Consider the following 135,292-nt stretch of genomic DNA (forward strand, 5'->3'; position numbering starts at 1 on the left):
AATAAGCTAAGATTACGACACAAGGTTAAATTAAATCAACTTGAATTCAAAAGATTATGCAACCATTATTCAATGTATCACTTCATTTCAGTGGATGACGAATTATTTAGCTACTCATAATCATAAACAAAGTACAAAGAGTAAAAGTATAAGAGAACATATTGTACCAATGTGTAGAAAACAAGTAAACGCTAAGAAAATCGATAACCAAATGCCTTGAAGCTCACGAACAACCCTTGGACCTTGATGGACGAAAAAGCTGCTGAGAATTGCCCCAAAGAACCCTAAAATCAACTAGAGGTGATTGTATATCGAATGGGAGGGTTATGGTCTTGTATTTATAGTGAAAAATCAAAAAACCTTCAGCCGACCTATTTTATGCGCCACACGAAACCTCCATGCGCCGCACAAAACCAAAGATTTCCATATTTCAGACTTTCCATACCCGCTATGCGCCGCATGTCTTCTATGTGCGCCGCACAGGCACTTTTGCCAAATTCCCTGACCAAAATCTCACCTTTCTGTGCGCCGCATGCTACTTGTGTGCGCCGCACAAGCTCCTAGATTTTACGAAACTTGTATTTTTCAACTCGTCTTCACTCGTACTCATCCAAGAATCATCCTAATGCATCTTTTATCCTTCCAAATGCTAATTCTAACCATTGTACCTGTTCTAAGCCTGAAATCACTAACAATACCATCAAAGTTTCGAATATATATGTAATTTGCACATAATTAAGCTTAAAACAACTTATAAATGATATGGGAATGTGCATATAAACGGACATATCAATCCTTATTGTTTTTTTCACCAACATATGCAACTTTTTATTGTCAAACTATTCTTTTTTGTGTTTTTTTTTGTTTACTTTAATTTATATATTCTGACAAATAGGTCTTAAAATTGATTTCGCTTACGTTCTTTAAAAACCTTAAGCCAGACAACCTGGATGTAATGTGAGGGGAATCCAGAATCATTTTATCAGGTTTATGTTTCTCTCTCAGCTTATGTAGATTAACGGGTGTTTGGTAAGGTATTTATAGAAGTTTTTTAGTGTTGATCTTTTTATTTTATTTTAAAAAATAGAATATAGTATAATGTTAGCTATCTATACTTCTATACACCCTTGTAAAAAGTATTGGATTTCTTAAAATTCAACACTTTTTTCTCTTCCCAAAATATTCCTACTTAAACATAAAACCCTTATATACTTTCTTTTCTCTCATTCTCTTTAATCATTACATACTCTTATCGACTTTTATTACCATCCGCCCTTCTTCTCCACCGCCTCCCTCAATCTCCACCATCGCTTTCCTTTTAAATTGTCATCACGTTCTAGTCGTCGTAACGCGCGGGCACTATACTTGTTAAGAAAAGGCCATAACGCTAGAAAACTTAAATTTCTAACTCATGCATAACTCGAAAAAAATGAAAAAAAAATGGAAAAAAAAAACCCTTATATTACAAGCCTCCTAAATAAACTGAAATAATTTAAAAAAAAAAATAAAATCAAACTTTAAAACTACAACTATTAACTCCAATTTCTAGCTCATGCATAACTCGAACATAAATTAATTATCAAATAAACATAAATCAAATCTACACATTTGATGTATCATACAGAATAGCTACATTAAATCAATAACTTTCATTCCTCACCGGCGCCACCGCCACCACTACCAATCTCTGCCGCCACCACCGCCGCTAACGCCGTTCGCCACTACCACCCGTCACTGCCTCCAACGCCACTGCTATTAATTACACCCCTCCTCCCGAAATTTTTTTGACGATGTAGGGGTATATTGTTTTCGTGTAGAAAAATTTTGATATACTTGGTTTCGACCCCCCATTTTCCCGAAAAATAGCGTCAGGGAAAAAAATATTAAGATCCCGACCCCCACTAAAAATTTTCAAGCCCCCCCCCGCGTCCAGGCCACCACTTCCATCACCGCTACAGTACGCGAATATCTTTCTCTAGTCAAATCCATGTACCTTTTTTTGTTTCAAAACAAGTTAATTAATTTTATAATATTCTTTATCATTTATCATTTGTTCCGAAGAGTTTATGTATTTAAACTTATTTAAATTAATGACAACTTTATATCTATACTATTGGTCCGTCCAATGGACGGGTACTCTCAAAATATATTAATCAAAGCTAAAAAATTGGAATTCAAATATATTAAATAGATATACAGAAATCAACTTGAAAATTTGCTAGCTGAATAGTCATTCCATTGGTCAAAATACTCCAAAAATTATCCGTCCAACGAAGAAACATACGAAAATTAACTCCATATAAATATTGATTTCAGTTTACCCCTTTTTTTTCAAACTTAGTTAAATAAAAAATTTACAGTTTTTTATATTCTAAAAGTGTAAACTATATATATAAAAGTATGATTAAATATAAATTAGATTAAAATGTAAATTGGTGATGGAAAATCAAAAAGTGTAAGTTAATTATTTTAAATTGGGTTAAAGTGTAAATTGGTGATGAGAAACTAAAAAGTGTAAATTAATTGTTTTAGATTAGGGTTAAAGTGTAAATTGGTGATGGAAAGCCAAAAAGTGTAAATTAATTTAGATTAATATTAAAAATATTAAAGGATTAATAAGGAGGGGGGATTAGACTCAAGGAGGTGGATTAGGGGTGCCAAGTGTACCCCCAACCCCTTCTTTTAGTTATATTATAGATAATATATAATGCGTCTAAGACAAAAAAGAAAGAAGAAAAGACAAAAGTATTTCGTTTCTTTCATTTGTTTGCTGTTTAGTAAAAAGAAAATAAATGAACAGCCAACTTTGTTGGATTCTATCATATTTGTTTTTTTTTTCATCGGCGTCTAGAAGAGGAACATACAAAAAAAAAATAGAGTATTTAATTGAATACATTTTGAAAATTGTTTTTAAAAAAACATAAGCTGCCACAAGACGCAAGCATTTGGTGCTATTAACATATCCTTTATTAATTTATCCATACATTCAAAAGGTTACTATAAAAAAAATACAAAACAACAAAATAAGAAGAAAAAACATTCTCACGAAGGTTCACCTTCATTTTCCCTTTCATTTCCTTTTATTTGAAGCAGTATAGTTGGATCAGTTATAAATACCTTTGTCTCTGGAGACAAAGGTTATGGGTTCGATCCTCATCCCATGCAAAGGTTGGAGGGCCTTTTCTACTATTTAGGTAGAAGTTGGAAGCAGCCTCTCTACTTTGGTAGAGGTAAGGTCTGTCTACATCTTAACCTCCCCCATACACCATCGAAGCATTGGGGCTCAAAACCAGCGAAAGGCGACACTGAGCAGTTACTTACTTTTATTTCCTCTTTATTTGCTAACCTTTTCACCCACCCTTAGAAGAGATGGTCTATAGATGCTTCATTGAAATGATGGCCATCTATATCTATATCTATATTATAATATAAAGGGATAATAACTACAAAGGCCACTTGAAAATCTAAGTGTTTTCCTTTAGGCCATCAATCCCTACATTATATAAATCTCACTTCAAAATTTGTTAGTTATTGTCTACTTGGCATGCTTAAAAATGCAAGAAAGCCCAAAAATCATTACAATATTGCTCATTGGAAGGTCTACGGATTAGTTACTTTTATAAGAAGTTCAAATTTTCGAAAACGGATTAGTTATGCTTTCAAGAAGTTCAAATTTTCAAAAATTTGAATATGTAACCGTTCGTGTATTGCTTTTGGCGGTTACTTCCTTCTATGTCTATGTCTATATAAGGCCATTTCCATTCAGTTTTAAGGCATTTCAAAACGTAAACACATAACAGATCAATTTTAGCATGGTTTCACTAAACCATGTTTCAATTAGAAATTTGCGTCCAAATAATAAGCCATGTACGATAACGGTTAGAATTTGCGGCTATGGAAGCAACCTCTATATGGAGATGTTAATAACATAGGTAATATTAAGATGATCCTGATGGACGAACATGTAAGTATTCATTGTTTGTGAATTTTTCTTTTTTGATTAGATTACTTTTTAACATAACTTTCTTTCGAATTTATAACTAGCTTTTTAACATTCTAATGTATAAACATTTTCATTTTGACAGTTTGATAAAGTGGTTGTTGTTGCAACAATCGGTTTTATGCCAACCGACCAGTTATGGTATTCAATGAAATGTGTGAACTGTTCTCAAGAAGTTAAGTTGACCGATCTCTACATGGATACAGTCGACATTATTGATGCTTTAAGGGACAACAAAATGTGGATTTGTTGTTCATGTAACAAGGAAGGAGTTCTCATCAATCATATGTATATATTTATATTTCATATTAAAACTCTATAATCATTAAGTTGTGTGGTAAAATTGTATCTCTGTTTTTTTTTTTTTTTGGTAGGTTTAATGTGCAACTTAGGATTGTAGATGCCACTGGTGCTATTGGAGATTCATAATACCTACACATCCAGGTAACCAACATAATCCTTCTTATATGCGCCTACTATGGGCAATCCATTTTATAATTTCTCTTCGGCGTGCAATGTATGCGTTTTAATCCCTCGTATATCATTAATAAATCCCAAGGTATATCTAGCATTCTTCTTCTTTAAATTAATCAACTCATAAGAATATTTTTATTATGTCCAACTCAGTTATATTTATTCATTGATACAATCTTAAAATAAAGTTTAAGAAAAATTATTTAGGGTTGTCCGTGTATCGCACGGGGTCTAAGCACTAGTTTCTTATAAAGGACTTATAGGCCATCTAAAATATTATTTTATTCCACTTATAAAAATTCTAACTAAAACTACTTGTTATGACAATAATACCCTTGTAATTATAACAAGACTAATATACACTCAAATAAATTTAGGCTTTAAGTGTGAAAATAATTACTAAAAAGATAGGGTTTTCTTATATTTTGTATTATTCTCCTCCATATTCGTTATTAGAGGCGCAATGCAACGATAACGATAAATATATTTTCTCCTTATGTTGTTTTATTGTTTACTCGTTTCTTGCTTCTATACTATACATGATCATATGTTTTTTTTTATATATGTCATTTTTTCCATTGACTAGCTTGTTGATGCAATATTAACTAAACATACCTAGCTTTTTAATTGAGTTACTCCCCATTTGATATATGATTTGTTTTGCTAAATACTCATTGTTTACGAGTTTGGTGTTTAGTTTATACGGATATTCTTAAATACTTTTGCTAGATGGATTTGTATTTCGGATCAGGGGTAAAGACGACTTATTATAAATATTAAATATGGGATATTTCAGTGGATATGTGTTATGTATATGAATTTTTTTATTTAATAAAGGGTACTTTTGTCAAATTCAGTTTTTTTGTTTGTAGTTTTAGCATAAACTGATGTAAATGAAAAAAATTATAAATTTAAGTGACCTATAAGTCTCATATAATAAATTGATGGCCTAAAATTAAGAAAACAATAAAATAAATAGGTGGCCTTAGTGGACATTATCCCTAATATAAACATTATACTCTCATGTTAAAAAATTTAGATTTTTGAAACATGCAAATTTATCATTTTACTTTTAATGATTTAATTTACACAATTATTTCATTATCATTTAAATCAAATATCAGTATATCAAATACCTACATAACTTGATGCATCTGCCGCTGTCATCACCATCCGTCGATGCCAATCACTATCACTGTCATCGTCACCGCATTGTGCGGATACCATACTCGCGTATGTCTATATATCTTCATTATCTTGCTTTAGCAGCTAGCTAGTATTCATGGGATCAATGTGTTTAAGTGTTATATAATCATCAATATCTATATCTATATATACTAAATACTAAATTATATATAAACATTTACTCGATCCATTTTTTCTAAGTCCAAAATATCTTTTTTCATTTAAAAAAATATGGTAGATCTATGGAACCCTTTAATAGCATATTTGTAGCGTATTTATACCTGCGCCTGCGAAACCTTTATGTTTTTTTTAATTAGTTCGTCGATTTAAATATTTTCACATAATATATCTATTACTGTAAATGAAATTAATTATCTACATCATACATCCTTAAGCCCTTGCAAGGCCGGAGGTCCTTTTCTATCTTTAGATAGAATCTGGAAGCAGCCTCTCTACACCGTCGTGATAGGGGTAAGACTGTCTACATCTTAACCTCCCCCATACACCGTCGACGTATTGGGACCCAAAAACCCGTGGAAGACGACATTGGGTGTTACTTACTATACATCCTTAAACCCATAAAAATAACTATACTAACCCTTTAACAATAATTACCTTTATATTAAAATACACACCGTAATTGCTGCCGCCACCTCCACCCCTCTGCTACCACCCATCGCCACCACCACCGCACCGCCTTATCGCGCTGGTGTGTGACTAGTACATATATCTATTACTCCTTTATAATGATTCTTACCCCCTATTTTAGGAAAGGTTAGAAAAATAATTAGATGGGGAATTACCATAATGCCCTTGATTACTAATCTGCTTAACTCGTCTAAAGTGTCCCTAATTTCAAAAACCAGGTCAAAGTGTCCCTCCCCACGGTTTAATTTCTTCTCATGCCAACACCATTAATGTTTATTATCGTGCCCAATGTTACTCTTTTATTCTCACTTCCAAAGTATTCCCATTAATATTTATCTTTTCCAGAGATTTTTGAATATCTACCTATTTATTCTCAATATTGAATTTTGACAAGGCATCAAGTAGTCATTTATTAACGTGTGAAACATATATAATAAGAGCATAACATATATTTCAATTTATTTTATTGGAGGTTGTTATCCATCATAGGATATTAATTTTTGATTGTCCACTTATACTGTTTTCGGTCACAACATGAGAAACCATGTCAATGGTATTCGTCGCAACGCGCGGGTACCATGCTATATATATATATTATTATACTAAAGCACAGTTGCTCTAATAACGTATCGACCAATGACAACTCTCAATTTTTTAAAGTTGACCATTGCTTTTAATTTTGACTTTAATTTATACTTTTTTGTTTTCCATTACAAATTTACACTTTTTACCCAATAATTTTAATATATTAAATAAATAATAATTGGTTATATATATCTAATAAAATAATAGTTAATATTTATCCAATAAAATAATAACTAATATATATCAAATTGAATAATAACTAGTATATATCCAATAGTATGTTCTATCATAGAAACATAAAATTAATTGATTAGAAATAAATAAAACTTGATGTAAATATATTAACATTTTAAGAACAACTTCGATGAATATATTTGAAAAAGATATTTTAATATAAAACTTAAAGTGTTGTATATCGATTAATTTTTATTACTCAAAATAGTATATAATGTTTTAAATTATAATATATATTGATACCATCGTAAGCCCCGTGTATTAGACACAAGCCTAAAACAGTTGAACTAATGACTTATTAACCAATTACATCGCTCAATTTCGTCAAATTGATTCTCATGTATGTCATCATAATCCTAATAAGCATTATTAATATTTCTAGCAAAAGTCTCACTAATTTACACTTTTTTGTTTTCCATTAATAATTTATACGAGTATTTTTTAGCCTAAATACTTAATTTATACTTTTTTATAATATTTAGTCCCATCAACTTGAGAATACTTTTTATAATATTTCATCATTTATTTAGTTTGTTTATTGACCAATTACAACTCTCGATTTTTTTCTATTTTTTCACAAGTATGTTTAATATAACATTATGAGTATAACTGGTTTCAAAAAATTTTATAATATAGAAAATATTGTAACATTTGCCTTGTAGAGTGAATATGGGAAACAAATCCATCAATATGTCTCATGTAATTATTTACAACTTGCATAGTATAACACTTGGAATCGTATATCTTCAAAATTGTAAGCTTTTATGACTTAAATAGTTAATTGTATGAAGATTTGATATTAATAATATCGTAAGTCCCGTGTCCAGTGTTGAACACGGGTCTAAAATCTAGTGTATATATATATATATGGATCAAACACAAGTGGACACGAGAGTTCGTTCATCGGGTTCAACATTTATGTCTAACCAGCCGTCTCTTAGTCAGCATTCCGAGAGCAACGCTGCCTATTTTTCTTGGTCTACATCTAGTAGCCAAGAGAGGAGGAATTATTTTGAAAATTTGCATAAGAGGGTGTCACCTAAATATATAGGTACGTTACCTAAAGAGCATCAAGCAAAGACTTTGCTTGATTTGATGACTATCCGGGCATTTCATAGTAATATATTGCGGTGTTGTAGTCTCGGTACTGCAATCGGTTTTAGGATTCGTAAAGGTGTGTTGACTAATATACCGGCAATTATAGTGTTTGTTTCACGGAAAGTTCATATGCAATGGCTTACCCCAATTCAGTGCCTGCCGACTATACTGGAGGTAAAATTTGCACTATTTATGGATTAGTATGAGTCTTTAATTATATGTGTAGGTTGATTATCATTACATAACCCAACAGGGACCAGGAGGTGTGTGGTGTGATGTGGATGTTGTCGAATTTTCATACTTTGGTACATCCGAACAAACGACCAAGGAACAGTTGTACATGGATACTGTGGATGACCTCCGGGGAAGTGGCTCAAGCATAGGTTCAGGCTCTCAGGTATTATATACGTATTAGATCGAAAACTTTTTTTACTTAATTGTAGGACGTAAATGAAGTGCGAAACACCACTAGTATTATCAATGTCTTTTTCATGAAACAATTTATATGCTAATGGCGGGTTTGTTGTTGATATGATTGGTAAAAAGCGTTAGTTAATACTTTTAAATTTAGACTATGTTATATCTATCTGTACTACTTTATAGAAATTTTTCATCCCTCATTGTTAGAAATAGTTAGTAAAAAGCTTGTTTGGAAATGACCTAATTGTTCTTAACGAACTCCCTTTTGGAAAGAGTTATTACGTATGAGAAATTACCCAGTTTGTTATTAATGAACTGATTAACTCTCTAAACCTTGTCTTACTAATATAGACACCCTAAACTGCCACTTTACATCAATCACATTATATTTAAGCTACACTACTCAACTCCGCCACCATCGTCGCACTGATGCGCCATACTTATTAAAAATTCTTGCCCCTCTGATGAAAATTTAGAGAAAAAAAAGACACGTGAAATAACCATTCTACGTTTAATGAATGAATTTATAACACCGGTCCTTTATCTTCTTTTATAATATCTCTAGTACCTTCTTTGAATCAATTACCTACACCATTCTCTATTGTCGTTAGCACCACACTGCCGCCGGCGCATTACGTGAGTATATATCTCTCTAGTTTATCTTTATGTTGGACACCGCATATACTGAAAGATGATACATCTTTTGTATGTTAGGTAGCAAGTCAAGAGACATATGGGACATTGGGGGCTATTGTAAGAAGCCAAACAGGCAATCGGGAAGTTGGTTTTCTCACAAACCTCCATGTTGCTGTTGATATAGGTTATCCAACTCAGAAGATGTTTCATCCTTTACCACCGACACTTGGACCTGGTATATATCTTGGTGCAGTGGAGAGAGCTAATTCATTTATCCCAGATGACCTTTGGTATGGCATCTTTGCGGGCGTTCACCCAGGTTAGCACTTCATAAAGGTTGTGGTCACCAGGTTTAGCATAGGCCAAAGCTGACCAGTCAAGATCTAATTTTTTGAGAGGATCGAATTTTGAAACTTTTATATATATACAATCAAATAGTTGAACTCAATGCTATTAGATTCTTGTATAATATATCAGATTTGGTTCACTTGCAGACACGTGTGTGAGAGTCGATGGGGCATTCATCCGCTATAGTAAAGATTTTGACTTATCCACTGTTACTACATCTGTAAAAGATGTTGGAGAAATTGGAGATTTGAAAAGGATCGATTTGCAATCTCCGATCAATAGTATTATTGGTCAGAAAGTGATGAAAGTTGGATGTAGTTCTGGGTTGACTAAAGGGATAGTCTTGGTTTATGCTCTTGAATATAATAACGAGAACGGATTTCGCTTCTATAATGACTTTCTTGTGGTTGGAGAAAACCAAGATCCGTTTGACCTTGAAGGTGATAGTGGAAGTCTCATTTTTTTGAAAGGTGAAAACAGAGAGAAACCAAGACCCATTGGGATCATATCGGGTGGAACCACCAATAGGGGACGACTCAAACTTAAAGTTGGTCAACCTCCAGAGAATTGGACTAGCGGTGTTGATCTTGGACGCCTACTCAATCTTCTTGAACTTGATCTTATAACTACGGCTGATGCCCTAAATGGTTTATGCTCTTACTCACCTTATTTCATGTTCTATTTTGTGTTTTCATCTTTGCAAATGATGTAGAATAAAAGCTCAGAACTTATTTGGGCCAAATTGGATTCTCTGATTGAGGTAAATTTTAGCTTAATATTTGGGTCAAATTGTACTAGGCAATTTACCTCAACGGTCAAGGTATTTTTGCACTAACCTTTTGCCATGCTCCCATGGCCTTTTGAAGTTGGGCATATTGTTTGTTTCATTTTTCCCGTGTTATTTAGTGACGCTTAATTTTTTATGATTATATTGGATAGATGCTGTACGAGAACAAGTAGCTGCATCAGGAACAGTGGTGGGTTCGACAGGAACGAATTTATCACGCCCAGAGATAGAGCTTCCTAAAGACAAAGTAGAGCCGTTGGGACTTCACATCCAACAGCATATCCCTTCAGAAAATGGGCCAGGAACAGGGGTTGGTGATCACGATATCAATATGTCCCCTACAAAAAATGCAGCCAATTTGGAAGATATGGCTAACCTGGGCCCAAGTATAAAGCATCAGTTTATTCCAAGCTTCAATGGGCATTCACGTTTGCACATAAATGAGCCGCAGTGCAGGGCGGAGTCTGAGAACTTATGTGCTTTGAAAAGGATGAGTAGCGAGGATCTTGGTTTTGGACTGCATTTGGGGGAGAATGAGCCCAAGAGAAGGCGGTCTGATTTTCTGTCACCAAGTATGGAACATGAAGAAGCTAAATGAGGTTATGCTGAAGGCAGTGTAAAAACCTTTGCAGGCGCATATGTAAATTATGGTTTATAAACCTTTCATGTGTTGGACTGGTTGAAGAGGACGATGAATTTTCATGTATGCAAAATCCCGCTATAAGGTGCAAGTTATGACAAGTCCCCCATCGAATCAGTGAGATTATGTTCATTCTATGTTCTACTGATCGGGTCATAAGTAATGAGCTAATTAATGATGTGTTCAAAGTATAAATATACTTGTGAAACCCAACTATACCAGCCTTGTTTGCTTATAACATTTCGGGTTGACAGGTCTAAACTAGTATTGATATAGCTGTTGTGATTTGAACCTAGGAGCAGACATTTTTGGCTATATAGTATGTTCAATGGATTTATGTTAAGCTAAATGCGTAAGCTGTTTGGGTTTGCATGGAGGCCTGGTGGTCCTTGAATCTGTTCAAAGATACACATAATTGACAATCAGTAGCAGCTCATTGACAAATTTTTAAAACATAAAAACCAAAATCACTTGGAAACCAAAACCTACAAAAGAACTTCAGTTTGTTGCATAAGATGGTGAAATGAATAATAGAAACTATATTGGTAAAAGTGATTTCGGGGTTGTCACACATTTAAGCTTAGATGTGAAATCTTTCAAAAAAAATGCTAGTAATAATGAAGATGACAAACACATTCAAGATACTTAAATATTGGTAATTGAACCGAGTTAGCTTAGGTATGTCCCAACTGAGTTAGCTCCAACACCTTCTATTGCACGAAATAAATGGAAGAAGGTGGTTGTAACACCCCAACAAGGCGGACTCAGGGGCGTCTAGAAAAGCACAACACAACATGGAAATTACATATAGCAACCAATCTAAATATAGCATAATATCATACAGCCACATTAAAGTAAACATGCAATTACTAAAATCGTTTCAAATAAACAGTTGTTCATCCTCAAAAGGGGAGCATTCGGGTCATCGACCTCGAGAATCAAGTCCAATCAAGAAAGTCCTACCAAATGCGCATATCCCTATTATATCTAACAAAAGATGTGTCGCTCCCTTGATCTTCAAATCCAAGCTAGACATCTAATCAACCTTGGCTCCTAGTATTTTCTTGGTTACCTGAAAAGTATACTAGATCAAGTTAACATATGGTTGGTGAGCTTGTAGGATAAGACAGCAACACAAACCGTGTCATTGTACACAAGATCTCATAAAATATGACATAAAGTGTGAGAAGTCACATACCATCATCACACATGATTAGCACATATCAATCCAATAACTATACATCACAATAACAATCCACAACACCATTCACATAATATATCCAATACCAATCCAATCCTCCTCGATAAGTGTGTTCCTCGCCATACCGTACCACACAACATCGAACCATATAGAAGGAGGAGAACACCAAGGGTAACGTATCATACGGAATCGAACCACGCGAAATTATCCCTTTTACTCTACAAGGTAGGGACTACGAAACTCACCTGATGCGATCAACCAATGTTACCGCTTGCAAAGATGTATAAGGTCCAAAGTGCTACAAACATTACAACATGCTTCACAAGTATCGAGTCACACATATAATACCCAAACAGTAAGGCCTATCTAGTTAGTGATGTGCCATAACCCAACAAATGTTATACAAGCTTCCCGCCCGACCAAGGACAATGACACTTTAAACCCACATTTTGAGAAATGGGTCTTGGTTTATACCATAAGAATGAAGCCAAAAGAAAGTAGATTCTCACACGATTCCAAAGATAGGTTATACGTTAAAAACGGACTAACGATTTGAAAGTTACGATCCTTAAACAAAAAACTGACAATCAAGAAGGCCGTAAGCTACGCTCCTACCTGGCGTAGCTTACATTAGGCCAAAATGGACTACGGTAATTTACGCCCCATATTGACGTAAATTACGCCTGTCTAGAAAAAGGCTTTTTGGTGTAATATGGGACGTAACACAGAGCCTCATGGCGTAAACCAAATGGAGAGGCGTGTAATTTACGCCACCTTTAGCGTAAATTACGCCAGTCGTGGTTCAGTCACACCAAAGAAGAACAACCAAGATCCAATCCTAAAATCACTAAATCGACCATTTCACTTTGAATCCGTTTACCAAACTTTGACACAACCAAATTCAAGGATAACCATACCATAAAAACATTTTCACAAACCCACTTCCGATTTACCATTTTACACCCAAATTGATCACCAATCGTTTAGATCGATCTACAACAAGGAAGTAATCTACTATGTAAGAGAAACATTTTGAGCTAAAAAACACTTACCGGTGTACCTTGTAACTCCAAATCCGGTTTTTGAACCTAGGAAATGGATGAACACTTGAAATAACCTGAAAATCTTGAAGTTTGGAAGAACATATGAGAGCTCGCAATTTCAAAAGTGTTCTAATGCTTCGTCAGCAACTCTAGATAACTACACTTTAGAGATTCTCTGAAGGTACAAGGTACAATCACAAATGCTTTTGTTGTTAGTCGTTGTCTTATGCTATGAGGTGTTGACTATTCCATTGGCTTCACATACATTAAAGTCGTACGAGAGACAATAGTAGAGGAGGGCACACGACGCTAGTGCAATTTGCCACAACAAGAAAGCGACGTCTTTACAAAAATAAAGTGGTCATTAAACCAGGATTAAAACCTAAATCGATTACTTGGACAAAGGATGAAATAATGAGTTTAGCAAAGCTTGATTTGAGGTGACCGGAGACCCGTTGTACAGTTTGTATTTTCCATTTACCGTTTTTCTGTTATTTTGGGTTTAATATTTTAAACTAAATTTTTTTTTATAAATATTATTGTTTATTATTTGTAGGAAATGGCCAAAAGGGAAAAAAACATATTGGAAAAAGTTAACTCTAAGTCTTCCTCCATCTTAAAAATAAACTGGCTGGTTATCAGGACCAAACGGGGTGGGTACATAATGGAGAAAAATCTCTAGTTACATCCGACCGTTCAACTAAATATACACCCTTGTTAGCAACGTGAAAAACTAGCTAGATGCAAACAACACAATCATCTAGCCAATTCTGAACTCGACACTGGGGTCTACTTATAGAAAAGTTTGAAGTTCGGTCAAATGGTTGACTTCAATGCAAACAGCACTTGCGATCAGTGTGAAACAACATCAATTATGTGTAGTCTTATTTGAGGTACATTAGGAGTAGAATAATTTTTTCGTTAGAAGAAAAAAAGGTTATGACATTCGATCTTTGTTTCTTTGTAATCATTTTTTCAAAACATTATTTGATTTTCAAATTTGAGAATATCTTCTTAATTGATCTTCATTATTTTTAATACCGAACAACATTCTCTCCCTCTAATCTAACAGACTTTTCTTGGATGGTAATTTGTCTGGACTTAATTAAATCTTCAATGGATCAAAGGGACCATAATCTTAGAATTCAATTTCCCCCTTATGAAAATACTAAGAATGTGCATCATGCACAACAAACAAACTATACCGAATAAACCTATTGGTAAATTACAAGGACGAGTACGTTTTTGTTGTAAAAATGTGCTTAGGTGAAGAGATATGATTTAGTGAATATGAATCCATTAACACAATTACGATGTCCAAATGACAAGTAGACAATCCAAAAAAAAAAAAGAATTTTTTTCCAAACTAGTGTAGTGGAAAAAATTATTTACCAAATTGGTATAGTTTTAAAAATATTTACTATTTTGGGTTGGAACTTAAGTTAACATTTTTTTTCATTAAGTTTAAAACTAATTTAACATTACTTTACCCGCTATAGTGTTGTTATTCAACTTTTATAAAAATAACAATAATAGTAATTGATTTTCTTACAACTTATATGCATGTAATGACTGTCAATTTTTTTTTTTGTGTTTTGGAAAAAAAGACAAAAAACAATTGAAACTTTTGGTCAGAATGAACTGAATATATATTTTTTTTTAATTTTTAAATTTAACGGTTGAACTGAATAATTTTGTAATGAGATTCAAAAATGTTATCAGAATTACATATTTACAAATATATAAATATGAGTAACACTTACACTTTTGGTTAAAAAGGAAATGAATAATCTGGACTTTTGGTTAAAATGAAATGAATAATCTGGTAATCGGATTCAAGATCCGACTTTCAAATACCGCTACAAAATTTTAATTTTTAGAAAACCATTTATTATTAAAATTGACTAAATGGGTCGGCATGGGTAACTCTCAAGATCTTATGCAAAGTTTATCTTTTATGATTCAGTGTCTAAAATATAACTACAAAGTCATCTTATTTCTGTAACAAATCAAATTTTTAAAAAAGATATTTAAAGAGTTTACTTATTAGTTATAAAAAATATAATAAAATATAATGTAAGATGATTGACGAAGATTATAAAAAGATAATATAAAAATAATAGTTTGTGAAAAAGATTATTTAAAGAGTTTACTCATTAGTTATTTTTAGTATTTTTAAATTTCAAAGTTTTAATTAATTTCATATAATAAAATATAATGTAAGATAATTGGTGAAAGTTATATAAAAATAATTGTTTGTAAAAATTTAATGTATATTGATGTAATACCATAATACTATATAATGTTAAATTAAATTTTAAACCAAAATGATAAATATTTTTAAAAACATACTAATTTGGTAAATAAAATTTCTCGTTACCCTAATTTGGAAAAAAACTCAAAAAAAAAAGTCACTTGTGCATTTGTGGTTACGCTAATAAATGTAGTTGCTTCTATAGAATATTATTGCAACTTTTTTTTAATTGGACCTATCTTTGAGATAAAGTGGGACATTAACTACTAGTCTACTATACTTAACTTGGAAAAAGAGCATAAACATTTCCAAGGTAACTTTACTTGCAACTATGTGTCATACAAATAGGGCCAAAACTGTAAACTTAGGAACATTTTGCACTAATTAAGATGTCATGTACAGATAATATAGCTTGAAAGTAAAATGTTAGTATAATGCCAGAGTTCATGGGTGGACCACATGCTCTTACATTTGCCGAATCTCAAGACCGCTTACAATAAGGCCGAACATGGTTCCTTCATAAGTTATGAATTTTAGATACATCGGAATATGATTGCTTCTGAGCTCAGAATGCGAGTTGAATTTCCACACAAGAACTTCCATCCATCCATCATCCCTTTCTTTTGGAACCCCATTAGTATTAGGTAAATTCCATTGGCTTGGCGGTCGAAAACAAATAAGTCCAACCTCTTTGTTTTTCCACTCGAAAACATTCCTTACTTTCACAGGAGCATGCAATCCATGACATGTTTTTGAAAGTTTAAATATGAGATAACACATGTAATTTGTATGTGGTGACAACATTTTACTTTCAATTTTGCACTTAATACCCAATACTTGTCGCTTTGAAATCTCAATTTCCCCTTGAAATCTGCATTAGCAATATATCATGTGAGTACACAATTTTTACAGACCAAGTAACAATAGTACGTAAGTGAGAGCAATAAAGGCAAAGGTTGATGTATAATTAAGATAGGGTTTAGTATCTGGGGATGTGAGTAACTTTTACACTTTTTCTATTGTGTGAATGTAACTTTCATTTGGTTCATTGTATGTAACTAACTCGCTAAATTGAACGATTAATGTAAAAGTGTATACGTGACACACCATATGAGCTGCCACGTAGAAGTTTTTGATTGGTCAACGTAAAAATTTTACATTAATCATTCAAATTTAGCGGGTTAGTTACATAAAATGAACCAAATGAAAGTTACATTCACACAATAGGAAAATTATAAAAGTTACTTACACTTCCAGATACTTAACCCATTAAGATATGTACATGCTTTGATGATTTTGTTCCTCCAATTTGTGTATATTTATACCCGGGGGCATTAGTTAGTGCATATAATAAACTTAATCTTTTCTAGATAATAAAAAGTTACATTTTATGTTCATTAATTCAATCTAATAATTACAACCTTAAATGAATCACAAATGTATATTTTTATGTTTTAAGAAAATTTGAGCTAATATTTAAAGAAAGTTCATCAAATGCATACTAACTACCTGATGTTTTCAGATGACTACATAGTTAGCAATTCCCATTTATATATCATTACAAGCTTTAGTTTATTACCAAGGGTATACAATAGGAGAAATTCGTTAATAATGCGAGATAGTTTACGACAAACTATATTCAGCATAGATAGGAAATGTAATCCATTAGTTAAATATAGGGAAGACAATATGAAATTTGTCCAACTAGCAAACCTCGTCTCAGCTGAATATTTCAAATGAAAAGGCTTTTCTATTGAAGACTCGTACGAAGCTTCCGTTTCCGAAAGCATAAAACATATCTTTTCAATCTGTACTTCTTTTATCAAGAACTCCTATTCATCAAAAGTTGAACTTCATTAGCAAATCACAAATAATTATTCTTTCTATAAACATCGTAAATTAAAAGATATTTTTAACCTCCTTAGCATTTCCTGAGCTGTTCAATGTTTCTTTAGAATCAAGTGGAGAGTGTTGTACTTCTTTCGGTTTCTTGAATTCTGCATATTTCCAATTTTTCTGATATTTCTCGATCTTTTTAGACCCATCTTGTTCATACTCCTATATAAATTAACTTGCATTATTATAAACTTATAATGTAGGACTTGAAATTTTAACTTGTTTATGTATCATTAAAAAACATGAAACAAAAGAATCAATAACAGAAGCAAAAACTTAAGTGTCATGGAACTTGCATTATGTATGGTCCGAAACTCTATGCCTTCAATATAGACGATATTTCCACAATAGCTTCGCGAAAAGCTCTCCAGTAAAACTTCAAATACAGTACCTTCCTCATAATTCAAGATTTGACACAATTCAATCATCATCCACCCGTCTTCTCTCCACGTGGCGAAATCTGAATGTAAATTATCGCTCCCCCTTCTGTATTTTAAGTTTACGTACATCTGTTTAGCTAGACATTTTCCTGGTTCACGAAACTTAAATACTAGATGAACCCCATAGTTATCGCCCGGAAGTAAAAGTTGAGGTTTTATCTTGATTCGGATGTTTAGATTCGATATATCCAACATTTTTGCTACTACCTGAAACCTGTGGATAAAAGCTTAATTAATAAAACAAGGCTTCCAGACACTTTGTTCTTCTTTGTCTTCGGATTCTTTTCTGCTTCTAGCTTTGGATTTAGGTTGAATAAATAGCAAATAGAAAGGTTACTTCTGGTCTTCGAAACAAGGGTTCTTGGTTTCTTCCTAGGTCGTCGACTAGTTAGGGAATTACAAGGCCTAACTATATTTGACTCTTAACTATGGATATAACGGTGATTCAATTTGCTTTAATTAAGGTTTGTTGGTTTTCTTTCAATACATCATAGAACTTAGAAACCACACCAACTGCTAGGCCATCAAAAATCACCTACTACTCTATGTGATTGTCAAAGACCGTCACAAATTCCACTACAAGAAAATTCACTTTCAGCAAGAACAAAAGTCTTTGCTAAATGTCTACAACAAGGACATGTCTTCGCCAGAAGATCATGGTCGAAGTCTCATGGTAGGACAGTACCAACCTTTTTAAGAAAAAATCACCTACAACGACGACTTGGTCCTCACTATAAATTTTTCGGTAATAAATATAAAACTATCATTAGGTAGAAATATATTTATACAATATACATGTATACATGTATTATAAACGTATAAAGCTAGAGTAAATACTTAATCTACAGTGAGGATAAAGTCCATGCATCATCTTAAATATTGTCAGGTCAAACTAAAACATCAACTAGGCCCACTTCTTTTGTCTTTTAGCGTGTTTAGTGACGACATAGTGTCTTGCTATAAAATCTACTTGCTAAAGGTGAATATTCTTGTAGTAAAACAGCCATAAACCACCAAGTATTGTCAAAAACCAGACACACACAAATAGAGAAACTATATGAAACTATTCATTGAATTAAACAGGGGTAAAATGCTAGTGTTAATTTCCGTTAGCTTAAAAAAGTAAATCAGTATTTATTCTAAGGTTACCTTATCAAGAAAAACTTGCAAATACACATAAAGAAGAGGAGAAACAGAATGGAACCTTGATTTTTGATTTGATCGCCACTTGCGTGTCTGTATTACTTTTGAACCGCACGGAATGTCCATAGCCAGTTTTCCATTGTTAATTATGAAATGAGAAGATAGAGCCTTTGGTACTACTCTTTTACACGATCCATGACTGTTAACGTATGAAAAGTTTTTTGCTGATATCATCACATTTCTTTTGCCGTTGCTTACCAAAGAAAACCACTGTTATATAACACAAAAAAATCAAACCTAATCTTTATATTAATACGAGGTGCATGCATGATTACGCTTTATCCTTTTAGCAAACACTTTAGATAAGTAATATGTATTTAGTTAAAATAATTTAGACAAGATCAGAGCTTTCTTGGTTCGCTTAGTACACTCTTAGATAACATGAAAATGGGTTAAGAACTTTAAGTAGATATATTGATCCGGATTGATCATTATCGATCCGTATAATTATTTGGTTAATTAAATCAATTCGATGAATAACTTAATGGATATAGAGAGCCTAACTCTGCAATGGCAAAGCTTAATACAAAATTTTGATAAGTGAATAGATGTGCGAGAAAATGGAATTAGTCAAACGAAATAGATGCATCTTTTAAGTTGCCATCTACTAATCATCTAGAAACTGCTCAGTGTCGCCTTCTACGGGTTTTGAGCCCCAATACCTCAACGGTGTATGGGGGAGGTTAAGATGTACGTAGACCTTACCTCTACCTAAGTAGAGAAGCTACTTCCATTTTCTACCTAAATGGTAAAAAAAAGCCCACCAACCTTTGCATGGGATGAGGATCGAACCCATAACCTCTGCCTCTTCAGAGGTCAGGGTGTTTACCACTTATCCAACCATGCTGCTTTCTTTATGCTATATGACAATGAAATAATGAAATGTGTTATGTGCTTAATTTTTTCATATATTAGTTTATGTCAAAATAATTTAATGTTATTATTAAAAATATAACTTATGCTCGTAGAATATATCATAAATAGTACCGCTTTGCCTTCTTGAAAAGAGAATCCATCACATAGTACGTCGTGAAAAACCTTAAACCATGAAGTAGGAAAGCCACCTGACATATTATATAATTGTTCATAGTCTTTAGGAAGTTTGGGCTTCCATATCTCATAATCCTCCTATATTTTAAACAAATAAAACATTAGGTGAGTTTGAACCAATGACTCTCTCGCCGTAAACCAATATTTCATTTATATAGATTTTTTCTTAAATGATTCTAAAAAGTGTACATTTTTGTTAACTTAATTATTTGCAATAAATGAATGCAAAATGTTATAAAGAAAACGTACATTGTAATTGTCGATGTTTTAGAAAATGTTCACAATTGTACATATAATATATTTGCATGTACTTATAATTGTGGAAATCAATATTTCACACATATTTTAGTTTTTTCACTCATGGGAAATGCAAAGATATACCAATAACTGATCTGGATAAGTAAAAGTGCGTACAAACATAAGATGTATATATTTTTGTGCAATTATTAGTGTAAACTTCTACACTTTGAGTAAAAATTGTCACTTTTTATAATCTGTGTTCTACATGTTTATAAGTATATAAACAAAGTAAATGGCAAAAGTTTACGCATTCTACTAAGGTTCTTATTGCAGTGTGTTTATATATTTCTGGATAAAATCTAGAATGCAACTAATGAAAGAAAATTAATTACCCCGTACTAATATTGTAAAAAGTATGAAAACTACAGACTTACTTGGTATGCCAATGCCAACCTAAGTTTTTCAACCAGCTCACTAGCGCTTGGTCGACCATCACTATCAAAATCAAGACATTTAAAAGTGATGGCAAAATATGCATCTAATGATCCTGGCACAATTTGTTCTTTTATACCCATAAATATCTTTTCATCGAGACTACTTTTATCCAAAAAAAATTCCTTAACTGCCTCCATTTCCTCTGCACATACCAATCTCCCCAACATCATCTCCAATAAAACCACACCTAATGAATAAATGTCAGACGCTGCATTTAAAAGACCCAACGTTTCGTACTGTGGATCTAAGTAGCTCATTGATCCCTCCAAATTAGAAATTTTAGCCCTCCAATCATCGTCAAGGAGAATGTTGTTGCCTTTGATGTCTCTATGTATGACTGGAGTACCTTTTGTACTGCCACCTGTGTGAAGATGTTCTAATCCCCTTGCAACATCGAGGCCTAACTTGAGGCGTTTAATCCATGTAAGATCAACATTGTCCAAATGCTCAGCAAGTGTTCCATTAGACGCATACTCATAAGCAATAATGTTTATACCCATTTCATTGCAATATCCTACAAGACCAACAATATTCTCGTGCTTATGCTCAAAAAGAACTTTCAACTCTCTCATATATTGAGAGTTTCCTTCTTCTGACTGGCTATCAAATCTCTTTGCAAGAAATTGGGTACATCCATTAGAATTTACAAATGACTTAATTTGTCCTTTATACATCTTCCAGAATCTTCCTCTTCGAATGTAGTTGCATTCTTTGAAATTTTGTGTGCCAAGTTTGAAGTCTTCAAGTGAAATGTGGAGGCTTTCCTTCCTGTTATTCTGTAAATCACAACATTCTGAGATTTAAGGTATAGCTAAGATGATTTACACATCCATCTCAAAAATTTTTGTTTAGTAAATATTAACTTTGTTATGCTAAATATATATCACCAAGTCATGCCAAACTACAAGTATATTTTTAAAAAGGGTATACAGATCAGAACATTTAATTTATCAATCAAAATTCTTACTTGGTCAAAATCAACATTAAATTTTTTTAATTAGTTTGAGGTCGTTTTATAATGTTAAAAATAGAAGCTGATATATCCCAAACAACATCAAACAAGGCGGGCCAAGGGAGATGGGTGGGTCGGTTAGCATTCAAGAATAGCCTAACAAATAATAAGCCCGTTAGGGTCTGCAAGCTAGCTTCCGCCTAGTGCCAAATCTCTTGCCAAATCCATGGGAACATCTATTTGTTAAGAGAGTATGATTATGTTACTTAACATCTATTTTATTGTTTAGTGTTTATTGAAACTATATTCTGATTTGTCACATCTCTTTTTATCTCTGAACACTACCGATGCATGGTCCGTACTAACAATACTCTCATTCTCATCTATCATCTATTTTAAACATACAAAAATCAAAAACACATGGATTATATATATCAGCATTTTGGTGCCTTGTCTAAAGATTATATTTATCTGTATATTTATATGTTTGGTGGATTAGTATAATACAACCTTAAACATCGTACATTCATCTGACCAAAAAACTATTCATTTCCAAAGATTAAATTATCATTATAAGAAGAAAAATCCATACCAAAAAAAACTACTTACTTGAAGGTTCAAAGATTTCTCAAGTTCTTTGATGATGACTTTCATTGTTGGACGTTCAATTTGAGTTTTTGCTACACATTGACTTGCTATTTTTAAAAATGTGTATAACGTATCCTGATAAAGCTCGTCACTTATCCCATAAATATTTTCATTAGCTTCCTTCAACTGTGGATCTACCAATTTCTCTATAGTTCTGTCATTAAGGCATTGACATGCTAATGATGGAAGGCCCGTTGTATTGTACATTTTGTCATATGCCAAGTTCCCAGACATCATTTCACACAAAACCACTCCAAAAGAGTAGATATCTGATTGAGTTTTCAACTTGCCTGTTTGCCAATATTCTGGATCCATGTAAACTTCTGTACCGCCGATATTACCACTAATGAGGGTGCTACCTTGGTCATATGTAGGGTGTAACTTGGAGAGCCCAAAATCTGCAATCTTTGCCTCCCACTTATCATCTAATAGAATGTTTGCACTCTTTATATCCCTGTGTATTATGCATTCCTTGTCTTTTGTAACTTTGTGAAGATATTCTAATCCATAAGCAATATCAATGCATATTTTTATACGTTGAGCCCAGCTAAGATTATTAATCTTATCACAATTTCCCAAATAATCTTCAAGGCTTCCATTAGAAGCATATTCGTAAATTAATATCATTTCTTGTTCTTCGTTACAGAATCCAATAAGAGAAACTATATTTGGATGCTTACATTTGCTAAGCAGTTCAACTTCACCTAAGAACCCTTGTTCAGCTTGCCCGTCTACCCTACGAAAAAGACGTTTAATAGCTACAGTGCTATGCTTGTCTGAAAATTCACCTTTATTCTCGCCTTTTGTGGCTGTTGATGAACTTATGCCACCAAAATGGCCAAGGTTTGCTTTGTACACCATACCATATCCACCGGATCCAATGCAGTATGTGCTAGAAAAATAGTCGGTCGCCAATCGTATATCACTCAATCGAAATCTTAGGCGATCCAAAAAATTTACCTGCAAATGTAAGTGTTAAAAGTAAAGCAAAATGATGCACAATGTCTTGCATTATGCAAATAAAAATATATAAAGGTCATGTACTTACCACTTTGTTCTACTTGACTTACTAGAATCAAGTGATGTGCATACTAGGCCTAAAATTAGGTTTGCATTATGGAATTAAAATGATTCAAATGTTGTATATCTTCCCCTGAAGTCTAGTGATAATTAATCATACATGTCTTATTAATCACTAGAGGGGTACGTGACGGTAGCAACGAGTAGTATAGGTAGTTCATGTAAAGAGAGATAGATAATGTAAATATATAAGGGCAAAATACGTTTATAAGAGGAAAAGTTGAAAGTAGTAAATAAAGATGGATAATTTATGGAGATCCAACCTATATATCGAAAAAAGAAAAAAAAAAGGGGGGGGGGGGTGGGAGGAGGAATGCTTTGTAAGAGAGACATTAATGATCCTTCAAACTCTTTGCCCCTCTTGTGTACAAGAATCGGGGAATCATACTTTTGTGCTTACTACAATCGCGTACAAACTTTCAAACGCGCAACCGGCATATGACGCTACTACAAGGCGGCGTCTTCGAGCGGCGTCCGTCGGTTCGTGTCTCTTTTGGCCGCAGCGTCTATACAAAGAAAATTTGAAGTAGCCGTTGGAAATGGAGGGGGAGGACGCTCCTCTTTTGTTTTGTTTTTTAAATTTTCCTATAAAATACAACCATTTCACCTAATTTCATCACATTTAAGGTTGTAAAACTCGTGGATCGGGATCAGATCGGCGAGGCGGGGAGACAGGAGTTTTTGAAAAATCAGGAAGATATCCTGAAGAAATCGGATTGGGTAATTTATATATAAAAATAATATATTATGAAATTATATGTATGGAAATAATATTAATTTTATTTGTTAGTTAATTTTTTGGTATTAATGATATGTTTATTAGAGTTAATGGGCTAAATTGTAAAAAATTTCATAAATTTATATTCATAATGTGATTTGCTAACTAGTGTCCCTAGTGCACTAGTTAAGAAGCATTTAATAAAACATTTAATGAAGTCCAGCTTTCCTAAAATATGAAAATATGTATTAATTATTCATTTAAAAATAGAAATCGCTAAGTTGAATTAATACACATTGAATATAGTTTTTGATTAATAAAGAAATAACAAATTCATCAAATGCTTCTTAACTAGTGCTCTAGCACTAGTTAGCAAATCCCTTAATAATAATAGTAATAGAATAAATAAATAAAATCAATCAAACTAAAAACACTAAAGTTGATAAAGTGGGAAACAAATATAACCCTAAACCCTAAACAAAGAAAACGCACGCCTCTTTTATTTCGCTCTCTTTTTCCCTCTCTACCTCTTTTATCCTTTTTAATGGCCCTGCCAGATTTTGCTGCAAACTACCGCCGGAAACATCAAGATCTACCAATGATTTGGCAAAATATCTTCTTCTACAGGTCCAGGTACTCTCTAGCGACCAGATTTGACAGATTTCTAGCCTTTTACCAGCGTTGACCAGTACCTGGGCGATTTTGGCAGTTTCGTCTCCTATACCACCGGTCCTGATTTAGAATCCGAGATATCGGCCAGTGCAGCCGATTTGTACAACCATGATCACATTTCACCGTATTTTTATACTCTCTCTCAAATTGTATACATTTTATACCATTTCATTACACTTCATTCAAATTTTATATTTTCTCTCCCACCTTTCATCCAAAACCATGCCTAGGAAAAACACCAAAAACTTTTCACATGAACATCAAACTTCACAACCCACATCATCTCGCTACAATTACATGCCTTTGGGATCTCCTCCGTCTATGTCATCTTCAAATGTGATAGGGCAATCAAGAAACTATGGCCCGATAAACACCACTATTCAAAAAGAGTTAAATGAAAGATTTTAACAATTTCTAACTACTTCAACAATTTCAATTGGCCAACAACAGAGGCAATATCAAGATACAGGGTCTCAAGCGGCACATACTAGTGTCGCTTCAGCAGAGGAAAAGGTTGAAGAAATCCCTACACCGCCCAGACGACTAACCAAAAAAGGAAAGAAGTGGCCGACAAGCACAAGTGGTCCGTTGCAGGCAGATTTTTGTTGTCACAGGGGTGGACACACGCTTCACAGGACTCCCAAATCGTGATTAGCCAAGACGAGTCAATGTTTCAGAGTAAAGTAGTCGAGTGGTTCAACACAAAGAAAAATGTGGAGTACACAACAAGAGTCAACTGCAAGGCAAATGGAAAAGATCAAAAAAGGTTGTAAGATTTTTGATGCTATTTTTGATAAGGGATAAGTACCTAGGAATGTAATGAACTATGCAAGAATGTTTATGCTATGTAATGAACTACTTAAATGTTTATTATATGTAATGAACTTTTAAATCCTATTTATTGGATGCAATCGGGTATATGTGGCAACCATATAAGCTGCCACTTGTAAGTCTTCGATTGGTCAGATACATCCAATAACCTGGATATGAAAATTCATTACATACAATAAACATCCAAGTAGTTCACTACACAACATAAACATTCGTGCATAGTTCATTACATTCCCAGACACTTATCCCTTTTGATAAGGTCGACGAACAGGGACGATAAAGTGGCGCATACGATAGATTGATTTACAAAGTCGCACATGAGCAGTACCAATCAACTTATGGACCCTCTCAATTCCAGCATGAGGCATGTTACAATTTTTTAAGGATTGTCCCAAGTTTTGGAGTCATAGTGTGGCAAAACGGACCGCAACCTCGTCGGTAAATCTGGGTGATGATGGACCAAGAAACTTTGGAATGCATCTGCCAAGCCAGATGTGGCGTTAGAGAAGTTGTTTGGAGATGACCCAATTAGGAAACCACTGGGTCGCAATGTTAGTCGTCGGATGTCGAGCGGTTCGGATGCGACTTCTAGTAGGGGCGGTTTGAGCGGGTCAGAAATGGCATTGAGTAAGCTTGATCCAATGTTGTTAATTCAAAAAGAAGCTCCCACAAAAATTGATGAAAATCATGTGAAAGCAGAGGAAGAGCGGGAGAAAAAAGAAGATTATTACTTCCGAAAGAAGGCGGTCGAGGCATTTAAGCTTCTTCAGCAACCAATATCCACCGGTGTATCCCAAAAGGAGTTGGAGATGATCAAGGCTTCTCGCAGATTGTTGATGGATAAGCACGGGCCGCATTTTGGATCACTTTAGGTTGTTGTAATGTAGTTTATAATTTCTAGTCGAATGTTTTAGTAATTTCTAGCGTAATGTCTTTTATATCAGAGTGTAATGTTTTATTATTAAGTAATGTAATGTTTTTTATTATTAATAAATTGTGTTTATTTATTTTTTGTATTAAAAAAATTAAATAATAAAAGAATAAAATAATAGGGGGTTATAAGGAGTGGGGTGTTCTAGGAGAGAGAATAGCTGAAGTGGCATGAAAGAATAGTGAAGGAATACAGGAAGAACAAAGGGTTATAAGGATAGGCCTAAATGTCTAGAGTTGGAGAATCTGGGCTAATTAATTCCTAAGGACATGGATATGATGGCGTAGACAGTGACTCAAAACAAAAGGAAGGTCATAGAGTTGATTATTTTTTACTGTTGTTGATTCATTTTGTTGACTAAAAATGACACTGTTTGGCAAGTGGAAATGATTTCTAGTTGAATTTGTGCTTATTTTTTCTTGGTTGCATGGGTTAAAAGCCCACTGATGTAACCATCGTTTTTATGGGTAGAATCCTTTTCAATAAATATACACGTTATGCATAAAATAATAATGTTTTTCAAAAAAATATGTATATAAAATAATAATGTTTTTCAAAAAAAATATGGATATGTAATTATGTATACCAAATGCTTTTAATGGTAAAAAAAATACATATTCGTAAGTTATACGCAACTATAAACGTACATGGGATGATGACATTTCTAAACAAAAATATAAACAAAAACCCGTAAGATTTTCCGTGCTCATGATTGTAGAACAAAAATGCTTAAATTGTAAAGATTAATTTGTTTCATGATCTAATTCTTCCATGAAAGGAACATATTGATCTTTTCCCTGTGCACAAAAGTTTTATATTTATAATACTATGTTACTAAAAAAATAACCCCCATGTTGAAAGTTACATGAGGAGAAATGTCCCAATAAAGTTACCAGACTCTCACCGCCACGAACACCACTGTATTGCGCGGGTATCGTGCTAGTATAAACTTATTAATATGAATATAAATGTAATTATGGTTTATTAAAATTAAATAACACTAATGTGAAAATATAAGTGTGCCTTCCAAATTTGAAGTCTAAATTGTTGGCTGCACATTTTATGCATGGTTAAAATATGTGTGATTCTCACAATTCATTCCTTATATGAATTAGACGGTGCAACCTTTTGTATTTGTCAAAAGAGAAACAGTGGAAACAAGATGAGGGAAACATGGAAATGTGTTTTCAAACATATCAAGCTATAGGCTATGATATGGGCTTAAGACTTTGACAATGCTGCATGCAATTCCTCTATAAAATGAGACATGCATTTGTAGATTACATATGACACACTTCACGTACCACAACACAAAACACCATCAAACACAATATATTAGAGATACAAAATTCTCTATGTATTTTTCTTTTCATCCAAACTCTGTAAAAACTGCAAATTATAGTGGATTGTTTCTCGGCTTCTGCAACCCGTGGTTATTTTCCCGTTTTGGGTTTTCCACGTAAATCCTCGTGTCTCTATTACTTTATTTCTATTTGGTGCTTTATTACACTTGATATATTAATTCCATTCCGCATCTAACTAATATTACTATAAACTTCTCTCGGATCCTTGGGCGTGTTTTTAACACACGTTTACTACAATTGGTATCAGAGCATCCGGGTTTTGATATTAGTTTACAGGAATTATTTTATCAAGTGGCAAATCACGTCTACAATGAAATTCGATATTTCATTGTTAGATCGAAACACCAGGTTTCCTCTATGGCAAGTAAAGATGAGAGATATTCTAATTCAAATGGATTTACACAAGGCACTTCTGGGTACCGCTAGGATGCCCACATCATGGACCGAAGAAGAAAAAGAGATGAAAGATCTAAAAGCTCTATCCCAAATTCGTTTGCATTTGTCAAACGATGTTTTGCAAGATGTTTTGAAAGAAACTTCAGCGGCTTCATTATGGCTAAAATTGGAGCAATTGTTGATGACTAAGAGCTTACCCAACAAGTTGCATTTAAAGCAACTGTTGTTCAATCTTAAAATGATTGAAGGGGGTTCTTTAACTGAACATATTTCCACATTCAAAGAGTTAGTCAATAACTTAGAGAATATGGATGTTCAGTACAAAGATGAAGACTTGGCTTTATTTTTGTTGTCATCATTGCCCGAATCCTACAGCCACTTTCGTGATACTATCATCTACAGCCGTGACACACTTGTCTTAGATGAAGTTTATACAGCTTTGGATTCAAAAGAAAAGATGAAGCATATTACTGGTGGTGGTTCTAGTGATGTGAAAGCCGAAGGTTTAAATGCTAGAGGAAGAACATCAGATAGGGGTAAAAACCCTCAATCTTTCAACAAATCCAGAACCAAGTCTAAAGGCAGGCAAAAGTTTTGCAGTTACTGCCACAAGAATGGACATACTATTGACGAATGTTTCAAGCTAAAGAATAAAGAGAAAGCAGCAACAAATGGTAAACAAGTTGGCACTTCGGGTGAAGTCGATGTAGCCGAGGCCGAATGTATTGGAGAACTCCTAACAGTTTATTCAGATAAACTGGATTCCATTGGCGAATGGATACTTGATTTTGGTTGTACTTTTCATATGTGTCACAACAAAAGTTGGTTCTATACATTTGAAAAAGTTAACCAAGGTTACGTATTAATGGGCAATAATACTATATGTCCAGTTGTTGGACATGGCTCAGTCAGAATCCGTATGTTTGACGGCGTTATCCAAACCATTGGGAATGTTAGATATGTTCCTGACCTCAGAAGAAACTTGTTATCTCTTAGTTCCTTTGATCAAGAAGGATACGAGTTTGCTGGAAAAGATGAAGTTCTCAAGGTATTCAAAGATGGTTCTGAGATATTAAGAGCCAAACGAAAAACCTCATACATCTATTTTCTTGAAGGGCAAAAAATTTCTAGTATTGCTGCTGTTGGTTCAAAGTCTTTTTCTGATCAAGATCAGTCCCTTCTTTGGCATCTTCGACTCGGCTATATGAGTTTCCATGGCATGTCCGAATTGAGTCGAAGAGGATTACTTGGTGAACAAAATATTGTTGATTTAGAGTTATGTGAAGATTGTGTATATAGCAAGGCAAAACGGGTGAGTTTTACAAGTGGTATTGATACAACAAAAGGACCACTTGACTATGTCCACTCAGATTTATGGGGACCAGTTACAGTTGCTTCCAAAGGTGGAGCTATTTATATGCTCACTATCATTGATGATTTCTCCAGGAAGGTGTGGTCTTTCTTCTTGAAACATAGAGGAGAAGTTTTTTCTACTTTCAAGAATTGGAAAGTTCAGGTTGAAAAGCAATCAGGATTTGTGGTAAAGTATCTTCGCACGGATAATGGACTAGAGTTTTGCTCACAAGAGTTTAATGCCTATTGCCGAAAGGAAGGCATCACTCGACACCGCACGGTGGTCCATACGCCTCAACAAAATGGTGTAGCCGAAAGGATGAATCGCACCATTATGGAGAAGGTCCGTTGTATGCTTTTTAATTCCAAATTGCCAAAGTCCTTTTAGGCAGAGGTTGCTTCGACTGCATGCTATCTTATCAACTTATCACCTTCACGAGCAATTGATAAGAAAACTCCGTTTGAGTTATGGTCCGGCAAACCTGCCGATTACACGAGTTTAAAACCTTTTGGATGTCCAGCATATGCACGTGTTGACAATGGGAAGTTAGAACCAAGAGCAATCAAATGTGTTTTTCTTGGTTACAATCCAGGGGTAAAAGGTTACAAGTGTTGGAGCTCTGAGCTGAAGAAAGTTATTATCTCAAGAGATGTTACTTTTGATGAGTCTAAAATGATTCAACCAGTTTCAGACTCTTCAAAAGGTACAGATGCATCATCTGAAGCAAGAAAAAAGCAATCTGAAGTGGAGGTGGAGCTTCCTACTTCACCTACAACTCATCAGGGTAAAGTTGTGTATCAAGAGTCTTCCTCGCCTAATGAGCATGTAGTTGTTGAGGATTCAACACCTTCACAACCACAAGGTACTACTCGAAGCATTGCAAGAGATAGGGAGAGAAGACAAATTATTCCTCCGAAGAAGCTTGCTGCTTATGCTCTTACTGTTGCTGATGATATTGAGTCAGATATGGAGCCCTTGAATTATGACGAGGCTATCAAGTCTAAAGACTCAAGTGATTGGATGATTGCTATGCATAATGAGATGGAATCCTTGCAAAGAAATAGTACTTGGGATTTAGTACCTATTCCGAAAGGAAAAAGGCCAGTTAAATGCAAGTGGGTATACAAGCTCAAAGAACCTGTCAACCCAACAGAGAAACCAAGGTACAAAGCTCGGTTAGTAGCTAAAGGCTACAACCAGATTCCTGGCATCGATTATACTGACATTTATTCCCCAGTTGTCAAACATACTTCCATTTGTGTATTGTTGGGGGTTGTTGCTTCTAATGATTATGAGTTAGAGCAACTAGATGTTACTACAGCTTTCTTAAATGGCGAGCTTGAGGAAGAGATTTTTATGCAACAACATGAAGGCTTTGTAGTTCCTGGCAAGGAGAACTACGTGTGTAAACTGAATAAATCTCTATATGGCCTCAAGTAGTCTCCTAGACAATGGTATAAGAGGTTTGATTCATTTATGACCAGTCACAAATTCAAAAGGTGCACCCGTGATAGTTGCGTTTATTACAAGAAATGTGACGATGGTTCAATGATCTACTTACTCTTATATGTGGATGACATGTTGATCGCAGCGAAAGATATGAAGGAGATTTTGAAATTAAAAGACCAGTTGAAAGCTGACTTTGAAATGAAGGACTTAGGAGCTGCCAAGAAGATTATAGGTATGGAAACTTTTCGTGACAGGAAGTCTAGGGTCTTGCATCTTTCTCAGAAAAGTTATATTGAGAAAGTCCTAAGACGCTTCAATATGCATGAAGCAAAACCTGTCAACACACCTTTTGCAGCTCATTTCAAGCTATCATCCGCTTTGAGTCCTACTACTGAGACTGATGTGGCGTATATGGCACACGTACCATACTCTAGTGCCGTTGGATCCTTGATGTATGCCATGATTTGCACGCGCCTGATTTGGCTTATGCTGTTAGCATGGTTAGTAGGTATATGGCGAACCCAGGAAAAGAACATTGGAAAGCAGTACATTGGATTTTTCGTTTTTTGCGAGGTACGTCTTCTGTGTGTCTACACTATGGTAAATCTAACACCGGGGTGTTTAGATATGTTGATTCAGATTATGGCAAAGACTTGGATAAACGAAGATCAATTACAGGGAATGTGTTTACTCTAAATGGTTGTGCTATTAGTTGGAAAGCCCAGTTATAGTCTACAGTTGCACTATCTTCTACCGAGGCAAAATATATGGAGATTACAGAAGCAGTTAAGGAAGATATATGGTTGAAAGGATTATTTAGAGAACTTGATGATAGAATAAAGGTTACCACAGTTTTCTGTGATAACCAAAGTGCTATTTTTTTGAGTAAAGATCAGATGTTTCCTGACCGAACAAAGCACATTGATATTCGTTATCATTTTGTGCGAGATATCATTGAAAAAGGTGATTGTGTCATAGACAAGATTGATACAGATTATAATCCCGTTGATATATTCACCAAGAGTCTTCCAATAGCCAAGTTCAAACTATGTTTGGACTTGATGGGTATTTCTAATCACAATTGTGCCATTTTGGCTCGTGGTAGAGGAAGTATTTTAATTTCTTGGAAACAATTTTTCTCTATATGCTGATTACAGGTTCTTAAGGAATTTTGGAGTTTGATGAGCTGTTAGTTTTTTGACTGATCATAAAGCATGTTGTAGAATCTACGACTTGCTGCATTTTGAAGTCAAGGTGGAGATTGTGAAAATATAAGTGCGCCTTCCAAATTTGAAGTCTAAATTGTTAGCTGCACATTTTATGCATGGTTAAAATATGTGTGATTCTCACAATTCATTCCTTATATGAATTAGACGGTGCAGCCTTTTGTATTTGTCAAAAGAGAAACAGTGGAAACAAGATGAGGGAAACATGAAAATGTGTTTTCAAACATATCAAGCTATAGGCTATGATATGGGCTTAAGACTTTGACAATGTTGCATGCAATTCCTCTATAAAATGAGACATGCATTTGTAGATTACATATGACACACTTCACGTACCACAACACAAAACACCATCAAACACAATATATTAGAGATACAAAATTCTCTATGTATTTTTCTTTTCATCCAAACTCTGTAAAAACTGCAAATTATAGTGGATTGTTTCTCGGCTTCTGCAACCCGTGGTTTTTTTCCCGTTTTGGGTTTTCCACGTAAATCCTCGTGTCTCTATTACTTTATTTCTATTTGGTGCTTTATTACACTTGATATATTAATTCCATTCCGCATCTAACTAATATTACTATAAACTTCTCTCGGATCCTTGGGCGTGTTTTTAACACACGTTTACTACAACTAATTTTTTTATTTTGTTCCAACGCCTCTTATATAGCCATTAAACTATTAATAATTGTCCCAATTATCTTTCCAAAAAACTAATTGCTATGTTTTTAAACCAGATATGCAGATAAACATGCACCCTAAATTACTATTTACCACAATATTTCAATCTTAATGAAATCAAACCATACCTTCAAGCGATGGGATAAAACAAGACTTTGATCATGTTTGCATTGGCGTTCCAATGCTCGCTCAAGTCGTTGGAGAACTTTCTTCATATTTAGACGTTCTGAGCGCTGCTTCTTCAAGCAAAAATATGCCGTCTCGGAGAAAATATTTAAGGATTCCATGTTCATTTGTTTATGTAGATTGGGATCAATCTTCTCATCTAGTGTCTTATCTTCGTAACTGGCTCGGGCCATTTCTTCAAAATACCAATACTTTTTGTGTTGTGGAGTTGCAACGGATGCTTCTATTCCAAACAAAACTTCAAACAGAACAACACCAAAGGAGAAAACGTCTGACTTATGAGTCAAACCTAAGGTGTATTCATATTCTGGGTCCATATACAGAAAAGAGCCTAAGTATATACAGATACGGTGATGCTGATACCTTTTAACTTTAACAGCGATTCCAAAATCATATAATTTGGGCTCCCAGTTGTGATCAAGTAAAATTTTGGAGCTCTTGATGTTACTATGTATCACACTATGATTTTCTACTGCCTCATAATGAAGGTAACTCAATGCACGTGCTATCCCAACACATATATGTAGTCTCTGCATCCAACTAAGCGTTGAGCTATCTAAGTGTTTGTTCAGACTTCCATTCGCCTCGTGCTTGTTTATGATCACTTTAGCATGCTTGGAGCGAGTGATTTTGTAAATAGGAACAATATTCTTATGCCTGAGATCTTTTAGCATATCAATCTCGTTGTAGTTAAGATCATCTATCCGTACAACAATATTGACCGATTCTCCAAATGTTTGTGTTAGTCGTCCCTTGTAAATTTGTGTAGGTCGTCCCTTGTAAATTTTTGAGGAAAAAGTTTGTATAACAAGGTTTTCTTCAGCGAAGTTGTTGGTGGCTGATTCTATGTCTTCAAATGGGATCGAAATACTGTCGATATACTCTTCTCGGGACAAAACAGAGTTGTCGACGTTGGAAGATGAAGAAGATGTGATATCTGTATTGTTGTAAATAGAAAATGTGAATGTAGAAAAGCCCAAAACGAAGATCGGGAGAAAGTAGATGGAAGAACATAATCCTAATAGGGGTTGTAAAAATCGGCGTGTGATTGGCCAAGAAATCGGGATCAGAGGGATCGGCCATCTAGGATAAAATTCCAAAACAGTCTAAAAGTCGGTCAACAGTCTAAAAATCGGTCAACGGCTCAAAATCGGGTCAACTTTGGTAAAATTTGGCTAACTTGGTCAAAAATCGGCCGACTTAGGTCAAAAATCTGCTCAAGTTTTTCTGTAATAAACTATTACTAAAATCATAAATTGGCTTGAATTTATGTCAATTGTTTGAGTTTTGAAGTATTATGCTAATGTTTCTAAACAATCGTGTTTAAGTTTATAGTTTTTTACATACAATTTCATAAATCATTATTTTATATATAAATAATATATATATTCTCCTCGATCTGATCCCGAATTTTCAAAAAAAACCTGACTCTCTAGCCAATCCGATCCCGGGTCACAAGTTCTCTAACCTCGACCCTAATTACAAACAAAAATACTTATCTTTCACAAACTCTTCAAAGTGGTAAGATGATGTACCTTCACGAGGCGTTGAATGTTCCTATAATATCAATAATCACAATTCTTCGTTTAATAAACTTATACAATAGTATGACAAATGAATATATATATATATATATATTATAGCTAAAAGCTAACGAAATGGACTAAAGATGGTCTTACAAGACTTTCATGTTTGCGTTGAACGTCTAACGCGCCTTTTAGTATTTGGAGAACATGTTTCATATCTGGACGTTGTAACCGTTGCTCCTTTAAGCAAAAATAAGCTACTTCAGAGAAAATGTTTAATGATTCCAAGTTCATTTGTTCTCGGAGATCAGAATTGATCATATCATCCAGTCTCTTCTCTTCATAACAGAATTGGGCCAATCGAGCAAAGCCCAAACTATCATTGTGATCTGGACTGCTTGATGCATCCCTCCCAAAGAGGACTTCAAACAGAACAACACCAAAAGAGAAGACATCTGACTTATTAGTCAAACCTCTAGTGGTTTCATATGCTGGGTCCATATATTGTAATGAGCCATTATATTGATTGGTAAGGTAAATTTGATTTCTTTTAGCTCTCACAGCAAATCCAAAACCATGTAACTTAGGTTCCCAGTCTTGATCAAGTAAAATTTTGGAGCTCTTGATGTTACCATGTATCACAGTACTCTGATTCCCTATCGCATCGTAATGAAGGTAACTCAATGCATCTGCAATCCCGACACATATATGCAGTCTCTGCATCCAACTAAGCGTCGAGCCACTACTTAGATGTTTGTCTAGACTTTCATTAGCCTCATACTTGTTTATTATGATCACTACATTATCATTAACTGGCTGAGAGATTTTAAGAATAGGAGCGATATTTTTATGCCTGAGATCTTTTAGGATAATAACCTCATTGACTACGATGTGTAGTTGCATGCATATTCGTACAACAATATTGTCGAATTCTCCTGATGATTGTATGAGTCGTCCTTTGTAAATTTTTGAGGAAGAAGTTTGTGTGATAAGATTTTCATCATTGAAGTTGTTGGTGGCTGATTCTATCTCTTCTAGTGAGATTTTAATACTGGCAAGATACTCATTTAGGGACATAACAGATGCGTAGACGTTGGATGATGAAGAAGACATGATGTCTGCGAGAAGTATATAGACATAGTAAAATTTAGATGAGCGCATAAAAGGATATCATGGCAAAATGATAGAACAAATAAGGGTTAAGTCACTGGATGACCATCGTACTTTCCTTCTTGTACATGGTTGCTCATAAAACCAGAAAACTAAGCTGTATGACCAACATATTTTTCAAATTTGTACACGGTTGACCAAAAGTTTACCCTTTTACCGGTTACATTATTTTTTGATGACGTGGCAATGAAGTGGATTATTTTTAACGATGACTTGGATGCCCAATCAGCAATTATGTGTATAAAAATGTATTCCTAATTTGTATAATAATAATAATAATAATAATAATAATATATTGAATTAACACCGGCAGATTCTGACAAGCAGCAAACTCTAAAAAAGTTAACCAAACATAAATTCTCATATATTGAAAACGAATCATACATGCTCATATATGGAAAACGAATTCATTTCACTGATTGTCAAATAAATCTAAGGTTTTCAAAACCCCCAATTTCAAACTAAATTTAATACAAATAAATCTGTTATACATGCAACAGATCTGGAAATTTATTTCCTAATTCCAAACTAGGGTTTTCAAAACCCTCAAATCCAAACTAAATTCAAATACATGTACAAATTTTGGTCAACCGGTCAACTTTTAGTCAACCGTGTACAAATTTGAAAAGTATGTTGGTCATACAGCTTAGTTTTCTGGTTTGATGGGCAACCATGTACAAGAAGGAAAGTACGATGGTTATCCAGGACTTTTCAAATTGCAACGTCATTGCCACGTCATCAAAAAATTATGTAACCGGCAAAAAGGTAAACTTTTGGTCAACCGTGTACAAATTTGAAAAGTATGTTGGTCATACAGCTTACTTTTCTGGTTTGATTGGCAACCATGTACAAGAAGGAAAGTACGATGATCATCCAGTGACTTAACCCAACAAATAAATACAAAACTAGAGTAAATGCAAATTAAAAAAAGTCAAAAGGATTCAAATTATATTTTGAATAAGCGTTATACAAGGTCTTTGGATAAAAATCAATTGTCAAAATTCAAAAAATTTGAATTTTGATCATCGATTTAAATACAAGGATCAAGATGACTCCAACTTTACTATTTATTTTTGAATTTTGATCATTAAATTTAATACAAAGTTCAAGATCCCCAATTTTACTAGTTTAATTAAAAACCACTTTAAAGGATCTCCATCCTCAAACCCATTATATAAATTTTGACATGGTTATTTCACTTATTTGGTTGTGAACTCGTGATATTAATAATATACCTGCTCTTAAAATTAAAAAATTCATATACATCTTCTAACGTTAAAAGAAATTTGAAACACACCTTACACTAAAAACAAAACTCCTTTTGAATAAATAAGAATACAAAAATAAAGTTAAAAAGCTTCAAACTTAAACTAAAGAGAGATTTAAGATATCTTAAGTTCTTTATTTTAGGCCATTAAGGTATGGGCTTCGCCCTTAATGGTATTACGTATTAACTAGGATAGCTCATAGGGTGATCATCGTGTTATCTAATTAAAGGGCTTGGCATTTAGCCGTCATGGCTCCACCGTAGACTAACAGGCTTCGTCTATAGTTTACGGGACACGGCCTACGCCTTTTGAATTGGGTTAATCAAAAAGACAATATAAAAATTATAAATAATAAAAAAGTTAAAAAAATCATAAACAAACCTTCTTTACATTCTTTCGAGTTTTTGACTCACTTTAGTTACAGATTCTCTAACTTCCTTTTGCCACCAGTTTTCAGGCAAATATGATGTAGGAGGTGGGGTTGGTGGTGGTCAATTGGCGGCAAGTGAAGGTGGAGACTATCAAAAGATTCAACTTTTTGAAAGTTCGAAAACATAAAATCACGTGTTTTACTTATTTGTTTTTCTGGTTCATCAACGCGAAAATATATAATCACGTGTTTTATTTGTATGTTTTTCTGGTTCATCAACGCTTTGGTGTGTAAAGGAAATGACAGGAAGTTATGTTAGAAGAGGGGTTGATAGTTCTCATTGTTACCATATGGAGTATATTGACTTTTCATTATAGGTCGGTCAACAATGAATAATGATACCCAGCTAATTGTAAAGCAATTTATTTTGAAGTTCTTGTCATAACACATATTTAATATTAAAAATGATAAATGTTTCTAAATATCTTTTAAAAATCTATACGAAACTTTTAAAACCTGACATGTTCATTACTTCTTTTATCAAATCTCATCTTTTAATCTTGCCACTGTCATAATCTCATTATTAAAAGGATTTTTAAAATGATTAATTAGTCCGAAACGTTTATCATTTCCCATATAATATATTAGTCATAGTTATAAGGATACGTTTTATGTATAAAATATTTATATTTCATTGTTGCCATAGTTGTTACTCGTTACTCATCTTCCACATTTCATCACTACCATCATTATTATGGGATTTGATTATTCTGTCGCATTAGGCAAGTAACCCACTAATGTCCCCCTATTATTAAGCATTGAATATAAAACTTATCGCCACACAATAAATTAAATACTTATTTACAACTTGACATGTACCATGCATGATTGACTTTGAGATGGTTATACTATGAAACTTATTAAATACTTCGAAATAATTCAGCTTGAATTATTATACGCGCACGCTAAGTTGACTTCGAGATGCTTAATCTATGTAACTTATTAGTTAAATTAGTTTATAGTTAGTTTAAACATGGGAAGTATGGATTGAAATATTTCGAGATCATAACTTATTGACAATCTTTAAATTAATAATAATAATAATAATAATAATAATAATAATAATAATAATAATAATAATAAGTCAGCTTAAAATTTGATATATAAATAGAGCTTTTAACTAATTAAAAAGGTTTTTTAATATATATTCAGAAAAACTCATAACATATATCATATATCATCAATCAATCATATATATATAACCCTTTTTTTTAACGAGAACTCTTAAATTATATATTAGATCACATATATTTTTTTATTAACATGTGAAACGTTTTAAAAATATAAGTTGTAGAAGAAAATTTTGTTCAAAGCCTTATATATAATCGTTTGTTCACATGTGAACGAAAACGTGAACATATTCATTTACAAGTTCATAAAAGCCTATTTTGAAGGTTTTTAAAAAAGTTATTTTTACAACATATTTTTTTGTATCATTTCACATGTAAATGAACAAAAACAACATGTGATCCAATACATAATTTGGAATTCTTAAATATACGAGTATATACTATATTAAGGCGTTAGTAATCCAAGAGGTTTTGCATTAAATATACTTATCACTAGCCATGTACAAGTGTTACATATAGGCATGGTCATTACTATGGTAAATTAATGATCCGTTCAAAAAAAATTACTATGGTAATGAGGTTGAGGTTCCGCGCTTTCTTTGGCTAACCGGGCGATCAAAACACAAAGATATCGATTGGAACTCATGGAACTCTTTTAACATCTAATGTGTTTGTAATTTTATTCGGCTTTACCTATGTATCTAGCATCTTGCTAGCCTCTGCTATTAATAAAATATTTGTTGTTCAAAAAAAGAATGAGGTTGAGGTTCCATGTATAAATGTTACATGAAAAGGGTGGTCATCACTATGGTAATCGAAGAGGTTGAGGTTCCATGTATAAATGTTACATAAATGGTTCATTTTCCTCTACTATAATTTGCTTACAAATAGTGTACCACGTTTCTGAACACAAAGGTCAATCACAAATGGGTCATGAGTGCCTTCAAGTGATTTTTTTGAGGGTTGAAACCAAGTGACACACAAACGGCACCAGCAGAAAATTCTAACGATGATCCAACTCCAAGTAGTCTTGGTTGCGAATTGTGGAGAAGAACACTTGGAGCACTTGAGCAGCTAAGTCATAGCCACGAATCTGCTTACCCTTTTTGACATGGGCAAGCTCTTTAAAACCATGTGCAGATTAGGATGATATATTGATATATGTTGATAGCATGCGTAAACAGACTGAACTTTACATTCTAGCAAAGAAACACATTAATCGAGCATGGAAATTGCGACTGTCTGTTTCGTTTAGCTTGAGGTTCTAACAAAAGGATACGACGTGTAGATTGATCGAACGGGTACGAGGGAAACCTGAAGATCGCCTTTGATCATTGCGGAAACATTAGTAAAGAGATCATTAAGAGCACTAGTAAGTTCATCGTGCTCCGGTGTTTTCAAATTTCAGGCCATGTAAAGAAATACCATTGTCAGGGTTCACGTCTTCTCTCCAAGAGGCTAAAACCTCTACCATATGTACCTAGTTTAGTTATACATTCTGATGAGATTCTGATTCTCTATCAGGGATCATATCAACTAACCAAGTGTTAACTTTTGTAGTAATATGATAGTACATATTTTGCTGCGAATTTCAAACACGAGAACTTTCCTAGTAATAGGAAAATTTTTGGTGATGCAAACTCCAAACTCTGAGAAATATCTTAATTCTTTGATTCTTTCTGCTTTATCTTATGGATTCCCATTTTTTTTTATCAAACCAAATAATCATTCTTTACAAAATAAACTAAACATAAACACAATCTTAATACCCATTCTATTATAAATACCACGTGACCACGTCTAAATCTCATATTACTTCATACACAACTTTTTTCCACAGATATATTAATCAACATGTTACAGACTACAATAATATCTCAAAATTTATGCATGCTGATCAGGAAAACAAAATCAAGAACTATCAAAAAGATAATTAACTCTCATAGTGAGATAAATTAATGGTAAAAAGCTCAATAAATTACCCGGAGACATTCTCAAGCTAACCTCTATAACACTGCAATTTTCTTGAACTTGACAGAACACTTCGGCAGATACAAAGCCTCGGCATCACTTCGATTGACTGCTTAGACTGACGCAGGTGTCTTTGTATCAACGGACTTTAACACTTCTTCACCCATCTCCTTGCATCCAACCAATTTCTGCATGAAAACTTAGGCATAATTAATGGATGGGAAACAATGCATCAAGACTACTTAAGCATACTTAATCATTTAAAACAAGCATATTTAAAAATCTACTACGCTATCACTTTTATGAAGATTGTACTGTTTAGTCAGATACATAAATTTTATGAAAATTTTGACCACAATCGAAATGTCCTAGACACCCATAGAAAGCTACAGAGTACATACATTTCCAGTTGAATAAATGTCGCCGGTACGAAATCCCCTATTTAAAGTTTCGAGCACAGCCAACTCGATCCTCTCAGCTGCCTTCACTTCACCTAAACCATATTTCAAAAGCATTGCAGCACTAAGAATGGTTGCTAAGGGGTTTGCTTTATCCTGCATGATAAATAAATTAAAATAGAATAAAACAATATTTTCATTAAAAAAATAAATAATAAAACTACATTTTCATCTTATATAAACAGCAGAAAATACAACAGCATTAACTACCTGCCCAGCAATATCAGGAGCAGAACCATGGATTGGTTCAAACAGTCCAGGTCCCTACATATAAATACAACAAAACTAGTAAAGAAAAGATAGAAAAAGACGGACATTGCAAACAAATTTACTTCATGTTGTCTATTGAACCATTTAAAGTTTGCAACTTTTGCCCTGTGGAGTTATCATTGTGTGTCCCACAATAGAAACAGTTGAAGAAAATCGTACATATGAACAAGAGATGAATAAATACCGATTCACTGAGACTGGCAGACGGAAGCATTCCAATACTTCCAGTGATCATGGATGCCTCATCTGATAAAATATCACCAAATATGTTGTTCGTAACTATAGTGTCAAACTGCAAATTGATGAAGATTCCATGAGTTACTTGTTTCACTTTTCATTGTGTATTAATGCATAATACAATAATTAGAGCCTAGATATGGGTTACCAACCCATCTACTTATAACTGGGTTCTGATCCGGGTTATCTTTTACTTTATCTCAAACCGAGCAAACACGAAAAACAAAATATAGCTGAGAAAGAAAAGAGTGAACTACGACAAACAGGTTAAAAGTAGCTGAAATTATATTTTAAATACACTCAACATCCTAAATCATTTACTCCACATATATAGATTACAGATTATTGTTTAAATAGTATGTATATGTGTCTATTCATATTCAACACACTACTTGTTAATAAAAACTTCAAAGTTCTTAGACAGAGTGTTTTAGGCCAACCCAGACCAACGTGTTTTAACTTGTACAGAAAAACAAATTTCGTCCTATTCCCAACAAATAGTTACAGAATAAAAACCTGTTTCGGGTTCCTGATAAGCTGCATTGCTGCATTGTCAACATACATATGAGACAGCTCAACATCAGAGTATTCAGCTGATATTGCTATTATCCTTTTCCTCCAAAACATTGACGCCTGCTCAATTTTCAAAACTATAATAAGGAATGCAGGTTGGCTTCGGTATATAAATGTGATTAGACTAACCTATAAACTCAAATAGAGTCAACTAATGGAACCCTAAGACTATTTTGCCAACCTAAATAACTAAAAGAAAAACTATAAAAGGACCTTGTACCTCCAAGACGTTTGCTTTGTCAACGGAGCAAAGCTTGCCACCACGCTTACGAGCCGTCTCAAATGCAATACGAGCTATGCGGTCAATCTGATCAGCAGGAAATAAAAAACAATATGTACTTGACACACAAGATTCAATTGAAAGATATAAAAACTATAAACAATGAGCTAAATGTATGTTGCTTAACAACATTTTCGTGTGAAGACATTTCATATGAAATTTTCAGCAGAATACATTCCACTAGAAGCAAACCTCATATGCTGCATAAACCTCAGTGTTGTAGCCAATCTCCTCACCATTTTCATCGGTTCCAAATCCCCTTGGTTTTCCAAAGTAGATTCCTTCAAGAAGTAAACATTGAAGAAAATTCACAATTAACATTTTTTAAATTTTTTAATAAGAAATTTTAAAGTATATCAAATTCTTCATGTGCTATAGCCTCTAGCTGTATTTTGTGAAAACATAGAAATTTGATCATTAAATTTTTGAAGGCAAGCATAGTGAAACTAATGGGAACTTAAATTTTTGTTTAAAAAATAAATAAAAATTCATGTGCTGAAATCCTTCTTCAATCGCCTCTTAAAGACAACATTACCAAGAAGAGACGCGTTTGATGTCAAGTAAATATGATGAGGTGTATACACTGACCTCCTGTAAGTTCCCTTACAACCATCAAGTCAACTCCTTCAGCAACCTCTTTCTTTAAAGTTGAAGCATCCACTAACTGAAAATGGTGATTACGTGAAAAAAAGATTCAGCATAATTCCATAATGAAAATAACAGCGACCTATGTCAGTAGTCAAATTAGATAAGCAACTCATGATCAATTATGGTAGCATTTATTTGAGCATGCATGGTCAGAGAAATATTAGGTAGTGTATAAACAAACTAATTTAGCCCATATTGGAAAACTTAACACATATATTAAGATAAACATGTTCATAATCAACTGATTTAATCCCATACTATAACAATCACACATTTATTATCTACTGAAAAATTGCAGATTCATGGATCATTGTCCCAATTAGACAGGAAGTCAAAAGTAAGGGTGCACAAAATCTAACTTTATGTCTTCACTTCAGTGAAAGATGCATAATTTGTGATTAGATGACGAAGACTAAAGACCATAGGTGTTAGACTCGTACGAGCCGCGAGTTAGCGATCCCTGGTATTTGAATGTGTTGTAGATGCAAGTGTCAACTACCTTCATGATACTGCCATGTAAATTTTCCATGCTCTAACTCAGAATACGTTAATAGTAAATATTCACAATATAGTTAAGTTGATTGCTTGACATCTAATGAATTCAAACAGAAGCATGACTTATTTTCCAGATTATCTCATCATAGGTTTAGCATACTGCTGATTTTCTCTCTAGTTCAGGAGCAAGTTATGGTGTATGAGCCTCATTTATATAGACTAAACCTGGAAGTTTGATGCTACCAAATGTGTAAGTGAACAACAAGATAAGCCCGATGGTACCAAATCATTAACTATGGTAGATATGAAACTGCAGCCTGGATAAGAAGAGCTCCACATGCTAGTTATAAAAAACTATTTATCAAAAGTTTGAAAGGAAAAAAAAAAAAAGCTGTCACTTAAACTTTTTAATCCTCAACTCCATATCTATATCTATTAATCTATATCTGTGTGTGTGTATATATATATATATATAACTAAGTTACTAAACATGGGAATGTATAGCGGTTCAAGTGATGCAAAGGTCAAGTGCATCATCAGCGGCTTCCTAGAAGATTTAATCTCTGCCGTAATATCGGATCTGGTGCTGGTCTCATTTCTGAAGCTCTAATAGAGCTTGAAAAAAAAAACTCTTGCTTGATATATTTAAAGAGAAGCAACAAAAAAGAGCCAAAGCTGGCACAATTCCAACTTCCTACAAGAAGAAACCAGAGGAAGGTTTCATCAACCATAGAGTCCAAGTGTGGGCCAAATATCGTTTTCCAAACAAGCAACCTAAAAATCTGCCGAATGCTGATCATCTGGAATCTGGATGCAATGTAGGTTTGCCTAAGAGAAAATTGTGTTATTGATGATGCAACCGGTGTAGAGAAGATGAACCATGAAGACTTCTGCCACACTGCCTCTGTAAGTATCCGAAACAGATACGCCCAAAATGCCGTCGCGTTTATAGGCCTTCAAATTTATGACGCTTAAAAAGGATTAATCAGAAAGAATAGCCATTCTGCCTTTTTATGAGTGATATGAGTGAGCTTGACAAGAATTCCGATGTTTTCCTTCTTCCTACTGAGATGGAATCTTACACTTGAGGTCTTACTCCTAATTTGGCTCAACAACGTGGAATGTCTGAAAACTTCATTGGAATGTATACCCGTATAGCTGCACAAAAATTCTTTTGTGATTCCAATTGATGAGGGAACGCATGCATAAAGAAGGTGCTCCTAAGTAGCTGTCTTCTATACTAATGGAATTTGCACCAGGAAAGTGAGGAAAAAGCTACTGATACCAAACAGGCTGAAAACTGGTTTTCCCTGACATCTGCACAGCAGATATGGGATATGTATATTGCACTTGATAAAGATCAGAATGGGAGACTGATATGCCTTATTTTATACCCATTTCCCACGACATTATTAGTTGTTTTTAAGTGCTTTTCGCGTCGTTTTCGTATACATTTGTGCGTTTATGGTACTTATTAGTGTTTCGGGATATTAACAGGAACCTCAGCATAATTTCTGGAGAAAACGACATTTTGAAGTGAAATGAATGCTTATGGAAGTTTTACAAGGCACGAAACTGAATTTGGAGTCTAGTCAACCATTTCATCAAAGTCAACAGTCAACTGCGACGCAGTGACCATGATGCGCCGCACTCATGAGACAGGGATTTTTACTGCGTCACAGTGAGGGAAGCTGCGCCGGAGTCTGTTCAATTCGTTCCAGCACAAGGTCAACATAAGTCAACGAAGTCAATAAGTCAAAGGTACACTGCAACGCAGTGCCCGAACTGCGCCGCAGTTCGAGACGGGAATTTTGTAACTTTCGGGGGAAGTATATATAGCTTGCAAATACATTCCAAAACCCTACCTTTAGTTTCCCAGCCCTTTTTGAGCATCTTTTGAGAGGTTTTTCTTCAGTTTAATCATTTTGGAAGATCAAGAACACGATTGGACGATTTCCGTTATTCGTTTTCATTTATTTGTATTCCGTAACGATGAATTCTACTATTTTGATTTGTTATTTCATTCCAATAATGAGTAGCTAATCACTTTATCATCCATCTTGATGAAGTGAGACAATATGTAAGAATTGCACTATTTTTATTAATTCAAAGTTGATTTTAATTATCGTTGTGTCGAGATTTTGATGATTTGATTCTTGATAAATTATTATTATGATATTGGTGACATGTATGTTCTTCATTAGTGGTACTAGTTGTATATGTGATTTCAATTAATTATCTTTAATCAATTGTCACTAGCTCATGGTACCATAGTGAATGTCATTTTGATAAAAAGAATCATTTCGTCAACGTGTTGATTAACGGTTGGTGGTACCACGTTGTCTTCACATAAATACAATTGTTAATTCGATAATCAAATAAACTAGTTGATTAGGGAATTGTTTTAAGCATTGGTGGTACCGGCTTTTACAAAGGAACTGATTAATTAGGTGATTTAAATGATTTTATAAATGTTGGTGGTACCAATTTGTGTCTTCATTTTATCACGATTATCATGGTCAACTTAGTTGGATTTGAACTTCATTTATGTGCAATCTGAGCATATTGTTGAGCAGATTTGAGATGGATGCCTTTTAAATTATTATTTTCAATTACAAAATCTCTTTTCGATTAATCCTGCGGGATTGCTAACTGATTTTACTAATTGCAGCGTGACAATTCGGTCACGAAAAACCCTCATTTTAACTTGAACTATTTTATTTGAACAATTGCTTAGCTTTAGTCCTTGTGATCGACCTCGGATTTACCATAGTAACTATACTGCATACGAACTCGTTCACTGCCTGTGAGTGTGTTGTAGTTAGTCGCTAAGTGATTCGTGTTTATAAATTTTAAGACTCTGAAATTACACATCAGAGACTAAGCAGGTAGGAAGTTCGAGAATATGCAGATGGGACGCTTAAAGAGATTTTTATTGAGAGGGCTTTTGATGAGCTTGTCATGACCCGGCGTGATAAGAATGGACATGGAAGCCGTCCAGAGATAGACGTTGATTACTTTGTTGACTTTGTTGAGTTGTTCTAGCCCTGGAGAGCAAAGATACTGTAGATGGTATAACATATTTGTTTAGATGTCTAGATCTTCATGTAAGAGGGTTCGCCACAACAGCTGATATTCACACACTCTTCAGAGGCGTGTACCAGAAATGGATGAAGGTGGAAACTATGAATTGTGCATAGAGAATGTTCATGATGAAATTTGGGCTATGGTAAAGCCAGCTGATCCTGTAAGGTTTCAGACTTATTATCCTGCAAACTAGGTGGAACTATTGCCAGTATTTTTATAGACGTACGTGGTTTCTGGGCCCATGACCACTGAGAAAATCTTCTACAAGAAGACGAAGAACCAGAAGAAGAATAGACCATTTGGTGTATGATTATATGACAACGACAACATTACCTAATATTAACATCTTAGTAGTTAGTACTGCTTTTCAAGACTCAAGAGCAATATGAAAACGACAACATTACCAAATATTAACATCGTAGTACTGCTTTTGAAGAGCAATATGTGTATCTTCACTATTTTATGTAAAGATAAATATTACTCTCAATTCTGAAACTCGTAGTACTTACCCAAATCAAAACCGTATTACACTTTGTTTTAGCACCTAAACTGTTTCAAATTGGATTGCTAATGTGTATTATATATTTGTTTGCCAAAAAAGAATAATAATAAAATAAAAATAAAATTTGTGAGTAAAAGAGTATACAGAAATCTGAACATTCATTAAGCAAACTTGAGTATTTCCATCCATTTACTTACAGAATGCAACTTCGTAAGAATATAAGAAAACAAACTAAGCCCTGCCTCCATTTCTTTAGAAATGCATGTTACACGTAACAACTAGAAACCGCTAGTCCGCTATAATATGCACTTTTCTTTTAATTATAGATACTAGACTCACAAGAATCACATCCTTACAAAAAAATTTTAAGTTCAACTTCGCAAAAAAACAGGTTTTTTTCTGCTTATTCAGCCCTCATCATAACAAGCTAATCAGGCTCTAGGATTGAAAAGATACCATATTCAAGTATTTCCAAGTCAATGACTAACATACCTGCGGTAGAACAGTTGCAGGCCTTAGATTTGCAAATACTTTAAGACCTTCACGAAGCTGAAGCAGTCCAGTCTCAGGCTTCAGATGTTTCTCATTATTATCCCACTTGTACCTTCAATCCATCCAATCAAAACATAAAATAAATCAAAACTTGAACCATGAAAATATACATCAATGATACATATTATGCATGGATTGATATTCCTCCTTCAACTGAAAGAGTCTATTATGAGCTTCAATCATCAATTTATGAATAGAGCGATTTGGGACGTTAATCTCAAATGGGTCAATATATTATTTTTCTAGGAGGGAAAGTAGCCGAATAGGTTGTATAGTTGAACGGGTCAAACGGGCTGAAAGTTGCAGAACTGAATGTGAAACTAGAAAAGAGTAACAATGAGCTATTACTTAAGTATAACAAGAAATCTAAGCATGTACATCATTATAGCAGTTATTCGGACCTATTAATCTGTTATCCACCCACCCGAACCCATTCATTATGTCACCTATATTCTGATTAGTGCAAAAACATGTATACTAGTTACAGTGTTGGAATACCACGGTGTTATCAGTAACAAAATCAGAAGTATTTGTTGGTACCTTTATTGTCACACACACAAACATGAGTGCGTATGCAATTATGTATCAATCATTGATTTAATATAATGGTAAAGGCTTTGGAGTCTTTTACATGGCATAGTGTATTTCAAGGATACACCAGCTTCATCAAAACGACCTGATTTAAGTATAGGTGCCTGACAAGAAGCTTTGGGTAATATATACAGAAGGTGAAGGTCAAGAACATTTATTACCTTAAGTGTAAGCTAAAACTATAACAAACAGGATTTTGCAGATAACTTTAAATACTTTTGTCTAAACTCAAGATCAATAGAATATTTAAATACATTAAAAAAAGTATCTAACCCGCCAATAGCACCAAGAAGAACAGCATCAGATTGCTTAGCAGTTTCGAGAGTTTCGTTAGGTAACGGAACTCCGGTGGAATCCAAAGCTGCACCTCCCATCAACTTCTCATTGAACTTAAATTCAATCCCTGATTTTTTTATAAAAAAGAAAAAGAAAAAGAAAAAAGAATACATAAATCATTTTTATCATAGAAACTTATTTAACACATACATACATAAATACATACATAAATACAGGGTAACACTCCGGTGAGAACACTTTTAAAATAAGAACGGTGAGAACACTTAAAAACATCATTTTGATGCATTAAAAGTCCATAAAACTAACATAGTGTGTTTAACAACACATCGATCCGTCAAAATCGAAAAAATCACGTTTTTTGTTTTGTGCATCCATCTTGGATTCATCAAAATGATGCATCCAACAAAAAACGTGATTTTTTTCGATTTTGACGGATCAATGTGTTTTTAAACACTTAAATAATGATAATTAGTTGTGCACTATGTCAGTTTTATGGACTTTTAATGCATCAAAATGTAGTTTTTAAGTGTTCTCATTTTAATTTGGTTCTCATTTTATTGTCACCCTATAAATACATACATACATATATGCATTGAAGCATATGTATATATATAACTTCTGTACCTATAACCTCTGTATCCAAAACTACATATGTATATATATCCAAAACTTTCAACTAAATGAAATATGAATCTATTAGCTAATAGTAATGATAGACTTATAACTTCAATCCTACCGATCAAAAGAAGTCACACATTATTATTGTTATATACAAATAAACCTAACTGAAAAACTAAATAATAAATATATTAAAACTAATACTAATATTAATAATAATTGCAAAAAAGACTATGTGTAGATACAGATATATATATATATATCGATACAGATAGATATACCTTCAATGGAGGCAGCAAGATTAAGAACATTTTTGGCAACAGAAATGACTTCAGGGCCAATTCCATCACCAGGAAGCAAAGTTATGTTGTAGCTTTTGTGGTTGGTTGATGACGTGGCGGATGAGCAACGGATTATGCTGACTGGATTTGGAGAGTGATAATGACTACTGGAAGTAAATTGAAAGGGCTGCTTTTTGATTGAGATGATATTATTGAATGATAATAATGAAGCCGCCATTTTTGTTTTCTTTGGTAGGATAGTGTATGGTTTAGCAGGTGAAAGATAAAAGGGTGAGGACTGGGGACATTTTTTCTTCCTCCTTTTCAAATATTGACAAACATGAAAAACATGTCAATAAAAAATGAAGAGTTACTTAAAAAAGACAAAAATGAAGAGTAGTTAGGGCATAAGGAGTCGTATGGCGGGTTGCGTCGGGTTGCCTTTATGCCGGCGGCTACACCGCTGCCAGTACCGTTGGGTAGCTTCAACGGGTTAAAGGGAGGTTTGTGAAACCGGTTCTCATAAAATCAAAACCGTGAGAGAGCGTGCTCATTTGAACGTTAGTGTGGGGCCAAGCGTTCGCTGAACTTTGATTAAAAAAAAGAAATATATCTCCTTTTTTACCTTTATTTAAACAACTCTTCTTCTTTTTCAAACATCACATGAAAAACTAATGTGCGATTACTTCGTGGAACCGCCAAAGTTCAGCGAACGCTTCTTTCATCATCATTATCGCATGAGTAAAAGGTTGTTTTTAAAGATTGTTGGTGACATTGAAGCTCAATGATGGTGTACGTCACCCTTCGTGACGGAACATGACCTTCGTAACAGAACCGATCCTGCGTGACGAAAGTACCCGCTGTAAGCTTTATCTAAATATGGTAGAGATTATCTAAATCTCTTCCTCCTAAATTAAGGAGATTTGATCTTATCACGTCTGGCCATATTAAATATCAAGATTTGGCATATTATAAGGAATATTCCCTAAATCCTAAACTTATTCTCCAAGATTTCCATCCCTATATATATGGATGAGTCTAAACCTAAATTCTCATTCTCCTCCTCTCCAGAAAACACACACGCAGATCTGGGCGTCCTCTTCTCTCCATAAGAGATCCTCCAGCAACCTACAACAATATACTCACATATCAACAACGTGATGCGGGACAATGACTCTTCGTCCCGAAACTTCCACAGCCTACAATGATTAGGCAAAAGCATCCTTGGATATCGGGATATGATAATATCCTTCCATGAGCGTGCTAAACACGGTCGAACATATCTAAAACACAATAGCACAATCTCAATCAGCTAACAATCAAACCATAATTGATTGGCGTAAAGAGATCAAAACTCTACCTTCGGGGAATCGCCAACAAACAACCAAAAACACCCGTCATCCCCTTTTCTTAACCTAATCTCGGTTTGGTGTACAATCACTCAATAGCCATATTTTCAATAACATACGCACGCAAGGAATAGAAAAGGATTCTCGCCGATACAAAAATGCACGTCGGCAATCAAGCAACTCTCAACCGGTGAACCATCAGATAACTTCGATGAGTATTTATGCATGGCCGATCGCACGTCACACGAATGTCTTATCAACTTTTGTGATGTGGTCATTCATTTATATGGGCGAGAATTCTTACGTAGGCTGACATCACATGACGTAGCTATGATCCAACAAGCGCATGAAGCACGACATCATCTTCCCGGGATGCTTGGTAGTCTTGATTGTACGCATGTCGAATAGAGGAATTGTCCTAGAACTTTGAAAAGGCAATACACGCTTGGGGATCATAAAGTCCCTATGATCATGGTTGAGGCTGTCGCTTCACAAGATTTATGGATTTGGCATTCATTTATTGGTCTTCTCGGGTCAAACAACGATATAAATTTGTTAAATCAGTTACCGTTGTATGACTCGGTTTGAAATGGGACGACTCCAGACTTATCATTCATTATTCGCGGTCGGTATTACATACGTGGCTATTTGCTAACTGATGGGATTTATCCTAGGTGGTCTACGTTTGTTAAAGCGTATCCACACCATGTCGATCCAAAGGAAAAGAAGTTCAAGAGAGCACAAGAAGCGACAAGAAAAGACATTGAAAGGGTTTTTAGTGTTCTTAAGGGAAAATGGAAGATTTTGGATCACCCGCTTCGTTTTTTCGATTTAGACAAGATCGGCAAAGTCGTCGAAGCTTGTATTATATTGCACAACATGATCATAAAGGACGACAGGGGGAGTGATATACTGGTTCATATAATGGACCCACCGACACCGATAGTGTATGATCCTAGCGTTTTACCGGAGTTACATGATGAAAACGTCCATCATCGTTTCCGGTATGATCTTACAGAGCATTCGGGTCTAGATTTGTCATACCTCGATGGCCCGGCTTTTCATCCACCACCAATTGAGATTTAATTTAGTATGTTGTGTCTTTTAGGGGTTGAAAATTTTATGGAATGCCACTAAAAGAGGTTGAGAGGGTTGAAAAGGTAAAGTGAGATAGATAAATATTATTGGTTGGATTTTGGAGGGTTGATAAAATGTTTGTTACCACTCCTAAGGCCCTTAAGTTAACAAGTCAGATCAGCACCTACTTGAACAACTACTATGTATCGAACCATTGACATTTAGACAATTTTACGAGTCGGCCATTCCATTTTTTTTCAAAGGTAAATTTGTCCACAATCTCTGCATTACGTACGGGTAAAATTTATATAAGCATTAAGTTAGATTAAATTTACACTAATCATCTCAATTAATTGTGTTGTCTTTTGCTCTACATTTGTACCATAAATAACTTGGAGACTTAATGCTAAGAATACTTTTCCCAACATTAATCTCAATTCTAGAGAACTTTAACTCATTAGTTGCTTTCCAAAGACTCTAGCACGCCCGCCGCCCACACAATTCCTTTGAAGATGTTGAAAGTTCGTTTGTTGGGCCAGCTAGCATTCTTATGTAACTCAACAATATGGAAAAAACATAACTGGTGGGACCTTGCACGAGTTGCTGATGTGGTGCCAAATCTTTATGGCAATTTCGCACTCCCGTGACAGATGCTCCACGGATTCTTGAGCCTCGTTGCACAACTCGCATATGTCATTCCCGAAGCAACAATTGACCCATCCAATTAACCTTCTCATCTTATCGGAGTAGAATTTCAGGTGTCAAACAGTTTATAAAGATTTTAATATATAACAATAGTATACAATCTCTACATAAATTGGATTATGAGCAGGTACGATATATAGTCTTGTCTCTCTTAGAAGGTATATAGGCTATTTCATGATGCCCTTACCAGAAAGGAATAGGTGAGTGTATACTTTTTTGGGCGATCAATTGGCTTTGAACTACATTATTACACAAAAGTAATATTAAAATATATAAAATTTTTATAGACATTGAGAAATCATCACGGCTATATTTTGCTTCCATATAACTCATCCTATGATTATATAAGATAACAACATATAAGAACTAATTATTCAACACTTAAGCTATTACTCCAGAATTGAAATTAATATTAAAACTTTTAAAATATACCGTTGTATTTGATTTATTTAAGTGACACTGTCACACAAACGGTTCTTTGAAAATAAATGTTAAGTTTACATTTCGTAGACTTAAACTATAATTAATTGCAAGATTGGTCTCTATGGTTTGCTCATTATAACAATGAGAGTCTTTTTGCGAGTTCACTAGCAATTGACGTACTTATTTTGAGAACTTTTTGCATTTTCGAAGCCAATGGAATTAGATTTTTATGTTATAATGTCTCCCCGATCATCCTGTGGAATCTGTAAGAGCATTAAGTATGATTGCTATTGATTTCGGGTTCCCAAAACATGATGATTGTAAATAATAGGATGAAGATTTTGGCTAGAGTTATGCCAAAATCAGATAGGAAAAAGACACGAATTTGTTAGAGAGATTAAGGTTTGATTATGTGATTAACCTTTTTTTAACAGCGAGTTAGTAGTTAGTAGTTATCATTCGAAACACCACAGTGACATCCAATTGGGAAGTATGCGGTGCTCGAACCACGCATGTCTGGGATGAAACCCAAGACTCTCGAAAACCCCCTAATAATCTAATTCTACAAATGTATGAAGTGAGATTTGAACCCTGGTGGATTTTCCTAGGGTCAAAGACCTTATCAATGGGCCACCAACCCATTGGCACCTTTTAACCCTTTAGTGTTTAATCTGTGCAACACTAAATTATCGTATTTCTTATCATCTAATGGGAAACCCTATAGTATGTCTTTAAGAGTAAATTCACCAATCATATATATTTTCTAGACATAGGAATTTCAGTAATTGTCAATTATCATATCCAAAAGGATAGATGATCAGTGACTGTTACACTAATATGGTTCTAACATTCCAAGGCCACTCTTGATTAGCGATGGCAATGAGGCGGGGATTGTCGGGGATCTCAATCCCTATCCCCGTACCCGATTTTCACTTGTAATCTCCATCCCTGTCGCCATCCCCGTTGGGGAATTAAATTATATCGCCATACCCGTCCCCATCGGGTATCGGAGATCCCCGTCAGGTATCGCGGATACCTTTTTGAATGAACATGAATTTATTTTGATAGAAAATATGTAGGAGAATGTGTATTTCGACATTTTCTTTCTATGTACAAACTAATATATATATGTTTAGTAAATGATTAATAAAGTTTAACACATAAAAAGTATTAAATAAAAGTTCTAAACTTGAAATTGATTCTAGAATATAAATAAGAACTTAAAGTGATTCTAATAAATATATATAGTATTTTCGGGTTCGGGTATGGGGATCGGGGATTTACAGTTTCCCATCCCCATTCCCATCTGCATCGGGGATTAGATTTACATCCCCATACCCGTCCCCATCCCCGGTCAACTCAGGGATTCCCTGGTCAAATTTCATATATCGGGGTATGGGTATTTTTGCCATCCCTACTCTTGATATAAATTTTATTACAATCGAAGACCGAACACATAATGACCTATATTACTAAGTACCAACTATATATGTGATGATGCTATACAAAATTTATCGATGATGGTGGATATCATTTATATGTTCACTAATAATAAATATTAATTTTGTATTTTTCAAATTAAAACTATTATACATAATTAAAAAAAACAAACAATAACAAAATAAAAAAGTTTGACTTTTTGTTGACACGATCCAAGACCTGATACACTCGATTCTTGATCGACACCAGAGTCTTGACCGATACACCCGAGTCTTGACCAAGTTGACTAGAGTTTTGACTCTTGATCGATAGTCCGAGTCTAGCAAAGTTGAGTCGTCAACCCGCCGATATATGATTCGATTATGAGAAATCCGTTATATCGACCGATTCTCATAACATTAACTAAAATACCTACAATACCTCCATCCTGTCGCTATCATCACTATTACTATCACCGGTTGCCACTCGCCTCCCATGCCATCATCACACATTAACTTTGTTGTATTGTGCATGTAACCTACTAGTTATTTTATAGTTCTTCCTTTTTTGATAGATTTGTGAACGAAAGCTACTTACGAAAGAGAAAAAAAAGTTAATCGGATCATGTTTAAGCAAGTATATAGGCTTAAGTTCTAAAGGGTTAATCTAGCTTAGGAAGGGTTGAAAGGTTGAATAAGACTTGCTGGCGGTTCCCAACTGGTGTGAAATTAGTGAGATAATCGCACGCCACCAAGCTTATAGGAGAGTGTCTGTGTGTGTTTCATTCTGCCTTGAGTGAGATTATGGCAAGGTATTTATAAAGCCTAAGGAAGGATCTAGACCTGGTCCCAAATCCATGACGCCATGGATGCAGGAAGCCGTTGAGCGGTGCGTTGTCTAGTGTGAGGGTGTCAGATATATAGACGTCATGATATTGTCTTAGTCTATGGATGCGTATAGACGTCATGATATTGTCGTAGTCTATGGACGTGTATAAACGTCATGATATTGTCGTATTCTATGGATTAGACTCCATAGCCTTAAATTTGGATATCTCTAAATTAAATTCATGTGTGAGCCGTAGATATATGTTATCCCCCAGCCTAAAGCTATGTGCAAATACATGGTGTTTTGGTTAAAGATAAACTTTTGATGGTTGTTTAGTCATGGCCCATCAAATAATTTTTTGCCTCAGGCTCCTAGCCTATCAGATTTCAATTGGCCGTAGCCATTAATTATATCTACTAAATTTTTTGTTTAGCCGTAGCCTTCATAGTCTAGGTAAGATGATCATATTTATCATTTATTTTAATAGAATATAATATAATATATACATATATATATAATATCTTTATAGACTAAAGCTTTAATAAAGATTACATGTGATGTTGTTTGTATCGATAGATCTATAGTGGGCCGAAGGGTATGCACAAATCAAAAATTTTTGTTTCTCCCATAGATCGAGAGCTGTAGGGTTCTCATCTTTTCTTATTTATTATTATTAATTTTAATAATTTTTTTTCTCTGTAGCCTATTATTGCTTCAAGTGATCGTAGGATACTCATTGGTCGTAGCCTACCTCAAGAGTTTCGATCTGTAGGCTACTTGAATATAGCAGCTCGATCCGTAGGCTGCTTCTTCGATCTGTAGGGTACTCCATTCTTAGGCTACTAAAATTTAGCAGGTTCGTCCCATCTTTTGTTTTTAATTATGGGTGGTTGTAAGAAAGATTTAGCTCTACATACTTGCAGTATAGACAAGGAGGATATGCTCTGGTTTCTTAAAAAATATAGGTTTCCCCCTCATAAAGGTTACATGGTCCTTAGGCTTACGGACACCATTAAGAAGGCTCCACAGGGAAAGATAGGTTTGTACTTTGCCATGTTTAAGGTTGCTAACGTTCTATTACCTTTAACACCTTTCTTTCTAAGTGTTCTCCATTATTTTGGATGTCATGTTTCACAAATTACCCCAATAGGAGCCGCCAAGATTGCCATGTTTGAGGCTTGTTGTAGGGCTCATGATGGGGAGTCTACAGTCGAATTGTTTCGTAGATTTTATAAGTTATGTTGTTCCGGGGATTGGTTTTCTATGGAGAGGAGGTTTGAGCCTGGGTTGGATGAGTGTATTACAGATTACAAAGATTCTTTAAAAGGCTGGAAAAGTAGGTTTTTTTTATGTAGATTCGTCGATTGTGCTTCCTAGATATTTTAGGGCTCTCGAATTCAAGGATGTTCTTGACACCAAAGGGAAAATGTTTGACCCTGTTCAGTATGATGGTTTTGACGTGGAACTATATAGGTCCCTATTGGCCTCCAAGGTTGTTTGGAGGACATTGCCAGAGGAGATTCTTTATTTTGCTAGATTAAGTAAGACTTGGGCCCATTATCCCGCAGAGCCACTGATCTGGGGCGCGGATGGGAAGGGTATGGAGCCAAAAAATATTTTAGTTTGCTTTATATTAACTGATAAGTGTGTAATCTTGTAGATGTGTGCATATTTTGTAATCATTATATCTTAGACTCTATTTCTAGTTAATAGATATCTTTTGATTGCAGTGATGGACTTTACCACTTGTCTGGTAGGAGGTTATGAAAATGCGTCTTATACTCCCGACGTCCCTAAGGGCCAGCAGGTGCCTACTGTTAAGGACTTGGATTATTCTAAAGAGTTTGAAGTACTTTTGGATGATGATGAAAAGCTTCAAGCTATAGATCCCCAAGGAGAGGGGGCAGAAGGTGCGAGTAGGTCTCAAGCTTTGGGGTTGCCCGCATGTGCTAGTGGTTTTGGACACGTATCAAATAAGGAAAAAAAGAAACAGGTGGCAAATCAATCGGGTCCGAAACGGAAGGGTAAAATGGATAAGGAGGCGGTGTCTGATCGTCCCAAAGTGAAGAAACCTAAGATTTTTGAGGGAATAAAGTTGAATGAACCGTCTGGTGGAACCTATAGGCTTGATGGCCAAAGTACTTGCTCTGGTTACGGTATGGGGAAGAGTAGGGCTTCCTTGATCAAGGTGTTTGGTTCTAAAGCAGAGAGGACGCTCCCTAAGGAGCTTTCAGATGACGAAAGGGAGAAAGAGGAAAAAGAGGAAGAAGAAGGGGAGAGTGCTACGGGAGGCTACTATGCTCCTGACTTCAAGGTTGATGAGCTTCCTACCATTCCCTCCACTAAAGATTGGGAGCCTCCGGAAATCCCAGATGTAGATGGTCCTTTTACTTTGACGCTTTCTGGGGTTCCTTATAAGAGTGGTCTGCTCGAGAGGAGTGAGAGAGCGGCTTATGTTTCGGGGATGGTGATGCCTTCTTGCTGTAAGGAGATGGCCGATCGTCCTACTGATTCCTTCCATGATCACGGTCGTGAGATAGCTATTCAGTATATGTCTTGGCAGGTATATTGTATTTTATTATTATTATTATTATTATTATTATTTTAATACGTACTTATACAAGCTAAACCTTCCTTACTTTGTGGTTTCTCTCTTTCTTTTTTTTGTCTGCAGGATGATAATTTTCACAGGTGGACAATTATGGAAAAAAGCCTAAGTGAAGCAAGGAAACAAGTGACAATGCTAAAGCGCCAGTGTCGTAGATATGAGGAGAGAAATGGCACATTTACATTCGGACACCAGGTTGAAGATCTTCAGACCACACTTCAGATTGAAAAACAAAGGAACGGTATGGTGGAGGCAGAGTTAGATCGTGAAAGAAGCAAAATACGGGATTTGGTGAAGTTGGCGGAAGACTGGAAAGAAAAACATGATAACAGTCATAAGAAGATTACGGAATTGATGTTGGGCTTTAATGAGAAAGAGAAGTGTTATCTTGATGAGGTTCGTATATTAAAAGAGAAAGTAGGCGGGCTTGCTGGTGAGAAGCAGGCTGTGTTGGAGGCTATTCCAGAGTTTGTCCGGAAACTTCATTCTAGCCTTGAATTCAATTTGGCTATGGCTGAGGTTCAAAAGTTTGTTGTACGTTTGGGTGCTCACCGTAACCTTGAGAAGTTACATGCTAGGAATTCTAAGTTGGACATCACTAAGTTTGAGTGGTACAATCCAGGTATTATATCTGAGCTTCGGAGTGAAGGGGAAAAGTTTCGACAGAAAATTTATGCTTACCTTACTCAGCTAGCATCTAGTTCGGGACTCTCGGCAGAAGACCTATTGAAGATTCCAGCTCTAGAGGCTACCTCTACTTCGTTTTCAGTTCCAACTCCATCTACTTCTTAGGCTTTTCGCTTTATTTAGTTTGTATGTTGCCTCTATTGGCCTTAGACATTTCCTTTATGTTTGTATGTTGCCTGCCTTTGTCTTAATGATGTTGGTTGTTACTTTCGGTCTTATTATGCTTTATTGCATTCGAGTGATGAACATGCTAATGCTTTGGATCCCTGTCTTGGTAGCCAGAGCGTTGCCAAGATTGGTGGTAGGGTAAGTTCTTTAATTACTTCTTACCTTTATACGAATTTTATATATGTATATATGCGTACGTCTCAATGTCATAGATTAAATTTAGGGCTTATGCACTTCTTGTCCCAGTAGCCGGAGTGTTGCAAGGACTGTATAAAATCTAATTTTTATATGTGTATGGTTTTTCGCACTACTAGTCCAAGTAGCCGGAGCGTTGCAAGGACTGTATGGAAACCCTTAATATTCATGAAACTGGGAAATTATAAATTTGCTTGAGTTTTGAATGAAATGGAAACCTTTGATTTTCCTGAATTTTTGGGGCCTGAGCCACTTGTACATGTTAGGCCGTGGGCCGTAATGTGAAAAAGTTAATACAAAAATGAATCATTCAAACAATTTGGTAGTGCATATTCAGACATAACATTTTTTGAGTTGGCTTCCATTCCATATTCTTGGGAGTTCTTCTCCCGTTGGTGTAGTTAATTTGTAAGATCCATTCCCGCAGGCTTTAGAGACTAAGTAGGGCCCTTCCCATTGCGGGCCCAATTTGCCTTGGGCTTCTGCTTTACTTGCATTATTATTTCTGAACACGTAGCTACCTAGCAGGAAGGCTTCTTTATTCACTCGCTGGTTGTAGTACTTCTGCATTTGTTTTTTGTATTCAGCTTCCTTAATGGCTGCGACTTCTCGCCTTTCTTCTAAAAGGTCCAAGTTGGTTCTTAGCCGTTCTTCATTTTCCGTGCTGTTTATGAATCTTCTGGCCGTTGGAACACTAGCTTCAGCTAGGATCATTGCTTCTGTCCCATACACCAGGCTAAAGGGAGTTTCCCTATTGCTGGTTTTGGGAGTGATTCGGTGTGCCCAGAGCACTTGATGTAATTCGTCTACCGAACCATTTTTACTTCTTCCCAATCTTGCCTTGATTCCCTTAACTTTCGACTTGTTTGCTGACTCCACTTGTCCGTTGGCCTGTGAGTGGGCCACCGATGTGAAACTTTGGTGTATCTCAAGGTTTTCACAGAAACTTTTAAACTTTCCTTCACAAAACTGCTTCCTATTATCGCTAACGATTGTTTCTGGGATCCCAAACCTTGTTACAATATGGCCCCACACAAATTTTTCCATGTGTTTCCCGCTAATCGTAGCTAGCGGTTTGGCTTCCACCCACTTGATAAAGTAATCAATTCCTACTACTAGGAATTTGAGTTTGCCTGGAGTTGTTGGGAATGGTCCCACGATGTCTATTCCCCATTTGGTGAAAGGCCAAGCTGCAGTCACAGGAATTAGATCATTCTTGGGAGCCTTCTTTACTGAGTGTATTTGACATGAGTCACAGGCTCTTATCTCTTCTTCAACGTCCCTATGCATTGAGGGCCAGTAGTATCCCATTCTTGTGATTTTGGCTACAACAGTTCTTGGACCAGAGTGGAGACCACAGGCTCCATAATGTATTTCTCAAATGACTTCCTTAGCTTGCCTTGGTCCTACGCATCGAAGTAGGGGACCCAAGTATGATTTCTTGTATAAACCTTCTCCCCTGAGTGCATATTGTGGAGCCTTGACTCTAATTTTTCTTGCCTGATCTCTGTCAGCTAGGAGTGTCCCATTGGTGAGATAGTCGATGATTGGTGTCATCCATGCAGGGCCATCTTCTTCTATTGGGGCTACCATCAGACTTTCTTCAATGGAACTTCTCTCTAAGGTTTCCACCAACACTTTCTTAGTAAGGTGAGCAAACGACGTAGATGCCAATTTGCTTAGGGCGTCTGCTATCTTGTTCTTGCTCCTGCTGATATTTTGAATCCGAAAAGAGAGAAGTTGCCGTCTGATTTGCCTTACCTTCTCCAGGTATTTTTTCATGACCGACTCTTTTGCTTCATAAGTTCTGTCAACTTGAAAAGCCACTATCTGTGAGTCTACAAAAGCGTGTATGTGCTTCACCTTCATTTTTTGGGCTATCCGGAGTCCTGCCAGTAGGGCTTCATACTCTGAGACATTATTGATTGCCTTGAAGTTGAACCGAAGGGCATATGTGAACTCTTGGCCTTCCGGATTAGTAACTATCAACCCCGCTCCGGAGGCATCGACACTAGAGGCTCCATCCATATACAATTTCCATGTTTTTGGCTCCATAGGCTCCTCACACACTTCTTTTGTCGGGCTCTTCCTTTTTTGAGTAAGCTTTTTACTTGGTGTCTCTGCTAGGAAATCCGCCAGTACCTGTCCTTTGATGGCATTCCTTGGGCGAAATTCTATCTCATGCTCCCCTAGCTTGATAGCCCATTTGGCCAATCTTCCGGATACTTCTGGCCTAGTAAGCACTTGCTTTATCGGTTTGTTTGTGAGCACCTGGATTGAGTGGGCCTGAAAGTAGCGTCGGAGCCTCCTAACAGCATGAATCAATGCGAGGGCCAACTTGTCAATTTCCGGGTATCTTGTTTCTGGACTTTGGAGCACTCTGCTCACAAAGTATATAGGCACTTGCCCTCCTTTTCTCTCCGCTGTTATAACTGCACTAATGGTTTCTTCTGAGGTTGCAAGGTAGACTTGCAAAACCTCTCCGTTAATGGGGGCTACCATCACCGGTAAATGCGTTAAGTATTCTTTAAGTTCACTGAATGCTTTTTCTGCTTTTTCGGTCCATTTGAAATTCTGCTTGTCTAAGCAGCCTTTCAAAGTCTTGAAGAATGGGAGCGATAGTTCTGCTGACTTTGATAGAAACCTGTGTAGGGCTGCTAGCTTGCCATTGAAGCTTTGGATTTCTTTGAGAGTTCTTGGTGCCTTCATGTTGTGTATGTCTTTTATCTTCCCTGGATCTGCTTTAAACCCTTCTCTTGTTATCATGTGCCCTAGGAATTGGCCTTCTTCTACCCTAAATGAACACTTTTTAGGGTTTAACTTCATGTTTATCTTAAGGAGGGTTTTGAAAGTTTCCTATATGTCTACCAACATATCTTCTTCATTGCGGCTTTTGATAACCATGTCATCTACATAGGCTTCAAGATTGCAGCCTATTTGTCTTTCGAAGGCTTTATCAACCAGTCTTTGATATGTGGCCCCAACGTTTTTCAACCCGAAAGGCATTTTTCTATAACAATAAATTCCGTCATTCTTGTAGAACGCTGTCTTATCTTCATCATCTGGATGCATCTGGATTTGATGGTAGCCTTTGTGTGCATCTAGAAAGCATTTTAGATGGAATCCTGCCAGCGACTCTACTTTCCAATCTATCTCCGGCAGTGGGTAGCAATCTTTTGGACATGCCTTATTGATATCAGTGAAATCCACGCACATCCTCCAACCGCCATCATGCTTCCTGACCATCACTAGATTTGCTACCCAGCTTTGGTATTTAACCTCCCTTAATATTCCTAACCTTCACGAGATCTGCTACTTGTTCGCATGCTGCTTTGCCTCTTTCCGGTGCTAAACTTCTTCTTTTTTGCTTTATTGGTTCCACATGTGGTCGGGTGTTTAGCTTGTGTTGAGTGTCAAACTTTTCTCCATCAATGGTTATTTGTCGTGGGACACCAGTCATGTCTGCAGGAGTCCAGGCAAAAACTTCTTTGTGTTTCTCTAGGAGGCTTCTTAACTTTCTTTTGAATTCTCTTGGGAGCTGTCTCCCAATTAGCACATGTTGATCTAGGTACTTATCATTGATAAACAGCTTCTCCTCCTGCCCTTCGACATTGTTTGGCAATTCTCCCATTGGTTTATCTTTAGTTACCTCGACATGGGCACAACAATATTCTTCTTGACTCTCTGCTTTAATGCATCCAATATCGTAGGGTGTGGAAAACATGACTATGCCATGCATTGGGGAGGGTATAATTCCCATTTTTCGCATGGCTGTCCTACCCAAGATAACATTGTAAGGGGAGTCAGCCCGAACTATGATGAAAGTTAGCATTTCTGTTCTTGTCATCGGGGTTACCCCCACTGTTACTTGTAGGGTTATTTCCCCTAAAGACCAAGATCTTTCCCCTGTGAAGCCTACTAGTGGGCAAGAGATATTTTTCTTTGTTTTCCTTAGTGAATGCCGAAGCTTCAGGAAGCAGTGTTCGTACATAATTTCACAAGCGCTTCCTGTGTCTACGTATACTCTTCTCACTGGGTGGTTCCCCATCACCGCGCTTACTATTAAAGGGCCTTCGGATGCTTCTTCTTCTGCTATGGGGGGAAGTTGATCATTGCCTTTTTCCAAGCTTCGGTCTTTCTTGCCTCTACTTTAGTATGCCTTACATCTGCTATGATTACCATGATCGGTTCTTGGAGAGGCTCTTGCTTCGTCTCTGAGGGTCCCGCCTGCTGTTTTCCTTTTGGATTTGGGGTTTTTATTCCCCTCACCAAGTTAGAAAGCTACCCAGTCTTGAGCGCTTCTTCCATCCTTCCCTTCAATACTATGTACTCGTTGGTGTCATGACCATGAGCATTGTGAAACTCACAGAACTTTGTTAAGTCTTTGGCTTTCGAACCTGCTTGTGGCTTTGTTTGTGGCTTTTCGGTGGCCAAAATGTCTTTTGATCTTGGAATGTGTTGTAGGGTGCTATGGTTGTTTGCAGAGGTGCCATGTGGCCTATGGAACAGGCTGCTTCGATTCCTTTCTTGTCTGAAATTGTTGTTGCGACGAAACCTGTCATCTTGTTCCCAACGCCTTCCTTCTATTGGGCCTGTGACATTCCCTGCAGTTTCTTGACCCGTCATGAATATATGGCATTTGTTGGTTACCTCTGTGTACAGTTCTGGTAGATCCTTAGATAGGAATTCTACCAGAGGCTTCCACCTTAGGCCATGCATAAAACTAGAGACTCGTTGGTTTTCGCCAAGGCCTCTTATGAGGGATGTCTCATCTGTGTATCTTGTTATGAACTGCCGGATGCTTTCGCTATCTATTCTTTTTATATTATGGGCCTCCAAGTGTATTTTCTTGTACTTTACTTGTTGGCTGAAATGAGATCTGAATCTCCTTTTAAGGTCTTCAAAACTAGTGACACTTCCTATGGGTAGGCTTTCCAACCATGCACGTGTTGTATCCCTTAGGGTCAGTGCAAACATTTGACATGCTACCGGCACATTCCACTTTTGCATTCTTACCATACCATTGAAATGTTTGAGATGATTGTCTGGGTCACCCTTCCGCTCGTACATTTCAATGCCTTTTGGTAGCCCTCCCTCCGGCAAAGGGTAGTCTTTAATCCATTGAACAAATGGACCTGGGTCTGTTTTAACGATCATATCTTGTTCGCTGGGGTACCAAGTTGAAGGTTGAGGGAAGGGATAGTAGGGTGGCTGCGTAGTGTAGCTTCCGTGTGTTCCCATAGGTTGTGGTGTAGAAGAGTGACCATTCATGTTATACGCCTGTTGGGAATGAATGATTGGTATTAGGGAACACAAGGTTGGGTGTATGATATCGTCCCCCCGGCGGGTTGGTGAGTGAGGTGTGGTTGTTGGCTTGTAGCATTTAGGTTAGAGTAGCCATGATATGTTGGGTTGTATGTTTGTCCCATGGTTTGGACATATGAAGCAGCAAGTGGTGGTAAAGTAGGAGCTTGTGCTTGTGCCATTGTGTAGGCATTTGCAATAGCTGGGTTGAAGTGGAGGAGCTTGTGCCATTGTCTGACCGGGTACGTGGAGGAGCTTCCATTTCTATTTCTTCGTCGACTACTTCACTCTCTTCATCGAATAGACGTGTCCGTACACTTCTCATATTATTTCGCCGAAGGTATTCTTGTATCAATGGCTCCAAAACTTCCCGCTGCTGATCCGTAGGCTGTGGGAAATCTTGTGTGACTGGTGGACTTTGATTTGTAGTAGGTGGATTTTGATTTTTAGTAGGTGGATTGGAGGTTTCGAACCCAGGAGGTAAATTTGGGTTATCTTCCTCCATTTTTCCGTTACTAGATTATTTTTGAGTGCGGATGGCGCCACTTGTTTAAGCAAGTATATAGGCTTAAGTTCTAAAGGGTTAATCTAGCTTAGGAAGGGTTGAAAGGTTGAATAAGACTTGCTGGCGGTTCCTAACTGGTGTGAGATTAGTGAGATAATCACACGCCACCAAGCTTATAGGAGAGTGTCTGTGTGTGTTTCATTCTGCCTTGAGTGAGATTATGACAAGGTATTTATAGGGCCTAAGGAAGGATCTAGACTTGGTCCCAAATCCATGATGCCATGGATGCAGGAAGCCGTTGAGCGGTGCGTCGTCTAGTGTGAGAGTGTCAGATATATAGACGTCATGATATTGTCGTAGTCTATGGATGTGTATAATATTGTCGTAGTCTATGGACGTGTATAGACGTCATGATATTGTCGTAGTCTATGGATTAGACTCTATAGCCTAGAGGGTGATAGCTTAAGTAATTAGCCGTAGCCTATTTAGGCAGTAGCCTAAGGATTACATTAACTAAATCTTTGCTAAAAGCATAGTCGTAGGTATACATTATCAGATCATTAATGCAATAAGTTTTAAATTAAAAAAATGAATGCCAAATCAACTGACTGGAGTTATCGGTTTACCTCATACTATGGATTCGACTTTTTAAAATAACATGTCCTAAATTAAAAAAATGAATAACAAACAACTCGTGGTACATCTCGTAGCCCACGTGTAGGACTTCGGAGGGCTACGGTGAGTTTTCCCTTGTTAAAAAAAAAATAATAATAATATTATAAATATCATTTGCGTAATTTATTCTTTTCCTAAATTTGAAAATGGAACGAAGTAGGTTTCTGAGGTTCTAAAGAGCGGCAAAAATAGAAAAGAAATGGCGCATTCTTACCGAAGATCTTCAACTGACAACAACACGGCTCCTTTTAGTAAACCCTGGTTTTCAATAATTTATTTATTATATTTATATTTATTATTATTATTATTCTTATTATACAGTAATTCTACCAGCAGTATAAGTGAAACACTATATTCATTTGTAGAAGCTTGAAAGTATTATAAAGTTGTAACAGATATGGATCCGGTTTAGGCTATCCGGAATAGTCAAGCGTTTGGCTTTGATATACGGTCTAGCCGGCATACTTTAGGACATTATAACTCGATTTTTAGGTGGACTTGTAGAATTTTGAATATTTGTGCCCTAATTTGAATATAAGTGAAATTTAAGTGTTGTTTCCTTTTGTGGAAAATTTTGGTTGATTGTACGTAAGTTTGATAAGTATTTTGAAGTTTATAGTTGTGTGTGAAAACGTCTGACTGGATTGATGTTATATACTCGTATGATACCATAACTGCTGTTAGGCGATTATTAAGGCGGAGGAAGTGGTGTGATATAGATAGGATGGTTTAGCGGCTGAAATTCATTGTTTTTTTTTTTTTGGTGAAAGAGAGAATGTAGTGTGGTTATCATAGTTTTTAAAGGTTGTGTGGGTGGGCATTGTGTATACGGCGATTAAATGTGAAGCGCTCACAACAAAACTTAGTCATAGACGAAAGTTTCATGCTTTACATAGTTTATATTCTGAAGTGCATTACTTGTAATTGTTGTAAGAATAAGTCTACATGGATGAGGTTTTCCTTATTCATGTTACTTGGAGAAGGCTAGTCTTTTTGAATCAGATGTACGTGGCCTAACCGGTATTCCGTGATTGTTTCTGAATTTTTTTCTGCCACCTCTGAGATTGTAGCTAGTAGGATCAAATTTCAAACCAGAGACCTCTTGTAAGGAGGTCCAAGATGTTAACCGCTAGGCGACCTCGAAGCTGGTTTTGTGTATGAATAAGTCTGTTGCATAAGTATCCCAATGAAAACGAATGCCTGTTAACAAGGTTACATTACTTACATACACTGGTGACATAATAAAAGTTTGTTACGTTAAAACATAATAAAAAAGAGTTCATTTCGTATAATGAGAAGTAGGCAAAAGTTGGTTACATTTTGGCTCAATAAATGCTTATACGCGTGGTTCATGAATACGTCACCTACTCACCTTTTTACTTGTTGTGTGCTACCGTTTGCCTGTGTTACATACATTGGATAAATATAACTAAAGTTTGATTAATGCTGCTAAAATTAATCAAAGGGCCACCAACCAGGTTGTCTGTGGGTTTCACACTACAAAATATATAATCAGTTCTAGTAAGTTATGTCTTAAATTTTTACTAGAACGTAGGGCACTACATTCAAAATTGGTATCGACTCCATATTTGGTTGGTCACTAATCTGGCCGATTTATGCAAAGTGTACTCTAGTCTCTACATAAACCAGTTCTAGTAAGTTATGACTAAAGTTTGATTAATGCTGCTAAAATTATCTTATTCACTATTAATAAAAATGAAAACCAGGTAATGAGCAGGTCGAGCTATAGATTAGACGCTTAATTTGTCATGGAGAAGAACTCTTCTTGGGTTCTGCTTTACTCTGTAATTGTATCAGGGTTAGATTTGTAAGAAGGTCGGATTTAGTTCTTTTTCAGTTTGAATCTTTTAACCTTGAGACCTTTGGAAAAGAATAGCTTTGTGGTACATAATGGTTTTTTGGCTTATTTTATTTTTTTCTCTTTTAGCTATGAGTTGATCATGTCTATCTGCAACAGCTTCCGCACCTGGTTATGCAAAACCCGAAGCATGTCCAATAACATCCCAGTCACCAGTGACAAACTATGATCCATTGATTGACTCATATGATTTCCCACTAAAGGATGTAAGAATTGCTCATATATGAATCCATTTGATTTGATTGTTGATGTCAACGACTGACTAACTGATCGTTATGAATGTCGAATATGGTGATCAGATAGTGTTCGTCGGCAATCTGGTTATAGAGAATACACTGCTGGAGAAAGCCGTGAAGGTTTTCCATCTAATATGCGAGATCCATATGTTCCTAGTGCTCCTGGCATAGCAAACAAACAGCAAGACTCCTCCAAGACGTCAAATATCTTGTTTGTAGATGGGATGCCGAGTGATTGTACTCGAAGAGAAGTGTCTCGTATCCTTTCTTTTGAAGATTTATATATGTTTAGCTAAGATATCCATATATCACCTGACAAGATGTTGGAACTTGGAAGAATATAAAGACCTGGATACGGAAAGAGAACTATTTCGCCTTTCTAAGTAAGTCGATGATATCATTCATAAAGTAATATATCGCCTTTGGACATCCTGCACCTTGTGTGATTGGTTCTGCGACTTCTGCCATGATTTGATCTTATTTGTTACTGTTGGGACTTTTTTTTTGCTTAATTATATGTATACATCCATTTATAGGTTCCTTTAATAGGGACTAAATGCCATTGTCAACCTATTCTGAGAATGTCATCATTTTCACCAAAATCAGATAACTGGCATAGTGAAAGTGTCCTATGTATTGACATTTTGACATGGAAACTAACTTTCCTTGACTAGTGATAAAGATATATTTCGTCCTTTTCATGGGTTCAGAGATATAAGAGTTGTGCACAAGGAGCCAAGAACAGTAAGTATGCCAACTCGTAATCCCTTTGCTAAGTCTTCCTTTTTCAGAATATTCTTGATATATTATTACGTTTATGTGTGCATGATTATTGATTCGTACCTGTGACTCTGTGAGCAAGTAGTGAGCTTGTATTGTGAAAACTTTGTTCTGGCACTGCTGCTGGTAGATAACAGAATCAAGCATAAAAGGACCTCTAGGTGTTTAAGAAAGAAAATTATAATCTTAGTGTGTCTAGATATTAATTTCTTTTCAAGTTATACGAACCCATCCCATAATAGGCTCGCATCATGCCATAAGCTAAGTGTAGAACTCACTCCCAAAAGCTAGCTCAAAGGAGGAGGGGACACCTAGGCTTATAAACCACCAATCAATTCTATACTTGGCCGATATGGGATCGTTACACAAAGCTGCCTGTGTGGCTGTGATATAAATTATTAGTATGCACTATGCAAGGTATATACCTCAATGTGTAGTGTATATAGTGTGATAATCTGGTTCTTACACTACTTGCATCTGTCACCTTGGAAGTTTTTTTTGTTAATATCCTTATTAACCATTGTTTAGACTTTTAATATTGGCTGGTAAAAGTGGGAAATAGTTTAAAACGTTTGTTACATCAACAAAAAGTAACTAGCACACAAACCAAACCAAAAGTTTCTGTTTATTACACACCTGGTCACATTAAAGTCAACCTTCAAAAAGAACTTCCATTTCTTTCACATTTTTCACCTTTTTTTTGTTTCGATAAATTTATTCCAATACTCCATGGAAGGTTTGTATGTAGTCTATGCAAGTGATGAACTCAGAAGGCAAATCAGATCAATTGGTCACTGGACATTCATCGGTTTTGAGTTTTTTAGTCTTCTAAAAAGAGTATTAGTCACATATTTCAATTCTTACAATCATATCAAAAACAACTTTTTTTAGAGTTTTAGAAATTTAAGTAAACAAGGTTGATGATATATGCTTTTCTTTCATGAGTATTGAACCTGTTTTAATCTTAACTTGATAACTTAACACATACATCTGATATGATTGTGAGAATATAAAAAATTTATAGATATGATACACCTTTTTGGGAAATGTACAAAATATGCAGGTCTAGTAAAACCTGATAACCATTTCTAATTATGATCTCACTTTTACTTTCACCACCAGAAAGTAACAAACCAAATAGGAAAATATTTTAAGGACAGCTGCGGAAGCAGTTCAAATATGGAGGAAGCCGTCATATTTTGATACCAACCCATCCCACAATAGGCTTGTATATGCCACAAGCTAGGTGTAGAACTCACTCCCAAAAGCTAGCTCAAAGGGGCTATGTTGGTCACGGTTAACACCCTTCTCCTTGGGTCCAAGCCACCACTCCATAGGTCACCACTCCGAGTGTTGGAACCTCGAAAGGTAAGGCTGGCTCTAATACCAATTGATACGAACCCATCCCATAATAGGCTCGTATCATGCCACAAGCTAGGTGTAGAACTCACTCCCAAAAGCTAGCTCAAAGAAGGAGGGGACACCTTGACTTATAAACCACCAACTAATCCCATACTTGGCCGATGTGGGATCATATCATATTTTCTGTTTACTACATACACTGAAGGAGGAAGCCATCAGGCTCTTGCAGCCTTGACGAAATTTTTTAGTTGTCTATGGTTAGGGTCCTTTGAAACATTAACTGATGTTAGTTGTCTACGGTTAGGATCCTAATCAACATGAATTGATGTTAGTTGTCCTTTGTTTCATTATATATCAAATTCCATATACATGATCCTTTAAAAGACGAAATTGACCTTGCAAATATATATTTGAGATTGAGAATTTTAGTCTTTGGTGCTAAGTAAAATTCTGCTATGTATAATAATTTAATACTTTGGACATATCCCTAATGCTGTCTTTCTTTTGGATTCAGAGAAATTAGACTTGTGCACTAGGAGCTAAGAACTGTAAGTATGCCATCTAGTAATCAGTTTTTAACCCTTATGTTTAGAATGTTTTGGATTCCATTTTAACTTGTGCATGATATATACTCTGAGCAATACGTGGGAATGTATTATACAACTTTTAGCACAACAAAGAATTTATAGTTGTTTAAGAAGGAAACAGGGTGTTCCTGTGTATGCATGTCTGTCTAAACACTAAATACTAGTACTCTCCGGTCCCCCCTATCAATTCAGAAATAGGATAAATTTCTCTGGCAAAATTTCATCATAAATACATATCATCCATTTTTCCAGTTGATACCTATAAGCATTTAGCTGGTTCATTGCAATCAAAATGTTTATTGTTATATGTTTTACCACAATGCTATAAAAATGTTTATTGTTATATGTTTTACCACAATGCTATAAAAGTATCTGTATTTAATGTTAAATAGTATAAGTTATCTTGTTACTTGCATAAATGGGCAATGGATGTTTTAACAATAATAGATGTCATTTTTAACAGCTTTAAATTAAATAATGACTCATCTATCTACAATTTGAAGTTTTGTTCCATACAACTATAATGAATAGGGAAGTGATTTGCATACCAGCTTTTTTATGCTTACACATAAAGTGCATGCAATTCTGATCTGTATTATAGGTATGAAGGTATTGTACCAGCAAGAAGTTGTGTGTGCAAGTATCTTCTCTATGGGTTAACCTTTTATTTGACCATTGATAATGGTTGAGAAAATCTGGGACTACGTTTGAAGTGATTGGTACATATACTACAACTGACCGATACAAACGCAAACAACAAATTGCGCTTATCATGAAATCATGATCTGGCTCAATTAAGGCATCTCTTAAGAGAAGTGCCCAATTTGGTCACATTTCTTTATCTTTCTCTTGTTTCTTTATTTTTATGCTAATTGAAGTTTTGTATGTAAAATAGGCAAGTGACAAACTAAGAAGGCAAACCAGGTGAATTGGTCATTAAACTTTTATGGTTTCTCAATTGTGCATCTCTCTGGTAAAGGTTTCTCTGTCCAAATACTTCATTAGTGGAATGTTAGAAATTAAAGTATTTGATAGCTGATGAATTATGCTTTAATTCATGAGAACTTGAGCAGTTGTTATAATATATATAAGGTCCTTAAGCTCCTTCAATCTTAACTATAGTTTGATAATTAGGACAATAATTTAGATGATGTTATTGATATGATTCCAAGGATTATAAATATGTAGTCCATAAATTTTTTATATAGGTAAGTAAATGATATACCCGTGAAAATCCTGCAAAGATTTATAAGTTTCCTCACCTAAAGGAGAGTTGAGCTGAGCGAATGAACATCATATAGAGGTTCTGATCGCTGTGGGGGTTAAGATGATATCTCACTAGGCTGTACCTTCTCATTGTTTAAACAAAGAGGATGCCAAATGGAGTAATATTAAGAAAGAGTGATATCAGTATTGCACAACGTTATTAAGAAATATTACGTATGTCATTGAAGCAACTATTCTGTGCATGGCCATGGAGTCTAGCTTATGGTTCTCATAAACAAAATATATATATTTGTATCAGGGGGTTATGTTAATGACATACTTTATGACATGCTTTTTGGGCCGCTGGATTTTTATCTAGTGATCGGCTGTCATATTTTCTCAACTAAGAAAAAGTTGGACTATCATTTTGCAATGAAACTTCGGCAAAATCAGAATTTTCATTTATACTTATTATCCATAGACATTGTAGTGTTTCCGATGAACGATGATGGAAAGAAGCATATTACATGTAGTGTAGGCATAGTGGTAAGGGAAGCACTTGGTGAACTTAAGGTCTCAAGTTCCATCCCCGCTTGACACAAAACACAATTCTTTTAAGGTACCCGTTACCAATGAAGCCTAGACCCACATGTGAAGCTCTAAAGACACGGGTTCAATCCCTTGGTGTGCCCGGATCATGTGGAGATTAAGATGGAGGTATAGTACCGGTATCATATGGTTCATACAGGGTGATTCGATGGGTATCCAATTGTGGTACCGGGGCTAAGGTTCCCCCCATTATCCTTTTTCATATCACATGAAGTGTTGATGCCGGTAAACCATGTCGTTACAGCATTTGAATATATTGTCTTTCTTTATGCAAGAATATTAGTTATTCAGATCTATGTATTTTTGTTATTTGCATTAAAACCCAAAAGGCCTGCTGATTGATTACACAGTTCTCCTTGTGTTTGTGTAATTTTTAATAGATTTGACCAATTTCATGTACTATTCTGATATATAATCTGATTTTGAGTTACAGAGGCAGGGAGGAAATCCCAGCGTTTTGTGCTTTCTTGAGTTTGCAGATGCCAATTGTGCTTTAACTGCTATGGAAGCCCTTCAAGGTTCATTTATCTTCAACATCTTGATTGTGAAAGTGATTATCGATGCACTACACAGGGACACTTGGAAGTTGGAACTCGAAAATTATGCTAAAGTTTGACTAGAAAAAAACATCTTGGCAAAAAAAAGCAACATATCACCCTATATGAGACTCTGGAAAAGAAGTCAAAGAACTAGAGCTGATAGTTTGACCCATTTACGTATGAATGGGTCGATGCGGTATAAAATTTCTCTCTAACCCGTCTATCTTGTATGATCAAAACAAATAGCCTTGAAAGGAGGGTATAAATGGGCTGAAATTCACCCATAGTGTATATTTGCTGCATAAAACCTCCTAATACAAAGGTTAAACAAAAAATGCTTTGGGCGAACCCAAGCTGAACTATATCGAGCTGTACCAAATTCCCTGTTTTGACCTCTTAACCCATCAAACACACATTTTCGCACTTTCACTAAGAACATATGAACCGACTTTGAGAAAATTATTGGATCTTGATCCTTGAGAATGCGGTCTTTTGCAGGTTACAAGTTTGATATGAAGAAACCTGATTCACATGCATTGAAGTTACACTATGCTCATTTTCCATTTCACTTCCCATCTGATGGCAATAGGCAACATCAAACTGTTTCAAGTTAATTGCACTTGCAGTTGGATACGAGCTTTAAGGTAAATCCAATTTCTAATACATTAGTCTGTTGTAATAGGCAGTGAATGCAATAGGGACAGCTTACAAATTGGCTGTTAACAACTCTGATGTGTAATAGATTTCTAGTTAGCCAATAGCCACAGTGTCTGGTCAATATTTTAGGTTCTTTTAGAATGGTCTCTTCTTTCAAAGGATTTTTTTTACATGTGATGTATTTGAAGCGGTTTCAGCTGAGCATGCACTACTGTAACCATGATCGTGTATTGAAATAACTAAAACAGTTTCAGTAACTAACATACCATAGAATCCAGGTTGCTATACAAAATAAAAGACCATGGACCTAGTTGTTAGATAGCCATCGAAAGTAATAACTTAGTCATTGATGTCGAAAGGTGACCACCCCCTAAATCCCTAATTAACGCTTATGTTGTTGCAATATTGGTGGCTGGATTGACACATATACTTCTGGACGAGTCCATTTGCTGTTTTGATCTCGAAGGGGCAAATAGCAAAGGTTTAGCTAAAATGTGAGCAGGTCAAAAGTTGCTAGAGTTCATTATCATACCTAGTACTTACAACATGCTAAATCATTTATTTAGGTTTTTTTTTTCTTATATAATTACTGATATAATTTGTAATCATAGGTAGCGTATTAGACTACCTCGAAGTTTGTTTAAGAAATAAAGAAGAGAAAAATAGGATAAAATTAGCTTGGCCTGACCCGACGGTCCTATACTAAAATGTCATGTTCCGAGTTCTGACAGACCAGGAGCTGATCTTGTCGTCTGTAGACCCTAGTCCTAGTTTTCAACCAGTCTTGTTCTATTACTTTATGGTTGTGGGTCTGTTTTGTCCCGTTCCAAATCAACTTGCGACCTTAACTCAATATATGTTTTTTTATGTTATATAAATATTTTTAAAAAATTGACCACCTGGATGATAGCAATGACTTGATTTGTGTTATCAGCCTACTAACTGAGTTAGTTGATTATTCTTTTAGACCCTAGGCGTTGGGTTAATGGTAAATTAATAGAGGCGGTAACTCTGACACAAATGTGGAGGTACAAGGTTAAAATCAGTTAGGTGTAGCCAGTGTGCGGTTAGCTCCTTTGGTTGAGGCTCTTGTCTCTTGAGGTGTATGTTTAGAGATCGACAGTATTATATGGGTGTAATGTAGGTGTACTAAGAATTTTGTTGCTAAAATAAATCCATTTGGTGCATACAAATTATAGGTGACACACACCTTTATAAAAGAAGAGAGAAAGAACTGGTTTATGTAGAGACTAGAGCACACTTTGCATAAATCGGCCAGATTAGTGACCAACCAAATATGGAGTCGATACCAATTTTGAATGTAGTGCCCTACGTTCTAGTAGAGGTGCAAGAAAAAATCGATTAACCGAACCGAACCGATTTGTAACCGATAACCGAAATCGGTTAATAACCGGAATAGTAAAAACCGATTATAGGTTACCAGAAACCGTAGGTTACTAACCGATTACTCTTTTCAAAACCAAAACCGATTATTAACCGGTTAACCTATAACCGGTTAATTATTCTAAATAATAACCGGTTAACCGGTTAATCACATATTATATACATACACTGATATTTAACCAGAAAGATCGGACCATCAGATGATTTCGTAAGCTTTCGATATATCTATACTATATATAGATTAATGCTCATTTCATCCGATCCAACATCAATTTTTGTTTTTTTTTGAGATTTGGGATGATGAAATTTGTTGTGTTTAGAAAATGATGTTTATTTGGAATATAGGTTTTTTTGGAATATGGGTTTGTCGCTTAGGCTTGTCGGAAATGATTGTTTTTCCACATTATAATGGGCAGTTAAAAAAAACCGAATAGGTTAACGGGTATCGGTTAACCGGTTATTATTAATCGAAATCGGTTAGATAGGTTCTACTTTTAAAACCTAAAAACCAGTTATTAACCGGTACAAGTTAACCGTAATCGATTATTACTGTTTCAAAAAATAACCGAAACCAGTTATTAAAATTAATAACCGAAATCGGTTAACCGTTTCTTGCACCTCTACGTTCTAGTAAGAATTTAAGTCATAACTTACTAGAATTGATTATATATTTTGTAGTATGAAACCCACAGACAACCTGGTTGGTGGCCCTTTGATGAAGACAAAGTTTTTGCAGGTAAGATAGCGACAAATCACACAGACGATACATGTAATTTACTCTAAGTATCATTTTGAAAATAAAAAAGAAAGTGCGATGTAGTTTTACAAAAGCAATTGTTGAAGAAATAACAAGATTCCAGACCACATATAGTAGAATGATTCCCTCATCTTTGATTGATTAATAAAAGTACTTAATAGACAAATTGAAATAATTATAGAGATTACAATAAACCAACACAAAAGTGATAGATTAAGGGACAACTACAAACTATTACATAATCAGAATAATGATTGAAACAAACGTGGTGATGATTGAGTGTAACGGTTATAAACTGCAAATTTGGGTGTTGTGTTGTAACCCTAACAGTAACAGCAACTTGTTTATAGGAGAGTGATATTTCTACAACATAATTTTGTCATCTACAACATATATATAAACTTTATTACACAAGGGTACAACTGCATAATATAAAGATTGTTGTAGATTGTCAAATTGTGTTGTACAAATATCATTTCCCTTGTTTATATAGACCATCTTCTTCTTTGACCCTTCTTCTTCTTGATGTCCAGCTTTAGTCCCTAGAGTTTCAGCTTTCTCATATTGACAGAAATAGCCCTTCTGAATATAAATAATACACAAGGAGACCAAGTTAGAACAATCAAGATGTAATATTTCAAAAATTGTTACAAAATTAATGCCTAAGTATGAATAAAAATCTTGATCATGAATCATTCAAACGAGGATTCTTTAATAAAAAGTTATATACATTACAATCTTTTATTTAGGAAAACATTATCACTATGACAAGAATATGTAGTGCGTAGAACACAAGTCTATCAAACAGATATGCTATTTTTTACAAATAGTAAAGATGATTTTTTTAAATGTTAATTTGACCAAATGTTATTAGGTTGATCTATTCTAGATTAGCCACTTATGTACCAACATGTACTTACATTTATAATCATAAGCTGTATAATTTGTTTCTTACCAAATGTGTTAATGGTTAGACATAACACTCGAGTCAAGTTCGAATCCCAGTTTCCACCACTTGGAAATCTATAGGTCTAGCGGCCCCCGGAGTATCTAATTTCTGACTCCCGGACAAGAACCTCTATAGAAAAAACCTTCCCACCTTATTTTTGTATGAATAGAAAACCGAAATTGTTTCCTTCTCAAAAAGCAATTAAATATCTGTAATCAGTCGTACTATGATAGAGATAATAATTCATATGTATCATGTAAATATAAAATAATTATTAAATTTGCAAATTAACAAAGTTATTAACTAAATAAATACAACTATAGTGTGAAAAAGGATGCACATAACTCTGGCACTAAGCAGGTCATATTCCTTTCTTTTTCATATGTGGCACGTCCCGTCTTATATATTAACTTCTAAATCTAAATTATTAATAATAGTCTTCTTTTCATACCTAAGATCTCAAATTAAATATTCCAAACCTAGTTAGTGTAACATTCTGTTTTACTACGACTAGTGTAATAAGTCGCCCTTTGATGAGACATGAAATTCTATTTTTCTAGTCACCACATAAATGCCTATGCATCAAATTAAGACAACCAACTACTCTCCGTTTTTTCCCCTTCAATATATTGGTTGAATATGATCAGAATGTTGGTAATTGATTATGTATTTTATAAGACTCTAAATCTTTTTCTAAACAAACTACAAGTTGCTTCGTACATATGTCTTGTCGGGGGTTGTCGTGGAAATTAGGAGAACCGGAAGAATAATGACCCTAACCAGACATAATGAATTCGACCCGCCGATCTAAAAAGCAAAATACGAGCGTTTTTAAGACTATTATTATTAGTGAACCAACCATACCCAATTCTTAATTAAAAAATTTAATTTCCCTTTCTTCCACTTATATAAAAATATAAATAAATTATATTAATTTATTTATATTTTTACAATATTGAAAATAATTTTTTTTATTTTAAATAAATAAATCCTTTTTTTACAATAATCTAGAATTTTTAAATAACATAAATAAGATACAAATTTGGTAAAATATAGAAAATTATATTTATAAAAGTAGTTCGGTTTTTAATAAAACTTATGTCAAAATGTTCGTAAAAGAAAAATAGAAAATACCACTTTTTTAAATTTTTTATTAAAACTTATAAAATGTAAGTCATTAAAGAAAAACTAATAAAGTATTATATTTAATTATGTATAATAAAAACCAAAAAGATTTAATCCATTGGAAAGATGACACGTGGCTCAAAATAGGACAATCTCCTTACAATTTGGCTCGTGCAAGGGAGTAGTTCGCTAGGAGACCTTTTGGCATTTTGTACATTTATTATTATATTGAGCAATCTATTGAACAGTTCAGTAGTTCACCGATGTGATTAGTCTAATGTGTTTATCATTCGATTGGAACATGCATAATTGATTATTAAATGTAAATTGGTTGGAACACTGTATACTGCCTAATTGGATGTCAACTGTGATATCTCGAATACTAAATGTTAACTGGTAGCTACTAACTCGTTGTTAAAAAAAATGTAAAGATATTATACAAGTAATTTAAACCCTTGTTAATCAGACATTGGATGGGTCGGTCACTTTTTGTTTGTCACATTGGGTGGGTTGGTCACTTTTCGTTTGTCATAACAGCCCTTAGGGCATCTCTAATGGTAAAAAATGAATGACTTATTTTGAAGAGAAAAGTTTTTATAAAAGGTTAACACAATTGAGTTATTTAATCAATAGGTTGAAAAATCTCAATCTATTGACTAAAAACTTTTTTTTTCTAATATGTATCAATAGATGTTAATTTAATTAAAAACAAAAGCGCTTTAAAAAGCTTTATCATTGGAAAGAAGACATTTTTTATAAGTTAAAGTTAGCGGATTTGTTAAATGGCAAAAAAAAAATAAAAAAAATTAATAACTTATTGTTATTCTGAATACTCTTATATACTGTTGTATATATTAATATTAATGTTAACAAAAAAATAACTATTGTATATTGAATTGAGGATTAGAAAGAAGCCATTATATAAAAAGTTTTTCAGGTTTTTCTTGTAATCCTCTTGATATTATAAAATACCGTCATCCTAGTTAATTTTCATTTTAAATATTCTACCGAAAAATTAAACTCAATATTTAAACATACTCGTGTGTTAGATAAGCTAAAATCGTGACAATATGATTTACCTTATATTTTAAATTTAAATATCGTTGCACAAAGCTATTCAACTTCTAAAATTTTATTATTAAAAAGGAAGATACTTTTAATAACTACAAAAAACTATTGGATTATCCTGGTGTGAAAAGTATGTACATAATGCGGCATGAAGCATGGCACATCCCTTTCTTATATCCTCAAAAATCAAATCTTCGACTTCTAAATCCCAATCACTATTATAATATTCTTGATTTCACACCTAAGTCTTTATCTTTAAATGTAATAAAACTACAGATTGAATTTTATCACCTTTGTAAGAGAAATATTTGTAATAATTATATTGTTGAGCCCAAAATGATAATTTTTGGGTTCGAGACTGCTTTCAAAATCAAATTATGCGGAATTCAAATTTTGACAGATTGTTTGACTTACAGATACATGATTTGATCATACATTTGTCGAATTTGAGAAGTGATATATGTATAATAACAAACTGAATCTTACACGACATGTACAAGTATGACATAACAACAAAGATATAACATTATCTTTTTGAAAGAATTGATAAAAATATCATGGATCTTGATACATTTATCATAATTATACATAAAATATATGTATATATACAATATACTATTGAATTAGTACCAGTGAGGTTTTTCTTTAAACTTATTATAAACTAACATATATTGTACTCTTTTTACCCGAACCCAAATAACTTCGGGCCCACTTATTTTTGTATCTATAATCTATATAATCTATATCTATCTATAATATAATCTTCTCTTATAAAGCAAAATAGATTAAGACATTAAACAATGTTTCATTATCCCAATATACCCCCAATTACTTTTTTCTAACACTTTCATATTTTTTTTTTAATCTTAACTATGTGTGTATTCATCCCTAAAACATATTTTAAATCCTAACCCTAAAACATAACTTCTTCTTCTTGATCCTCTGCCCTCTCTCGCTAGCTCGGGCACCACCGCCACCAAACCGCCGTCGTTAACATCATCGCCGCCACATCGCGTGGGCGTATATCAAGTTTGTACTAAAATAGATTAGAACCCCTTTTGCCAAACACTAATGATGTCAAGAAAATACCCAATCTGAACACCGACAACGCTGAGTTGAGTGAGTTCCCTAATGTGGATGTTTAATGCTGCCTCAACTCAATACTGAAGTCGGATTTAGCTTATCCGGACATCTGGTACTATACTATGCAACCTTGTAAAACAAAGGGTTATGCATAACATTGTTGGGTATGATTATGATTTATGATCAACTATAATCATAATTCAAACCCCAAAACTGAACCATCTAAACCTGTATCTAGTCAAAATGCCAAAAACTACAAGGGAAATAACCCAAATCAACCAAATAACAGACATATCATCAAATACTTAACAAGAACAATAATGCTCCCAAGTTTAGGGAAGAAAAGAAGATGAGGAGAAAAGAGAAGGCGGGGGATGTAACATCTTTCTATTTATAGAAGGAAATATCAATCTCTCCCTTCCTTTCATTTCTCTCCGTTAATGAAAACTCGGGACCACAAGATTGATAATACCCAACCCGAACATGGATAATGTCGACCGCTGCCTCATACTGAAGTCAGGTTTAGCTTATCCGGTGCTCTAATATGCAACCGTGTAAATCAAAAGGTTATGTATAACATTGTTGGGCATGATCAACTATAATCAAAATTCAAACCCAAAACTGAACCATCTAAACCTGTTTCTAGTCAAAACGCACAAAACTATCCAAGGGCTTCATCTTTTAATAATAACAATATATATAAGAGAGTTCATTTCTATACATTGATGTCTTGCAATAATGAATCAATAATCAACAAGCAACTAGAGCTAGTTAAACTGTTAAATTTAAATTTAGTAAGTAATTTCTGTATAAAACTCATCCTAAAAGCCAAATTTTCAATGTGTTTGCACAAAGGGGAAGATACATATATGACAACCCCACATCAAAAAAATGCAACAAAATGGCTATAATCCAACACAATTAACAACATGATAATAAAATGAGCTAAAAGACTAATCCCAATAACAATATGTTTAGTAATCAAAGTTCTCTTCAAGTCAAGAAAGAAGTACCAGCATGATTATGATGCAAAAGATTATGAGCAATCGAATCCCTCGCTTTCATTGCAATCGCAGATCTTAATCCGATTTCAGGCACCATTTCATCATCCATAAGCTCAATCATCAACTCGGGCTCTATTTCTTCGTTCCTAATTTCGCAAATATTATGCAAAACACAGCAAGCCCCTAACACAACAGGCAAATCTTGAAGCTTAACTTCTGTTCTTTTTTGTAAACAAGACCACCTTCCTTTCAACCTTGCAAATGAATCTTTAGCTACTCTTTGTATCTCACCAATTTTTTCATTAAATGCATGTTGTGTCCATGTCAAATGTGGTTGTGTATAAGGTACTAATACCCAATCCATTAAGGGGTATCCTGAACTACCTACAACCCAAACATCTTTCAACAGCCCATTATTTGCCCTTTGAAAAAGTGCTGATTTTTCCAACACTTGATCATCTGGCATCGAACCGGGCCATCCGATGCACACATCCGTAAAAACGCCTCGTGGGTCGACAACGCCTTGAACCGTTATCGAGTAACTAGTCTTTTGGTTTCGCTCTGTATGTCTTTTGTTAAAATAAGCAGCCACACTTATTTTTGGAGCAATAATTGGAATGTGAGTTGTGTACATTGATCCTATAACATTCGGGATACCAGAAATCGACACGAATTCATCTTTGATCACTCTAATGGTATCCTCATTAGGCCATTGTAGATACTTTGGCATCAACACATTCTTTATAGCTGAACAAACTTCAAGCACAAGCTTGTGACACGTCGAAATGCCTAACCCGAATCGTTTTGAAACAAGACGTAGCGGTTCGCCAGTGGCTAACCGCCATATACAAACCGCGACGCGTTGCCTTACTGGCACCGCGTCGCGCAACATTGTGTTTTCCTTGGCCACAACTGACGTCAGCTCATTACATATCATTTCAAATGTATCTTTCCCCATTCTAAATGCCCTTTTGAATTCCTCTTCCGGGAAATCCGGACTATTGCATTTATCCCACCAATCAGTTGACCTAGTCTTTACCCATAATCTTCTTTGCGGCCCACCAGCACCCCCAGCGCCAGTATTTCCAACCGTACTGGTACTGGGGGTGTTTTTCTGGGCCGAGGTTATATCAGCATCAGCTGATATAACAACGGAAGCGAGCGCCGCATTAGTTGCGGCGCGCGCTTTGCGTTTCCTAACGCGATGCGTTTCGTCGATTACCTCATCGAGTTCCTGTAACTCGTTGCGGTAATCCAACATGGCTTTTGTTTTCTTATTATGATTTTCTTGAAACATTACCTTGTCTTGTTCTTGAGCATCATCCCATGTTTGTTTTTCTATTTTGTCTTGTTCTTCAATCAAAAGCAAACTAGTAATAATTTCTTTCAACCCTTTTGTTTTCACTTGCTCTTCTTCTTGTTCTTGTGCTTGCTTTTCTCCATCATTACCACTTGTTGTTGGTTTTGCATCATTCATTTGATCAAATGTTTGTTGTAATAAACTATAGTAATAAAAATAATCACTACTATTCTCTTGTTTTGTATTAGAAGAAGTCATATATTTATATATCTATATATAAACGTAAGCAAAATTTTGGGAAAGTTGGAAAATGAAAGTAAGGTCTTTGAAAAAATTGCCCGAAAGAGATGTGAACACAAGAAATATGAAAGATTGAGACTGAAAATGAAAAGGGGTTTGAAGGGGATTATATATGTTTTATTATATATACCTAAATATGTGTATGTATATATATCTAAAGGGGTTCAGGTGTGAAATGAAAAAAAGAAAAGTAAGAAAAACAAAAAGACATCTGGTTTAGTGAAAAAGAATAAAGAAGAAGCGAAATTGATGAAGAAGACGTGTGAACACAATATATTGTGAGAGTACGAAAGGGAAGATTCGAAGTATGTGTCGTATGGCGGTGCAACAACGCGGTTGGATACTTGGGTTTGGTTTTGACTTCCTTGTTTTATTTTGATAAAATAAATGTGTTTTGTCTTTTCATTTTATTTGTTTATAGTTTAAACAAAATTGTTTTTGGAGTGTTTTGTTTTGGGAAATGATTTATTTTTTTTAAAATAGCATAATTTTTTTTTTAAAACTATCTCTTGATTATAATATTTGTCCGTTAGAAGATTAATCATTTCTTTTTTATTTTTGTTATGCTATAATATCTTTTTATAACCGTGGTAAACGGAAATAATAAATTTTTGGGAAAATTTCATATATGCCAATGTTAAGTTATAAAATATCATATATGCCAAATTAAATTTTAAAATATCATATATGTCATTTTTAATACCCTCGAATATCAATATGTCATTGTTAAGTAAAAAGAATATCATATGTGCCCAAATACATTGTTAGATATTATATATAGGCTTATTATTTTCGAAATATATCTAACATGTCATTAAAATATATCAAATACTTTAAATTTATCATTAAACTTATAAATTGCATTTATCCACTTTTTCTTTAATGGGCATATTTATATTTCAATGACATATTTAATGTATTTTAAAATCAACAACAAAAACAAAATATATAATATTTAAGTTTTATTTGGAGATATTTAATCTTTTTTACTTAACAATGACATATTTGATATATTGATAGATTATGAATGACATATATTTGATATATTTCAATTACATGATAGATGTATTTCGAAAATGATGGCCCCATATAATATCTAATAATTTGTTTAGGTACATATGATATTTTTTTACTTAATAATGACATATTTGATAATTGAGTATATTAGAAATGACATATATGATATTTCAAATTTTAATTGGACAAATATGATATTTTGTAACTTTACAATGACATATATAAAATTTTTCCTAAGTTTTATTTTGAAAAGCAAGTATTATTGACATTTCTTTAGCAACAGGTGATTGCTAATCTATATTACTATATAAAAATTATAGCATTTTTTTAAAGTTAAAAAAATTAAACACGTAAATTGATTAAACTAACTTTAATAAATTAAATCACCATCAACCTAATATTAAATTATATCATTATATACTTATATTATAAAATATCTCTAATTTCCCTCTTAAAACAAATATTATTACATCAATTATTTATACCCGGCTACCGCTGTTAGTCTGTTACCATCTGTTCCTTTCGTCACACCACCACATATCATAGGTACTATGTTGATATATTACTAAAGAATTGCTAACTTAACAAAACTGATAAAGGAGAGTGAAGGGAGAAATATCCGATGGAGAGGCATATAAAGTAAATCAAGTACTCGTAATAAACTTGTTATCGAAAATATTTCAAGGGGGTTTAAACAAGGTCAAACTGCTAGTTAGGATATTTTTGACTTATGCATTCAAAGTCAAATAACGACTTTATTAGTTGGAAAAAGGAGAAGATTATATACACTACGTAATAAATAGATATTTTGGATATGTTTTATAGTTTTATGCTTATTCAACTTTTATTTTCGATGGGTTAATCATTTTTCGTTAATTTATTTATATTGTTCCTCGCAAATATTGCCTTTCGATATCACCTAATAAATTAATACTATCTTTTATTATACTAAAACACAGTTGCTCTAATAGCTTATTGACCAGTCATATTTCTCGATTTTTTTCAATTCTCAATTTTGATTTTTCTTGACTTTTTATTATATAAATTAAATAATAAATATATTTAAACATATATGTCAATGTCGATCTAACTAAAGATAGGTATTGCATTAGTGATAATTATTAGAGTAAATTACACTTTTCGTCCCTAAAGTTGACACGTTTTTCACTTTTGATCTCTAAACTTTAAAAATTACAATTTTGACCCTAAAGTTGGCCAATTTTTTCAATAATAGTCCTTTGGCCTTACGGCGTTAAAAAATGGCCGTTAACGTACGCACGTGCTAAACACGTGAGAGCACTAATGTCATTTCACCTTAAACCGAGGGACGAAAAGTGAAAAAATAGCTACTTGAGGGACGAAAAGTGAAAAAATAGCTACTTGAAGGACGAAAAATGAAAATCATACAAGTAAATTTATTCTTCCATTCTTTCTTTTCCGGTCATCGTTTCCAATTAAATTTTCCGACTAGACATTTATTTTCCCTTTACCCCCAAGCCTCTCAAATCACCACCACCTAATAACCACCAACAAAAGCCGTCACTACCAGCCACCGCCGTCTGTAACCACCACGAGCAACTGCCACCCATAGCCACCGCCGCCTATAATTACCACCTGCCACCGCCACTACAATCAACACCAGCCACCACCGCCTACAATCACCACCAGACACCGCTCCTTACAATTACCACCAAATACCGCCATCTACAGTTACCTCCAACCACCGCCATCTACAGTCACCTCAAACCACCGCCGTCTACATTCACCAACAACCAACCGCTGCCACCTAGAATCACCACCATCCACCGTCTTCCTTTCAATTAAAATCAAATTTTAGAAAAGAAAAAAAAAGATAACTGACATGTTTGAACTATAATTTGTTTGATTGGTTGTGTTTTGAATGTCATGAATTTGAGTAAATGATTTTGTTTGTGGTCTAGATTTGGATTCAAAGTCAGAAAATTCCACCGGTAAAAATGATCGGAGAAGATGATCGGAAAAGAAAGAATGGAAGAATAAGTTTATTTGTTTGACTTTCATTTTTCGTCCCTCAAGTAGCTATTTTTTCACTTTTCGTCCCTCAAGTAACTATTTGTTCACTTTTCGTCCCTCGATGTAAGGTGAAATGACATTAGTACCCTCACGTGTCTAGCACGTGCGTACGTTAACGGCCATTTTTTAACGCCGTAAGGCCAAAGGACGATTATTGAAAAAATTGGCCAACTTTAGGGTCAAAATTGTAATTTTTAAAGTTTAGGGATCAAAAGTAAAAAAGGTGCCAACTTCAGGGACGAAAAGTGTAATTTACTCTAATTATTATAATTCTAACTAAAGATAATAATTATTGTGTGTTTAAATTTTGTACGCCTCATACATTTATTTAATAACAATGTAGATAAATAAATCCCACTAAATAATATATTTTTTAGGCCCGTGTCTAATACATCGGCTTACGACTTTATCACTATTAGATGTTAATGTATTATGATATATAATTCAGTATATTATTTTTAGTATTAAAAAAATGATCTATATTAGTGATCATTTTGAATTTTGTTCGTTTGAACTCATCAACGATTTTGTAAAAGATGAAAGATGATATATGCTTCTAATCTAATGTAAATATATCACATTGTTTTGCTTTTTATTTGATATCATTTGAATTAACCAGTTAATTTTTACGTATATCTTCAACTTTGAAATTACAAACTTTCATAAGTTGAATGTATGAATATCTAATATTGATAATTTCAATAGTCCTCGTGTCAAGTATTGGACACAGGTCTAAAATCTAGTAATCTATCTATAACAGCCATAATCGATATCTATAGTGTTGCTGGGCCAAAGATTAGAACTTTTAAGCTACTATGTGTAACATCCCAAATTTTTACCTAACGGTTGATTTGTGTCGTTAAGTCAACACCTCGAGTTCGTTAAGTCTCTAGGAGATTTAATGTTTTATGTGTGTTTAATGTACTATTTGTGTGATGCTTTAATACCTTAGTGACGTATATGTTAATGTGTTTAAGATGTTTAGAATGTGTTTAATGTGTCAGTAAGTATTTTCGTTAAATCATTTAAGCTTTAAGTGTGAAGTTGTAAAGTTAAAGGGCCTAAGTGTGAGGTTATGAAAGTTGCTCCAGCTGAATTAGGGGTAATTACGAGTTAATCAAAACATAATTCAGTTCTAATTTCCTCCTTTCCAAGCCCTAGGTCGCCCCCTCCATTCCCTTGATCAATTCTTGTGTGTTTCGATCGTTTCTTGGTGATTTGAAGAAGTTTTGATACATCATTTGCATCCCTTTTGCTATCTCTAGGTATTTGAGGTGTTATTACATCCATTCTATGTCATTTCGATCCTTTGATTCATTATACATTTCGTCTAAGTCAATAGATGGTTGATTAGAGTCAAAATCGTGTGTTTTACTCGATTCGGTGACCTAAAATGTTTATTATTGTGTTGCAAATCAATTTGGGATAAATCAATGATTTCATGGCATCATTAGAGTCTTAAAATGATTAATCAATCATCATATATCAAATATACACATGCACATATTAAGACTTTGTAGGTTGCCATAACACGTGCACGTTTAAGGGCCCAAACGTTAAAATGATGTGATGAGATGTGATGTGTGATAAATGCTCGAGCTATTGTTGTAAGAAGTGTTAAGCTTAACCCGTACTTGCCCTTGCCCAGCTAGTACGTATATGTGGTTGCTTAGGTGGCTCTTTGAAACATAGTTAACGTGAGATGAGTAACTCCATGTAGGCTTAACTAGCCACCAATGTCTTTGAACATACGGACTACCCTTAGATCGGCTTGGCCTTTCCTTAACGACATTGATGGACCACCGAAAGGGAAAGGTTAACACATTGAGTTGGGTGTGAGGGATTCTGTATGGTCTTATGGCCGCCTACGCAAAAAGCTTACACCTAACGTGAGTTGTGTGACATAAGTCACACATAATTTAATGTGAACGTGAGATATGATATGTGATGTGAACGTTAGATGTGATGTGAAATGTGGATAGGCACAATTAGGATTAAATATCCTATGATGTTTAATGCAATGTGAGATGATGGCGTGCTATGACTTGTGCCTTTAACGATTATAATGTATTCTTTCAAATATTGAAATGGACAAATGCTTTATAAACTATGTGTTATCATACTTAGCTAATTCGTTAACTCACACTTATTTCTTGAAATGCGTTGTTCCCTCAAGTTTAGTAAGTTTAAGCTAGATGATGAATAAAGTGTGAGGCATGAGTAGATTGCAGTGAAGCCGACTTTAGTTTACCCATAGTTGCTTCTCATATTAGACATTTGCTTTTTGTCTAGACATTGACGACTTGTAATTACTTTGATGTTGGTTTTTTATGTTGGATAACCGTTGGATTTCCGTTTGAATTATCTGTGATGACATTGCTAGTAACACCATTTGATAAGTGAACCAAACAGGTCCTTTTGGTTTGGTGTTTTAAAGTTTGCTTTCGCTATATTTTGATGCCATTAGGCAAAAAAATTTTGAAATTTCATATTTTTAAATGACGGGTGTTACACTATGATATAAAATTAGTTGGATTAAGATATAAAAATAGTTATATGATGTTGAAAATTGTTGTTTGTTAAAGTATATGAAGTAAAAGTATTCAAGAGTATTTGGTTCCGAATTGATCATGTTTCTCACCCATGTAAGGCAAACATTATATTTCTAAAGTCGAGGCTACACGTAGTTTTGAGACGTTTTAATAAAGTTCTCGGTTTCGTTTTGATCGTGAGGTCGAACCTTCAATTGATGTGTGACTAGTGCTACTTCCATGCTAGTGCACCCTCTGTTTTGTTCTCACTTATAGGAAGAAGTTAAAGTTTTCGGTTGTGGGATGTATTTCTTTCTATAAAATGGATTTATAGTTTTTGATATCAAATGTTGAAGATGGAAGTCCCGTTAATGCTATTTCTACCCTCATTATGACCCTATTGAGTTTCTCGAAATACCTGTATGCTAACGAATGGTCCTTACCATGTCATGAACATAAGGGATAAAGTTTATCTAGATTGAAATCCTGGCAGAACATTAGTCATATCCATCCATATATTTCGTCCATACCTGGACTTGTTGAGTATTGATTGATAATTAACGTTTTGTTGTTAGATTGGCGATTTCGGGTCATTTAGTGATTGTTATTGCAAGCAATATGTATCTTGAGATTTCCTACATGTATGAAGCTGTTTTTAGAGTCATTTTAATGTTTGAATAGACCAATATAAGGTTCATATCTGGTCTTGAGGTTTGATATGGATTCGATTGCGTTTGTAAGTCGATTAAGGTCAATCGAGCGTCAAATCAATTGTAGAATGAATATAATGAATCCATGATTCAATTGATGATCTAATAATGATAACTAAGTCATAATTTGATGTGTATGAACTGTAGAGGTCGTGGTGACTTGACGTGGATGTTTGATGGTGGAAAAGTTTTGCAAAACAAAGGGTTATTAGGTCTGAAAATTCAGTCATATTGCAAAAATCATATCTTCTTTATATGAACGACTTAGAAGATGAATCTTACATTTCTGAAAACCTCTATGTGTCCCTTAAATTCGATATGAACAAGGTTTCCGGTGATTTTGCCCAGAGATATGCGTAAAATGTCGATTTCCAGAAATAGTCAGGGTTCGGACGAATTATGCAGAATTGTCTTGCAAACGTCACAACTTATTCATTAGAGCTCTCCAAGAGTCAAACCTTTCATTTTTGAAAAGGTATTTGAGTTTGCTAAATCTGTTAAGAACTGAGTTTTATCTCATTTGGTCATCTTATAACCCAAAAGTTGTAGTTGAGGAGGCTTATGAACCATGGTTATGCCATAGGCGTTGGATGTCACTTCATGATATAATATGTTATTGAAAGGAAAGTTGTGGAGCTGAAGATCATGAAGCTATTAGTTCATGAAGTTGGAATCATTAAAGAAGAGTTCGGATTAGCTCCAAATTGACTAAAGGTTTTATGGTTAACAAAGAAAGCTTATTATGAACAAAGTGGGTAATATGGTCTAACCATAAGACTCTGTAGAGGGATATGTTATGCATCAAAAGTTATGGCGAGTCGGCCATTTGCTTGATGAATCATGTGAGTCATAGTAGCAAGTTAATAACGATATGTGTGTTGGAAGGTCTTATCTGCCAAATGAGTAGTCTTCGCCAAATGTATTGTGTGTATTACTTATAAAGGCTGGAGAAATGAGGTGATTACGTGTTTTGATGTAAAGATAAAATCAAAGAAATGACGAAATGGTTGGAATGTAATGTAATAGTATGTGTGCAAAAATGTGTGACATGTGCTCAAGTCAAACCTGAGTGCCAAACAATATATGGAATTATGCAACGATTGGTTATTCCAAAGCAGAAATGTACTTATATGACTATGGATTATGTGACGAAGTTATTTATAATCCCTAAGGGCAATGACGTGATATGAGTCGTTAAAGACTAGTTGATAAACAAATGCTTCTTTTCTCGTTACCCGTGAGTACGACCACATGGCAGAGCTTGCCATTTGTATAAAAGTGAAGTAAGCATGAAGTTTTGTTTTATCTAATGTGTTGGATCTTCATGAGAGGGTGAACTCTTGGAGATATATGATATGTGCTTGTGTATTGCTTTTACATGACATCCATAGTACTTTCGTGAGTATGCCTTGATGATGAGACCAATGTGACACCATTGGAAGATGTGAGCATTGGTGCTAATTAAGTGAGTGTAGATGAGCCATTTAAGATTCTTGGCTTAAGTAAATAAGTTTCGCATAAAGCAAATTGACCTTGTGTTTGCGAAATGGAGGCTTACTCTTGGAAAAGTTTGATTATGGGAAGCTGAGTCCGTAATGCGCGGGAACTAACCTCACCTATTCAATGCTGAAATGATTCCGAGGACGGAATCCTCTTAAGGGGGAGGTAATTGTAATATCCCAAACATTTTATGTCGACCATTGACAATGTCGTTAGTCAATGTTTACCATCCGTTGGATTTATACGTCTTAATAGTTAATATGTTTGTGCGATAATGACTACGCTCGTTATATATGATTAATGTGTCTACGTATTAATGATTAATTTCATCAAATATGTTCAAGTGGAGAGTTTAATATGTCTTATGACAAAGTAATATGTTAGTAAAGTGATTAACAATAAAGATACGTATTCTCGATTGAGTTAAAGTGATGAAAAATGTTTATGTAAGAGTTTAAGGGGAATTAAGTGAAAGATAGAAAGTCTAAGGGTCTAGGGGTCAAGTTTAGAAATATGGTACAGGAGAGATAGGTCATATACGTGACCTATAATCTTCCCCTAATCAGATTACACACTCAAAGAACTCCCTCTCAAAACCCTAAGCACTCTTCTCTCAATTCTTGTGATTTCGAGAAATATGGTTTGGACTTTTAAAGTTAATTCCACTTCTTTTAACGCCGTTAGACAAAAGTTTTTGGAAATCCTTGTTTTTAAATGATGGGTGTTACACTTGGAATACTCAAATAGATACAAACACTTAGAATGTGAATTGTTCATATTCAAAAAAATATCTTAGAGTAGATTTCACAAGCTTGAACTACCAAAGTTTCAAGCAATTTGTAAGTGGTGAAATGTCTTTTGTTTATAGGCAAAGTCCATGATGATTTAAACTTGATGCCATAAAAATATGGTTGAGAACATTTAAAAAATGCATTTAATTATGTAATATGCATAAATAAAGTAAGTGAACAAAGGTCACAAGTGATGTGTTAGTTCACTTTTATTCTCATTCACCTTTACACAACCTTGTAGAGGGGTACTTTAAACAAACAACATGATATTATTTTGCAAAGATCTCTAAAGTGAAAAGGTTTTTTCGTAATCAATGTAAAATGTTGTAAGAACTTTAAATTAATGATGCTTCAGTCGTTAATCAGTTGTAGAATTTTACACTAGGCCCCACCACTAAGATGGTATTCATTCTACAGTTTACAGTCGACAGTCTTCGGCTTCAGATGAATAATGCGATCCTGACTGAAATGAAGCTTCAGTAAACATTGCGAAACAAAAATGTTTCAAAAACCTATACAAATATTTTCACAACTTAAATTATTTCCGGACAAATTATACTTAAATCTATCTGATCCAAACAGTTTGAAAGTACAAGGATAACCCTCAACTCCTCCAGCAACCGGAAGTGCATTCCAACTTACAACTGGTGCTTCTCACTATTTCCTACTCAAAGATAGCACAAAAGGATGGCAACCAAAATACCATATCACCTCAACGGCTCGACCATCGTACATATTAAAATTGTTGGTATGTGATCACGTTATAATAAACGCATGTCCGGAAATAATTTAAGCCTACAGGGTCACACAAAATGACACGATAACTCTATTATTAATTAGTATATTAAAGTAATATATTAATTAATTTGATCACGAAATGATTAATTTAAATAAATTAAAGGGTTAATTGTATTTAATTATTTAAAAGGAGGATTAAATGTGAAATTAGCGCTGGGCCCTAATTCCTAATGGGGGAGGGGGGGTTTATTAAGGCTTTTAAAAGCCTTGATTAAACTTGATCACCAAGAAACTAAACCCTAATTATTCCCTATAAATAGATAGCTTAATTCAAAGGGTTTTTACGTTCATTCACACAAAAAAATCTCTCTTCTCCTCTCCTCTTTCTTGGTTCGGCCGTAGGTAGCAAAATCAAAGGGTTTTGGGTTTTGTTTGCTTCAACTAAAAGGGGTTTAAGCAAAGGGTTGTTTGGTTCATGATCGGGGTATTTGCATACGATATAAGGGGTGTCTAGTGTGCAATCGTAGAGAGGTTTTACTTTAAACCCTAAATCATAATAATATTATTATTATTATTTATTGGAGCTTTGCATAAGGTACATATCTCAATTCTATTCTTTGTTAATTAATTTGATTGCATATATGTTTTGATTCTTCCGTTGCGCATACTCGTGATTATATGTATGATTATATGCTTATATTGTAACAGTGGTATCACGAACCACATATGTGATCTATTAATTACAAAGATCAAAACTTGAAGGGGGGTTAAGTGTTGGTTGATTTTTAATTAAATTGTTAAATAATTAAAAGTTGTTTTCTTATTTTTTTTAAGTCGGTTTAATTAAATAAAAATTAGGGTTTTTTGTTTAATTAATTTAACCTAATTCAATGGAAGATTGAAACCCTCATGGCAAGTTTGGAGTTATCTGAATTCACATGATTTATGTGTTATATATTGCATGTTTGTGTATCTTTTTTATGTAAAGTTGTTAAATAAAAGGTAAAATCACAAGTAATTCATGTAAGATTACTTGTGACCATTACTATTATATAGAGATATAAATTGCAAAGCATGATGATCCAATAATTTTGGGGGTTAATTATTAGATAATTGTGTGACTATATGAATTTTTCGTGTGATTTTCCTAGTTTGCAAAAGTTCACTAAAAAATTCATATCTTTTAATCTATAATTAGTTGGAAGCTCAAATTTGGACTGTAGATAGTCGACTCATAGGGCTACAATTTGTAGTTCTGGTCGAAAGCTGAATCGAACCAGAAACAGGTCTAAACAGGTCGTGAAGATACTGGAAATTTCCCGTCAACATGTTTATGTGTTATTACTTGTTAATTAAGTTGTTTAAAGGCTTACGCAATCAAGGTGACTTGATGTATGTCGTCCTCTTCTTTGGAAGGAGGAGCAGGGTTTAAACATATGCATGAACCATAGTAACCATGTTTAGGTGGCCCACCTTAACTTGTTACATAATTAAGTAGTTCGGTAATTAGTAAGTTTATTAATTTTTGCTTGTTTATAAGATGTATAAAGGTGATGCAAAATTGTTTTCTTGGAAAAATATAACCTTGACTAAAAACTATTGAAATAGAGATTTCATTAATAAAATTGGACTCTTACAACCTTGAGATACACCGGCTCACCCATTTGAACAAACTCTAACAGAGGTATAAGGCGGAGTGCGTTAGCCTTCTAAAAGGGCGGGGTTTTAATTGCATTCATTGCAAACCATTGCCCTTGCGCTTCTTTGTGTGTTCAAATGGAGCTACCGAGCTCTCTTGTGTTGTTAAGACTATAAAAATGATTTTATTAAAACATTATGTTATGAAGATTATGCATGAGTCTTCATACATAAACTTTTGATTCACCTCAAATGCATTACCCGGTTAAAGTTAAGTCATTGCCACTCACTTTGATTAGAACACTTGCCAGTGCTTTTCGCTCCTATGTGAGACCATAGGCGAATTGTATCTCTTCAAGGTAGATTACCACTACGTTGTGAAACCAGCGGTGGACTATCTACATGTTCTTAATTGGGCGACTTAAAACGAGTTAAGAGGTGAGATCCTTGACCCGTGGCATAAGATGGGACAAAACATGTTTACAAAATACTTAACACCCCTTTAAAGTGTTGTTGTAAGTTTCATAACTCTAGAAGTTGCATGAATGCAATTATCGATCATCGATTACCTTTTGAGTACCGTCATTTCTAGCTGATCAACAGATGAAATCATTGTATGTCAATTGGATCCTAGCCTTAATAAAAGTAATTGTTAGATGAATTTAACAAGGGTAAATTACATTTCTTAACGAGTATTATCGAAAATACGGATAATTGAAGTTTTGTCTGTTTGTAGATGGCAACAACAAATCCTTCTCAAAACATACACCAATCGGCTTTTAGGTCGATGCTAGAAAGGGAAAAACTTTCTGGACCAAACTTCAATGACTGGTTTCGTCAGCTAAAGATAGTTTTAAGAGCTAAAAAGAAATATCAAGTTCTTGAAGATTTAACACCTGTTGCTCCTGGAGCCAATGCTACTACAGCGGAATTGGCGGATTACAATGTTGCGTATGACATAATGAGGTTGCTTGTTTGATGTTGGGAAGCATGAATACCGACCTTCAAAAGCAATTTGAAAACTATTTTTCTCGTGATATGATTAACGAGCTCAAGTCTTTATACGAAAAGCAAGCTGGAGTGGAGTTGTTCGACCTAGTTAACACACTTCATGACTTGCGACACGAGCAAGGAGCACCGATTAGCCCTTATATCCTCACGATGAAGAGGTATTTTGAGCAATTGGAAAAGTTGAATTATGCTTATCCACTGCCTATTGCTATTTTCATGTTTCTCAAGTCCTTATCTAAGGATTTTAAGGAATTCGTGCGCAACTACACTACGCATAGCATGAATAAAACCATTGCTGAACTTCATGCCATGGCGAATGAGTATGAAAAGAGCTTCCAAAGAAGCTTGCTACACCCCAAGTTCTCATGATCAAGGGGGTAAGATCCAGAAAGGCAAACAACCGAACGGAAACGGCAAGAAAGAAGGTAATGGAAAGTAAGTTGCTACTCCTAAACCTAAGAAGACCCCTCCGGTGAAAAAGGAGCACTCTGCTAAGGACCAAACTTGTTATCACTGCAATGAAGTGGGACATTGGAAGCGGAATTGTTCTAAGTATCTAGCTGAGTTGTAGAATAAGCAAACTGGTTCGGCCAGTACTTCAAGTATCTTCACCATTGAATTATATTCTTTTTCTAAGCAAAATTCATGGGTTTACGACACTGGGTGTGGTTTTCATATCTGTAATTCCTTACAGGGGCTTAGAAGGAGAAGGAAACTGAAGCCAGGATCTTTACAACTATTCGTGGGAAATGGCCTACCGGCAATTGTAGAAGAAATAGGCGACTATCATTTAGTTTTACCTACTGGTTTAGTAATTGTTTTAGACAATTGTCATTATGCACCGTCTATTACTAGAGGTGTCATTTCAGTTTTTTTGTTGAAAAACAACAGATTCATTAACGTTTTTAATGATTATGGTATTTCAGTTTCTCAAAATAATGTTCATTATTTTAATGCTATTGCTTGTGATGGTATTTATGAAATTGATATGCATGGTTGTGATTCAAAGGATAATTCAATGTATAATGTTAGCAAACCAGTCAAACGCAATTTGGACTCGACTTATCTTTGGCATTGTCGTCTTGCACATGTTGGCAAGAAACGCATTGAAAGACTTCAAAGGGACGGTGTCTTACAAACAAATGATGAATCATTTGATAAATGTGTATCTTGTGTTTCCGGCAAAATGACAAGAAAACTTTTTTCCAAATAAACCGGAAAGGGCTAAAGAGCTACTTAGACTAATACATACGGATGTATGTGGCCCATTTAGACATGTGTCAAGGAAAGGTGCTAGCTACTTTGTCACTTTTACCGATGATTCAGCCGTTATGGTTATGTTTACTTACTTAAGCATAAACATGAAGTGTTTAAAACATTCAAGGAATTTAAAAGTGAAGTAGAGAATCAACTCAGTAGAACCATCAAGATTCTTCGTTCGGATAGAGGTGGTGAATACTTAAGTCAAGAGTTTAAAGATTATCTTAAAGCTTGTGCAATTATTCAACAGCTTACTCCTCCATATACTCCTTAACATAATGGTGTTTCGGAGAGGAGGAATCGAACATTGTTGGAAATGGTTTGATCAATGATGAATCATACAACTCTTCCTTTTTCGTTTTGGGATTATGCCCTAGAGACTGTTGTTCGCATTCTCAATATGGTTCCAACCAAGAAGGTTGAAAAGACACCGCATGAATTGTGGCATGGGAGTATTCCCAAATTGTCTTACTTAAAGGTCTGGGGATGTGAGACACTCGTGAAACGAGATACGCCTGACAAACTTGAATCTAGATCTGTTAAGTGCATCTTTGTATGATACCCAAAGGAAACAATGGGTTACTACTTCTACTTTCCTACGGAAAACACTGTCAAGGTACATCGATTTGTTGAGTTCCTTGAAAGGAAACTCATATCTCAAGAAGACAGTAGGAGGATTGTTGAACTTGATGAGGTTCAAGAAGATGTGTCAACTTCTAAAAATACTAGCAATATTCTACTTGGGGGGGGGGATGAATCTCTAGGTGAACTTCAAGTTGAAGATGAAGCGATTCCATTTCGTAGGTCCTCAAGGACAATACATGCTCGTGAAAGATTAAATCTTATGGTTGAATATGAAGAACACGTATTAGGAGATTTAAATGAACCTCCTAATTTCAATGATGCATTATCGGATCCGGAGTATGGCAAATGGCTTGAAGCTGCGAATGTGGAAATTAAATTCATGAAAGATAATCAAGTTTGGAGCTTGGTTGCTCTTCCACCAAATGATAGAACCGTTAGGTGTAAATGGATCTTCAAGAAGAAGACCGACATGGATGGAAATGTACACACCTATAAAGCTCGTCTTATCGCAAAAGGTTATACTTAACTTTATGGAGTTGATTATGAGGAGACCTTTTCTCCCCGTTGTGGACATTAGAGCTATTAGGATCATCTTAGCCATAGCGGCTATAACAACCCTCAATTTCCAATTAGGATAATTTACTTGGACTTATCTAGGTCCTTATCTCTAGAGGTTTATTAAGAGAATCGACCTTCTAGACATTCAAAGCATAGCGATAATTGCCCCCTAGTACAGTGAAATGCCTTAGAAATTCCATAAAAATAACTATAATTATTCAATACGATCTCAAGCTATAAATTAGTTCTAATCAAACCTGGTGAAATGTCAATGAACCAAAAATTTTATTTCGAGAAGTTAAGTTACATAAATAATTGTACAAGACTCACAAGTCGTGATAACAACCAAAAATCTCTATAAATGCCCAACAATTCAAACACAAAGCTAATTAAAGTACATTTGAACACAAAAATATAATGACCATCTTGAAAATAGGTTTATAAACTATTATGTACATAATAGTAAGCTTGAATAATAATAAGTACATAAATATATTGCAACATTTGAATAAGTCTTCCAATTAAAAGATATGCATACAACTTAAACTTATTATAAATATAAACTCTTATAAAATCCACCAATCAACATACAACTAACCCACTTATTCTTACACTCACACATAGATATACATCACATATACATATACATACATACAAACACTAGTTAGGACTTAAACGCAACACAAACCACTTGGGTTAACCAATGAATTCACTCCTAACCCACTACACCACTCCATTAGACCAATAGGCATCCTCCTAACTCCTTTTCCTCCTCTCTCCCATGTCCATACATCTGCACACACCACCCCACACCTTTCATTCTTGAAAACACAACACACACTTCTCCCAAAAACTCTCTCTCAACTATCTCCATCTCCTTCTCCATTTTCAGATCTCCCCAAGGCAAAATGGAACTTGAAACTAACTAATCTAATGTAATAATAAGTTCTCTTGATCATCCAACAACTAGAGTCATGTATGGTGGGAGCATGGAGTCGATTCAGAGGCAACAAGGTCACGAAATCAGGCCTTTAAGAGGCTGATCGAACAACAGCAGAAACAGGAGCAAAACAAACCCAATCTTCTTCCTTTCTTTTGATTCTTAATCATTAAAGGGTACCCAACATGTTCCTTTGTTTGTTCTTCATCCCTTCTTTCATTTGATAGCTTATTTTCCCTTATTTTTGAGCTTGTAACAGCCAACAAAGGACTCATGGGCTGCCATCAAGAACAAGACCCAACACCACATCCCATCTTGTTATTTTGATCTTCAAAGGTTGATAACTTGAACTCTTTTGATTACCACTCTTTTTACCTTTCATTTTATCACTAAATACACATATATATCTATTCATGCATGCATATTTAAATGATGGAATAATAAGAAATAATCATTAAAAAAGTCTCACACATAAAAGATAATAAGTTGATTGAGCCTGAAAGTGATAGATCTTAACATGCATGCTTAGATTTGCAGTAGTTTTGATTTGGGGATTTGAGATGGATGGTTGATGATTTTGAATTTGATATAATCTGTACATTTGATGTTAAAATCATACAAAAATAACCAACAAACATGTTAGTGGTAATTTAGAGTGTGAAATAAGTAAACCAAGCCATTGGTTGGTTGTTTGGATCAAAGACAAATCTGACAGAATTAATTTTCTGTCTTGGAACGGATAAACTGGGAATGTGAGGGCATTTTCAAGCAAAACTTTCAAAATAAAAGTTGTAGACAAATGAGTTGAGATTTATCTCCAACTAGAATTACTCAAAATTTCTGAACCAAATAAAAGATATGATTTTTCTACTGAAAATGGTCAAAACTATAATTTGGTCTGAATATTTTATGAACTTTGACAATTTTTATCTCCTAAACTAAAAGACTCCAGGAGGTCATACTTAATGGAAAGTAATTTCAATGTGTCTTCAATTTAAAATAAAATCATGGGATTTTTCTAATAATCAGAACATCAATAACTTTTATAATATTTCTAATCTCGCAAGCAGTGCCCATTCGGGACAGTTATTGTTTGGATAATTTTTAAGGACACCAAACATCATCTAAAAAATCACCAAAAATTCTCAAAAATACTAGATGCATATAAGTCACTGTGTAAAAATTATGAAGGTCCAAATAATTCGGCTTGACCCCAAAATAGTATCCAACATTTCATAAAAATTTGAATTAAAAAGAGAAAATTTGAAAGGAAACTAACCATTTGTATATTGGGCTAAAAGATGCACTAAAGACCATAATGGGCTAACCCGGCCCAAATACAAAAACCATAGAACCATAAATCAGTAGGCCCACTTGGCCCAACAAACCATAAAGTCCAATAACCAATATAACCCATTAAGCACATAACCCAAATAAAGTTAAGCCCAATAACTAAACTAAGCCCAAGTCACTTAAAAACCCATCACATTTTGGCCCAATTGATAATGGTCCATAACACTTAAACGAATTTTATGAGATAAGTGTAATCAAAATAAAACAAAGATAGTTAAGTGAGATAGGCATAAGTAATTATGTTAACCAAGCTATATATTGATATCTCAAATGCTAATTCGCGCTAAACTCGGTTACACAACAAATGATAAATAAGGATAACATAACTTAATATGGAATTTCTATATGATAACCTAATATATCAAGTGAAACCACAAATGAAGCCAAGTTACCGAAAATCTAACAACTTATAACTACGCATGTAATGAAAGTAACCTTTTTCACCATAAATCTCTACAACCAAAATGATGAAAATGTTAGCAATATACTTGGATCCCACAATTAATAGCAACATAATGGAAGTGACATTTCTAGGTAATGGCTTAAGATAGGAACTTATGTATATTAGTCCTCTTGTAGGGATAGTTTTGGCTTTGAAATGTGGATAAGGACCATGATGGAATATATGATCAAGGAAGCAATAGATGAGAAGTACCCATTTTGGATAAATAGATATAATGCTCGGCATATCAAGGTGAGTCATAGCCCCCTTTTCAAACTGTTTTATGTGTTTAACTATCGGGGTGAAAAGCATGATATATATATATATATATACACATGAAATGATTCTTGATAATATGAATATGATATGGAATTGTCTTGTATGTTCAATGAGATAAATGTTTTATGATGAGCTTGAGTTCTGTCAACCCGTTTTCTTTCGTCCACCCACCCGGAGCGTAACGGTGGAAGGTTGGTTGCCTTTGTGACGACCTTCTCTTCCAGTCCGACCGGAGCGGTGTTCTAGCTACCTTAAATTTAAATGGTCGTCTCCATGGCACGACCCCAATTGTAATTAAAGCACTTGATTGACAGCTTGTGCTATGAAATGAAATGAAATAATATATTGTTTGGACATGAAAAGGTAGTAGTAGTGGCTCAATCATTTACTCATCAAAAATTATGTAAATTATGCCTTTGTGGCTAAATGAAATTTATATTAAATTATGCCTTTGTGGTTATATGAAATTGATAATAAATTATGCCTTTGTGGTTAAATGAAATTGATATTAAATTATGCCCGTGTGGCTAAATGAAATTGATATTAATATGTTTGGATATTTTGATTTGAACATACGGTTTAGGTATCGTCCCTCATATGAAATCTTGAAAGTCGTTGAAATTGTCGCTATTAAAATATTGATGACCGAATGGTTTCGATGTGATATATGATTAATCATTTGATATATTTTTTCCTCAAGAAGATTTGACAAATGAGAACTTTATAATTACCATGGATTTTGAACGTTTTAAATAACATTGTGGTATTTGGAAAAAACTAGATAATATGATATGAGAATTTTTGTCGGTCATATGGTTTGGGTATTTCGAAATGCAATAGTAATCGGTTTTCTAAGTATTAAAACGGTGATGTACCAAGATTAATATAAAAACCTATGCACTTACCAACTACGTTTTCGTAGTTGACACTTTTTCTTCATGCTTTTCAGGAATTAGCATAAGCTTTGAGGATTTATATGCATCATGATTGTTTGCATTGCACTTTGGAGTCGAATATCAAACCTTGTGATGGGCAATGGAATCCGCCTTGATCATTGTAGTATACTATTCATGTGCTTGATATTTGTTTCGTGAACTTAATATTCAAGTATGGTGGACGCATTTGTACTTGGAAATTGGTTCACATGCTTGTACATTTGTAAATTTCGTTTTATCAAATAAAGCTATGGTGAATGTTATTTTTAATCCTTGTTTTGAATACTCGACTTTCTGTACATCTCATCGTTCCGCCTTAGTTGGGGTGTTACAGCGGCGTAATATGACTATGAGATATGGCATATGGATGTCAAACCGTTTTCTTGAATGGTTTTCTAGACGAGGAAGTCTATATGGTACAACCAGAAGGTTTTGTCGATCCGAAACATCCTGTCAAACTGTGCAAACTTCAAAGGTCCATTTATGGATTGAAGCAAGCATCAAGAAGTTGGAATAAAGGTTTGATGAGGAGATCAAAAAGTTTGGTTTTGCTAAAAATACTGATGAGCCATGTGTGTATCGCAAAGCTAGTGGGAGTAATGTTACTTTCCTTGTATTGTATGTATATTGATAATAGGAAAACACATTCCAATGTTGAAGGAGGTCAAATCTCATCTTGGAAAGTGTTTCGCTATGAAAGATTTGGGTGAAGCGGCATTTATACTCGGAATCAAGATCTATAAAGATAGAAGTAAACGGTTGATTGGATTAAGTCAAAGTGCTTATATAGATAAGATCTTGAAGAGATTCAAGATGGAAAAATCTAAGCGCGGGAATTTGCCGATGCAAGAAGGACTTAATTTATCTAGCAAGAACGATGCTTCTACACCTGAAGAGGTGGAGCGTATGAAAAAAACTCCTTATGCTTCGGCTGTGGGATCTATCATGTATGCGGTAAGATGCACTAGACCTGATGTTGCGTTCGCGCAAAATATTGTTAACTGCTATTAGCAAAATCCTTGAGAGGATCATTGAACTGCTGTGAAGAACATTCTTAAGTACATGCATGATACTAAAGAATTGTTTTTGGTGTATGGAGAAAATCCCGAAGCAGAGCTTAAAGTCACTGGATACTGTGATGCTGCATTTCAGACTGATAAAGATGATACAAAATCTCAGTTAAGATATGTCTTCGTTTTAAATGGAGGTGCAGTAGATTGGAAGAGTAAGAAATAATCTACCGTTGCTACGTTTGCTACAAAGTCTGAGTATATAGTTGCTTCGGATGCGGCCATGGAAGCTGCTTGGATCAAAAATTTTATATCTGGGCTTGACGTGATGCCCTCAAATGACTCACCTATGGATTTGTATTGTGATAATGCGGGAGCAATTGTCATTGCCAATGATCCTGGAGTTCAAAAAGGTGTCAGACATTACCAGAGAAGATATCACTATGTTCGTGAGCAAATCAAATCGCGTGAAATCAAATTACTCAAAGTTCACACAGATTGTAACTTATCGGATCCTTTTACAAAGGCATTGTCAAAAGGAAAGCTCAATAAGCATGCGAAGGGCATAGGTCTTAGATATTGCTAAGTTATATCATGTAAATTTGTGATTGGTGTTTGGATAATGGGATGTTAAACGATTGTTATTTTAATAAATGAATTTTATACTTGGTATAGTGGTTTCATTTTATAATTATTGTGTCCTATATTTACATGTTTAGATCCATGAATATTATTTAAATATTCTAAACGTCCATTGTCGATTAATTATATGGGAATATATTTAAACTAAGGCAAATGTGAGAGATTGGTGAAAATATTTAAGGGAATATTTTGAAGATAGCCGTACCAAACTCACATGGTATTCAAAGAGGTGAATATCGTACTTACCCCACTTAACGAATTTCATTTTATGGATAGGCGTCAACAAGTAAAATTCGTGAAATAGTTACTTTATTTATCCTTAAACTTGAGATACAAGTAGGTTGTGCATGTGTAGATTGCATTTTCTTGATATAGTTCTAACTCACCTGAACAAGGTAGTAATAAAGGGCTATTTTCATAAATGTAGTGAAACGACATGACTAGACACTTGTAGTCAATAGGGGATTTGTTCCTTCAATTTGCAACTGAAGTATGATACCATTTGGCGCACTCATTAATTAATTAAGATGTTTGTATGGCCATACCCAAATGAACTTAAGATGAGGTCTTGATTGATTTGGTAATCTTGATTAATCGTAGAAATGAGAAACAGAATCGTTAAATTATGAAATGGCATTGATCCATATTCATAATTAACAAGGGTATTTGAAACAAGGGAATATTAAAGACTAAATCATTTCAAATGATAATTTAAGAAACTATCCTTAAATATTTTCGGGGGCATTGGCGTGTTGCTAGACGTTAACCAATGTTATTGCCTTTATAATAACATGCTCAAGGGGGAGCTATTGGTATGTGATCACGTTATAATAAACGCATGTCCGTAAATAATTTAAGCCTACGGGGTCACACGAAATGACACAGTAACTCTATATTATTAATTAGTATATTAAAGTAATATATTAACTAATTTGATCACGAAATGTTTAATTTAAATAAATTAAAGTGTTAATTGTATTTAATTAATTAAAAAGAGGATTAAATGCAAAATTAGGAAATTAGAGTTGGACCCTAATTCCTAATTGGGTGGGAGGGGGGGGGGGTTATAATTTGTTAAACTTGATCACCAAGTAACTAAACCCTAATTATTCTCTATATATAGAGAACTTAATTTAAAGGGTTTTACATTCATTCACATAAGAAAATATCTCTTCTCCTCTCATCTTTCTTGGTTCGGCCGTAGGTAGTAAAATCAAAGGGTTTTGGGTTTTGTTTGGTTCGACTACAAGGGGTTTAAGCAAAGGGTTGTTTGATTCGTGATTGGGGTATTAGCATACGGTATAAGAGGTGTCTAGTGTGCGATCGTAGAGGGGTTTTACTTTAAACCCTAAATCATAATAATATCATTATTATTATTTATTGGAGTTTTGCATAAGGTACACATCTCAATTCTATTCTTTATTAATTAATTTGATTACATATATGTTTCGATTTTTCCGTTGCACGTACTCGTGATTAGGGGTATTCATGGACCGGTTTGGTCCGGTTTTTGACTAAATCTCAAACCAAACCGACAATTACGGTTTTAACATCTATCAAACCAAACCAAACCAAGTATATTGTCAGACCAAACCAGACCAAACCATGTGAGCCGGTCCGGTTTGGACGGTTTGACGGTTTTTCAAGTTTATTTTTTCTTTCTTTTATTCTCATATAATTCTTTATATAATTGTCAAGATTTGTGTTAAGATTCATAACAAACACTTAAAATTAGAAGTGTACATATTAAAAGAATTACTAGCGGGTCAAACTATTTGTTTTAATATATTCGAAATTTATGTTAAAACTTTATTCATATGTTAATAGCAGGTATAACACCCACAAATTGAAAAAGTTTTTGTTTATATTATAAATGTATAATTAATTATATATTTAAAATAAAAGTTTGTTTCTTTTTATAATGAAACTCTAAGGAATTTGGAGTATAAAAGTGTTTATTTTCGTACAATGTTTAACCTTTATAACTTTAGATAAAGTAATTTTCTTATCGATTTATGAAAGTATAAAGTACGGTCTGGTCCAGTTTTATGCGGTTTTTTCTTTGCTCAAACTGTAACCGGACCAATAACCCGATTTTTCAAAACTTAAATCACCGGACCAGACTTTAATAATTCAATCCGACCAAACCAAACCAAATAGCACAGTTTAGTCCGGATTAAGCGGTTTGACGGTTCGATGAACACCCTTACTCGTGATTATATATAGGCTTATATTCTAAAAAAAATTGGATTACGGCGGCAGTTATCTTGGACTGGGTCTAAACAAACTACTGAAAGGATTCTTGGTTGGACCGAACACCGACCTAAATCCTTGGATTGTTTACAGTTTTTCCACCTGTAAACTGCACACAATTTCAACGCGTTTTCCCCACATGGCCCTTCTTTTATTTCCTTTTTATCCCTCCAACGTCTTCCTCATTAAATGCTTTGGACCCTACCTTTCATATTAATTAAATAGTTAAATGAAGTCAAAATTTCTATTCGTTGCAATCGACATATTGCTTTGTTTAGTGTTTTTCTTTTTGTTCTAAAAAGAAAACGACAATGATCAAATAGATACCATCCCAACCATTTTAAGGTGAGGAGACCATTAAGATTAAGGTAGATGCTCTTTTTAGTCAAACCTTTTTACATTCAATGTTAATTAGACATTAAATGAATAAATGAACAATCACATTGGAGGCCCTCGTCTAACATTATCTAAAATTAGAATTCATGCCTATAATATAATGTAATTTATATTCATACCGCATAATTTAATAAATTTATTACTGTTGTGCATTGCATATTTGTACAGTGTGCTTTAAAACATATACAATGTAATAAATATATCAAATATTGTGGTATGATTATCACTTCCCATATTATAATCATTCTTACCACAAGTTGATCGTTACCACAAGTTGATCGTCAGATCGTGCTAATTCCATACAAATTAATAAGTGTATAAAACCTGATGAATCTAACATTAACACTAGTATCATTGTCTAGTCTAGTGTCTTGCTCCTTTAATTTATTGGGCTTTATTAATGACCGTCATAAAAGTAGTCTATATAAACAATTTGGGTGCATTATAACTTGTATTGTCAGGGGAAAATTTAAGGAAATTTTTTTATGTATAATATATTAGTTTTTATATATATAATAAACTATGAATAAGAACCTTTATCGCTGACATTATCATTTTCATTATTATTTTTTCAAAACAGATTTATTTAAAAAAATATCTGAAATTATTTATTTAACAAATTACTAATATTACAAGTTTTTAATTTAAAATTGTTTTAAATGGAAGTGTAAAATTATCTACGCCAATAAAAATTAAATTTGTTATACATATCTTAAATTTTGTTTTATTAACAAGACGATTGGTTATAAATTATAATATCAAACGAGTTAGTAGTTATTAGATAGTTTAATGTAATCTATATCTATATCTATCTATATCTATACTATATTAATAAACAAACTATCATCCTTTTTTCAACTCTCTACATTTAAAATACCAAGAATACCTTTAATTTTCAACACATTACTAACTCACACACTAAATCTACCCAATATATTCTTAAAATATTTTACACCCATATTAATTAATTTAAATATTTCCACCTAATATGTCTATAATATTCTTAATAAAGTTATTTACAAAAGATACATCACTTAACCATAAAATAACTACACTACCATTTACGTCAATTACCTTTAGATTAATAACCACATCGTTACCACTACCGCCACTAACACCATCCGTTGCCGTCACAGCCGCTGCATTGTGCGGATACCCATCTCGTACGATCAATAAAGTGATAAAAGATAGAGTTTGTTGTTGGTTTCTAAAGGATTCGGCCACTTTGAAGGTTGGGGTTATGGAAATAAATGAAATTTCAAATTCGGTTTCCTTATATTGAGTACAAAAGCTTTCTTGATGATTTGCAAGGAATGTTTAAAATACTTAAGTCTAGTATTACCGGTAATATCGGTACTTAAGGGTACCTAAGTACAACTATACTCATATTTTGTCCGATATTTTCATTATTTAATACATGTCGGTATCTCCGATATTTTCCTGTAATTAACGTAACGGTATTAGCGTTCTGTTATTTTCATTTTCTCTTTTGAAGTTTTTTAAAAATTACTATATGATACTTTAGTTATATTTTTTGTTATTTGTGAACTTTAAAACTTATATTTTGTTATAAAATATCAATTTGATATTATTTTTGAGTGAATTCTAATTATATTTTGACTATTTTTATTAAATCTTAACAAGTTTTGTACTATTTTATATTTTTTTTAAATAAATTAGTCGTAACGGCTAGTATTTTTGGTAATACCGGTAATACAAATAATATTGAAAAGATCACCACACTGGAACAACCATTATACCAGTTTTAAAACATTGCTTGCAAGTGTTATTAACATTTATTAGTAGTTCGTGGTAAATCCATAATACTCGTATGTAGTCTGTGGGAGAAAGGTTTGAAGAAAAGGGTGATGTTACGAAAGAAGGCAACTTTTTGGATTGTGGAAGATTAACTTTTATGTTTTAGTTTTGAAATTAAGTTTTATGTATTAAAAAATAAACTAAAATAAGAAACATAAAACAACAAGTATAGTGTAATTTAATCATTTTAGATATATATATATTTTTATTTTGGTAAAGGGCTTTTAGACTAAGAGGTTTGGAGGCTTTCCCTTTTTTTTTGGGAATGTCCCTCCACCACTCACAACACGACATGTGACATTTTATAATTATTAGAGATATTCTTCTTTTTTTGGGCAAACCCTTGGAGTAGGGTATTTCCTCCAAAGGCATTCTTTTTTTTTTATAATTAATTTTTGGAAATAATGTAAATAAATATAAAAATAAATACAGAATTTGAATATTAACGGATAGATTGAATAATAACGGCTACTTTTCAAATTTATACTTTTTCACCTATAAATACCTTTACTCTCTCATTCCAAAAACACAACTAAAAATTTCCAAAAAATCCACATACCACACACACACCTATAACCATGAACTTTGGGTGAGGGAGAGCACGAAATGAACCAAACCGTCCTATCTGACAACCGCAACCGACACGAGGTAGAGGACGGGGCAGAGCACGAGGGCAAACGGGGCAAGGAAGAGCACGAGGTGAAGCAAGTCGTACTCCCATTCAGTCACCCATTCAGCTTCAACCTGAACCTCGTGGCTACACCCACGACACCTTCAATTCACCCTGACGGAGGAAATTTCTGTCCGACCAAACTTGCAAGCAACGAACGACATGACTAATGAAGAATTCAACGAGGCATTTGATGATACCATGGCTCGAATTGAAAGTGGAGAACTTCGGCCAGTTACATGTGGTCAGAACCGAATTCACGATGACGGAAGACATGAAGGATACGAGACCGACCCTGGTGAAGAATACGTCAACGATTTTCCCTTGGAAGAGGAAGATTATCACTATGAATACTAGCGCCGTAATGACGGTGACAATGACATTTCATCGACCGATTCCCTTTATGGTTGGCGTTCCACCCCATAATTCGTGTTTAGTGCTTAATTTTTAGTTAATGTGTTTGTGTTAAGTGTTATGTAATGTTTAATTTCATGTGATGTGTTTAAAATAAATCTAATGTTATCAAAATAAATGTAATGTTTTATGTGATGTGTTTAATTTTTGGTGACATATTAAATTAAATAAAAACAAGTAAACCATAAATACATTAACTAAAAACAAGTAAAACATAAATACATTAAACACACATTTATTTTAAACATACATAAAACATAATAAAACATACATATTTTTTAAACACACACAAAACATAAAACCGAATAACATAGATAGATAACAAATTAAAATATCTTCGATAAAATCACATCATAAATCTTGGACTAGCTCGTAGCAATGCCCACTCCAGAATGTACAGAAAATCAGGATGCGTCATACGATACTCAGCTAAAGCAACTTTGACACGCATATCGTTTAATTCGTTGTTCAAACGAGCATGGATGTGCTCGAACTCCTGAATTGAGTGGCGCATCTTCTACCATTTTCCTTGCACACTCTCAAGGCTCCTTTGCTCGCCATGATGATTTTCGAGATTAATAAATATTTCCCTTACACGGATCCAAAATGTTCTTTGTTGTTGGTAACTCTCTACGTTTGGATCTTCAGCTACCTGAAGCCAAGCTCTCGCTAAATTCATAGTCTCATCTGTTGTCCAAGCTCTACCCATTTGTTATTTGAGTGTATAAAAATTAAGAGATGAATAAAGAAAATAAAAAGAAAAGGAAGAAGAGGTATAAAAATGAGGAAATGAAATGTGTAGTATATATAGATTGAAAATTTATTGCTTAAAAAAAACCCAAAATAAATGCTCAAAAACGAAAAAGACAAAAGAATTAGAGGCTTATCGGACGCGTTTGGAATGCAAAGGGCACGCATTTTTAAATGCCGGAACGCCCCTCAGGACCGAGCTCGGGCGTTCCCGGCGAGATATTTGAGAGGTAACTGGCTACTCCTCTTAGTCTTATAGCTTTATGCATACAAATATGAAATCTGAAGTTTTTAACAAAATATTAAAAGATAAATCTATATCTCTTCTCTCTATATAACTAGGAGAGGATATTTTGTGATTATGTAGCATTCTTAATCTTTTGCCAACATTTAGCTATGTACAACAATATCTGCATTACACAGTTGTATATTGTACAATGAAATATGTACATTTGTTGTAAATGGCTAATTTATGTTGTAACAATATCATTACCCAATAATATATTGTTATCGTTACTAATGAATTGTGTTTTGTTTTTCTTTAACATTTTTCCCTTTTATTTTTTCACTAATAGTAATTATTTAATTATTCATATAAACGAATGCAATTATTGAACGCTTTTTCTTTTGTTAAATTTTCTTTGTGTGTGTTTTTCATCTTTGATTTTCCTTAAATATAGATCATATTTTTTTTAGGATTTATAAATATTATATATCATTAGTCATGCTTTAATATATTTCTCACATATTATAAATTCAATCATCATCTTATTATCTGCATTGTAATCTGATAGTTATTATATGAGTTTAATCACTGGATACACCATGTACTTCTCTTGGTTTACACGGTTTCATAATATCAAATTTTATTGAAGTGAAACACCCTTATACTTTCATTCTTTGTACATGGTTGACCAATTTCTTCATCTCTGCTTCTCTCTCATGCTCATATCTTCATATCTGAATCTCTCTCCTCAACAAAACCCAAATTTTTCCAGATCTTCAAAAAAAAAAAACAAAGATTTTCGAAGTAACAATACCCAGATTTGGACCGATTTAAACAACAAACATGATCTGGATTAGAATCCGACCACGATGTCATCGAATTGGATTGAAATAAACCCGAATTTGAACTCAACTAAGGTAATCTAACATTATAAATCTAGAAGTTTATATATGGAATAACATTATCAACAAAGAAGTATAAATCTGGAAAGAAAAGAAATTAGATATATTTGATCTATGACCGACAGTTGTAGACTTCGACCAATAGACCAGTCGCCGGAAAACCCCCACAGAGATGGTGACTGCCAATAACGATGTCTTTGCCGCTACTGTATACATCCGTCCCCCATCTGTAGGCTTTAGCATTTTAGGGTTTTAGAATGTAACTTTCCCCTCGGGTTTTACAATGTAGCATAGAGTTTAGGGTTTGAAGTAGTAGGGTTAGCTTAGGGTTTAGGGTTTGAAGTAGTAACTTCAAACCCTAAACTCTTAAGCGTACTGTATACATCCGTCCCCTATCTGTAGGCTTTAGCATTCTAGGGTTTAGCATTTAGGGTTTTAGAATGTAACTTTCCCCTCGGGTTTTACAATGTAGCTTAGGGTTTAGGGTTTGAAGTTGTAGGGTTAGCCGTTAGGCTAACCCTACGGCTAACCCTACTATTTCAAACCTTAAACCCTTAAGCGTACCGTGTACCCGCTCTAGGGTTTAGGGTTTGAAGGTCGGCTAACCCTCAGGCTTTAAACCCTAAATCCTGGAGCGGGAACCCTCATCCTTTTTAGGTTTTAAGTGTTTAGATTTTAGGGTTTAGGGTTTGGATTTTCCTGGGTTTTTAGAATGTATCTTTCCCCTCGGATTAGCAATTAAGCTTTAGGGTTTAGGGTTTGAAGTGATAGGGTTAGCCGTTAAGCTAACCCTACGACTTCAAACCCTAAACCCTAAAGCGTTCCGTGTACCCGCTCTAGGGTTTAGGGTTTGAAGCTAACACTCGGGCTTTAAACCCTAAACCCTAGAGTGGGAACCCTCATCCTCTTTAGGTATTTAGGGTTTAGATTTTGGGATTTTAGAATGTAGTTTTCCCTTCGGATTAACAATTAAGGTTTAGTGTATGGCCATTTTATGAATTTTTGAAACCAAAACACAATGTGTTTTGGATTTAAAACATCTTGTGTATGGCCATTTTATGAATTCTTGAAACCAAAACACAATGTGTTTTGGATTTATAACATCTTGTGTATAGCCATTTTATGAATTCTAGTAACCAAAACTGACAGAACATACATATACATTACATATACATACATACATATCTAAAGTGTACCATTACGCCACCACTTCCCCACCTACAAGAACCAGGCCAATTGTCACACTTCATATGAAAAGGTGCAATGCACATAGATCCAACATAATAAGCCTAACCAAACTATAACCTTCACCAAAAACTAAAGTTTATGTAGATACATCTTTAAGGACACGAAACCGACTCAATATAGAGACCAATAATATATTCTAAACTTTCATTGAAGATATCCCATCCAGCAAGAACTTGGATTCCGCTGCAAAATCAACTGGAGCAACAGACTTGACTGTAATCCTTTGTTTCTTCTCGTGGTGCAACCATTACACGGAAAAGATGAGGCACCCATGTTGCCATTTTAAGTTGTGTTTGGAATTCTGTAAAGTCATCCTGCAAGTACCAAAGAAACAATAAGTCTTAAAAATTATCAAAAGTTGGTTCTGATGAATCTGCAGCAGGTCGCTTGGCACCTCCTCTCAATATAAGTTTTGAGTGAATGATTTTTATCCTGGGTAGCATGAGATCGGTGCCTATTGATTGATAACATGTATAAGAATAAGCCAATGTAATGAATATCAACCCTTTTAACTTGTAAGTAATATGGATCAAACAGGTCGCAAATTAGTCTATGATAAACAGAAGGGGATTTCCCTATTTCAAGTTACCAAAGGAGGGCGAATCTTTGACTCAGATGTACTCAGCCATATTGGGGCATCCCCGTGATTGTTTCTGAACCATTTCCATGGCCCTCCCCAAGATGTTTATCTAGGAAGGTTCTTGTTTTAAAAAGGCGATAGGTACTCTGAGGCGATAAAGGTCAACATGATTAGGGTCTAGGCACACACCTCCGCGATCAGAGTCTTATTTTACCAAATACTAGTATCAGAGTCTTATTTGCTACAAAAACTCACTTCTACTGATCTACATAACAAAGATACAAAAGATATTTCATGCTTCAGTTACATACTAAAAGTTTTCACAAAATCATAATGACTAGCAAGTAATAGTTTCACAGTTGGCTATTTTGCAATTTCGAAAGTAAATAACATTCATTGAGACAAGTGATAAACACTACTATCTCTAGGAACCGTACCACCATCATCCTCTTTTTATGTTGGCCCTCAAATTGTGTTGATAGTGCAGAAAAAGAGACGCCCTTTATTTTCATATCCCAGACTTAAAAACCGGCCCAACCCGATGGTCCAACAAGATACTAAGAAAATGTCGCCAAGAAAAACAAGGCGCTTTATTTTCTATAAATGCCCAAACGTGAAATGCGCCGCCAAGACACTGCATACCATCGCCTCATGTTATTGTAGCCCCATCACCCTAAGTAGCCAAGGTCAGCTCAAAAACCTCCCAGAGACGCCTGGTGACAAGGTAGACTTATATCTACGTTTTTAGGGGTGGTTTGAACCTGTGAGGACAACAGGCGCCATTCTGGCCACCATTGTCTCACAGACAACCAGAATTAAAAAAGAGACTTCATTAAACAAAAAGAAGTGTAATCTGCACTACCACTCAATATGTGCATACAGAATCCAAAGTACGAAATAACATGCTAATAAACATATGCAACAGCTTCCATGGTCAGACCCAACTCTTCAACTAGTGTTTTAAATCCACTATCAGGTGGGACACCCTTAGACATGGGTCACAATTAAGCCAATTTAAAACAGTCCACCTGTGAATAAATTATATCGGCATCCATACAAACAACGCTGTAACAAAATGTTTGTTTTTTTTTCTTTTCCATAGTATATCCTAAACATTACTATTTTATACAAAAAAAAAAAAAACCTTAATAGCTAACAACTAGTCTTATACAGTATTTGTAAAATTTGCAAGCTTTTATGTAAAACTTTTATGGTTTTTACCTGTGACTTCATTTTATCAAGCTCATCAGCCGAGCAGCCAATTATTTTCTCAGCTTCTTCACTAAAAACTGAAAACCAAGCTCCGCCACTTGCATCAGAAAAATTTGCACTCAATATATACCTGAAACGACAACAAATTAAGTATAGTTGAAATATTGTACTTAGTCACTATAATAAGGTAAGTTAATTAGCCAAAATCAGACAAACCTCAAACTGCAGCTAGCATTGTTCTTTTTGCATGCTTCACACCAGTAACCAGAATCAAGAGCTTCATTAACTTTCTTGTTACATGTTTTGCATGCTCGATATGACATGGCTTGCTCAGTCCTAATCAAACTTATACAAGCTCGCACATTGTAGAACACCGGCTGGCAGACAAAAAGTTGAAATTTTTTAACACCGGAGAATTATTTATTTACACTCTAAGCATAATGATTATCAAATATTTGATTCAAACCTACCAATAATCACAATTACATGAAATCTAATGGTCATTAATCAACAGAAACATATAAACACCTTGTGTTTCACATTCAAAGCATATCGAGTTTCAAACAGTTTAAATCAAACCTACAAATTATCAAAATTACATGGAAATCTAACTGTCATTAAGCGAAAAAAACCTATTAACAGATACAAATAGCTTGTGTTTAAGATTCACTTATTGTTTACTATTTCTTCGAGTTCCTCATCGATTATCACATCGTCTTCCTCCATTTATTAACAATTCAGATTCAGTTACTGTTTTAATTGATGGCGGCGACGTTAATTGAAGTTGAATTCCGGCGGAGATTAACAATACGAATCGAAAAAAATAGATCGAAGGAAGATGAAGAGGAAGTCAGGGAGAGTGTTTGACGTTGATTATCGACGTCGAGGAACAGTTTTGGATGATGAAGAGGATTTCCGCGGTGGTTTGTGGCGGTCTAGGGTTTTGGATCGCCGGAGGGAGCGTGAGTGAAGGAGGAGTGTGGTGTTTTTTTTGGTTTATATAATGCGTGAAAAATGACCTTTTTGCCCCTCCGTGTTTTTTTTTGAGATTTTATCATATTTATTCTTATCAACTTCTAAAATCACATATTTACCCAGTTAAATTAGATAATATCATATATATCCATTTTTAACACTTAACTTATCATGCAAACCCATTTAGTCAATTCTAATATTAATTAGAACCTCAAAATTTTTAACAAATATAAATTACAAATATATTGACCATTATATCCTCTTATAAGTGGCAATTAATCCCTAATTCATTTTTTCTCTCACTAATCCATGATTATCTCTCCAAGATCAATACTGTTTTTTTTATATATATATCCTCTATATGAACATGCATAGCGTTTCTTAAATTTCAATTGCCGTTTGTATCAAATAATTCTTAGTAGTGTATATATTGAATGAATGTCCTATATTGATGTGTGTGCTATCTAACTAATCAATAATATTTTGATTCATATTTCACATCCTAGCTTCTAGGCTTTAAAGTTGTTCGTTTGCACTGTCATGTATTTAAATCAAATTAATTTAATGGAAAAAAAGACACCGTAGATGATCACAAAAAGGAAGAAAAATCATATTTATGAGTTTCTTACTTTTTGTGCATTTTACTTTTGCTGTTGTTATTTGTGTTTGTATAGACATTATCCCTATTGGATTGTTCAGCTTAGTTTATATGCTTCAAGAATGAGTTTTCTTATTTGTTTTGTCACTACATGGTTTGGAGTGTAGCAGTTTTTATGAGTTACGATTTGATACAATGAAGATTGACATGCTGTATCTTTAAGTGTTTAGTTATTGTATATTTTGTGCATTTCCAAAAAAGTTATTAAGGGCAAGATGAGAACTTAATTATGTAAAATTGTTTTAATTAATTTTTTTAATAAGTTGGGTATATTTGAGAGTTTTAGTATTTAGATTGGTGATAACTGTTATTATAATATTTAGTTGGGTATATATGTTAATCTAGAAGTTAAGAGGGGGATATATAAGATTCTCCCATTTTTTTTTATTAAATGATTCTGGCCTTAGGTTACATCTGATCCAATAGTATAGATTAGTTTCCTGGTTTTTAAAAAAACCCTTGTTTTTAAATGAATACAACTCGTTCGCCTATATATATGGATCTTTGGCTATTGTTTAAAACTATATACGTATATATCTATTTAAATTAAAGATAACATGCTGAATATCTTTTAAAGAATCGAGATACATTGTTAACATCATTAATATGAAGTATTGACTACAAATTATTAATACTAAATATTAAATATTTAATCAAGTTTTAATATAACCAAAAATAACAAAAATTTGACAAGCAAAAATCCTACGACCGGGATATTTTATCAATTTAGCAAGATATTATTATATCGATAACTTAATATTTTATTAATTTAAAGAGGTTTTACAATGTAAGTTGTGGAAAAGACATCCGTGAGCTTGAGAACTTGATTATGAGTATGCATTATCCACACAAAATGGATATGAATCACATTCTTATTAATTCCTGATGTAAATAATGAAGGTTATGAGGTTTAAAGTATTAAAGAAATTATGGCGAAATCAATCAAAATCTTGTTGATGACGAAGTTGAGGATGATTCATTAACTTTAAAAATAAGCATTGTGGACAGCAAAAACTCTTCACAACTTTTTGTTACACTATGAAAAAACAATACCGTAACTCTTGAGTACAATGAGAAGATTTAAAGATAAACTCATTATAGATTTGAAGTTAAAAAAAATGTGGCTTTTTACGAAGTAATATTAAAATTTGAAAGCTCCTAATAATTATTAATTTATAGTTTTGTTGTGACCAATACAAATACATTGAGATTTCAAAAAAATTATTATCTTATTATTTTATTGATTGAGTCCAATTTTCTACTGATCCCAAGTTGGGACCGAACAAATTATTAGCTTTATCGAAGTTATTAATTTATCGAATATCAATTTATAGAGGTTTGACTGTGAATAGAGAGATAATAATAATAATACTAATATTAATTAATTAACTCAAATTTAAATTTCAATCTAACTATTATTATATATGGACCGTATACAAAATCTAAAGTTTCAATCTTAATTGTATTTTTTTATATATAAAGTATGATTTGATATCAATCCGAATCTAAATTTAAATATTTAAATTTATTCGTATAGTTCTTTTAGAAAAATCAGAATTTCAATCTTATCAGACTTTTAGATAATTCAGATATAAACATTAATTTATAATTGACTTTATGATAAGAAAATATTATCGATTATCATTCATTCATCGTAAATTTCATTTCAAAGTCACACTAGGATTAAGGTATTTCATGGCTTTTCTATTTTCAAAAACAAATTAAGATCCAATCTTTTCTTTTTCACAAGTTTATATAAATATATATTTTATTAATTATATATTAGGAAATGTGGATATGGGGTTGTCCTCCATCTAAACTTAGATGGAAAACACCTCACATCTTGGTTTTTTAATCATAAAATTCATAAGAAGGCAAACTTTTATTTAAAATAAAAATAATATTAAAATATTTGTGTGTGAGGGGTTTCCCAATTAACCTTAGATCTTAGATGAAGAACAACATCATATTCACTTTTTCCTTATATATTAACATATTTGAAGATAGGGGGAAGGGAATATGAGGCTGTTAGGCACCCAAGTTGGGTGAAAAACCCATCACATATTTTTTTTAAAAAGGTAAAAATCATGGGGTGCCATGTATTTATTTAAAATATTAAAATATTAGTATGTGAGGGGTTTTTCACCCAAGTTGGGTGCATAACAGCACCATACTCACTTTATTCATTAACTACAATCGAAAGTTTTTGTTGTATATTATCACAAACTTTATATTTTTAAAGTAAACATCAATTTTTATATGCATTATTAGGTAACCCCATGCATCGCATGATTTCAATCTAGTTAATAAAAAAATTAAGTTCCGTAAGTTTCTCAATATAAAAAACATACCCGGTTTCTTTTATATCATTTTAATTTTATTTTTGGTATTTTGTTTGTGTTTATTTATTATTTGATATTGAATTAAATTATTATGTCATTGTTAAGTTTCATCTCTTTTAATTTAGTTGTTTTTTTTTCAACAAAATTCTTTAGTTTGTTGTTAATTGAAGTTTGATTATGACTTCTTCTTCTACTACAAAATGGTTTACTCTTTTAAATTTATGTTGCTTGTGTTTTGTTATTTTTCACCTCTTTTGTTGTTTATTATTTTGATATTTTTATTTGATATATATATATATTTTGAGACTATCCGTCTATCGGACATGCTTGAAGACTAATTTATAAAATAAAAAGAAAGGGTTGATAGTACACTTGGCACCCCTAATCCTTTTCTTTTAGCCTAATACTATTTCCTTATTAATCATCTATTTTTTTAATATTTATTTAATAAAAATGACCGGCTTTTAATTAAAAAATCTTATAAAATAATCTTTATTATATATATATATACCACAAAGAAAAAACCCTCACATATTCTCAACCTTAAAAAAATACCTACGGCAAAAAAAAAGAGTTACGATCAACTACCAAAAAGGTTCTTTTATTTATATACTTTGTTCATATTTGATCATTATTATTATTATTTAACGTTGAATTCTTATGTTATTATTATTATTATCTCTTTTAATTTAGCTTGTTGTACATTATAGGTTCATTACGTCTTCTTCAACAACAAAAAATAAGACCACATTAGTTTATCTAGAACGAGTTTCTAGAATAGCTCTAAAACAAAGCTATTCTAGAATATCTCGAATCCTAGAACGAGTTTCTAGAATAGCTCTAAAACAAAGCACCAGACCATGTATATCTAGTAAAGTTGTGTCCAGTCTATGCTGTATTAGTTCTTAGATATTGATAATCTGGAATGATTTTTGCCCACCTTAGTATCAGGGCCACAAACAAGGGACTCCAAACCCTAAAAAGGGTACTAGATCTCTAAAGGAAGGATATACAAATACAACTATTGACCCGTAAGAAGCAACATTCCTTGGCCTGACAAAACTTTCACTATAATTCTACTATCACAAAGCCAGGTTGAACTGCCAAAATTAGAACTGATCAGAAGACAACAGGTTGATGAGTAAGATGGGATCAGGTAAGAGATTTTCCGGCCCATTCTCGTTCTCGTTTCTTCTGCTTAGCTTGCATCTTATTGAACTTTTCTTTCCCTTTCTCCAAAAGAGGGTCGACCACCACATAGTCATTTGGGTCATTCCTACGTGACATGCTATCCTGCACATGATGTAAAAAAAAGGGAAGGCAATAATACATTAATTACTATACAAATTACTTGAAACATTGTACAGTAGAACATATACCACTCAACCATGCACATATCAGGATCCTATAGATTTATAGATCATCTCAAACATGTCATATAGGTAATTATGGATTACATATACAGATTATCATTGTATTACTATAGCTTTTGTAATCTGAGCACAATATCTATTTATACAACTCAAAAGAGAAGAGTTTGCATGCCAACCCACCCTGCCATTACTCGTCTAGTTTTGAGCTGTATTATAGTTCGTAATCATGGGTGTCCAACCCGCTTTGCATTTTTGACCCGTATTATAAACATACATGTCCTGAGCCATTACCCAACCTGCTGGACCTCTTCTTTCCGGTAGCTCTAGAGATAAAATATTTACCTTGTCAGGTGCGAACTTCAACTTGGCAGTAGTCCAGTCGGATAAGCCTTCACCATTGGATGATGCAGGGCAGGTGAACATGGATGCCTTGAACTTTTCTAGTCTGGCTAGCACCTACATGAGAAAGACAAGAACAATAAATCAAATGAGTTAGCTTGAGAGAAGCAGTAAAGCAACAAAGAAAGTGTGCAGTCTAGCAGGATATGGGTTGCCATAGCAAATGTAGTATGATATTTAGGCGTGTTTAGATGTTTGCTTTGAAAATTATTATGTCAAAAATAATTATATATCGATAATCAGCTGTAACAAAGAACAATGTAAAAGATAGTGATTAGATGTGTTTCAAGTATTTGAATTTGTATTAATTGTAAGTTTGAGTGTTTGACAAATACTAACAAGTAATGGATTTGATACATAAGACATCTTTATAAAAAGAGAGGTCTTGTTAAATATAAGTGTAAGCATCTTGATAGTGGGACCCGCAGCTAATCAGTTTTGTTGGTGCTAGTATGAATTGATTATCCATCTAGAAAGTTTTCCGAAACACTAAAAACTTATTTTTGCGATTTCAGTTGTCCAATACCAGACTTCTTGACAAAAAAGTTGGATAAACGAAAATCCAAACATCCCCTTAGATAACACCTTACCACACTATTGCACTTGCATTGTGACGCAAGGCAACCCTTTAATGCAGAAGAATGATGCATAAAAACATAAAATAAAGGAAATAGTAGTAGTGTCATTGCATAACATACATCTTCTTCCTTTCCTTGACGTCTGCGTTTCCTTTGCTTCTGTAACTGTCTTTCTCTTTCATGTTCATTTAAAAGCTGCAAGTCTACATCTGCATTAGCCATTCGCTCGGCTCTCACTTCTGATCCAATTCCTTTTTTCTTCAAAACCAACTTATCCACTTTGGGTCGATCAGGGCTTTCGGCTTTCGACCTTTAAGAGAAAATAAAAAAATAAAAATATCCCAGGAGTAAGCAGATAAAATGTACAGATGAGAAAAGCAAAAGTTATCTAAAATAGATGTAAAAACTTAACCCATTTACTTATATGGGTTGGTTTGGTTTATGTTTTATCTCTAACAAGTAACATGATCTTATTAACAAAAATCTAGAAAAGAAGACAGGTCACATGAGTCGAATAGGTCAAACATGTCGTAAAGTTACCCAAAGTGTGTTTTTAGAGCATACAAACTCCTAAATCCCTCTAAGGGAAAATAAAAAGACTAATAGTGTAATAACAAAGTAATTAAAACAATTCGAATACACTAAGCTTTTTTAAACAAAATAAACATAAAGCTGAACAAAAGTGTTCCTGGTTAACCCTCACTACAAGTCACCTACCCAGCCTGCCCATTTTGTCACCTCTACCCAAATTCCAAGATCGTGGACCATTTATTACCATCAGATATATATAAAAAAAAATAACACCTCAAGCTTCATTCAAAATTATTTATAATTAGTCATTTAAAATAGATGATACCTTGGTGGCGACTTTTCACGAGTCCTGGGTATTGAACTCTCTGAATATGCAAAAAAAAAAAAATCAAGAAGTTAGAAATCACAACACGAGAATATACAGTAAAAAAGATGACATCATATTACTGTTTACCAGAAGATCAAACAAATATATAATGCATGTATCAAGTGTTTTCAAGACACACATGCAGCTTTTGGACTTTGTGTAATTAGAATTCTGTAGCCTTATGATGATGATGATTAATACATCATCACCTGAAATTTGATTATATGTTCCTCTTGGCATGTCGCATTTCCATTGAAACTATTATCTTATTCATGTCAAGAGCTTATCTGTATCTCCTTGAGATCAACATGCATCCTAATGTTAGCCCAAGAAACTACAATGCAAAAGCATACTCTACCGACCTTCTCATGCTCACTAGTAAAACAGCATGTTTATCTAATATCATTTACAAGCAAACATACCAAAAACATCAACCAACCAGATAAAAGTCCCAGCAGTTATTATTTCTAGGCTTCATCATCTCCTTCACATATGAATTGTTGTGTGACCACGAAGTCCATCTAATTGTACATTTTTTTTATCAATATTTTTCTCAACCTATTATGCAGTGCTTTGTGCATTTTATAAATTCTACAAATTATATAAGCCTCTGTGATTATATATCTATCTTTATATAAACCTTGGTACTCTTTTCCATGCTTAAAGAGCACTGTGAAGTGAACTTCAGTATTTCAGATTCAAGAATTAAAAAGGAAATAAGTGGAGTGATGGCTGGTTATATATTTTTACTGAAGTATGACGAGGAAAATGAGACATTTTGAAGCACATTATTAATCAGAAAACTGAGTTCACTTGTAGGTTCAAATTACCTTTATGCACTTTTTGCTTGGATGGCATATCGCCCAGCTCCTTCTTTTTAAGTATCTGTCGACGCATTCGTGCATCAAAGTTTGCCTCGTCATCATCACTGTCACCAGCAGAATCAGCATCTGATTCCTTGGGTAACTCTTCCTTCTTGGAGTTTAAAGCTTCTCTAACACGCATTTGCAAATCTTTTCTTGTTTTATCTTCCTCTGGATTCTGTCACAGTAAATATCATACTAATCAAAAGTTGTAGACTTAATCTAATGTAAACATATGCATATGACCCAAAAGTGGGTTATTTGAGCAATAATCATAAACAAAAAACGAAGAATATAGGCCTAAAGCCCTAAACTAATATGCTTCATCTGCTTTCAATAAGTGTTCTTTATCATATTTAAAATTTTTTGTATAATCACATTCAACCATCTTTAAATGAGAATCACTAAAATAGTACTTTTGTTTTACCATAAAATCTAGCAATAATTCAGACCACCACTTTTTTTAGTCCTCCCACACTTCAATATTGTTCAGTATCAGTTTGGAAATTGATTAAATTTTTAAGGTTTGTAATTTCGTATAAACATAATCTGCTTATATCTGATAAAGTATAGGTCCAATTAAAAGTTTCAAACTGGCTAGAACAAAGCTCATTATCCAGGGTATAATTAAGATAATCAAATACCCTTCATTAAAATCTAACTTTAAAGAGTTTGACTTCCATGTTACAATTCCTATCTATTTTCTAAAAAGGTATACTCTTTTTGGACATATCGTGTATTCCAAATTTGCCAAATTGTTAAACAGGTAATTTACTTACAACTGAAATAATAAAAACACATCCTAATACTATCTCCTCCAACCAGTTTTACTTCTGCTAATTATCTAGATCAGATGATTGTCTTATTACTAAAATGGGATTATTGCTTAGAGCAATCCAAGTTTTTATCCATCCAATTAGATCATTATAAGTTATTTTCGTGTCTCATTTGGGCCACATTAAAATATGTGCTTTTGAAGAAAATGATGGTTTGTATTTGATAAAAACTTTAAAAAAAATTACATTTTTGGTACCTGAAGTTGTCAAAATTTTCAATTATAGTCTTTAAGTGAAAAAATTAAATTTTCGATACCTGAAGTTGGTCATTTTTTTCATTTTTGATACCAAACACATACGGCGTTTGTTTTTCCGTTAACGCCCTCACATGACCAACACGTGAGGGTATCAAAAATGAAAATTTTTGCAATTAAAAACTATAATTGAAAACTTTGACAACTTCATGTACCAAAAATGTAATTTTCTTGAAAATTAATGACTATGGGTTTTTTAAAAGTTTATTTAATTATTTTAACACATTTAAGCTTTGAGTTTTTATCTACATTATATTATAACATATATACAAGTACTATTTTTAAAATCTTTTAAGGTTAAGTCATAAATATACGGATAACTTGTTATTATACACACACAAAAAAAATACTATTTTAGCTCTATTGTGTAACAATTGAATTTGGTTTCCAAATCGTTGCTAGTTGAGACGATTATGTATATTGTGTCGCGGTCGATTTGGAAGTTGTGAACAACTTTATCGGGAATTATCACGGAGAGGAAGATTTCTTCATTGACAAACTTTCAAATCGTCTCAACGGGCAACGATTTGAAAGCCAAATTCAGTTGTTACACAATAGAGCTAAAATAGTAGGTTTTTTAATAGGGATTAGTTTCCTCGAATGTAAGAAACTTTGAACGAATGTCTATAGTAGGAAATAACTAAAGTTGTGTGTATCGTATGTAAACAACTTTGAAATAATGTTTATTGTATGTAAGAATTTCGTTTCAACCAATTAAAATCTGACAACTGGCACCTGTATATGGTTGCCACGTATGTTTTCTTACATACAATAAGCATTTTTTCAAGTTGCTTACATACAATACACATAACTTTAGTTTTTTCCTACTATAGACATTCGGTTAAAGATAGTTACATTTCAGGAAACTAATCCCTTTTTAATAACAAGTTATCCGTATGTTTACGACTTAACCTTAATTTTAAAAATGGTACTCGTATATATGTTATAATATAATGTAGATAAAAACCCAAAGCTTAAATGTGTTAGAATAATTAATTAAACTCTTAAAAAACCATAGTCATTAATTTTTGAGAAAATTACATTTTTGGTACCTGAAGTTGTCAAAGTTTTCAATTATAGTCTCTAAGTGAAAAAATTTTCATTTTTGATACCCTCACGTGTTGGTCACGTGAGGGAGTTAACTGAAAAACAAACGGCGTATGTGCTTGGTATCAAAAATGAAAAAAATAACCAACTTTAGGTACCAAAAATGTAATTTTTTCACTTAGAAACTATAAGTGAAAATTTTGAATACTTCAAGTACCAAAAATGTAATTTTCTCAAAATTTTAGTAAGGAATGAAAATCATAGACACAAAAGCATTAGATTTACAAATAAATAACAATTATAACAAAACTAATTGATTTAAAAAGTTTGTAACAATTCAAAAGAGACACAAAACGATCTTTTAATGACCTGATTAAATGATAGATACTATGAAGGTCTGGAAGGCACAAATGGAAAAGTACATTGTTATACTAAGCATTTTACCCCACAAAAAAGTGAAGCCACATATAAACACATTACAAACACCGACTCCTTCACCAGTTTTATTTCAGCCGACTATTTGGATTATTCATATGGTGCCTACAACCATAGTCACATAAAACACGGTACGTTTCGGTATGGTATGGGTACGCGATACGGGTACGCAATTCGCTCTTGGTAACGAATTCGGTACGGATGGGGTATACCCATTTCGGTACGAAGTGGTACGAAAGGGTACAATGTACCATGTATTTGGTTCGGTGTACCAAAAAGTCATCATATAGGTAACAAAATTTATAAATTTAATCATTATTAAAATAAAAATATAAAATAAAATAAAATAAGAACACACAGAAATACATTTAAAAAACACATATGTATTTTAAAAACAAACTAAAGAGGGCTTAGTTAAACCCAATCAAGTTTGAAGTTCAAGCCTGTAGCCCATAACGTTTTACAAACCCTTATTCCCTAGATATTTATATTAAAAAAAAAGGATCGGGGTCTCTGTCCTATCAACTCTCTGTTACTTCCTCTTAACTTGAAATTAAAAATAATCAAAACACATCAAATCCGGATTCAAAGATCGAAGACCAGATCTCAAATCCCATAGAAACAAAACGTTTATCCTGAAGCTGGGAAGTCAAAACGGCAATGGTACACCGTACCACTTCAATCGAGTCGTTTTCACTTTTGAAATAGTTTTCCGTACCAAGGGGAATGGGACGCGTTCATTTTGCTTTTCGGTTCGCCGTACCACTGACGTACGAAACGCTAACGAATTGCGTTTCGGTACACTTCGTACCAATACGAGATACACGGGTAGATGAGCGTTTTATGTGACTATGCCTACAACCTATGTATCAGAATACCATTTTGAAGTCTTAAATATGGTTCTTAGGGATAACAAATGTGTGTATACTTTGCTTAAAACTCATAAGAGACATTTTTAGGGGAGATTGGTTGTGTTACTATATGCAGATTGAAGAATCTCTACTATTATATAAAAGAGATGGCTTATGGTCTTAAACTCAGAAAATTTACCATAATGCCCTTATCTTTAACCATGCTACTATCTGATAACACAATTTTAATATATCCATGTGTTTGACAATCTAAGCCGGTGACCAGCGAAGCCGGACGCCAAACACCGTCAATCTGATATGATCCCACATCGGCCAAGTATGAGATTGGTTGGTGGTTTATAAGTCAAGGTGTCCCCTCCTCCTTTAACCTAGAGCCTATTATGGGATGGGTTTGTATCACAATCATTGCCACATGTACTAATTGAAGTTTACAATGAGAACACATCGACCCCACGCGTCACGCTGGTACGCTTCTAGTAAAATAATAAACAAGTAATTATACTTACTGTTTTATCTTTTGCGTTTTCTTCTTTCAGGAGACGAGGATCATTCAGCACATCATGACTACTTTTTATTTTAGTCTTCACAGTGGCAAGAAGTTTCTCCTCTTCTTGTGCTTCTTCTCCAAACGATAGCAAGTTCAACTTTCTGTAAATATAAAAATATAATCACTTTATTTAAAAAGTTATAACATGAACAATATCTAATCTTATAATTGTTAACCACTTCAAATGCAAGATAAATGTATTACTTTGTAGCCTTCTTTTTTGTATCTTTGTTGCCAGCTTCCGTGGTAGTTGATGGCAAAGATTTAGCAGGTGCAACTCTTGGAACAACATCATCAAATGGGTTCCATAAAATCTGAAATTTCGGAAAACAAACTCAATTATCTCAGTTGCTAACAACTCTAGTCATTTACCACCACATGAGAAATCGATAAAAGTTTTCTCTGGAGGTGTATAATGGTCAGGTTGGCCAGGTTGGGTAATCGCTCAAAATGGTCAAAAATGATATTAGCATGATTACAAAGAGCTTATTATTACAAAAAGTAAATACCTTTCCGATAGACCAATTTAATAGATTATATGAATTAAAATCACACTTTAGGTGATTTTTAATCTGATAGGCCCATTCAATCATTTGACACTTTTTATGATTTGACTATTTAAAATTTAAATGAACCGTAAATAAGTTACAACTCAAAATTCCAACCTCTAGGTTATTTTATTGCCATCTGATATAGCAAAAAGATAAAATGAGAATATGTAGACATATACCTCGATAGAAAGAATTTTTGGAGGAGATTCCAATGGTCGGTCATCCTTATCCGTTTCAATCTCACCCAAATTTAACAAATTATATAATGAATCTCCTGTGACCTATAGACCATATAAAATTCATCAATATCCAAAGAGGGCATAGGCAGGCAGTAATTATGCATTAATGAATTTATATTTACCTTGCCAAAAATAGTATGTTTTCTGTCAAGCCAATCACAACGATCTAGAGTTATAAAGAATTGACTTCCGTTTGTATTTGGTGCATTAGCATTTGCACACGCAACTATACCCCGATGATTGAATCTTAAACGTGAATGGAACTCATCACCAAATGTCCCTCCATATATACTTTCACCACCTGAATGTAGAAACAGATTTAGTGACAGTGAAGTAGGACAGCCATAAAATAAGTTGTTGGGTTGTATCCATACAACAAACACTCATGTATAGCTTTATTGATTTGTATGGATACACACTCACACACATAAAAGTATAACGAGAATACAAGCAGTTTGAGAACTAGTTCAGGAATGACCTAATGAGTCAAGTTTATTAATTCTAATATGATTTTTGAAGATAAAGGAGTTTGATTTGCAATTAGAGAATTAGCCATAATACTAATATCTGAGGCGCTGGCATGTTTGGATTACCACATCCATATCAACTTTAGGAGTGTTGGGCAATGAATTAAAATTAGACTCCATAACTCCAGCAAGATGGATATTTACACCTCTGCGTAGTTAGAATTTAGGGCATTTGGTTTACAATATAATCTCATTTTAAGTTTTGATATCTCATTTGCAAACACATATGGGTGGTATTTTATATATATATATATATATATGATCATCTTTGATTAAAATGTATAGAATATGGACCTTGGGGAGATAAAAATAACATCGGAACAGAAGTTGATTAGTTCGTAATCATAATATTCAACTACTGAAACTAAGATTGTTAATTTAACAGTAACAGTATAACGAATATCAGTTCTTTAACATTTAATGGCACAACCACACAACTAGTATTGAAAAATGATATGAAGAACAATAGTCCAATACTGCATCATTTTAACCATTCTAAAGATTGATACCTTATCGGATGACTGATTGAACACACTATAAAGTGGTATCAAAGCTAAACTCGGCTATCTGTTTAGCCTCTTAGTAGAGTTAAAAGGCGATACAAGATATAGAACTTGACTACAACATACCTAATCTGAGGTTCTAAGCTGTGTATTTCGGGGATGAAGTCTCTCGAGGAAGTAACATGTTCCAGTTTATGAACTTTCCTATATCTGCATAAAGTGCTAGGGATACTAAGGGGGGAGGGAGTGTGCAGGGAGATGAGGGGAGATGGTGAGGGTTTCGGCTGCCACTGCTGCAAGATGGAGGGAGATGGGAGGGCTGCGAGTTGGATGCTCCGAGGGAGATGGAGGAGAGATGGAAGAAACGGGGACAATTTGTGAACATTTCAAACGGTCACACGACCGTTGGCAGGGACCATTGGTGTAACTGATATGACTCAAGGAAGATAAGGGAAGTGGTATAAGCAAAGATCCAAACAGCAAGGGCCATTGGGCAATTAACTGAGAAACATATGGGTTGAAGAGTAATTTAGTTTATTTAATTTCCTTATTGTCGTCAGAATGTCTTTTCCTTCTTTAGTTATCTTGCTGGCCAAGTCAAGAGCAATTTAAGTAATTAGGAGATATCGTGTTAGGGTTAGGATTAATCTGTGAAGTCATTGGATTTGGGGTTCTTTTCTTGTACTCTGTCTTTATAATTCAATAATAATTAATTGTGCCAACTCAGTTCGTATCAGTAACTTACCCCGCTCCATGGGCCAAATGTGTAAACAAAAAAAAATAAAATTATTTCCCAATATATATATAAGAATTTTTAGTTCAAAAACACAACCCGAAACTCCTTTTTAGTCTATGTTTATCAATACAAACACAACAATAACATTTTATCATCATAAATGGATCCATTATATTCATCATCTTTATCTCATCTTCGTCCGAAGAGATTTCATCGGCTTCCAAATTTTCATTACCTTTTTTGTTGCTAGATTTATCCACGGGTAGTAGCCTACCTTTTTTGCAATGCATTTTTGAAGCCATTAAAGACGACACGGCAAGCTCCACAGAAACCCGCCTACATCGAGCAGTTTCGACAACAAAGTCACGAAACTCTTATGCGTGACTATTTCATTGAAGAACCAAAGTTTGGCCTGGTTTGGTTTCGTGAGATATTTCGAATGAGTCAAAGCTAATTTTTAAGGATTGTTAATGATATTGAGCAACGGTACGTGTACTTTCAAGAGCATGTAGACCGGAAGGGGAGAAAGAGCTTTACAGCCATACAAAAATGCACATCCGTGGTGGGACAACTCGCAACGGGCAACCCTCCAGATAACTTTGATGACTACTTGTGCATGGCCGCGAGAACGTCCCGCGAAACCCTTGATCATTTTTGCGCTGCGGTCATCCAGTTATATCAAGACAAGTTCTTACGTAGGCCTACTAGTCACGACGTTGCACGATTGTACGAGGCGCATGAACGGAGACACAAGATTCCGGGAATGCTAGGTAGTCTTTGATTGTACACATTTTGTTTAGAGAAATTGTCCTAATCATTTGAAGGGACAATACAAGAGAGCCTTTCAGTCCATAACCGTTGAACAAGAGTGAGTAGAGATGGTGGAGGTGATCATCCGTTCCCACTTTCACAAGCCTAAAACAAATGACAAGAAGTTCAAGAAAGTGCAAGAATCGGCAAGAAAGAATGTCAAGCGAGCTTTTGGCGTTCTTAAGGGAAAATGGGGGAATTTAAATCGCCTAATGCGATCGATGACAGTCGACAAGATTACTAACATCGTGCACGCGTGTATTATATTGCACAACATGATCATAAGGGACGATGGGAGGGCAATATCACCGGTTCGTAATGAGGATTCGTGGATTCAACTGGTTTATGATGACAACGCAATGGATAAGATACAAGATGAAGAAGTCCATCATCGTCTTCGATATGATCTTAGAGAGCACGTATGAGTGTAAGGCTGACAATTTTGACACGAAACCTGTTAACACGACACACAGGTTTCGTGTTTGGGTTTAACAGGTTTCATGTACTAACAGGTTCGAACATGTTAAGACATGTTTATATATATATATATATATACATTAGTGAAACCCTACCCCTAATTCATCCATTCTTTTTATCTCAGCCGTTCCATTTCCATTCCTATCTTTTTCTTTCTTTTTCCCTACAACTTAACAAGTAAGATTACATCTCTCAATCTCACATTCGTCTCTTTCTATCTCTCTCTGTTCCACGACGTCCGGAGTTATAATGACGGAGGCGAAGGGTTTTCAAGCCATATTTTCGATCAAATCTAACACGAGATGTTTACAAGAAAGGAATCGATTAGATTCAACAATTATTATGTATATATCTGTAAGTTTCCCACTACCGATTGGTTTGTTTTGTTTGTTTTAGAATAGTACTGAATCTGATGAAGTGATGATTGATTATATATGTTTTGTTTCTTTTAATGTGTTATTGTCTTCTTCATCTTCTCTCTTTCTAATATAATAATCGTAAGGCTTCTTTTCCTTTTGACCAAATTTATTGATTCTTGTTATGTTACTGTATTTATTAAACCGAATTCATGTTATCAGAATTAAAAGCTTCACAATACATACATACATTTATTTAAGACTTATATAGAAATATATTTGTAACTTATATAGAAATATAGAATGTATGTTACCAGGTTCTTAACAGGTTTGTTAACAGGTGTACCGTTAATTTTCGTGTCGTTTTCGTGTCCAGAAAAAATAATACGAATTCTTAACAGGTCACGACCTTAACATGTTCGTGTCTTAACAGGTTTCGTGTGACCTGTTATGCCAGCCTTATATGAGTGTTTGTTGAATGTTGAGTGTTTGCTGAATGGTTTGGTAATGGAATTGAGCTAGTATTTATAGGAAAAATTTAGGAAAAAAAGACAGGTTTTTTTTGTTTGTAATTCAAACGGTCAAATTGGAAGAATTCAAATTCAAAATGTTAAAAGGGTTAATTATGCGAAGTTTATATGTTAAAGATAAATTATGAAAATTTAAAGAAAAGGTTGGGAGTAATGGTTGCCACTAAAAAAGGTTGGAGAGTTGAAATGAGGTGGAGTAGGTAAGTTGAGGGAGATGGGGAAATGAAGATACATGACTCCCTCCCCCTAAGATGTTTCAGAGAACAACTTTATATGAATTTATCTGACAATTGTAGCTACATCAAATCTATAAATACAATGTTCTTTTAAACGGTAAGAGAATATGCAACTTATTTGCCTAGACTAAAGCATTCACGGGTATACTTAAGAACCTTTCGAATTGCCCCAAGCACAAAGATGCTTCCCAGTTAAACTTTGTACGCCGGGCTAAGTTAACACAATCAACCCGATTCACTTATACCATTATTAAACCATTACTTACATAGCATCGCTAAAGAAAATAGACAAATTGTTTCAAGTTTTATATATCTATCTATATCTGTATAATAAAACAAAAATCAACCCCATTTTAAAATTAAGTATGAAAACACCACATAACCCCTTTCCCGATCCATTATATAAGATTGCTCATCACCCTTGTACCCTCAGCCACCAGAACACCCAGCCGCCACACATAGACTGTCCAAAGTTATTTTTAAGTCATTTGATGTTTAACCTACACTCTTTTATTTTGAACCATTAAAACTATAAGTTACCACCTCGCGCAAGCAGTATTCTAATTAATATAATAATAATAATCACATTTTCTCAACCCTAATATCGCCAGTAAGGAGACAGGCTAGTAGTCAGGCGTCCCGATGTCCTCAAAACAAGTCTCCGGGCTAGGGCAACGATAGAATCAACTGCATATAAGTCAATAGAGTCACCCTCCCGGGTAACCTGAACACGTAAAACCCTAAATTCTGCATTGCAACGATAATAACAAATTGTTTCCTACGACCTAATTTCCCAATACTGTGAAATAATTGGTAACAACTGATGTATACTAATAAAGTACAATCACAATATGTGTGTGTGTATATATATATATATATAATATGTATATTGGGAAAAGAAAAAAAGGAAGAAAAGACAGATGAGGAGTGAAAAAACTGACCTGTGCCAGTGCCAGTAGGATCACCACCTTGAACCATAAATGACTTAATAATGCGATGAAAGATGGTGCCATCGTAGTAGCCGTCTACACACAGCTGAACGAAGTTTCTGACGGCTTTCGGGGCTTCTTTTGGCCACAATTCGATGTCGATGGGACCGTAGTTGGTGTTCAGTATAACCTTTCCCTTTGTGGGTGGCTCAGATACATATATTGATGACATTCTTGAATATGTATTTTGTTTTTGATTCGAAGAAAGAAGAAGAAAGTGGGGAGTTTTGTTATTTAAGTGTTTGTGTTAATGTCGCAATGAGAACCCAATGTATGGGGATGGATCCGAACACCAATTTACTTGCCAAATCAAGTTAACAAATCACTCTAACGTTATACTATGTCGTGAAAAAATAGATTAACCGGTTCCAGTTATTTTTTGTAGTAACCGAAATCGGTTAATTTTTTTTAAAAAAATAATCGATTACGGTTAACCTATATCGGTTAATAACCGGTTAGTATACAAAAAAACCTTAACCGGGGTAACCGATTACGGTTAAAAAAACCGGTTAACTGACCGAATAGGTTAACCTATTTTCGGTTATTATTAATTGAATCATAAAACTATATAGATTATTAATAATATATAAATATTCACTTACTTAATTAATAATATAAATATTATTAATAATATATAGGTTAACCGGTTATATGTTTTCACAGCCAATGTTATGTGTTCAATAACTAATTCACACTTCTGGTTTTAATTCCTAACAATATTAATACACTGAAACTTGATCGACTTTTTAAAAAAAATCAATTCAATAATGGATATATGTTTTAGTTAATCGAATTTTCCAAGAAATATTGATTATATGTAAATTTAATACATCATCTGTATTATTTTATGACACAAACTGAAACTTCATGTTGAAGATAAAAGAGGGGAGAGTTTGTGTAGACGGTGATAGGAAAGAGGAGGGTGGGTCCGTGGGAGCATGTGTGTTTATCTGATGATGAGACGAGGATAATATAGATCTTTAGGGGCAAGGGTGTGTAGTGCCAATTTTTGGCAAACAAGTTGACATGTGTCATTTCCAAAAACTAGCCAAAAACTTGCCAAATTATTAAAACGGCCATGAGACGGCGTTTTAATAATTTAGGCCTAACAAGGTCCACCGATAAGGAGGCCACTTCTTTATAAGAGGTTAGGAGTTTGAGTCCGTTTCTAAGTGTATTAGAGGTTAACCATAAATATTTAATTTTCACGGACTTTTTAAGAAGACCCATACGGTTATTACTCACGCCTTATGTTAGGCTTAGTGAGTTTGCCCTTTAGATCTTTGGGTTATAAGGTTTCTCATCGACATGTTTAAGTTGGTATCTATTCGGCGAGGGACTCTCTAGTGTGAACCCAATCAAGACAACGTAAGTTAGACCTCCCGATATTTGCAAGTAATGCACACCTTAAAAAAAAAGTAATTTAGGACTATTATCTTGAGTCGAACTTATACCAATTTTAACAACAGTTTGGTTGACTACTTTTCAAACCAACACGCTGAGCCTTCAACACCTCTTTACGATGCTGGCATGTTGGATTGATTTGGTTGTTACCTAGTTGGCTCGCCAAAAATGTCGGGGCCATTAATATATATATATATATATATATATATTGGATATTTTAAAATTTATTAAAAAAATTAAAATTATACTTGGTATTTTGGTTCTTCTAATCTATTTTCTTTTTATCGAAAATTCTATAAATATCTCAACGATTTAATCATCTTACAATAATTATAAAAGAGGCTCTTAAAATCAATTTTGAAAAATTCACGATCTTTGGATGAAAAGGAAGAATAATTTATAGCCTTTAGATTATATTGGTTATCTCATCTTCCTTTTTTAGATTTGTTTATTAAATTATTAATATTACTATTAGTTCTAATTACATTACTCTTAATTGTGGTAAAGCCTTTTGAAATGAACTTACAGCCAATGTTTTGTGTTCAATAATTAATTCACACTTCTGGTTTTAATTCCTAACAATATTAATACAATGAAACTTGATCGACTTTTTAAAAAAAATTCAATTCAATAATGGATACATGTTTTAATTACTAGCATTGTACCCGCGCGATGCGGCGGTGGTCGTGACGGCGACGGTGTCGTGGTGGAGGCGAGTGTTGGTGGTGGATGCGACGTCGAGTGCCGTAGATAATTTATATAAAAGTAATTGATTTAAAAGGTTAATGAAGATATTTTAGAATAATAAAGGATTGATAGTGTAATTTAATTATTAATGTTAAGAGAATAGTGTATGTGAAAATATTTTAAAGGGTTGTAGCCTTGTAGGTGAAAATATTACATAGGAGGACATTTTAGACATTTCCCCCATGTAACTTTCAACATGGAGGTATTTTCTTTAATATAGAGTATACATAAGTAATCTTATTTTTTCATATATATCTTCCATCTTATTACATGTATCAACAAATCTTATTTTATATGATGAGAACCATATAAACTTATCTTCTTTAAAATGATGATAGATATTATATTGATTGAAGTAATAAAAGCTATTATTTGGAATATATATATTTTTTTTTTCAAATTCTACTGTTATTAAAGATATAAAATGTTACATAATGTTGCAAGATCTAATATCAGATCATATATCTGATGCATAAGAATGTTGTTTCTTATTACTTTGAGACAAATGACAAGTTAAGTATTCATTTCCGTCTATTAAAGTGTTGTTTTGAAACATATACCTTTTTAACTTTACAACAATAAAGTAAATATCTATTTCTTGATACAATATAAATTATGTAATTTGATATTTCTTATACTCAATATAAAAGATTATCATAATGACATTATTCGCTTCTTAACATGTAATGTATTAAACTATCCAAATCCAAAAGGTGTAAATTGGAGGGAACACCCTGATCCACGAAACCGCATTGATTCCGATACGAGCAGGCCGCACAACCCATATCCCTGTGAAACCCCTCCACTAAGTACCACCACAACGGAAATAATTCCTCATGCTTGCGGGCCGAGAGATTCGAACATTCGCCCCATGCATCCAATATGGGTAAACATGGTGGGGCCCGACTTAGTTGGGACGACTGTCCACTAGATTATTAACCCAATGGTTATAAATATACATTATTATATAAAAAAAAAAAGAATAGTGAATATGTGACTAACTAACTATCATGTACCCACACTTAGATATAAATCTCCCTACATATCAATATTTTAATATTGGTTGTAAAGTAAATAAATCACATAATCCCCATGAATTTTGTGGTTTATAAAAATTGCATGTGAGGGTTATATAGCCAAACTTTGGTACATGATAATCACATATTTCCTTCCTCTATAAAAAATTATCAGTGTAATCAATTATATAACTTAGCTCGCGTATTACACGGGATTATAATATAGTTTTAACTATAACAATCCTAAATTTTTTAATTTATTTATATATACATTTTACAATCCCAAAACCATTTTTATATCACATTATTTTCACTTAATAATTTAACCATTGTTTGAGATAAACAAAACTCAATCAAGCCAACCTATTTATATACTCAAGTGCTAACAGGTCTAAGATGTTGGTTCATGAGAATTGATTACAAGCTCGGTAAACACGTACACGACCTTAAAGTGTAAGCTTCTTTGGATAAAATAAAAGTCCTAGAAAGGATTTGATGCACAATACATGTCTACAAGAAAAGGATATATGTTGTGCACAGAAAGAAGAAAGCATAAAGCGTGACAGAATTAATGCTCAACAAAAGATAGATTGCCTAGACAGAAAAGCATCTAAAAAATATTTATCAGTTACTTTGAACAATACTTCTTCTGTAGCTATCAAGTGATACTGTATTACTATATTTTAATCAACAATTTTATACAATATTTCTAAGAACGATTTTTGAAGTATGATCTCTAATCAAACAATTGGCGGGCTATAGGGATGGGATTAATTATACGGTTTATATATGTTTTCGGAATCTTATGAATGAACTACTCGAGTGTTCGTGGGATGTAAAGAGCTTTTTAAATCCCGATTATTGGATGTACCCGACCAATAAAAATCTTAATTTCAAACTGACAACATGACATTAGACGTACGTGTTTGTTACATATACTCGGGTACATTAAATAAACCAACGTTTGAAAATTCATTAGATACAATGAAGATCTGAATAGTTAATTACACAACATAAAGTTGGTGTATATTTCATGACATTTCGAGAACTTAAACCCTAATAATTTTAATTCTTAACTTCAAAATATATGTATGTTGTAACATAACAAAGTAATTGGTTTTACTTTTAAAAGAAACAATGACAGTGGCAAAAATTC

At 34.2% G+C, this 135,292-nt stretch overlaps 8 protein-coding genes, 1 long non-coding RNA gene and 1 pseudogene across 9 annotated transcripts; 3 read left to right on the forward strand and 7 right to left on the reverse strand.

Moving 5' to 3' along the window:
* The first annotated feature begins 7,993 nt into the window (after nucleotides 1-7,993).
* On the forward strand, nucleotides 7,994-11,424 carry LOC122599770 (protein NARROW LEAF 1-like). The gene is made up of 5 exons (XM_043772336.1): nucleotides 7,994-8,398; nucleotides 8,478-8,621; nucleotides 9,359-9,599; nucleotides 9,775-10,275; nucleotides 10,568-11,424. The coding sequence occupies exons 1-5, from the start codon at nucleotides 7,994-7,996 to the stop codon at nucleotides 11,011-11,013; spliced, it is 1,737 nt and encodes a 578-aa protein (XP_043628271.1). The 3' UTR covers nucleotides 11,014-11,424.
* A 4,486-nt stretch (nucleotides 11,425-15,910) lies between these two features.
* On the reverse strand, nucleotides 15,911-33,771 carry LOC122599250. The gene is made up of 9 exons (XM_043771730.1): nucleotides 33,308-33,771; nucleotides 22,439-23,437; nucleotides 20,817-21,653; nucleotides 20,080-20,220; nucleotides 19,094-19,302; nucleotides 17,746-18,103; nucleotides 17,471-17,611; nucleotides 17,267-17,385; nucleotides 15,911-16,424 (listed from the first exon to the last, which is right to left on the reverse strand). The coding sequence occupies exons 1-9, from the start codon at nucleotides 33,680-33,682 to the stop codon at nucleotides 16,019-16,021; spliced, it is 3,585 nt and encodes a 1,194-aa protein (XP_043627665.1). The 5' UTR covers nucleotides 33,683-33,771; the 3' UTR covers nucleotides 15,911-16,018.
* Nucleotides 33,697-36,004, reverse strand: LOC122601153 (receptor-like protein kinase FERONIA). Its single transcript, XM_043773922.1, has 4 exons — nucleotides 35,045-36,004; nucleotides 34,901-34,922; nucleotides 33,771-34,302; nucleotides 33,697-33,721 (listed from the first exon to the last, which is right to left on the reverse strand). The coding sequence occupies exons 1-4, from the start codon at nucleotides 36,002-36,004 to the stop codon at nucleotides 33,697-33,699; spliced, it is 1,539 nt and encodes a 512-aa protein (XP_043629857.1).
* A 4,637-nt stretch (nucleotides 36,005-40,641) lies between these two features.
* LOC122599252 (3-isopropylmalate dehydrogenase, chloroplastic-like) lies at nucleotides 40,642-50,017 on the reverse strand. The gene is made up of 11 exons (XM_043771732.1): nucleotides 49,690-50,017; nucleotides 48,767-48,896; nucleotides 47,843-47,954; nucleotides 43,207-43,282; nucleotides 42,811-42,899; nucleotides 42,559-42,645; nucleotides 42,282-42,398; nucleotides 41,713-41,820; nucleotides 41,469-41,522; nucleotides 41,202-41,354; nucleotides 40,642-40,988 (listed from the first exon to the last, which is right to left on the reverse strand). The coding sequence occupies exons 1-11, from the start codon at nucleotides 49,925-49,927 to the stop codon at nucleotides 40,914-40,916; spliced, it is 1,239 nt and encodes a 412-aa protein (XP_043627667.1). The 5' UTR covers nucleotides 49,928-50,017; the 3' UTR covers nucleotides 40,642-40,913.
* Nucleotides 50,018-51,509: 1,492 nt separating this feature from the next.
* Nucleotides 51,510-52,124, forward strand: LOC122601154. The gene is made up of 2 exons (XM_043773923.1): nucleotides 51,510-51,610; nucleotides 51,713-52,124. Exons 1-2 carry the CDS (start codon nucleotides 51,510-51,512, stop codon nucleotides 52,122-52,124), a joined length of 513 nt encoding a protein of 170 aa, XP_043629858.1.
* Nucleotides 52,125-63,429: 11,305 nt separating this feature from the next.
* LOC122601156 lies at nucleotides 63,430-64,419 on the reverse strand. The gene has a single exon (XM_043773924.1). The coding sequence runs from the start codon at nucleotides 64,417-64,419 to the stop codon at nucleotides 63,430-63,432; it is 990 nt and encodes a 329-aa protein (XP_043629859.1).
* A 7,243-nt stretch (nucleotides 64,420-71,662) lies between these two features.
* On the forward strand, nucleotides 71,663-73,744 carry LOC122599253. The gene is made up of 2 exons (XR_006323896.1): nucleotides 71,663-73,026; nucleotides 73,329-73,744. It is a non-coding gene; the product is annotated as an uncharacterized LOC122599253 (long non-coding RNA).
* A 6,897-nt stretch (nucleotides 73,745-80,641) lies between these two features.
* LOC122599251 (protein ANTAGONIST OF LIKE HETEROCHROMATIN PROTEIN 1-like) lies at nucleotides 80,642-82,592 on the reverse strand. The gene has a single exon (XM_043771731.1). The coding sequence runs from the start codon at nucleotides 82,433-82,435 to the stop codon at nucleotides 80,867-80,869; it is 1,569 nt and encodes a 522-aa protein (XP_043627666.1). The 5' UTR covers nucleotides 82,436-82,592; the 3' UTR covers nucleotides 80,642-80,866.
* A 28,449-nt stretch (nucleotides 82,593-111,041) lies between these two features.
* On the reverse strand, nucleotides 111,042-113,890 carry LOC122600623 (annotated as a pseudogene).
* A 3,864-nt stretch (nucleotides 113,891-117,754) lies between these two features.
* Nucleotides 117,755-131,239, reverse strand: LOC122600056 (peptidyl-prolyl cis-trans isomerase CYP57). Its single transcript, XM_043772706.1, has 10 exons — nucleotides 130,922-131,239; nucleotides 125,928-126,106; nucleotides 125,746-125,847; nucleotides 125,220-125,329; nucleotides 124,975-125,116; nucleotides 120,992-121,202; nucleotides 120,120-120,159; nucleotides 119,384-119,573; nucleotides 118,629-118,742; nucleotides 117,755-118,206 (listed from the first exon to the last, which is right to left on the reverse strand). Exons 1-10 carry the CDS (start codon nucleotides 131,139-131,141, stop codon nucleotides 118,066-118,068), a joined length of 1,449 nt encoding a protein of 482 aa, XP_043628641.1. The 5' UTR covers nucleotides 131,142-131,239; the 3' UTR covers nucleotides 117,755-118,065.
* Between the last annotated feature and the right edge of the window lie 4,053 nt (nucleotides 131,240-135,292).

This window comes from Erigeron canadensis, chromosome 5 (assembly GCF_010389155.1).
Source record: "Erigeron canadensis isolate Cc75 chromosome 5, C_canadensis_v1, whole genome shotgun sequence".
Classification (NCBI taxonomy): domain Eukaryota; kingdom Viridiplantae; phylum Streptophyta; class Magnoliopsida; order Asterales; family Asteraceae; genus Erigeron; species Erigeron canadensis.

What these genes read in the sequence shown, in the direction of transcription:
- LOC122601154 (XM_043773923.1), top strand. Translation starts at nt 51,510, where the DNA reads ATGGTTGAGGCTGTCGCTTCACAAGATTTATGGATTTGGCATTCATTT. An exon ending in TTGTTAAATCAGTTACCGTT is followed by an intron (nt 51,611 to 51,712) that starts GTATGACTCGGT and finishes GATTTATCCTAG; the next exon opens with GTGGTCTACGTTTGTTAAAG.
- LOC122601153 (XM_043773922.1), bottom strand. Translation starts at nt 36,004, where the DNA reads ATGTCTTCTTCATCATCCAACGTCTACGCATCTGTTATGTCCCTAAAT. An exon ending in ACATTCAACGCCTCGTGAAG is followed by an intron (nt 34,303 to 34,900) that starts GTACATCATCTT and finishes ACAACAATACAG; the next exon opens with ATATCACATCTTCTTCATCT. An exon ending in TTACTTGATCACAACTGGGA is followed by an intron (nt 33,722 to 33,770) that starts GCCCAAATTATA and finishes AAAAGGTATCAG; the next exon opens with CATCACCGTATCTGTATATA.
- LOC122600056 (XM_043772706.1), bottom strand. Translation starts at nt 131,141, where the DNA reads ATGTCATCAATATATGTATCTGAGCCACCCACAAAGGGAAAGGTTATA. An exon ending in CGTGAAAAGTCGCCACCAAG is followed by an intron (nt 119,574 to 120,119) that starts GTATCATCTATT and finishes TTTCTCTTAAAG; the next exon opens with GTCGAAAGCCGAAAGCCCTG. An exon ending in GTCAAGGAAAGGAAGAAGAT is followed by an intron (nt 118,743 to 119,383) that starts GTATGTTATGCA and finishes TTTCTCATGTAG; the next exon opens with GTGCTAGCCAGACTAGAAAA.
- LOC122599252 (XM_043771732.1), bottom strand. Translation starts at nt 49,927, where the DNA reads ATGGCGGCTTCATTATTATCATTCAATAATATCATCTCAATCAAAAAG. An exon ending in TCTTGCTGCCTCCATTGAAG is followed by an intron (nt 48,897 to 49,689) that starts GTATATCTATCT and finishes TAAAAAAATCAG; the next exon opens with GGATTGAATTTAAGTTCAAT. An exon ending in ACATTTATTCAACTGGAAAT is followed by an intron (nt 40,989 to 41,201) that starts GTATGTACTCTG and finishes GTTTTCATGCAG; the next exon opens with AAATTGGTTGGATGCAAGGA.
- LOC122601156 (XM_043773924.1), bottom strand. Translation starts at nt 64,419, where the DNA reads ATGAATGGTCACTCTTCTACACCACAACCTATGGGAACACACGGAAGC.
- LOC122599250 (XM_043771730.1), bottom strand. Translation starts at nt 33,682, where the DNA reads ATGGACCCAGAATATGAATACACCTTAGGTTTGACTCATAAGTCAGAC. An exon ending in CTTTTCAAGAAGGCAAAGCG is followed by an intron (nt 19,303 to 20,079) that starts GTACTATTTATG and finishes GTTATATAACAG; the next exon opens with TGGTTTTCTTTGGTAAGCAA. An exon ending in CGATCAAATCAAAAATCAAG is followed by an intron (nt 18,104 to 19,093) that starts GTTCCATTCTGT and finishes TTTTATCCACAG; the next exon opens with GTTTCAGGTAGTAGCAAAAA.
- LOC122599251 (XM_043771731.1), bottom strand. Translation starts at nt 82,435, where the DNA reads ATGACTTCTTCTAATACAAAACAAGAGAATAGTAGTGATTATTTTTAT.
- LOC122599770 (XM_043772336.1), top strand. Translation starts at nt 7,994, where the DNA reads ATGGATCAAACACAAGTGGACACGAGAGTTCGTTCATCGGGTTCAACA. An exon ending in GCCTGCCGACTATACTGGAG is followed by an intron (nt 8,399 to 8,477) that starts GTAAAATTTGCA and finishes ATAACCCAACAG; the next exon opens with GGACCAGGAGGTGTGTGGTG. An exon ending in TACGGCTGATGCCCTAAATG is followed by an intron (nt 10,276 to 10,567) that starts GTTTATGCTCTT and finishes TATATTGGATAG; the next exon opens with ATGCTGTACGAGAACAAGTA.